The sequence below is a fragment of the Phycodurus eques genome, chromosome 4 (assembly GCF_024500275.1).
Source record: "Phycodurus eques isolate BA_2022a chromosome 4, UOR_Pequ_1.1, whole genome shotgun sequence".
NCBI lineage: Eukaryota > Metazoa > Chordata > Actinopteri > Syngnathiformes > Syngnathidae > Phycodurus > Phycodurus eques.
This window is the reverse complement of record NC_084528.1, coordinates 30,495,491-30,639,669: the sequence shown is the minus strand read 5'-3', so window position 1 is coordinate 30,639,669 and position 144,179 is coordinate 30,495,491. Positions and strand designations below refer to the sequence as shown.

The window sequence follows — 144,179 nt, the reverse complement described above, 5'->3', positions numbered from 1 at the left end:
CAACAAGTTATGGATGTGTATACATATCAAGTATTAACTCCGTAGCCTGCTTGTTCCAACCCAAATGTCACAGTTGTCAACTTGTGTTTCATAACTCCCTAATTAAGACAAATTGAAATATTATCCTCGTGCTTGTGACCCAGTTTTGCTGCAAATCACTCTTTTCAAGTTGCAATGTTATTCGCATATTTGAATCAAGTAAAGCTACTTTATAGACCTGGATGATAGACTCACCTGAAGATCGCAGATAACGTAAAAGCCGTCATCTGTTGCTGCCGGATTAGAGAACACTTATTTTATACTCTCAATCTGTTTTATCAGGGAACATCCTGGTCAAATATGTTTTGGATTTTCTTCTGTTTTAACTGTATGTGGGTTGATCTTTGAATATGATATTTACATAGGAATCTTTGTAATCCATGTATAATACTTACATGTTGCGCTTGTTTTATTTTGCAAGTCAGCAAAAGGCTGTCTCTCCAAGTGTAAATATTGAAACTCAAACAATATTATTTGCAAGCCTCTTATGAGGTAACTAAACCCAAGATGTCAACAATTGCTGTCATAATTAGAATGCGCACATCTTTATCAGCTGCTCTTTACTTAAATCTACAAAGATAAGTAAATTTGCGAGAACATAAAATGCCTTCGCCAGTTCCGGATTATTATGCAGCGTCATTTAAGAAGTAAATATCGTTAATTTGTAAATCTCCAGCGACAAGAAGCTACAGTACATATCGCTGTCAGGCTAGCTTGAGTTACCAAACGCCACATTGTGCAAGGAGGTATCATACCTTATATTGTTATCATTTGCCATTGCACATCAACACAAAACAACACTACTCCAAAATCAAGTTCAATCAATAATTTGTTGCGCTGTCACTAATTAAAATGGAGCAATACAGCACCAGCTGGCAAAGGCCAGCCGACTCTTTTTCAAAGTCTTCTGCCTCTTGCAAATAGCCAATGATAATAAAAGTATTGCAGTTATTGTTGCAGCTCATCACCCCTTCAAAGTATATTTGCTGTCCTTACTAAACAGATTGCCTCCCTTGTCCATCAAAGCACCGGATCGACAGTATCTCTCTATTTACATACTCATACTCCTACAGTACTGTGCAAAAGGCTTTGGCACCATTATGTGTGTTGTTTTAAAACTAGAATTTTACTCAGAAAGATCTCTGCTTAAGATGAAATGTTAACAAAAGAAGAATATTCTGGTTAGTAGAGCATGACTGACACACAGTAAGGGTGGTGCCATTAGGATTTGGGAGGGTGGACTGTTCTATAAAGTTTGATGCCACATTGACTGAAACTTCACTAATACTTGACTTGTCTACCGCTTATCCCGTTCAGCGTCGCGGCTGAGCAAGAGCCTAGGCCGGCTAACTTTGGGCAAAAGGCGGGGCCCGCCCAGGACTGTTCGCCAGTCAGTCTGACTGAAAATAAATCAATTGCTGTATCTGCCGTTTTACTCAGATCTCTACCAAAATTGAATAGTTTATTCGATAGTAAATGCCACAAAATTTCGTGGAAATATGTACCGTAATACATTTTCTGCTTAAACCTAATAGGGGGGTCTGTCCTTTTATTTAGTGTTAACTATTTCACAATAACGGTGTGGAAAAAGGTAATATAAAAACAACTACAAACACTATAAGTGGTATAATATTTTTCAGTCTTTTATATACAATAAAAATAAATATATACACAAGGGAACCGTTCAAAAAACAGCAACTGTGCACTGATTGATTAACTCCCTTCTGATATTTTTATTTTGATCATTTTCATTTCACTGCATGTGCCAAACAATATACTGTCCCCACCTTCTTCTTACTCGCCCTATTTCTGCAAGCACCCACCCCCACCCTTACACCGGGGGTCTATTTGTTTCATTCTCTCGAACCCTCTCAATCCTCGCAGCACGTTTACATTTGTCACCTGCTCTCCCTTCACGACGCTTTCACCCATCACTCTCTCCCTTCTGCTCGACGGGGGGTCAAGTGCAGTGGCCTTTGTCTAAAAAAAAAAAAAAAAAAAAAATGTGGAAGGAATTAATTGGCCCGAGCATTTGGCTCTTTTCAGCCAGCTGCTTCTGTACGGCTGTCACCTGGCTCTCGCGCTCGTCATCTCTTCTCATTGCTCTCCTCATTTCTCCTTGTTCTTCACTTCTCCTTCTTTTGCCCACATACGCTTTCTTTGCTCTGGAAACCTTTGTAAGATCAAGCCCTCTGTTGCAACTGAAGAGCTCTCACCTTGTGTCTAATGAGAGAGGATAATGTGTGCTGTGCTGTTGTAGTTGATGGATAGGCGAGAGGTGAAACATACTTGGACATCATTGGACAGAACACATAAGTACATTTCAAAGGACAACAACAGAAATTCATAATTTGAAACAAACACGAGGATCAGATTCGCAGCAGCCCACCGCATCTTTTTTTTTGTCCTTTTGTATTCTTACACACAGCACAACGTATCTAAAGATTTTTGGAAAGATGGTACAAAAGCTACTGTACATTTATCACAGACTGAGGACAGCACACCATTCCCCTTTCAGTGAATTCTTTTTACACCCCCTCACACATGTCGGTGTACTTGCCAATTGCAAACTGAAAATGGGGGAAAGGTGCACGAAGGCTGATATAAAATCATCTCATTCCCTTTCTTCATCCTCTTTTTATCCCTTAAGGATCAAACCAACCAACCACCGCTCATCTCTCGCTCACACCTCACAATTTCAATGCATTCATAAAAACTTCTAATTTCACTCCATCCAGCTCTCCATTTCCTCTTGCCACAATTACCAGCCACCCCTGTTAATACTACCGCCCCCCCCCCCCCCCCCCCCCACACACACACACATAAAGAAGTATGAATCAGGCTACAAATGAATTGTATTCAAAGGGGGGCCATGTGCCTGGCGTACTCCATGTTTCCATGACAACTGGCTCGGGATCTATAAAGATTAGAAAGAAGGGGTAAATAGAGCTGGAAGGGATGGTGGGGGATTCACCCCAAAAGAGGAGGATAAGCATAATTACAGTGCCACAGCGAGCCAGTCGAGAGCGACCAAGTCTGTAAGCAAGTGTCCCGGACAGAAAGCCAGTCAATAAAGTATGCCAAGAAAATAATATCTCTGTGGATGAATGTAAAAATCGGTGCAACAGTAATTGCTGTTTTCTTAAGAACAACAACTATTATGGCATTTTGGCATAATATGTGCATTTGAATACATAATTTCAGGGGATGGGTGAAATCTAATCGCTTAAGAATTCACGTGAATTCAGGAAATGTGCTTTATTTTATTCCAGTCTTGCATTTTTGAGAATGGCATGAAGCAGACTCACTCCGTGACATTCTTACATGTGGTCTAGTAGCGATAGACATAAACAGCCAACGACATCACTTCCTCTTGACTTGGCACTCTTTCATTGTGGTGAAGTAAATTTGTAGATGATTAAAAACAGCATATGGTTGGATGTGAACACCAGCTCAAAGAAACTTGTATCTTCCAGTGTTAAAGAATATACTGTACGGTGTATGCACCAATGCTAGTCATATGCATCCTTCCAATCTGTTTCATTTGGAATTTACACGTGTGAAGACTTCTCTGTCTCCCATGCGTACACAATAATGATTCAAGAAAACGTCTGGTGGTATGTTGTTTTGTGCCTAAAAGGAACATAATTGCCATATACAGTTTCTTTTTTTTTTTTTTTAGTACACATCAGTAATGGAATGTGTCATGACTTTCCTAAATTTTATTTTCTCTCTATCAATTACAAGACTATATGTAGCTTTACATTTGCACAGTGCCTTGCCCCGATTTGTCCCAAGGATAATAAAGCCACAAGCAGCAAATATTCACATTTTGACAATCGCAGATCAATAGAGGGATTTTTATTATGTGTGTATTTGCTTGAATTGCAGAAATGCTATTTGCATAATCTCTTTTACTTGACGAAATATGCTCATCTGTATTGCAGTCGTCTGCATGTGTGGATGCAATTACTAAAAGTCAAGTATGTCAACAAGTCATTGCAGCACATATGAACATAAATGTTTCCATATCCCATCCATGCATTTTATCTCTATTTTTGTGACCATGGAAGTAGTAATCACTTATTTCACAATGAGTCCTTTCTAAACAAAAATATTCATTCCAAGATGACATATTTTAAATAAAATGTGATACATAAAAAATCCTAAAAAAAATCCAGTGTTCAATTTCAGTGAATATCAGTGTCATATTTGAAAATTTGCTAACGTATACTGTAGGTGTATCATTATCATTAATTAAATTAAAGATGTATTTTGGCGATAGGATCATCAGTTGTACCTGCAACTTTCGTATCCTACAGGTTCTGAAGCTCTAGCTTGCCATACTTCATGGTATCGATATAATTTACACATTTGGGGATATGCTCCAGTCAAAATGCCAAGTAAATAAATGTTGTGGTTTCTTTCTGGCACTTGTACCAGGCTCAAGGCTGGAGCAGCCGCCTCGGGCCCTAATTCCAAAGCACGTTTGATGGATGAGTGAACAGACAGATGGATGGGGGGGATCGATGGACCGATAAGCGAATTGGCAGACAGATGGACTGATGAACAAATGGATGGTTGGATCACTGGCTGCGTGAATGGATGGATAGACCTTTTTACACATGGTCTGTCTGAAGTCCTGTCAGGTCGAAGGAGGATTTTTGTTCTTCCGTCACGTGTACATGTGTGTGTCTGTGTAGCCACGTGTGTATGCGCATACAGTATATTCTCAACTTTTTTCTTTTCTTTTTTTTAACGCACATGTATGCACCTCATACAGCTGTATTCGGATGACACATTGCCTTTGAGGGATGTGCAGATTTATACAGGAGGGTAGATTTGAGTTTTATGAACCTTCTTTTTCCATTGTATGCTCTGACAGTTGTTCAACTGGGCATTAAGCCCAATATATTTTGGCATTTGTCAGGTATTAAAAGGGACATATTATTACAGCTTATTAAAGCATATAGCATTCATAAGAAATGGTGGTCCCCTGACTGACAAGTGCCCAAACCTAATTTTTTCCAGTTACAATCCATGGATTGGTTGACTTTTTTTTGCTTTATTTTGTGGTACTAGCTAACATATGAAGTACGAGCGAGCTTTAGAGACGCCGCCGCTTAAGGGCAGTGGGGGGGAAAAAAATAGGACAACAGTAGCTGGCGCACTGTCAAACGTTTATTGAAAAGAACAAACAGAAATACACAATTAAAACACTTTTAATGCGCTACAGCAGGCCGAAACTTGTGTCCAGATGCTCACACTCAAACTCACCGGTGAAGTTTCTGATGGGAGGCCTGACGACCCATCAAGTGCGCACTTAAACAACCAGGAAAATCTTTATTTCCACAAATGTCTCTGTGAGCAAGCTGTTCTGAAATGTGCCCAACTGAGACGTGGCGGTGGCGTGTGAGAGGTTTGGGGAGTCAGCTGCACGCGCCACATCCACACACTCGTTGACGAGACCAATTTGGCAGCTAAGTGAAAAACCAGGCTCATATCAGTGTGGCACAAAATAGGGGGTATGAAGAGCGCTGTAATTCTTGGTCCTTGGGGTAATTTGACGAATGTATGAGACAGACGTTGTATTAAGATACCTGGGAACTGTTTGAAGTTGATGAAAAGAAGCATCATTTTCCCGCTTTAAGAAAACCCAACCCAATACTTAAATACTGTACAGTATAGTATAGTATAGTATGGTAGTGTCATCGTGAGAGACCAAATTTGTCTTGTAGTATGATTCAGACATTAGGTTAAGTCTAAATAGATTATCCATCCATCCATTTTCTGAGCCGCTTCTCCTCACAAGGGTCGCGGGCGTGCTGGAGCCTATCCCAGCTATCATCGGGCAAGAGTCGGGGTACGCCCTGAACTGGTTGCCAGCCAATCGCAGGGCACATACAAACAAACAACCATTTGTACTCACATTCACACCTACGGGCAATTTAGAGTCGTCAATTAACCTACCATGCATGTTTTTTGGGATGTGGGAGGAAACCGGAGAACGGGGAAGAACATACAAAGTCCACACAGGCGGGGCCGGGATTGAACCCCGGTCGTCAGAACTGTGAGGCAGACGCTCTAACCAGTCGTCCACCGTGCCGCCTTAAATAGATTATTATTTCTTTCATGTTTTTTTTACTGTGTTAATACAATCATTTAGAAATTAATTAATTAATTATTATTGATGATATTGACACTGACATTTTTTTTTGTTTAAATGGCATAAGTCCCCTAGCAGTATATTTATTGTACAGTAGCCTTAGCCTCATTGTTCTTTTTTAAGTAACCTGTAGGAAGAAAATTATAATAGTTGTGTTCCGGTCTAGCGGCACGGTGGTCGACTGGTTAGAGCGTCAGCCTCACAGTTCTGAGGACCGGGGTTCAATCCTCGACCCCGCCTGTGTGGAGTTTGCATGTTCTCCCCGTGCCTGCGTGGGTTTTCTCCGGGCACTCCGGTTTCCTCCCACATCCCAAAAACATGCATTAATTGGAGACACTAAATTGCCCGTAGGTGTGACTGTGCGTGCGAATGGTTGTTTGTTTGTATGTGTCCTGCGATTGGCTGGCAACCAGTTCAGGGTGTACCCCGCCTCCTGCCCGATGATAGCTGGGATAGGCTCCAGCACGCCCGCGACCCGAGTGAGGAGAAGCGGCTCAGAAAATGGATGGATGGATGTTCCAGTCTACTTTCATGGTCCTTAATAGGCCTACCTTTATATATCCAATACTATTAGCCCAAACTTACAACAGTGTGTGTATGTGGGGCATGGCAGGGGCGGCTTTGGGGGTGGGGGTCACTTTAAGAGGCTTATGTATGGGGTCCCATAATTTTTGGTGCTGATGCCGCTGATGGCTGAAATGCAAAATCAATTTTGACTGATTTACCCTCAGCATGAAACACATTGAACACATCAGCTGTTGTGTTTGCAGTCGTCATCAATCAATTCACTCTTTTTCTCTGGAGAGAACCAACGTGGCTTAGAAGACACAAATTAAAAATAACATTTGTTGTTTTAACAATTAGCGCCCAACCAGTCCTCAGTTGCCTCACTCTGGTTACTGTACATCATCCTCCGAATATTTGGCACACGGGTGACTTGAAGTGAGTGAGTGTGTGTGCGCACGTGTTAGGGATCTCGTTTTAGGGGGCAATTTACAGGGTGTACTGATTCTTAACGGATGACAGTGGCACTGACGAGAGAGACAGCCAGACGCCTGAAGACCATCTGCCGAATAAAAACATGCGTGCGTGTGTCTATATGTGAACAGGAGTCCATAGTAACTAGCACCAGAGGGAGACACTCCAGTACCCTTTCGTTCAAATCTGTGCTGAATCTTAAGAAAGAAAGTTGAGCTGATAGTTCACAGTAGCCTCAGCTCAGCCCTGGGATTGGTTGTCCTTTGTGTGTGTGTGGTGCGGGGGGGCAGGTGATGTCAGCCAGTGACAGGTAATTTGGTCTCAGCCATGTCGTCCAGGACCAGCAGCACACATATACACTTTCCTAACACATTCATTTTTTTTTTTTTGTACTGATGTAGCTGCACCAGCTGCTCAGGCATGTTAGGAAGGCATTTTGTCACAAGCATGATTCACCAGAACGTCACATCATGTGTGGACCAATAACATAAACATACAGAGAACCACGCAAGTCCTACTGTAAGCATCATTACATTTTGTTTAAATTAAATTCTACAGGGTAATGACCATATAGAACTCCACTCAATTGAGCTTGGCTAGTTACAAGGCGACAGTAACATTGTGTGAGTTTGTGGATCGCGCCATTTTGATTCTATTAGAGAATAAGCTAGATGTTTGACGCGATGCCGTTTTGACATGGAAAACGCTATTTCTGTACCTTGCCCATGTATCCAGAACCAAAATTCAATGGGTTATTCTTTGGCTCGTACTATGGTCTGTTTGTCCATGTCAAAATGACTGATATGGGAAAAAAAACCAAAGCTGTTTGTGGCCTAATACTGTTGTACTGCACCGTATATGCATTACATAACCAGTTGTACACGATTGCCTTCTTTCCAATAACAAGCCCAAAGTCACTATATTACAATCGCAGACAGAAAAACACACAACGGTCACTAAAATGACTGACAACATAATTAATGGTTTTAAAAATAAATAAATCAAAATCAGGCATTGTTTCATCTTTGTGGTCAAGCAGAATTAATTTTAAAAAATGAAACTGGTCTTCACAAAAATCTTTTTTTCTTTAATAATATGTTGCAACACTTTTTGAGATGATCCCTGTAATCAAACAGCTCCCACTGTCTCAGTTGTGAAGTGTGCGTCTGCATGTTTCAGCCCCTTCCACAGATGTTCGATAAAATTGACATCAGGGTTCCTCACAATAGTCTGATGTTACGTCATTCTGGGGTATTTGTTGACGTGTTTTGGGGTCAATATCCTGTTGGAGGAGCAATGATCTTTGAATGAATGCCGTGATTTGCTTGAGATTTCATTGTAGCCTGCTCAAGTTCAAGACACACTCAGTGCCGGAGGCAACTAGGCAGTCCGAGAACTGAGTCTCTTCCGTGTTTCACAGTAAAACACAGTAAAATCTTCATAATGTTCACACAGAACAGAAAAGAAATGTTGGCACCCATTCCTATCAGAAAAAGAAAAAAATCCCCAAGGCTCACTCATAAAACTTGAAACTGTTGAAAAGTTTTTGGGAGAAAGTCCAGTTCCTGTACTGCTACAGTACATCCCGCACAGGGTGTCTTGAATTTGTGGATGTTGGAAGTCACTTTTTTATGAACTGACATTATTAGAACACATTGCGAGCATTTTTCCAGTGTTCCATTCAACCATTCATGAATTTCACAGCTTATTTCAGTGCTATTTTATCATAATTGGTATCACATTAGTATATTTGAGACTGATACAATATTATTTATGGCGTAAATTATTGTTTAAAGCATGAAAATTGTCTCGATTTTTTGGGGAAAAAAACATTTGAAATATAGTAGTGTTTTGTTTCATTAGAAGCTTATAGATAGCGTGCAGCTTCTTGCAAATGATTGGGCACTTCCGTGTCCACCCCACAGCGGATCTTATACGCCGTATCTCCTAGTGAGCGATATGTTGTCAACATCCTATCTGGCCTGGTCAGCGCTGCTCTGGCCTCTGGAATTACTAACTCCCTGGTTTATGTCTGTCCGTCCATCTATGTAGATGCATGTTGCCTGGCTTGGCCGTCAGTTACTCCAACAATTATTTTCCCCGCCCAGTAACCTTTAACCTCCCGTCTCCTTGGGCAGTTGCATCAATCCCATATGTCCTGTAGTTAGGTCATTTTAGTTCGGTACGGTCACCTCTTCTTCTGCCTGATTCGGTGGTGTTTTTTTCCTTCTTCTCAAAGAAATAAGAATGAATTTAAAAAAAACATCAGGACATCGCCCCTCCTCTGGCTTCTTGTATGCTCGACGTTGCTGATGTACAAACGTGCAATTTATCAGATTAATGTGTGCCCGAGGCGAGGGTCTCAGTGATATTTTATCGTTCCCTTTATTATTATTATTTTTTTTTGCATGGCCTTATCTATCTCCATCTGAATTTGCTTTCATCAATTTCCAAGCTTTGATAAATGACAGGTTTGTGAGTGTGATTTGTCCGTCTTGTGAAGTGATAAACTATGATTGCCTTGACATTTTCTTTTTTTTTGTACTACACCTCCCAATTATCTTTCCCAGGCCAGGACCTCCTACCCTCTGGAGAAGAAAGGTGCAGGAGTGGTCCTGTGGAGGCCCATTCTAACTGTGCAAAGGGGCCCATTCTAACTGTGCAAAGCATCAGATAGAAAAGGATGCACTCCCATTATTTTCCTCCGACAAAAATATCGCACCCATCACTCAGCAGCGTTACGATGTGAGGTTTGCCATTACACAGTGCAAATTCACACACAACACATACGTTTGCACACAGAGTTCACATGAGGCAAATGTTGAACGTCTCGGGGGTTAGACGATACCAGGAGTGTTAAGCAGAGGTGAAATACTGTGTATGTGCAGCTCTCTGACAGTTTGGACTTTGATGATGTAACATCACGATACTGTAGCTATTTAAATGTAGAGGTACATTATGCACTCAACAACCATGGCATGAGGTACATCTGCAGAAGAACCCAAGCACTATTGCTTTCCATATTGCCCGTGCCCCAAAATAACTGATATTATGCCAGGAGTATATGATCATCGTCTTCAACTGACAGTAGTGCAAGGTCACGATCTATGTTCTTAGTTGATACCAAAAGTGTTTGAAGGGGTTGAGGTCAGGGTTATCTCTCATGTTCTGTTCTCTCATCAAAATTCATCCATTTTCCTTGATGCACCTGCACACAGTCATGCTGCATTGGGCCTCCCCAAATGGGTCACTCAAACTATAGAATTGTCCAAAATGTCTTGAAAATGTGATTATTTTGCGGAATTTTGACTCTGGGAAATTTTTATACATTTTAAATAATGTTCGTTCCTGAGAAATTAAACTTTTAGCAGTTTTTTTTTTGTTTTTTTTTGCATTTGATAGTAGGGAATTGCACACGTGAACAAGAGATGTTTCAGTAGCATCCACACAAAGACAAGACAAGCACTTCTCTATTACCGCATTACTCAACCTACTTTCTCTTTTTCTTCACCTCATTCTCTCAGTTTCCCTTCTTCTACTATTCCATACACATCCTCAAGTCCCTCGATGGCAGCTGAGGCTTTTACTGATATGCTTGAAGGGAGACCAAGACGAAGGGAGAGGGCAAGACTGAGAGAGAGAGAGCGGGAGGTTGAGGCAGTGATATGCAATCTTGTTTCTTATTATGTTTCTTATTTTTTTGCATCTTTGTCCCCACACCCAGCACCCCATGTTTGTCTTCTTCTCTCTTTCACTACCCAACTGTCTGCCTTACTGTTAAGTGTGCTGGGCTTTGGGCGCATCAAATGTAACTCGCTGATGTGTGACTAATGCTAGGACGCACAATATGCAGCCACAAAGTCTTTGATCATAATTCCATTTAACAATGACAATGTGAAAGAAATTGGAAGAATGGAGGGCTGGGGGGTTACTCTGGCTTCACGCAACATTAACTATTCTGCTAAATCTCATGAAAATGGAAGACGCATCCAGTAAATTAACTTATTCAGAATCAGAATCATCTTTATTTGCCAAGTATGTTCAAAAAACAGGAATTTGTCTCCAGTAGTTGGACCCGCTCGAGTACGAAAACAGGCAGCCAATTGACAGAGAACACTTTGGAGACATAAAGACATTGACAAAAACAGTCACTGAGCAGTAAAGGGTGGCTAGTTATCTGGTAAAGCCGGTACAATTTTTGTTGTTGTTGTTGTTTTGACAATTGTGCAATTGTCCTCTACCACTTACAGCAGTTGGAATGACTAATATAGCAATAGTCCGGTGCAATGACCATTATGCAAAGGGCGCCGAGACTTCAAGGAGTGTATGCAGTTTAAAGTGACTAGTAGCGCGATAATCTGGGAAAATGTTGATTGTGCAAATGTTGCAGATACTCCTCAGTCAGTGTGCAAGTGGGGCAGATGCTACACTGGCATGAGTGGCCAGTATTGGTCAATAACAGACATGCAAATAGTGCAGCATGGCGAGAATACTCCAGTGAGTGGACGAGTAGTCTATAATTGGCCCGACAGAAATGTGACAACAAACTCAAGACAAAAAAAATGGCAATATGTTGCAATGGAATTGTAGGTTAGCTGTTTAAGAAGTTGATTCCAAGAGGGAAGAAGCTGTTGGAAGGTCTGCTAGTTCTAGTTTGCATTGATCGGTAGGGTCAAGGCAACCTGAGGGAAAGAGCCAGAAGAGCCGGGGACCGGGATGTGGACGGTCCGACAGACAGGATTTTGCACGCTCTTGTCTTAGTTCTGGCAAGTCCTCAAGGGTGGGTCGGGGGGTACCGACAATCTTTTCAGCAGTTTTGATTGTCCGTTGCAGTCGGAGTTTGTCCTTTTTTGTAGCAGCACCAAACCAGACTGTGATGGAAGAACACAGGACTGATTCGATGACCGCTGTGTAGAACTGCCTCAGCAGCTCCCGTGGCAGGCCGTGCTTCCTCAGAAGCCGCAGGAAGTACATCTTCTGCTGGGCCTTTTTGAGGACGGACTTGATGTTGATCGCCCACTTCAGGTCCTGAGAGACTGTAATACAGTAAATTAACTTATATAGAATAACTGATATCTAGTTTAGTTTTTTGTTTGTTTTTGTTATCATCATGGGGTCACAGTGATAGACAGTCACCAAACAAAAAAAGAACCACTATACAATTAAAAGAGACAAAACACAATAATACAGCTTCAATGTTATGAATAGAAACATATTTACTCTTAGTGGAGACTGTACTGTATGACAGGTGACAAAACCTCATGAAAAAAACCTACCTTGTAAACCTAACTTGAGTTTTGGAGTTTTGGTTTTCTCCAGGTCCATTGAATGTCACCCCCGCAATAGGGGAAATCTGCAAAGCAGTGACCAGATATTTTGTGGATTATTTATACATATTTTAAAGCTTTATCAACCTCCCAGACTCTCATTAATCTTCCACACACTCCTATTAACCTCTACCATATGCTTACAGACACTTGAATGAAAAATGAATGAACACGGTAAAAAGTAATAAATAAATCTCTAAATAAATAAGAAATGAGTTAAAAGCTAAACCGAACATTTGAGTCTTGAGCCTCCTTTTAAAAACATCAACAGTCTCTGTGGTCCTGATGCCCTCTGGTAGGTTGTTCCATCGATACAGAAAACTATGTTAGCGTCATACATCATGTTACATAATGCATACATAATGTAATGCACCAAAAACCTGGTGCTGTTTCCAAATGTAAAGGGTGTGAACAGATACCCTTGTACTGTACATGTTTTACTTGGCTATTTTATCAGTAATTAATTCTCAAAAACACATTTTTTGTAAATCGTATCCATCATGGAATAAGTCTGTAACAATAAAATAAGGGGGGGAAATTATGAGTACGAGGGACTTTCCAGATGAATGAATGAGTAAGAGCTCTTGGTGATGCATGCTTGTGATGTACAGTATGTCAGGTTTACGTATCTTTGAGAGAGCTGCAGGGCAGGATGGAATTAGAAATATCAAGACAAAATCAAGTGATAATGGAAATGGACAATATGATGAGAATGCAGTAAGAAATGGATATGATGGTGAGATGACATAATTTCAGCTTTAGCCTGTACAATTAAAATATATATTATATGGAAGGCCTACAAAAATGTACTATATGTTTGAATATTTATTGATTGTTCATAATATCTTGGTTTTACAAAGTGTGCCAGTCCAATAATGCACTAGCTTGAAAGCCTAACCCGAAGGCCAACTTGTGTGGGATTGCTCATGTTAAATTACTTTTTATAAAAAAAATCTCATTCAGAGAATTGAATTGTGCCGAACATCCTTCGTAAGACGGGAGCCTCTGAGTGAACTCCTGGATCGGACATTTTACAAGTCAGTTGCTGTGTGACGGGCTCTCATATGTGAATACAAGGGGAAACTGTTCCTCCAGCATTGGTGCACAGCAGCAGTTGACAGGTTAAGTAGCCACAGAGGGTTCAATTATTTGCAGCTCGTCCCCAGCGGATAGATGGCGGTCTTTGTATCCTCCAGTCTGGAGGCAGAGGAATGAACTATTCATCATTCTTATACATGTGTGCACGCATTTGTGTGTGAAGAAAAGAAATACAAACCCTTTGACTTCAACCTTATTGGTTCCATTTCTTACATTAAATTAATAATAACATTATACATATATTAATAATCAATTAATATATATATATATATATATATATAACGGCGGCACGGTGGCCGACTGGTTACAGCGTCAGCCTCACAGTTCTGAGGAGCGGGGTTCAATCCCCGGTCCCGCCTGTGTGGAGTTTGCATGTTCTCCCCGTGCCTGCGTGGGTTTTCTCCGGGCACTCCGTTTCCTCCCACATCCTGAAAAACATGCATGCTCAGTTGATTGAAGACTCTAAATTGCCCTGAGGTGTGACTGTGAGTGCGAATGGTTGTTTGTTTCTATGTGCCCTGCGATTGGCTGGCAACCAGTTGAGGGTGTACCCCGCCTCCTGCCCGATGACAGCTGGGATAAGCTCCAGCACGCCCGCGACCCTAGTGAGGAGAAGCGGCTCAGAAAATGGATGGATGGAATATATATAACAGAAAGAATAAACACATCAGTGTGTTCAGCAGACTGTCGTGGTTCTGAACGTGTGGGTATTGTCTGTTTGACATATTCAATTCGGTTCACTCCAAACCAAGTTTTCCACTTTATTTAGCTCGCACGTAACTGATGAAATCAAAGTCATCTGGTAGGTGGTCCCTCCCATGGACGCAGGTCACCTCTCTGAACTCGACTTGGGGCAACGTGGATCGTGGGTAGCAGCGACAGGCTGGAACCTTGGCAGTCCAATGCCAGCTACAGAAGCTGGCTGTAGGCGCGTGCAACGTCACCTCTCTGGTAGGGAAGTAGCTTGGCGCAGTTGTGTGAGGTCAAGAGTTTTCAACGAGATATAGTGGGACTCACGTCAACACGCTGCTTGGACTCAGAACCGGTGAGAGGGATCGGACGCCTTTACGTTTGGGTTCAAACCAGTGGACGAGAGGGTAGCCTCCCTTCGCCTTCCAATGGGGGATGGGTCCTGACTGTTGTTTGTGCCTTTGCACCAAGCAGTGTCTAAGACTATTAAAGCCTTTTAAAAACCTACGGATGGCTGGGTTGTAGGCCTTGGGCATATGTTACTTATTGGAGCACAAATTAGTCACACGGCGAGGCAAATGAAATCTGAAATGACCATGCATATTCAATTTAGGACAGTAGACTTACATTTACACACGACCGTGTACTGTAGCTACACGTTCAGAGAGAGGGGCTCATTGCTAAGTATAGCCTGCGGGGTGTTTAACAGAAATTCATAATTTAGCGTTTCCACTCCAGGGTAAGAGTTACAGTGGCATACTGTAAGATTTTAAGAGTATTATGTTGACACTGGGAACAAATGTAATATAGTTTAATATTGCAAACTATTGTCATTTATATACTACTGCATTCTAATGAAAGAAAGAAATGCAATAGGAATAAATTACAAAAAGAAGCAATTAAGTATTGAATGGATTTGATCGGAATGTTCCAAATTATGTCTTCCGAACAACATGGTCAAAAGATTGAGGACTAAGATATGATAATGCACTGAAAAATATCTATACAGTAAGACCTTTGAGGCTTGCATTGTTTCTACTGTTCTGACGAGAAATATTAGTACAGTATATCGACTGTACATAATCTAATTGGCTCTTCAACAGTAAATTAAAGGCAGATGGTGATTAGCACCCTTGTCATGTTGAATCAATCATATTATACTGTCTACAGTATTAGGAGGACTCAAACTCAAAAAGCGGTGTAATACGTTTCCTTAATTAAAATTAAATCTTGACGAGATGAGTTTTCACAAGTCACTGTTGAACAGATATGCACCGCCACTAAATTTGTTGTTGCATTTATTACCCAACCAACCAGTAGACATAAAACACAGCACAACGACAAACGTCTTAATCGATTAATCAATCAATCGAAGTTTGGGTCAGAAAGTTAGTGTGTGTGCTGAACATCATGCATCCTGAAAACTGAACAACATCCTCTCATGTTTTTCTGTTTATTCCCTTACTCCCTTTGGTTTTCCTCATCGTTCTCCTTTTTCTACATCCTGTTTATGTTTTTTAAATACCTAGAGGTGACACCGATTTTAACATTCTTACTGTAGAGAATTTGAACAACTTTCCTGGGAACATCCTGTTTTCAATTTTGCAGGAATTGGCTGGGGGGGGGATAAAATAACCATTGTAAAATGCTTTTTTTTTTTTTCTGCTCACACTATCAGCAGGTTTTGTGGACTTCCGAGGATATCGTAGTGGTTAAAAAAAAAAGGAGACTTTTTTATGACATTAGCTATCTTAACAATAGAATATTGATTATGTGGACAGGCCCATTTTGTTTGTAACACATTACTTACTGTATTTTGTTGATTTCCTCACTCTACTCTGTCCTCAGCAACTGTATGTCATGTCTTTTAATCATTTTTTAAAACTGCAACTGATTTTAGTAGAGATGCACCTATATCAATGACATTATTATGTCTGTATGCATGTACTCCAGCGGCCTCGCGAGGACTATAAATTATAGCGAAGATTTATTGTCATAGCCCCCCTAAAACCACTGTTCAGCCCCCCTAAAAAATATTGGTCTCCAAAAAAAAAAAAAAAAAAAAAAGATGAAAGGTGAGAACTAAGCTAAAATTGTTACAGATTCAATTCCATACCAACCATCCTCAGAGGTTGTATGACACACATTGACAATTGTGAGGTGCAGAGCATCACACGTAAAAATGAAGAAAGAAGAAAAACAAGCCTTAAACCATCAGAAAGAGTTTGTTCGTACGTCATTTTGCAGTGTCACATATGTATTTCTGTCCCATCTCTGGTGTCAGGTACGATTCTATGCTGCACTTTTGCACCCTCTCCCTCCTTCTGCCACTTCCTGCCTCCAGCACTTGTTCACAACCTGCTGTGGCGCTACTGACTCTGTCACACAGGAACAGAGGGAGGAAAGGGTGATAATGCTCGAAGGAACGGTGGGAAATGCACAAAGATTACTCATCATCATTTAGAACTACATACAGCATTATTTGAAAGAATTAGAATACTAAATTATACAGTGGAACCTTAAAGGTGAAAGACAATCTGTTCTGTGGCAGCTTCAGATCAATGACACCCACAAGAGAATTGTCAATAAGGTTGCGGCGTATCCAATTCACAGTAAAACACATAATTTAACATTAAGCGCAAAAGTGTATCATACTGTAAAATACAAAAAATAAATAAATCAATACATAAAACACTCTACTGTCGATAAGATGGTTGCAGATAACGTTGGCAATTGACCCAGCTATGCTGACTCACAGACTTAAACTCCTCACTCAACGCCGTGTCATCGCTAGTTTTTGGGTGACTTTTGCATCATAATTTAGTTTAGTAATTTAGTAATTTAGTTTTGTCACTTTCCAAATGGTATTCCAAACTTTGGGCATTTACATTTTGGTGTTGCACTGCTCTTCGTCAATCAGTCAGTTCGTTAATTAGGATATTTTTTACCTTTTGAATGTGTTTTGAGGTTATCTTTTTCATGTAGTAGTAACTTTTAGGAGATAAATGATAATTACTAAAATTATTGCCATGATTAATGTTCAGTTTTGTCAAGAAATCTTTAAGAATAGTTTTTTTTCCCCCCAACATTTAGTGTGTGTGCGCAAAGTGTGCATATTGTTCCAGTGGCTTAAAAAAATATTAAATGTACTCCTTTGGAATAAAACCTCTGGCTTGTTTTAGAGGAACAGTTAGTCCATCTCTGTTATTGTGTTTTAATGCGGTACTTGGAGATCCAAATTTTATTTTTTTTTCAGGTGGAACTCAGAGTAAAAAGTTTGACAACCACTGGGATGAACATTTTAACTTTGAATGCCATACATTCTTACTTGCTGGTGAATGTGACTTGCTTTGTTTAGCAACTACCTCTTGATGGTCTAAAACTGACATTTTTGGGGAAAAAAATGCTGTTGGTAAAAACATTTCTGAAACACAGCATAGGTTACTTTAGACTGACCTTTATGAAAAGTTTTTTTTTTTTTTTTTATCCTGTCCTGAGCCATGTTAATGAATTATTTTTTTCAAATAGCACTGACATGTTGACAAACACAACAAGGAGAGTCAAATACACCTTTTAGAAATATCGCTGTATCTTTAATTTGGTGGTGAAGGACACTTCTACGCCAGACGGATTTCTCGTCTCTTCTACCCGAAACCTATGGATATGGTTTACTGCAAGAGGAGCAGGGAAGGAGCAAAGGGAGGTGAGTAGTATCTCAGTACATGTCCCTGTGTTATAGAGGCCAGTGTAAACACACATGTCCTTCCTGTAACTGTGTCATAAATAGCCTGAACCATGCATGTTGCCACTTGGAAGTTACACATGGGATACAGCTGTGATATACAGCTGGCTTCAGCTGGCCTACCCCAAGAGATGTATGAAAACGTGCGCGCGCACACACGCACACAAATATTTTCCCTCATCTAGCTCACACACACAGACACACACAACAACAACAACAACCTCACTACTACCCCAGGGGTGCTGTTAGTGCGAACACACAACGTTACACACCAGAAGGGTCATTCTACCTTTAAAGCCTGGAGAGACATTGAATAGGGAAACTGCGTGTGTGTTCGTGTGTTTCAATAATACCAAACATTTGCACTGAATATTCATGCAGGTCTCATTCACAACGTCTGCAAATGCACCTGTAGGTGGCATCATTATCACGTGCGAAGGAACTAATGGGTGCTAAAGCTTGCTGATTTACAACTGAAGTTGCTCTGTGATCCTTCACGCCAAAATGTTAATGCGCCTTACACAAAAAGCTTGTGAGTGAGTGAGAGATGTTTTTGTTTTTTCAATTCCAGACAACACAGTAAATCTACAGCGCTGCATAAAACCAAAAATGAGATGAAATATAATTATTTATGACAACCAGGTGCTTCAGTAAAACCTCTGTTCTGAAACCCAGGGTGCGTTCCAAGGTAATTGAGGCCCTCTACTGAACTACAATTATTCATGCGCGTGTGTGCACGTGCACGAGTATATTAGGGACTAAAGACAGGATGAAAGCACAGAAGTCTGTTTGTGGTTTAATCCCCCTCATAGGTCACTTGGGGTCATAAACTGGGGCATAATTGATAATGTGCGTGGAACAGGAGAATTTCAGGTTACTAATCTGTCTCCACGTGTATGCATGCAAGCTATCATACAAACAAGATACCCACAGGCAGACAAGTAGTATTTACTGCACTAGAGTATATGCACAAAAGCATCGTTGCACCTGGCAGGAAATTGGAAAATTAGATGAAATACAGTATATACTCTGTTCAGTGTCAGGGGATTGTTGCCCATTTATTTTATATTTTGTTTCGAGTCACAAAAAGGTTATCATGTGGAAGTCATACCTGGGAGGGATGTTTTACAAATGATTTGTGCCTGTGGAGCCAGATATTAATGGAGCGATGTTATATATGTTTGTGTTGTGGCTGAAGAGCACTACCAAACTATGACTCACTTTTTCATCAATCAGCCAACAGGTGGAGCTATTCCACACGAGATGAACAAAAACAAAGCACGTGCCATTGTGAGGCCTGAGAGCAGTTTGTTACAAGTGTGTCACATGAAAAGCTGGGATCACATGCAGCACAAGTGGCATCTTCACTGTTATATTCTGTGCTTTGTTATACCGGATTGTAATGTATTGACAGACCGTGTTAAGAACATCATTGGAGGTGAGGGGTGTGCATCGGCAGCGGTTTTCCCAAAGTAAACGCAACCACATGTTTGTGAGGAGCACCTTGAAACTGACCAGATGACTGATGCTTATTTCCGATGGAAAGACAAACGTCATTAGTTACGCACAAGAAATACAGCAAACAGTACACTGAAACGAAAGTACATTTCTTGTTAAAGACAATTTGTACAGTACATATGTCATAGTGATGCCATAGTTTTAACATCTAAAAGTCTCTCTTAGGTTTGATATTTCTTTGTGTTTTTACAGTCTGTGTGTCTGCGTGTGAACTTGTCGGAGAGTTGCTCGTCTGCTTCCTGTCGAGGTTGCCTTGAGCAAGGCACTGTCCCCAGCCTCAAGCTCTCGAGGTGTAGCTTCTCCCATCTGCTCTGTTGTTGTTGTCGTCTTCCCTGGCTGGGCGTGGCCGACCTACGTCTGTGCCGCATCGATTCCTCCTCCTCTCCCACCTGAACTACAACGCTGCTGATTACCACTCACCTCTGCTGCAGCTCAATTACCGGGTGTCATTCTCCACTCTTCACCCGTTTGTTGATTATCCTCCAGCGGTAACCAGCCTTTTTTGTTGTGTGCACGCCCCACTCTTTGTATCCATCTGATTTTTGCTCACCTGTTTCTTTGTCCTCAGTGCCCTGCTATATGTTTCCTTTTTTGTTTTTTTGGGGTTTTTCTTTTTGCTCCACACTCTACCAGCCATCTTTTCCTCCCTGGAAGCCTGAGAGGTTTTCCCCTCACCTCGTCCTTTGACTTTTTTTCATTAATTAAAGACTGTTTTGGTTCAGTCTGGTTTGTGGATCCAGTTTTGTTTCCTAAGCTTCGGTAAAACACGTTCGTTCACCCAAAATTGCGATGCGAACACTGACAAAGAGAGAAATGCCTAGAAGGCACGGTAGCCTCAAGGCCGAAAATTGATTTCTAGAATGCCGAAGTGGGCAAAACAAGAGGTGGTTGGTTTTAGGTGAAGGTTACAAAGAGGCAGATAGAAACAATAGTATGTTTTTAATAAATGTGAGAATCTGAAGACTTATTAATTAAGACTTAATAAACAGTTCTCCTCTTGAGTATCAGGTTTGTTCTAACCTTGAATTTGTACATTTACAGCCGAGACACTTTTAACTAACTGATAAAGCAATGCCCCTAATTTGAGGATTTAATTGAAAACGCGAATCACCAGCTGTTTAGCTGTTCACGTGCTCTATAAATGGTTTCTTTAAGGACATTTGTGACATAATCATTCTTCTCACCACATGCACATTATGTGGTTCTGTCAATGAGTGTGGGTCAGGGTGCCAGATCGCACACTTGTGTATTGTTTGGGAGCACATTCACTTATCGGGAGTAAGAAAGGAATCGTTTATGGTGTTTTGTGAGCAGCAGGAACGCTTATAGGGCCGCAGTGTTCCGGATCACCATTAACATTGCACAAATCTGTCTGGGAAATGGAGTCATAAGACTGTGAAACTACAAAATGTGTGACTGATTATGGTTATGGGGGCACTTTGGGAAACTAATGCAGTCACAAAAAGTGACCATTTTGCAGCGGGACAACGATTATTGGTCTCTCTGAAGTGGCCCATGCGTGAGAGGGCAAGCCAGGCGAGAGAAAGGATCATCTCGTCCCAAACGGAAGGGAAAGTATCAAAATCTTACGTACATGAACAGAGATTAAATGAAAATTGACAGACGTTACAATTGTACCTAATTTTGATGTGTTGACCTGTAGACTTCCCGGTGGAATCGTAAGTTCACTCCTGTCTGTTAGAATTGCTATTGATTTATTTAAAGTTGCACACGTCATCATACAGTACCTAACATTGGCTGCTAGCTTACTCTCATGAATTGTTGTGCTCAATAGCAGGTTACAGAAGTAGTGAAGATTGTCATTCTATTCAAAATTGTATATATCATCAAAACGTTAGTATTTCCCTGTGTGGCTGTTGTTTAGCGTGAAACAGACAATTTTTTTTGAAGTTGTAGCTTTTGTCAAGTGGGACGGTCACCAGCTCGTGCTGTGCTCATAAGCCTCCAAAGCTCACGTCAGTGTGGTCGGATAGCTCAGCGTTTAGTGCTGCTCAACTTTGAAGCCAGTGACGACTGTGTTTAATTCTTCTGCAGACCCCCGTCAGAAAACATTTGTGTATACTTTTCATTTTGCTGTCTTATATATATATTTTTGGCGGCACGGCGGACGACTGGTTAGAGCGTCAGCCTCACAGTTCTGAGGACCCGGGTTCAATCCCCGGCCCCGACTGTGTGGAGTTTGCATGTTCTCCCTGTGCCTGCGTGGGTTTTCTCCGGGCACTCCGGTTTCCTCCCACATCCCAAAAACATGCATAAATCGGAGACTCTAAATTGCCTGTAGGTGTGCATGTGAGTGCGAATGGTTGTCTGTTTGTATGTGCCCTGCGATTGGCTGGCAACCAGTTCAGGGTGTACCCCGCCTCCTGCCCGATGATAGCTGGGATAGGCTCCAGCACGCCTGCGACCCTAGTGAGGATAAGCGGCTCAGAAAATGGATATATATTTTTTTTTGCTCTGTGAATCATCATCATTGAATAGCCTTGGAAATATATCGGCAGAGGTGCTTCAGTACTGATTTATACTGTTTATAAATTATCCAGTGTAGAATTATACAGTGTTTTATTGCATATTCAAGTACACTTGAAAGTACATTTAGGTTTAAAGTACAATTGAAGCATCCATTTGTGGTGAGAAAATCACACCAAAATGCAGATTTATAGCTTTAGTCTGTACAGAAAATAACTGAAGAGTTCCATACAGTTCAATTACTGAATAGCATACACACAAAAACGCAAAGCTACATGTAAGCGAACACTCACGCAGATGTCCAATCAATACTGCAGAACCCAACCACCTGTTCCATACACAATCTGCGCACAAACATAGTTAGTTACATGCAAGGTTTGCATTGTTAAAGCAAGCTGATTTGCTACCATTGTGAGAGGAAATTAGCATACCAAGGATGGGATCAAATGAGCTCGGTACAGCTTGAATCATAAATTGCAGACTGAGCGAACGTGCCGGCGCAAATGGATTGTAGTTCAAATCAATATTAATCGAAAAAGTAGGCGTCACAATGTTTTTGGGGTTGTTTAGTTCACATTTAGCTTTCCCACTACGTGCCTCATTTTCCCATTGAATACTATGATGGCTTAACATTTGGACAGGAATCTAAAAGTCAAAGTTTTGGTGGTATTGGTATGATCGTTCATCATAAAGTATTAAAAGCCTTATACAGTAACCAGGGGTGTATATAAATGGACCGCATGTGCACTGAAAATAATAAAAGCGCACCAGATTCAAGTGTCTCACTGCATTTGTTAACCAAAACCAAGCATGTGGCTTCTTTTTTTTTTTTTTTTTTTTTTTTTTTTAATTGCTCAATATGGGCTGAAATATGTGCCACCAGAGACTGAATTTGAATCATTTATATCAATTTGAATTGCTAAACTTTAATAATTGCATTTTTTTAAAAAAACATTTAAAATAACATAATTTGAATGTTTTGTTTAATTTGAAACATTAATTTGAAATTGAATGTTGTCGTTTGGAGCTGAAGTCCAATTAACTTAAAAGTGAATACAAGCTTGTTTTATCCCCAGTGAAAATTTCAAATTATATATTTTGCCAATCAGTTTGATCATTTCCGATTCAGTTTGACAAATTCAATTTCAAATGAGCTGTGTCAGACATCCGGGTACTTTAGGAACAGCAATCGATCGGAGATAGACAAATCTCCTCTTTTGTTTTTGAGCATGTGACATAGGGCCTCCCCGGAAAGTCAAATCTTCTAACCAGCTACAGTATTTTAACCTTGATACCATCTTTCCTTAACCTTTGTGGAATGCGTCACATGGTCAGAAAGAGATTAAAAAGGTGCTTTCTTTTGAACATCGGATCGGAGATTTAGGCCCAAAATTACTCATCTGTACTTTAAAAAGAGTCAACTCACTTTTGTGGTGGTGGAAAATGATGATCGGGTACAAGCAGACAAACACACACAAACTCACAAACACACACGTTCACACACATACTTGCATGCACAAAGTGTGCAGGATCAATGAGCAAGAACAGACACAATCGAACAGCTTTGCTCTTCGTCATCGAGTTAGCTCCTCACAATGAGTCAGAAGGGACGTGTCGGCCGGCGTGTGGTGTGAAGCAATCAACAGTTCTTATGCTGTCAAATGCTCTGGAAGAGATCAATACAACAGCTTGAATGTCCATTTTGGTCTGTAATTGAGTGATTTATGCCAGTAATTCATGGTCTGAATCTGAAAGCCATAACAATGTGATGGGGATGAATACATTTTGTAAAACAGTGTGTCCAGTTATGAATTCTAAATGATCCCTGCAAACACTTGAGCAAGAGCTGATGAAGATAATGCCCATTGGTGGATTTTACATTGCTGTTTTGTTCACAATAATTTGGTCCAAAGAACAGTGTTGGATTATAAAATACCTCTGTTAGAAATCAAGTTGCAGTAAGGCGTAACATTGTTTTATGCAGTACAATCATGCAATTAATAGTCTTTTAAGACAACCCGTGGCTCGAGAGAGGTTTACAGTTTGTGAATTAATGATAGAACGCATGTATGGAATAGAATAATCCATTGGCTTCTCTGCCCATGCAAACTCGAGTATTCTGCAGGAAGATGTCTAGAAGTCTGGCCCCACACATGTCCTTTATTTGCCCTCTGTAACAATTACAGCTGTACATTGTATTATTTTTTTCACTAGCGCAATAGCTGATTTCTTTGTGTGACTAAGAGCAAAACGAATCCATTCATCCATGAGAACCTAACATCCAGTAATTGTTTTGAACTGTGGAAGACATGCAAACCTATCATAGAAAGACTCGGAGGTTTGCGATCATTTTTGGGCGTTGCTATAATCCAAGGGCTTGTCCATGCCAGCAGTTGTGACACTTTTTTACTAGCCTGTAATCAATCTTATCCAAGCAGCAATTGCTAAACGTTATCCCGCGGTCTCAAAAAGGGGAGGAGGTCAGCAGTAGCCTGTTGAATATCAAATAATGCCCTGAATAAAACAGAATAGAGTTTGTGAGACGTTTACCAGGACTTGTTATGTTTGATACTCAGATAGCAGATCTCCAAATGGATTACACATGGAGGAAATCTTGGTAAATAACCTTTCTCATCACAACTTGTTTCATTCTGTCTGGTGCAGCTGGCTTCACATGACAGTACTTAAAGTAATCTCCTTCAGGGAGATACAGCAGCGACAAACCAGATAGTGTGATTACAGAGTCGAGTTTGGTTAGGACCATTGCCTATAATCACTTTATATTCATCTTCCTTTATTTGAGTCGGCCCTTTATGTTGTGCTATTAGCGCTAAAGATGTGTGAATTCACTCACACTTCTGTTAGGTCTAATGAGTGTAGTTGCAATATAATATAGTGTCAGCATCCAGCCACATCTCAGAGACGAGATTCTTTTCTACTTTACGGTATCGAATACAATAGAGGAATTCCAGCTTTTCTAATGTTTTTGTGCCAAATTTCCAAGCACTCATGCCTTGCTGCGTGCCAAGGAGCAGATTAGATTAGATGTATGTCTCATAGATTATACGTTCATATCAATAAACAGATCCTTAAAGAAATGAAATTACAATTGCACATCAACTCGTTGATGAGTTAAGCAATCAAAATCACGACCACTAAAAGGTAGTGTTGATGAGATGGATCACGACATCGAATTCATCTTCGTACATTTTGCGCCTCTGTCACTTGCATGTTTGGATTATTGAGGAAAATAAAATGTTGTCAATAAACTGCATTTGTTTGACTTTTTTTTTTATTTAGTTTATTTAAAGTGAACTTTAGAAAAATCCAACTAAATTAATTTAATTAATTGTAAAAAGTAAAAAATTCTTAAAGTTTGAATACTGTCTGAGTTGTTACAAGTCATAATAAATAACTGAAATGGACAGCGCATTGTGCCTGTCACTCCATGGCAGCAGTACAGGGGACATGCCTTACAATCAAGATGGGTTCCGCATCCTTTTGTGTCACCAGTAATAAAGTAAATATTGCTGTGCTCAGTTGAAAAGAGCCCTGATAAACTAGTTTAGAATGGGCTATCTTAATCGCTGAGAAAGATGCAATTATTGTTATTTTGCATGTATAGAATATGCTTTTCCAGGTTTCCGCAGACACTTTATATAGTGTCAACTTGCCATAAGTGGTAGATACAACGCCCCAAAAACATACATTGACGTGCTCAACTGTACAGAGGTTCCAATTTTCGAGAACTGTTCGATGTTGTGTAATTTGCATAATGACGGCTTCAACACAGTAAATGGAGGGCGCGAGGGCGCACGGTTGTCAGTCAAAACATTACCTTCTTTGAAGCCAAAAAAAGAAGAAGAAGAAGAATGGAAATATTCCTAGTACATAATATAAAAAAGATTTTGAATAGGATAAGCGGTACAGAAAATGGATGGATGGATGGTTGTAAAATATATAGTTATAAGTCAATTTGTTTTGTTCGTCTCTGTTGTCTAAAATTATGCATTTCAAGTCTGAGGGGGGCAGACATTTTTAGCCATCGACTGTGGTTAAAACATTATTAAAATGCTAATAATGTCTCCATCGAGTGATTTCTTTCTCAGTGTTACTGTTAAGTATGAAATAGATATTTAAAAAAAAATCCAGCTAGTGTGTAACAGTACGTTAGTGGAGTTGGCTAGCTATGGTTTAAGAATGCAGTTGTCGGTGAACTTCAGCTCAGCGGTTAGTGCATTTGTCTGCCAGTCGGTAAAAGCGTGTTTCAATCCAGGTAAACCCTGTAATGTGATTGCTTTTGTAAAAGTCGTCGTTCACGATGTTTTTGCCTCGTTCCTCCGTCAAACAGTTGCTTTGTGTGCTCATTTAAAAAAAAAAAAAAAACTCTTAAGATTGTCTCAGCGTTGGTAAATTAAAAGGGTAAAAATATCTTTGATAATTTTGAATGACTTCTAATGATTTAGTTAAAGCTATATAGATATACTGTATATAAAGATCGTGCCCCCCCTCCCCGGAAGAAAACTCCAACAGCTGCCACTGCTTCAATATCAAAAGGTTAATACTATATTCTTGCGTGACATTTTGCTCACTAAATATTCACCATCCGGGATTTAGAGAGTTTAACCTTCTATATGAATATGAAGTTATTGAAAAATGCATTGCATCCTCCAGTCAGAAACCAGATATTAACTAATAAAAAAAAAAGAGTCAAAACAGAAACTTTAGTTTTAATCAAAAAAAGCCTTCATTACTTATTCTCCTCCATGGCTGATGGTAACGTTTCTCAAATGTAATTAAACTTGCGCCTGTGAGGATAAAAAAATAAGCTTGTTAATACGTCCTGGGTGTAATAAAAAAAATAAAATAATAAAGACAAAGAATAAAGTACACACAAGCACTGCCTCCCATTTATTGCTTCAGAAGTAATATTCTATTTAATAAGCCACCGATGTGAGAACATATATCAGCCTATCATTACAATAAAACAACTTGGCAACTGAAGGTTAGACTGAGGCTGAGAAAACCTGGAATTAAAACAAGAATTAAAAAAAATAAAATAAATTAAAAAATCACCCGAGAAATTACAAGAAAGCATTACATTGTCAGCATTAAAGTGTCCAGTGATAGTTGCAAAAGACCGTGGATGGCTAAGCAGAAGTATTGGCTGTGTTTATAAAGCTGTTAATGATTTGATTCCAGTTTTGGTACCTTTTCGAACAACTTATAAGAAAATGTCTATTGCGAATGTTGGTGATCATTTGATTCATCTGTTTGTGCCGTTTGACAAGAAGAAGTCGTGAGCGAAGACGTAAATTGTGACTCGGACTTCTTATACTAGCCAGCTATCCGCCGACTGGTTAGCTGTCATCGATCCATTAAACTGAACGTGAGTCAGTGGTGTACTTTTTGTGTAAGCCTGCACGCGAACGTACACTAACCACACGACGAACAGGGGTGATACCTCCGGTGGCGTGTCTAAACCATCGATATGCTTCTCCTCGTCAGCTGTTGTGTAAGTTTTAACATTTCCGAAGTGCATGTTTACAAAAGTGCTTTAAGACAAGGCATGCTCAGTAATTCAAGATTTACATTCCACAGAAATTACTTTCCTGCTTTCTGAAATAAACTAATCCGTGTCACCAATGTGATTCCAAAGCAATCGTTTAATGATTGAAACCACCTAATCAGCTCCAGTCAGGATTTTAATCATCGAGTTATGAGTCAGTACATTAAAAGCAAGCCAATTATTCGGCCTATGAGTTCATAACCTCTGTTTATAACTGGCAGGATTTTTTGTTTTTTTGTTTTTTGTTTTTTTGTAGGACTTCCAAAGTTAATTCAAGTGATAATCCTCAATTGAAATTGAAATGGAGGATTAAAAGATATATTAAAGAATTCAAACATCAACATGGTCTCGGGCCCACAGAAAACCCAGACGAATAAATTAAAAAAAATGCAAATTAATCACTCTGGCAGTGCACAGTAAGCGTAGTGTTTATGAGGGTGGTTTTCGTCAAATGCATGCACGCGCACACGCACGTACACACCGACACTAACATGCTGGTGCTCCTCTTTTGAAACGCACTTTTAAGGGAAAAGGCAAAAAAGTGTCAGTGATGCAATCCCTTCAGCAGGCTGGAGTCTTGACTGTGAGTAACTCTGAGGTCTGCTGGAATATAGTAGCGACCATCGTCGTAATTGCCTGCGTGAAAAAGAAATATGTGTGTCTGTGTGTTGCCTTCACCACCCCTTGGCTGAACTGATGAGCTCATTATTTTCGCTCCCAGAACCCCCGACAAGTCTCTGGAAGCACAACACACAGCGGAGCTCCCCATGTGTGCTTGCTGGTGTGCGCGTGCGTGTGCTTGTGTGTGTGTGTGTTTGTGTGTGTCAACTTGGCCTTTACTTTGGAGTTGTGCCTTTGAACTATTTATTGTAAAAGCAAAAGGCCCTCGACAGAGATGCGAGACAGAAGAGAGCGAGTGAAATGTGATGTCATCGAAAGTGATAGGTGAAGGCGGGTGAGTAAGATGTGTGCACAAAGTGGGAGAACGATAAAAATGAAATACTGTATCATAACGTTAGCGTTCACCCCTGTTACAGATAAAAACCGTTGATGAAATTAACATGTCATGACAAATTGTAGACTAAAAAAAAACATGAAACTGTCAGAATTAAACAATTACTGTATTTTTAACGTCAGAAACAGAAATATACTCTACAGATGTTAATGTCTCTCATCAACTCATTTAAAATGGCATTAGTTGTAATCGTATTACATTTTATTCCCATGCATCAAGATAAATTCTTCGTCTGAAAACATTTTATCTTGCATCTCAAACTTTGGGACACAAAGACGCTGCATTTATCAGAGCTTCCTCCATTTTCCCCAGTACGCAAAAAAAAAAAGCAAATATGACATTTTTCTATTCCGCCCTCTGCCTTGCCGGGCCGCAACACGGCAAACCGCGGTGCCGCGCCCTCAGCACATAACGCAATCAATGGCAAAGTCGAGGGCGGCATTCGCATTGCCAAGTGCGGTGTGAAAAAGCCTTAACGTGTGCTAATATGTGCTAACGCATGCTAACACATGCTAACACATGCTAACACTTACGCATGGTAACCGAATGCTCGGAGCAAACCTGTTAGCACACCGCTAAGAGCAAGTAGTAGCGATTAGTTCCAAATAATGCTTTGTGCATCTCGTTTCTCCAAGAGTGGAGACTCGTCCAATTATTTTTCACTAAGCCTACAGTCAGATTAAAAGCAATAATAATAATAAGGGATGAGAAGCATGTCGAAGGATTTCCTGGCCAAAGAACATTTTAGATTTGTTTTCTGACAATGACGTGGTGACAATGTCCAGAACTTGTATTTCTCAGGCTAAGAAAGTAGAACTTTTTGTGTACGTTTTTTTCTAGCCAACAGCTGGAGCTGCAAGCCCCATTTACAAGATTCCGATCAGTTGTGTTGCACCACAGTTTAAGTGCTGGAAAGTAGAGGAAAATAAAGTAAGATACAATCTGGACTAAAAACAAACCAAACTTTAATGACCACAAGGCTATTATTGGTCTCCTTAATGTCCTCAAAACAGTACTAACAGTCATAAAGTACCGTAATTAAGAATATTGGTGATTTTGTTTGGAGTATTTATGTTGCTGCTGTTGCTTTTCCGGGTTCACCTAAAAGAAACAAATAGAAGACGAGCGGGTTGAAGTCTGGTGTAGAAATGATAGGCTCGAAGATCAATTCTATCCATTGTGATGGTCACCTGACTAGTTTTTTCCTTAACTGAGCTTTCGTCGTTCATGAAATCTAACCTGAAAACAGCGGAGAGAAATGAGTGCCAGCCAATCACAGACTTCATACTCCTCGTCCTACGGAGGAAAATATGTTCTGACGCTTAATGATGGCATATCCATACTTTTGATTATTTTCCAGCTGATCAACTAATCACATGTATGAATGATGTGGCCATGGAAGTCAAAGAACCATCAGCATTGTTACAAATATTCAAATCGCACTCTTCTGCTGTATTACAATATGGAAATATGAAACTGCTCAAAAGAAAATGGAGTTGGATTTTTTATTTTTTTTTGTCTGCACACATTTGAATTTTCATTCCCATTTCATGCAACATAAATTATAGTTGTCTGCAAGGACTGTTTGTTTAAAACGCTGGATATTTTTACTTAGAAAATGCGAGGAGATCCATGGAAGTATAAAATGTTATGTAAAACAAAAAGTAATCTTGCGCCTCGTTTTTTGCTTCCATCCAGAAAATCATTTATTGCTGGCGTCTTGGGAGCAGTGTGAATTCTTCACGAGCGAAATGTTGGAGTTTTTTTTCCTGGAAGATTCAAAGATTCAATTTCATTATATTTGCAAACAATAGGCGGGGAACCTGTTTGGTTGGGTTGTTGGTGAGTAATTTTGGGGAAAACATACTGGCTCATTACAACGAGTACTAGCAGTGTAGTCAAATTTTATTTTGATATATCTCTTAATATTGCTCTATTGCTTCATTGATTACCTGTCATTAACACTGCATTAGCACACATTAGTACGCATGAACACTGTCACTATTTTCAGTATTTGGGCATGAGCATAATGGAAACTAACTGGAAACATGATAAATTGACTTCAGTTAAGGTGCATTCACGGAGAAACTATTTTCACTGAATCAAAGTATATGTCATGTAAAATTCTTCAATAATAGCCTATTGGATTAGACTGAAAGATGCTTTGTGGGATATCAATTAGATTTAAAAGTCTAGAGCAGAGATTGAGGGAAAACAAGTGGCGGAAATGATAATAGGCTGAAGCAGCAGACACATAAAAATGAAATGTGAAATGGAGGCTTGATTGAGGGGAAATGAGATGGCACAATGAGACCGAGAGAAAGAAAATGTATACGACATTCACTGACCACGGATACACACACACATTCCCTTATACACAATTTACACACTCTTAACTTGTTCCACACCATATGCTTGTCCTATTTGCTCATTCTCTCATATGCAAGCAGTGCTGTGGCTATAATTTAACAATAATTTGTTCCTGCTGTTTCATATGTCTGCATCCTATTGCTACCCTTGTGGCCCCGCAGTGGCATTCAGTTTCCATACAGTATTGCGTCTATTTCCAACATCTCCATCAGATAACATGCAGGACAATCACACATGATATTGGACCGGCACGCTCTTTCTCTCATAGCACTGTGCTTTTCTGATTACCATCAGAAGCAATATGGAACACTGCAATTCTGCATGTATAAGACTGCATTATGCTTTTATTGGCAACTGAAGACTGATTTCTAATACAAGGACAACAACAGGGGGGCATGAATAAGAAGGCACCGTTGTGAGTGCAGCCTTTAATAATATAATTTTGGCTTCCACTGCAACAAAGGGCCCCCTTCAGTATTGCATGTATGGCTTTGAAGAGGAAGAGAAGATCTGAAAAATGAATACTATAACAGTGTGGTTTCGCTACTAAGTACGCATTTATGGAAACGTAAAAGGTAAAGTGTATAGAAGAATTGACTTACATATTGTCAACATTGTCAGTGCACAAGGGTATAGACACAGATAGTCCCAAATACAGCAAAAGGGCCATGATTGTAGAAAAAAAAAGAAAATGAATTGAACCAAACCCTATCTTTATTTAAATTAAGCAGCCATGTTTCCGTGGTATTCCGCCTGTAATAGAAACTACCCTGATACTATAAGTACCAAACTCTCAGGAACGACACAAAACAAGGATTCAACCTGACCTGAACAAATTTCGCTTTTAAAACTGCTAACAATATTTGAGTGTAGCCTCATTTAAATAACCCCACCCCCAAGTCTTATGACCAAAGCCACGCCCCTCACATGCACGAGACGTGCCATGTAGGTAGTGTGGACTGTAAACAAGCCAATGTTAGCCGTGGCTTCTTTTTAACTTTTGTTGCTAACTCGAGGTGGATAGTCCGTGAAGGTTTCAGAAAAGCTCCGGTAGCACAACGAAACAAGTCAGGGAGAGGCTGCCGGGATGTGCCCACGAGAGTACAGTAAATGACTGACGTCACACCGTCTGTCTCGGATGGGTTGTTTTTAACCTGGCACGGTGGTTTCTTAAGAATTCACCTTTATCCCAACCGTAGGCCTAAACCTAACCACCACAAAGTTCTTTGTTTTTATTTTGTACAAATGTGATACATATTTAGAATGGTCATTCTTTTACATCTGCGTAGCCTGCCCTTCCCGCGACGCAGGACCCAATCACGTTGCAGCGGGACGTCGCCGCCAGTCCGCGCTCACTCGATTGACATTTGTGCAGGCAGCGTGGGTTCAGTTTCCACTGAGCGACGGTGCGAATGTGAGCAGATAATGTGATCGAGCAGTTCAGGAAGTTGTCTGCCTTCATTTTTGGAGCCAAAACATTAGTGATATGAACGGTTAGCATGTCTTCCTCACAGTCGAGACAACCTGGTTTTGGGTCTCTGTAGGTCTCCTGGAGCTACACACTCAGGATGTTAAAAATCAATACTTCTTCATTTCACCAAATGGGTAATGAGTGGACCTAAATCCCAACAGGGCAGTGACATCATCAAATCCCAACAGGGCAGTGACATCATCAAACTACGAAACGTCTTGATAAAAAAAATTAAAATAGATCCCCAGCACGAGTAGTTGACTGTAATGGCTGGTCGCATGATTCAGTCTGAGTTGCATGACTTCAACTAAGCTGAGTGATTTACATACAGTGTCTCAAAACCAGCATTGTAGTGTTGAGTGGCAGATATTGTCCACCTGCAACGACTCAGAGATAGTGATGAAAATTGCCTTCAGGCTGCGCTGTATGCATCAACAACAGAGGAAGCCTTAAATTTATAAGAACATGAGTGGCGGGTACGCACACATAGCCCCTCCCATGTACAGTACTCAAAAATACTCATTGATTTTCTACACATGAACACAGCGCTATATATAGGTGGTCTGACAGAAGGGTTTGATTGTGCATGAATGAGGCTCACATATCTATCATATCACGAGGTTGCATCAGCCTGCCAAATGTCTTTTTACCCTTTTATGCAGCAGAAATAGTGTGCAAATTGGAGGGGATCATGAGAAGCAGATAGGCTGCAGTGGAAAACCTCAGTTTACGAATTCAATTTGCTCAGTGAACCTGTTAGGTTCAATTTAAAGTTTTCCCATTGCCATGAATTGAAATGCAATTAATCCATTGCAGCCGGAGAACGTCATATTTAACTTATTTTTATGTTTTGTTTTGGGTTTTTTTTTTTAACAAAAAAGTTAGAAATAGGTGAAAACTCAATTGATTATGATGAAAAAACTGGGTTTGCTAGTAAATCACTTTGCAGTGTCTTAGCCTTTTCAGCTACAGTACTGTTTGCATTCACTGTCGTTACTCCTAGCACTAAATGAAAGAAAGAAAGATACCTGAAGCACAGAACCAATGACGTTTATGCAGTGCGAGAAAAAGTACAAAGTTCGGAGTCTTTTGTGGCCATGCCAAGACTGTTCATAAACCAAAAATAGTGTGTAACCCGAAGTCATTTTTCTTTTAAAAATATGTTCACCAACTGGATTGTTCGTAAAGCGGTCGTTCATACACCGAGATTCCACTGTATTAGTGGTTTGATCGTGTTAACAGCAACTGTGAAAAAGCAGCTGTTAATGCCACAGATCTAAAATCCTTATTCTTCCTGGGGTGTGTAGATTCTCAGTCATCAAGGTCATAGTAATCTGCAGACGTTGAATCGAGGCAACTGGAATCTTCTTGTTTGTCGAATTTGTTGTGTTTGTTCTTGTTTTCCAAAAGTTTTGTTTTAAAAGTTACTCTGACAGTTATGTTATTGGGCTGAAAAAAAATTATAATTTTTAGACAAGTCAAGGTAAATTGTATAATTTCCCATTGGACCTCTCACAAACTCTCTCGGGAAATTAGTTGGGAATCACTGAGAGAATTGTGTCATACTACATGAAAACACTTTCTGGCTAATGTAAATGTTGCGTCATTCTACATCGCAATACAGTAATTGCAAACTTGAAAGAAGTTTGCTTTTCTTTTTTTAGTCTTACATAAAGCGTGAATTCAGTTGCTTGGGTTTATTTTGAGACCCACGCACACATAACTTAGCCATGCACTCACTGCTGTCAGGCTTGCTTTTGTCAGTGTACGCTATTGTCTTTCATCCGGGGAAAGTGAACGTTTGGAGGGGATTGTGACAGATTCATGTACACAGACACGGAATTAAGCCTGAACCAGCTGCTATTTTTAGTTATTGAAAAGGTGTCTTCAAACAGAATATGTCTGATAGTTTGGATGCTTTTTATTCTTACAATGTCTTTTATCTCTGCTTTCTGAATACACTACTGAGCACTCTACTTAGTCTGTTTTTTGTTCTACGTTTGCTATTCTGTTATATTCTATTGTTTTCTGACCCAGTTGCTATTTGCTGTGTTTTTAGTGTCTCAGCATCAGAGGCAGTGAGTGTCAGTTATTGCTCTGGTGTACCTCTCTTGAAGTCTGATCTCATTTAGTGCACATTTCCTCTGTTAGGGTAACGGGTGGCACACTCAAACACATCCTGATGGGAATCGGGGAGGGGGGGAGGGGCCGGGGGGACGAAGTAGGACTGCTCATATTTAAGGGTAAAAACATTTCATGTTCAGTGGAACCGGTAGATGAACAATTTGGTTTGGAAACTAAATTCAAAAAGGAAAATTACCTTGATGCTTTGAGTTCATTAACAGTGTTGGCATGGCCACACAAGGTTCAGTTGTGCCTCGTCTGGCGTTGCGTACACATCACTGGCTCCCTTTGTAAGTATCTTAGTTTTCTTGGGTTTATTTTTTTTTTTTAGTTTTTTTGGGGGGCTCTAAATCAGCCTTGAATGTGGCGCCAGAGAGAGTGAAAAATGATAGCGATCATGTTATTAGATGATGATTAATATAAGTAAAAAAAAAAATACAAAAACACTCAAGCCTCAGTGGATGCAGCAGTGAGTGGCATTTGTATTTTTAATAAGGAAAAAGTGCATTCTTTAATATTGTGCTTTAAAAAAACCTGCAACATAATTAAATAAAAAAATAAAAATGAAACATCAAACAACTTGTGCATCATGATTTATTGCTGCAATCCAATTTAGTGTGCTGCAGCTTCTGGTGCGCCCACCTTGGCCACCAGAAGGCACTACTGTATAACACAGTCAGAGAGTAGACTTCTTCTACAACCCCAATTCCAATGAAGTTGGGCCCTTGTGTTAAACATAAATAAAAACACAATACAATTATTTGAAAATCATGTTCAACCCATATTTCATTGAATACACCACAAAGACAAGATATGTAATGTTCAAACTGATAAACTTTATTGTTTTGAGCAAATAATCATTAACTCACGTTCCAAAAAACAGTAAAAGACTGCGGGTGCTAGACTGGCGCATTATGAAGCGTAAAATACGACAACAGAGACCCCGGACTGTTGAACAGCTGAAGCTGTACATTGAGCAAGAATGGGAAAGAATTCCACGTACAAAGCTTCGACAATTAGTGTCATCAGTTCCCAAACGGTTATTGCATGTTGTTAAAAGAAAAGGTGATGTAACACAGTGGTAAACTGTTTTTATTTATGTTTAACACAACGTCCCAACTTCATTGGAATTGGGGTTGTACTACAACTCACTAAGTTTCTGTAATATTAGTCATTTTTCAAAGAGGATAAAGAATATATGGCTGTTAGTAATTCAATATTATCTTATTATGTGTTGGTTCACCATTTGTTTTCAAGTATCTGTTGCTTAAAGGGTTTTAAAGCAGCAAATATCGATGCGAACTGTTAGCATTTCAATGCTATTTTCCATTATATTTTAGCATTAAGCTAGTAGGCCATTCTTAAGGCAACATTGTTTGTTTGTTTTGTACAAACATGTAATTGTCTATTTTATCTTTAGTTTGACAGAAAGTGCAATTCAATTGAAGACTGTTTTTTTAATGAAATGCCAAACTGCTGCTTGTGTGGTTTTCGTCCTGGCCGTGGAACAGTGGACCAGCTCTTCACCCTCGGCGGGGTCCTCGAGGGTGCATGTGAGTTCGCCCAACCAGTCTACATGTGTTTTGTGGACTTGGAGAAGGCGTTCAACCGTGTCCCTCGTGGAGTCCTGTGGGGGGTGCTTCGGGAGTATAGGGTACCGAACCACCTGATACGGGCTGTTCGGTCCCTGTACGACCGGTGTCAGAGTTTGGTACGCATTGCTGGCAGTCAGTTGAACTCGTTTCCGGTGAGGGTTGGACTCCGCCAAGGCTGCCCTTTGTCACTGATTCTGTTCATAACTTTTATGGACAGAATTTCTAGGTGCAGCCGAGTTGTAGAGGGGGTCCGGTTTGCTGGCCTCATTATTGCATCTCTGCTTTTTGCAGATGATGTGGTTCTGTTGGCTTCATTAAGCCGTGATCGCCAACTCTCACTGGAGCAGTTCTCAGCCGAGTGTGAAGCGGCTGGGATGAGAATCAGCACCTCTAAATCTGAGACCATGGTCCTTAGTCAGAAAGGGGTGGAGTGCCCTCTCCAGGTCAGGGATGAGATCCTTCCACAAGTGGAGGAGTTCAAATATCTTGGGGTCTTGTTCACGAGTGAGGGAAGAATGGAACGGGAGATCGACAGGCGGATTGGTGCAGCGTCTGCAGTGATGCAGACTTTGTATCGGTCTGTTGTGGTGAAGAAGGAGCTAAGCCGAAAGGCGAAGCTCTTAATTATCGATCTATGATCTAAGTTCCTACCCTCACCTATGGTCACGAACTGTGGACCAAAAGAACAAGCTTGCGGATACTAGAGGCCGAAATGAGTTTCCTCCGCAGGATGTCCCTCCCTTAGAGATAAGGTGAGAAGCTCGGTCATCCGAGAGGATCTCAGAGTAGAGGAACTAGCTGAGGTGGCTCGGGCATCTGTTTAGGATGCCTCCTGGACGCCTCCCTGGTGAGGTGTTCCGGGCACGTCCCACCGGGAGGAGACCCCGGGGACGACCCAGGATAGGCTAGAGGGACTACGTCTCTCGGCTTGCCCGGGAACGCCTCGGGATCCCCTCGGAAGAGCTAAAGGAAGTGGCTGGGGAGAGGGAAGTCTCGGCTTCCCTGCTGAGGCTGCTGCCCCCGCGACCTGACCTCGGATAAGCGCAAGACAATGGCTGGATGAAAAATGCTGCTTATTATGAAGAGAGTTTAATTGAGTTCACTACCACCACACAGCACTCATATCTCAAGTTTGAGCTCACAATTCAAAGCAAAAAAAGTTGTCCGAATGACGGCTCATATCCCGAGAAATTCTGAATTTATTACACTCGTATCTTAAGGCACCACTGTATTAGGAATGTCCAGCCTTGGGGGAGTTGTGGGAGCCACCTCGTTTGGATTTATACTTTATTTTGCTGCCTCAATCTCTGTCGACACTGCCCGCTCGCCTTCACCACCAGCAGCAGCAGTTCGTTCTTTTTGTCAGTATCTGTCTGGCTTTGTATGAACAGACAGGCAGAGACACGGAGAAGTTGTCGTGCTTGCAGTCTGACACTCTTCAGCTCATAAATTCCTGTCAACAGCTTGTATGTCTCCTCCCTCCCTGCTCTTCTCCCTCAGTCCCTCCACTGCTGAAGGAGTGGAGGAACCCAGTGACCTTACTGTCTCACACAGGCGCAGGTTTCGGTCTGTGACACAGAAACTAAAAAACATGAGGGCGGTATCTACCTTCATCTAGATCTTCAGCTCCCTTTGACTATATTTCTCTTGTCTTCCCTTCCTGTCTTTCGCTCCCTCAGGCGGTGTTTGCCTGCAGACAGTCATCACTGACAAACATTTCCTGTGGTTGGGGTGAACACCTGGGTAATGAGGTTTTCCTGCACCTAAAACAGAAAGAGAGACAACCACGTCACACGGGCAAAATAATCATAATAAATCCATAAGAAATGGGCATGGAAACACATGGAGAGAGCAGCATCTGCTAAACTTGCAGTGAGCCAACAGAGCCGTGTCAGCCAAGACCCAAAAATCCAGACATACTCAAAGTTATGCTGCATTAAGATGAGGTGAGGGGGAACAAACCCAAGTCAAGCGTCTTTTCTTCCTTTGCTGTATTTTCGATAGGCTCTATGAATATAGCCCAAGGTGTAGATTTGGGCTCTATCAACTAATCGCGATAATGCTTATTGATGACGTCACCGCATCTGCCTCATTGTAAAAATAGCTTCAAGCATGTCTGATCACGGAGAAGCTGCCAGCATTCGCCCATCCAGCCTCGTTTCCACGCTGCTCGGGCACTCTCAGGGAATTCTGGGCGCTATCTTGCGCCATTCCAGCTAGCTACTAGCTGCGGCTGGCTACGTAGTGTGGCTAAACGGTGCGGAGCAACTCCTCTACTCCACTCATACTCCACTGCATGATCGCGTATAAGCTACACTTCTGGCAAGTATAAGAAGAAGATGAGTAATTAACAGGAGAAACAATGGTAACCGCTAAGCTATCGTGAAATGTAGATGCAAAACCCCGGAATATGTAACTGGGTGATACACTTTTCATAGAAGTCTGACTGGAACCCCATTACAGTGGAGAGTAATGAACAGCAATTTAGTAGGAAAATTAATAAGTGCAGAAAATATTACACCAATACTATTATGTTTCAATCACTTCAACAACATTAGTGATGCCGCACATGTGAAAGCTGTGAGCATGGACAACCCTGTGCAGTAACACAATCCCCCCAAAAATAGGTTTATACACATGTTGAAACCTTGTAGAACTTCAAAGCATTAAAGCATGATGGTACATACCATCCATCCATTTTCTTTACCGCTTCTCCTCACTAGGGTCACGGGCGTGCTGGAGCCTATCCCAGCTAACATCAGGCAGGAGGCGGGGTCCACCCTCAACCGGTTGCCAGCCAATCGCAGGGCACATACAAACAAACAACCATTCGCACTCACATTCACACCGACGGGCAATTTAGAGTTGTCAATTAACCTACCATGCATCTTGTTCTTTGCATTGTAAGATCCATGCACTTGCTTGAATTTTTTTTTGACAACATAATTGTATATATTTCCTCTCCACCACGAAACATTGTTTTTATGAAGCCGCAAGAATTTCGCAAAGTGATTCACTTAAGCTTGAATCTTATTCTAAATTCTGAAGGTATAACTGTCAATACAAACACAGTCATGCATGTGTGCAATATGGACTGTTTTTATTCTAATTTTGTCCACTTTCTGTGATCTAACACAACCTACTTCATGTTGTAAACTGTAGCGACACGTAAGCATTGTGTAAATGGCTGACAGTGAAAAATATGACCAATTCCCATTATAGTTTCCAATAAAAAGCAAAGCTTTCTCAATATTTATGGGCTCTATTAAAGCGAACAGGAGAGACGAGTTTAAGCATGAAAGCATATTCCTTATCACAATTAAAAAGCGCTTTGACATTTCTGCAAACCTTTCAAGTAAGATTAATACTAATATTGAACTCAAACAGCTGAAAGTGAATTGGCTGTTGCGTTTCTTTCATTGTCTTTTTTTCCTTTTTGCTGACAGATTTTTCATTTGGAGCCACTGCTTTTTTTCCTTCACCCAAAAATTATTTTTAGATAGAAAAAAAGTGTGCATCAGTTGAGTATAAACTAGGACCAACGAAGTATAAAGAACAGTAATTTGACAGCAAAAGTCTTTTCTTAAAGCATTAAAGTGTTGAGTGACAGAAAATCAGTCGTCCATGAGGCCCATCGGCAAAAGGGACAATTATCACAATGAGCACACTGAAATGCTGTACCTTGATTCCGGGCATTTGAAACCAGACCGTAACTTTGCGAACGAGCAATCTAGCCACTATTAAATATGAGCTTGTGAATTAAAACCCATCACCGTGATAAAAAAAAAAATAATAATAATAAAATAAAATGCCTTCCAGCTAGGACAAAAACACAGAGATGGGAGAGATTTTCTATTTAGAGCGAAAGAGAGTGAGATAGCTCAACCACAAGCACAAAAAGAAGACGACAGAAAGGAAGGTCGAGGTGACAAGGTTAGAAAAAGAAAGAAGAAAAATCCTCTCAGGCTCACCTGAAAGTGCAGAGAGCATTAAGTTGGGAAGACATACAAAAGCCCAAGCAGCTGCTTAAGGTTTACATGCTGTAAAATATTCAAGCCATCAGCTGGGGAAGGACACAGACACATAATGGTAGGGAACTGATAAGAGAAACAAGTCACAAATACAAAGACCAAGAGGTTGACGCATATGTATAAACAATGACAGAGACCGAATATACATAGAAAGAGAACAATGGTCCTGTCTTCACCATATGACCTTTATGACTGCCACTGCCTGTCTTGTACGTTTACGCAATGACACCTTGAAAGTCTTTGAATAAATACACGTATTATTATGAAGCAGCTTCAGCAGGTGCAAGTGTGAATGCAAAATAGCCGACCTTCAGATTAATATTCTGCACCCAAAACTGTAGAACACAAGAACTGGGCGGAAACAAAATGCTCCATGCTGCAGTCGGGGAAAATATGTCTGACAGCCACTATAGGCGAGTAATATGTCAAACATAATCGATTCAGAACACCAGTTGACTTCCAATTGGTTCGACTTTAGAATTTAGTTAGCAGAAAAAATAATAGAAATTGAGTCAATCACAGCTCAAATCCGGGCTCCAGCTGGCAACCAGTCCACGCTGTAATTGCTCCTGCTCAACAGAAAATGGATGGGTGGATGGATGGATGAAGTTCCAGCGTCACGCTGTCACCATTATGTAACCCTAATTAATTGTCCATGTAAGGTGTTAAATAACTTAAAACATTCATACTGGTCATTTCAGTGTTAAAAATAGTTAAAATTGTTAATAATGGACTTTGATATTTTACCTTTTTAGTATATGATGGAGCTTCCAGCTAACATCAGTTAAATTATACAGAACTGCTGCTGCTGGAGTATTCAGTATATGGTATATAAAATATTTATGGCCCCAAATGAAGACACTTTCTCTCTAGCTGTGTAGTAATAGCGTGAAAAGGTTGACTGAACTCCAAATGATAAACTTTGAGGTAAAAATATGACACAAGCTCTTCAAACATTAGTTTTACACACCAGTGGCAGGAGCTTAAAGATCGAGTTGCTGGCACTCAAAAACATATGGGTTACACATGGTAAGTCAGCAGACTGGAAAGCTACATTTGTTGGACTGCATGGCCTAAAACTGCATCAAAGGCACCCGAGCAATAAATAGTACATGAGGGCGTTCACAGTAACACTGGCAATAAAACACAAATCCCAACTACCGTCAAGAGTTCATGTTGTGTCTCACTGTGGCGCGAGGGGGTGAAAGTAGGAAGAAAAGGAGCGTTAGAAGAAATACAGAAAACAACTGCCAGATGAATCAAAGATCTCATGACAGACCAGTGAAGAAAGGGCAAACATGTCAACTCTTAGTGTCGGAAAAACAATGCCCATCAAATTGTGCCTCTCCATCACATGGTTTTCGTGGGCTTGTCCGCATTTCCGCATGACTCCCTCTTGTTTTTCATGATTCTTGTGTGTTCTGACCCAGTATAAAAGCATTTGCGTTTTCCCACATAGTTGGAAGCACAGATTTGCCCACAAGGACAAGCAGTATTGAAAATGGATTTACGGCAGATTTTTAAAATATTATTATCATACTGTATGACTATATCATCGCTTACTGTAAGTGTGTTGTTTTTGTTGTTGTTTTTTTTTATCCAAATGTGCTGCTGACTTGTGATCCTGGAATTTGAAAAGGCAAAAAGACGGGTGAGAAGAATGGAGTTGATTGACAGGTAGCAAGTGAGGCCACTGAGTGTGGAGCACGACCCAAAAACCACGAAAGAAAGCAGAGAGAGGAGGGGAAAAGCGACATTTGGACTGACTGACGCTTCCCACTGAGCCATTAGTGCAAATTAATTGGGTGGCTGTCACTTCATTTGACTATAATTACTTAGGAAATGATTCAAATGCATGCTAACTGACATATGACAGCACTCTTGTGGTGTTACAGACCGCACCACTCTCTTTCGCTTCTGTGCGTTTACAATCAACTGAATGGTCACAAATAACATTTGGCAATTTAGTGACACAAAGCAGCAACATGGGGGAGAGGTGAAGAGGGGAGGGCGGGGCAAAAGACAAAAACATGACAAGAGTGGTGGCTTGGATGTCGGAAAAACAATGTTTACACATTCATAAAAGGTGATTTAAGGCCTGGCTTTGGAGTCACATATTACACTGTCACAAAATTCACAGTAATCACGATGATTAAAGTGAAGAAGGGTCAGAAAAATAGTCGTTACGAGCTAGTCAACACAATGTCTCCCAATGTAATGGAGGTGCGTGTGTGTGTGTGTGAGATAAAGAAAAATTCCAGGCAGATGGGATGCATGTCCTGGCTAATCCACAGTTAAGTTTCCATGACCTCAACTCCATGCTGTTAAACATGCACACATTGTGCATACAACACATGTACATGCACACACACACACACACACACACACACACTGCAGTCCAGGTTCAGACGCAGTCAAGGTCTCATGTAGATGATCAATTGCTGTTGAATGAAAATAATATTTTTGTTTCCCAATGGCCGCAGTCACAGGCTGTACACGAAGCTATGTTTAGTACTACTGTAGCTCTTGTTGTGATCACGTGACTAAACTGAGCCAATCAAATTGGTTTCCCGAAAAAGATTTACGGCAATGATGGCAGGTTCAAAAGTTCAGAAAATTGTCTCAGGAAATGAAGTTTTTAAATATGAATGTACGGTCCTCTTCTTTTTAAATCTTCCAGAAGCGAGCGGAAAACTTTTGTGTCTCATGTTATATGAGAGGCGAGACCATGGCTTTAATAAAATGCGGAAACGGTTAAGCGCCACTTCCAGACGAAACCCGTGTCCTTCGACTGAACATATCTACCGAATGCGGATGCCAGAAGATGCCAAATCAGCTAATTGAGTGCCCTCTGACTAATTACGTACTCGTTTACAGCCCAACAAAGAGCAAATGAATGTGAAACTAACCTCGCGGACTAGTCAGTCCCAGCTAAGCCTTGTTGCATGAACTGATGAAGCCTGCTCAGATGAGAGACGTAGCATCTTCTAAGACAACCAGAACAGCTGCAATTGAGTCACTGCTTTGAGAATTTTCACTGAAATATCGGCCTGACGTTGGTGCCAGTTCACGGAATATTTAATTGATTGGTGTTGATTGTATTTAAATGTGAACTGTTTTCAGGGTTTAGATGTGTGTTTACAAAAACACTGTGTGTCTGTACATATATTTATGTTTTGCATTTTTTTTCATGGAGAACAAAATGTTGTATTTGCAAAACCACAAATACTGTTGTGAAAAGGAAAAGAAAATGTGCCAATTTGATTTTGTTTGACCGGTCGGCAACGCAAATCAAAACATTTTGACGTTTGGACCTTTGCCCTGAGAAAAGTTTTGCAACCGGACCCCGTCGAAGTTAAACTGAAGATCCTTGCTTTAGGCCAAACTTCAAAATTCCAGCAGTGTTTGCAGTTTGATGATTGATATTTTTATTATATAAGTGCTCCTGTCAAAGCACTAACACAGCCACTTATATTGTTGATTCATGATACATTCTTGAGGATTTTGTATTATGTATTCATGAGCAATGAACTCAGTCACTTTAAATGTTGATACCGCTTCAATATTTAGATGTATAGTGAATATTTTATCAATTGTTTATAATTAATGAAGCACTTCATGGTGTGGGGGAAAGTACGCTTATACTTTTAACTCATGAATTAGTATTTTATGAGAGTTATTTGCGTTATCTAGTATTCATGTTGCGACAGCGTGGATCAGGTCAGGAGCTGTCGGCTGACAAAATAAACTGTCATACAGACTAGATTCATTAAAAGTTTAGCAAATGATGTGACAAAGTGACCGAAAACTGATGTTAAATATTTAAAATTTTCCTTAATCTCTATGATGTGAGGTGGAACAGTAGCTGTCAAATGATAAGTTGCATCTGATTGGCTGTGGCTCCAGATGAAAACGGGTGGGTGCCAACCACTTCGACAAGTAAGTACATTTTGCTTATTTCGCACTTCTCACAAAGTGCTTCTCATGGTTAAAATGCAAAATCACAATCATCATACACTTTATACATGAAAAATCAGATCAAAATACAGTCATCAAGATTTACTATGCCTGCCCAAACGGATGTGTTTTTAATTGCTTTTTAAACATTTCCACAGAAATGGAACCTCTTAGCTCAAATGGAAGTGTACTTCACAATTTGGGTGCAATGACCTGCAAGGCTCTATCACCTTTGGTTTTTAATTTTGTGTGTGAGACAATATGTAAACGTTAGCAGACAGCAGAGGCCCAACAGGCCACTGAAATGATGAGGTCCACTAAGCATTGACAGCTCTGCACACTGCAAAAACTGAATCTTACCAAGAATACAATTTATTTCGAGTCAAAACTAACAAATTAGACATTGCTTGAAAAGTAACTTGTTTGCAGACAATTTTTACTTGTTTCAAGCTAATATTTACTTGAAATAAGTAGGGGGGGAAAAAAATCCAGTGGCGCAAATTTAAAAAAAAAAAATACTCCAAAGGCAATTTTCGCACAGTCATGTTTTTTGGGTTAAAAAATGCACATTATACACGAGAAATTACGGTATGTGTTGGAGAGGTGTTGCACTGCGTGAGGAAAATGGTGGTCACACCAGATTCTTACCGTTTTTTTTTACTTTTCCATTTCCTTTGTAGTTGTGGGTCAGTGAGAAATACATTTTTTTTTTTTAAATTAAATCTGAATCTAGCACCGCACTGCAGTGTTGGAGTTATCCTCTCATCTTTAAAAAGTAAAAACGCCTCCTCGAAAAGTATTTGCGCCGACTATCGAATACACTTATTACAAAACCACACACACACACAAATCACACATTTAACAACAAGAGATTATTTTTCAATCAGATGGTGTCCCAGTAAGGTGTCAACATACTGACAATGCAAGTTGTCATGCCATCGAATCTTTTCACCAGAAACACTTAATGTGTTGCTGTGCATATACTGTAGCTCATTGGGAATAGTGGGCTCTCCTTCACCACATATTTCACAGGGATTTTCTGCTATCCTCCACATTAATTAGATTTTTTATTTTTATAGTTTAGACATTTTGCTGACAGTCATATTCAAGAAATATATAAACAGTGGTCCCCGGCAAAAAAATAGTTGTATTACGGCAGTTTGAGCTCAAGTTTTGTGCCAGAAGAAGTAGTAGTTGTATTTTATCTTGAAAATTAGATGGAAATCAAAATTGTACAACCTCTGGTGCGTAAACCATACTTCGAATGTTAGAAGGCAAATAAAACCAATGAAAAAGTGCTCAACTGATAAGACACAACGAATTTCAAAATGTGTCTGAGTGAGTACAGTACAATAAAATAAAAGATATTGAAGATTAAACTATCTCCCATCTGGAAAGCATTACAGTACCTTACAGTTAGGCATATGGTTTCTTCAGCATACAGGAAATGGCTTATTTCTCCTGAGCAGACGTGCCTGAACGAGGAAGCGGCTAACCACATGAAACTAACGCGATCCAGCGTGTTTACTTGCCAACATTTGCACAGGTGAGCGATGAACACAGCACAGCCTTGTTTAGTTCCTTCTACTGAGCACTAAAAAGTGTTTGGATAAGTCATGAATTCATGTCATTCACAGATTTCAGACTCACATGTGCTCAAGTTTTATTTCACACATGAAAAGCAAATACTCTAACATAGTTTGGAGTTATTTTAATGGGCGGGGCGTCCTGTGTGGCATCAGCAAAGAATCCCAATTAAACCCACCTAAATCCATTCATTACATCAACAGCATGATTTGTATGTTTGATGTAATATCTTTAACTATTAGCTATGTACTTAGACTATATTAAATGGCGGGATTAGTCATGTAACTTCATAACTCCGAAAGCTGGCTTTTCTTTCACTTTGTATATTTCAATTTGCATATATACTGTGTGTTCCTCTTTAAAGACCATGGAAGAAAGGGAAATGGGATTTTTTTTAAAAGTTGTTTATAAGCAATATTTCGTTTTCATTTTTGTGTTTAATAGCTTGATTAGATTCTTGTTTTGTTTTGAGTACATTTGTTGCGTTAATGGCCTTGCAGCAAGAACATAGTGAGGTAATCAACGTAAAAGAAACAAAACACTTTTAAACATCTGAACCGATGACCTCTTTTTACAAAAGGATGCTACCTAACATGCGTTAACAATAATTTTATAATTAAGCTTCCTTAATTCACCAAAGGAAGGTTAATGCAACATTTTTCACAGATTCAAACTGAAAAGCCTTTTTAAAAGTTAATAGATTGACTGCATGGCTGTTGTCCTGGAAGGAAGCAAATATGGAAAGAGGTGAGGGGGATTTTTTTTTGGGGGGGGGGGGGGGGGTGTAGTGGTAATAACACGATTTTCGGTTTTGATTTCAGGATAGAAGAGTGTGTCAGGAGAAAAACAGCAGGGGCTCCCCTGCCTCGATTCCATGCCAGATTTCTGAACAGGGAGCCAGAAGGAAAGTAGACACCAACTGAACAAAAAGAGATATAGACACTAAATTGCAACACATGCCAATACAAAGACCTGAATTTACACAAAGAACCACATTGAGAAAATGCACTTCTAAAGACAAGTAGTGGGGAGAGCATTACCAATGAATTTAAACAGCTTTGGGTTTCGCCACCAGCTCAATCACATGTAACCTCGATACAAAAAAAAAAAAAATGCAGCTGTAGCACATTTTCCTGACCGTGATTATTCTTAATCAGTCAACAAACCTGACAGTGTACCTGTCACCCGAAAGCAAGGGACAAGACCCAGGATATGAGACCGACAGGGACGGAGGGGATTATGGGTAAATGCAGAACCGCCTGCCGCTCACACCACATAAACCCAGGGACCCGATTACCACAGGCGTCTGTATTCACACTTGAAGAGCATTTCAGTTTTAAAGTCTTCCTCCAAACCTGTGTCAGCCATCGCACATCTGTCTGTCACCCGGCCCACTCTACAATACCACTGGCACAATTGATATGCTCCTGTCAGGATGGGACAATTTACTCCTAATTTCCTTCATGCTACTCAAACCTGTGTGTGTGTTTATCATAATATGAGTGGTGTCATTTTATTTGCAAAAAGCATCTCCATTTCAATAAGGATGTCCCAATTTGCTGCGATTGGCTGGCAACCAGTTCAGGGTGTACCCCGCCTCCTGTCCGATGACAGCTGGGATAGGCTCCTGCACGCCCACGACCCTAGTGAGGAGAAACGGCTCAGAAAATGGATGGATGGATGTCCCAATTTGCCCATTTTGAAGCGCATCCCAATTTGGAGCTCTCAATTTCTGCAGCTTTATTTGAATGCAGCTCCACATCAAAATGGGCAGACCGACTCAAAAGCTGAAAAGCTTTTGCTACATGCATTGCATTGTGTTGGAGTCTGCTAAGTGTATATTCAAAAACCGATAGCTACTAATGGCTGACGAGCAAAAGAACAAGTGGAGAGCTATTTGGATTTAATAATAGCAATGTATGTGTCACGAGATGTGTTGTGTTTATTTTTTGCTTTAACATGAATGACAGTACAGTGGACAAGTAGTTGGGACCCTTCTGTGTGGAGTTTGCATGTTCTTCCTGTGCTTGTGTGCTCCGGGTACTCAGTTTCCCTCCCTCCCTCCCTGCCTCCCACATTCCAAAAACAGCCATGTTAGGTTAATTGAAGACGCTCCATTGTCCTTAGGTCTGAATGTGAGTGTGAACGGTTGTTTGTCATGCCCATTTGGTGCGCTGCAATGAGCTGGTGACCAGTCCATGGTTTACCACACCTCTTGCCCAAAGTCAGCCGCAGTAAAATGACTTTTAATACCAGATTCGATAGGTCCAGAGACAAACAGAACTCTCTGCAGGTTTGGGGTGAGTTCTGGGGCCTGCACAGGTAATAGTCTCAGACGGGGAAACTCCAACTGGCATGTCATTACAGCAGAACACCAAAGAGCCACGGGGACAGGCAGACGGTAGGAGAACTTGCGGTCGGGGGCAGAAGGGTGTAGTGGTTACCAGGAGAACGACAAGGCAGAAAAGTCAGAGGCAGACAGCGTCGGCAACAGGAGTTTACTCAAAAGCCTGCCGCAACACAAGAGCTATCGGTAGAGCAAAAAGTCATTCGAGACTCAGCAGATGGTTTGAGGTGCACATGTAATTTTCCAGGTGTTTTCTGCCTGAGGAGGCCCTGAGACGAATATCTATGTTTGATATTTTTCGCCTCTCGAGGTAAACGCCTCTTGAGCTACGTGCTGAGGGCAGAAATTCAAGGGGCCAATCAAATCGCATCCTCCGTTCACATGACTTCAAGATGGCGGCGCCCAGGTAAATTTTAAGCAGCTACATATTAGCCACTACTAATTTCTGCCATCTTGAAATCATGTGACCATAAGAAGCGTTTTAATTGTCCCGCTGAATTCCTGCCATCATCACATAGCTTAAAGGAGCAAGCACATGGTGTCTTCTAACCTTGTGAGGAAAAATATATATAAAAAAATAGCCATATATTCGCTTCAAGACCCTGTGGGGCAAAAAAAAAAAAAAAAACTCTCTGAAGATTATGTGCACATAGGGCTGTCTGCTAAGCAACCGGCCTCCAATGACTTTTTGCTCAGCAGATCTATGCGGCAGGCTTAAGCAGGCATGCTAACCATGTAACCAATATGCTGCCCCTTACAAACAATACATTACATTTTACATCATATTGCTGTTGTTGGGTTTTTTTTTGTTTTTGTTTTTTGCATTTTCTAGATTTTTACAAACTTTAAAACAATGATTGCTAATATTAGGTCGGGTCGCTAAGTTCTCACGTCACATCACGAGCAGCGGCTGTTTTTTCTTTCGAATTCACAATCTCCTGTTGGTCAAATTCAGTATTGTGCAAAGTCCCTTTGGGGACCTTTACATTTTATGTTTACAATTGTTGAGTATGTTTTTTTTCACGAAATGTGATTTGCATTTGTCTTCAGAATTATTCAATCTGACCAGTCGTTGTCAGTTTAACCAAGCTTTGCCATTTCTGTGCTCTAATAAACCTCAAATAAATCACACGTTCATTTGATTTTTACACGAAATACCGGAACAGAGAAATTAGCATAAAGGCTTTCCTAAGAATACTTTTTACTATCAATGCCAGACTGGACAGGACTGATGAATACTGTATGTGATATTACAGTAACTGCATGGGATGAAATGGACATTTGTTACATATTTACTGCTATTGTATAGAGGCAGTGCTATGTCTCCGTGCACCTTCCCTCATTATCAAGGCATTTACAATGACTCAAATTAAAACACCCATTAATCTGTCAGTGTAATCCTCCTATTGCATGGAGCAGCCTATTCAGACCCAGTGTGGATTAGAGAACACTGAGACCCCGTGTTGGTGGTCACTGGTGTATAACAGCTCATAACGATAATGCTGTGTGTGCGTGGGTGCCTGCGTGTGCGTGTGTGTGTGTGTGTGTTTCCTGCTGTGCTGGTGGTCAGCATTGTAAAGTACAAAAAGTGTAAGAGTGTGTGTGTGCAATGGGGGTGTGTTGTCCATGTGGATAATGTAGTTCTTTCCTTCCTTTGTGGTTACCTGGTGAAGGAGAAAATCCCTGTGAGGTGGTCTTCTCACAATGTGGACTGCAGAGAAGGCAGCCTGTAATAGAGGAAACAGTGAATTAATAAAATAAGCCCCCTGAATGGAAGACTGTTTAGAGTTAAAGGGTTTAGAGGTGGACAGAGAGAGGTGGATCTCATCACATAAAAGGCCACACCTTACATCCTTACATAAAGTGGCATACGGTGACATCAGGTCTTCCCTCACGACATCCATCAACCTTCTCTTTGGTCTTCCTCTTGCTCTCTTGCCTGGCAGCTCCATCTTCATCATCCTTCTACAAATATACTCGCTATTTCTCCTCTGGACGTGTCCAAACCATCGAAGCCTGCTCCCTCTAACTATGTCTCCAAAACATCGAACCTTGGCTGTCCCTCCGATGAGCTCATTTCTAATTTTATCCAACCTGGTCACTCCGAGAACGAACCTCAACATCTTCATTTCCGCCACCTCCAACTCTGCTTCCTGTTGTCTCTTCAGTGCCACTGTCTCTAATCCGTACATCATTGCTGGCCTCACCACTGTTTTATGAACTTTGCCCTTCGTACGAGCAGAGACTCTTCTGTCACATAACACACCTGACACATAACACACCTTCCTCCACCCGTTCCAACCTGCTTGGACCCGTTTCTGCACTTCCTGACCACACTCACCACACTCTTACACACCACCATCCTATGCTGTCTAGCCACACTCTCCCCTACCACTACCTTACAGTTGGTAACCTCCTTCAGATGACATCGTCTGCACAAGATGTAATCCACCTGTGTGCTTCTACCTTCGCTCTTGTAGGTCACCCTATGTTCCTGTCTCTTCTGGGAAAAAAGTGTTCACTACAGCCATTTGCATCCTTTTTTCAAACTAATAAATTAAATTTCTAATTATACTATTCAGATTTTAAATGCAATTATTCAAGTGTATAAATTCATCCATCCATCCATTTTCTGAGCTGCTTTTCCTCACAAGGGTCTCACAAGGGGAGTGCTGGAGCCTATCCCAGCTATCATAGGGCAGGAGGCGGGGTACACGCTGAACTGGTTGCAAGCCAATCGCAGGGCACACATAAACAAAGTGAGGAAAAAAACACATTCACACCTACGGGCAATTTAGAGTCTTCAATTCATGCATGTTTTTGGGATGTGGGAGGAAGCCGGAGTGCCCGGAGAAAACCCACGCAGGCACGGGGAGAACATGCAAACTCCACACAGGCGGGGCTGGGGATTGAACCCCGGTCCTCAGAACTGTGAGGCTGACGCTCTAACCAGTCGTACACCGTGCCACCTGTATAAATTCAAATTCAAATAGAAATGATTAAAATTCAGTTCCTGCTGGCATTTCAGCCCATAGTTTTTCTTAAAAAATAATACAAAATAATAAATATACAGTAGCTACATTTCTGTTGCATCACAAAATGTGGTCCCAAATAAAAAAAAAAAAAAAGCTCCATTATTTGAAATTATGATCCATAGTACTTTATCACTGTGTATGTTTATGAGTGTGCATCTATAAAGACGTCTCAAATATGTGTCGTGTTTATTCATGGATGGCTTTTGTAGCTACTGCATAAAAATGGGGCCCACTGCTCCATAGAAACAAAACTGAATGCTGAATTTTGGTGGTCTATTCTACAGAAGCCATCAAGTCAAGTATGCTTAGAACTAACTCAATGAATACACATTTACAATGTAGTGATTTAGCGAAGAGATGCTTTCTGTCAGCAGATAATTGTCACGTACGTGGTTAGGGCGAGGGCGAGTAACGCAAGGCAAGAACATGGTGGACCCAATTGCATGGAAGCAGGGAGGCAAGGCAGGAGTGCGGGAGTCTCAAAATAATATTTAATCTTCAGAAAGGGGAAACAAGGATATTGGCTAAAGCAAAACTGAACGAAGTCCCACAACAGATAATCAAACCAAAGCAACAAAGAAACACTTGAATATCTATAACTGGAAACAAACTATGACCTGCGAGTAATACGAGGAATAGATAGGGAAAATTACACCTGACAATGACATACCACAATGATAAAGACAACTGACGACTAAAAGAAACCAGGGAACTAAATACAAACAGATAGACAAGACAACGAGGAACACCTGGACAAGACATGAGTGGCTGGAGAGAGCTGATTGGTCGACACAAAGTAGACGAGAACAGGTGGACACAACAACTTAATGAGCACACGACAAACATGGAACACAGGAAAACATGGAACAAAACTAAACACAACCCAAACCAAAACACAGACCATGACAATAATAAACAGGACAAAAATACAATTATATTTTTGGTAGATGGGAAAATTATTTGTCAGAAAATGTGATGTTATCTGATTACCTCTGCACAATAGTAAGTGGGTGAGATTTGTTGTTTTGATGACTTTGTTTTATGTTAGGAGAATTTAATTGAGTAGATATGAATGCACAGACGTCATTTCCTTTTCTCCATTTGAGTCATCGTAGTCAACAAATAACCATCACCCCTTCCCCCAGAATGGAAATTTATAATTTGATTGTCTTTTATGTTAAGCATGATAACTAATATATTGACAAACCAAAAAAGTGATCTATGATTTTTTGTTTTGTTTTTGTTTTGTTCAATTGTATTTCTTTATCCACCACACACTGTAGTTTTTGATTTAGTTAAATTTTTTTACTTGTTTTAGTGATGAAATGATAACTGCGATTATAAAAGTGTTGCTTCGTTTCCTTGAGCCCCCGACAGTGGAGAATTGTAATTGATCCGAGATGTACATTTAAAGATTTGACAAGCCATTATTAAGTCCTTCTTTATTCGTATCTCGCCATGATCATGTTTCAATAAGCACTAGCAGCAAACTGTATGTCATTCTCTGTTGCATTTTAGTGGAATTCTTCCCCGGTCTATTAAACCAGAAAATCAGTTTCCAGAAAATCTTGCAGTATTAATGCAGGACTGCTGGTCATGCTCTAAAAAACATGGGTGGGCACCCATAAAGTGTCAGGTACAGTGTTGAACAAAAATCTTCTAATCCCCCTTCCCGCCTTGCTAGCCATTATTATTTCACAGGGCAGTCATCCCAAATACATAAGGCCCCCGACCCTTCTGGGCTCAGTCTGCCAAGCTCCAACTCTGGGTTTGATGTTCCTCCAACATCCACCATGCTATGATTATTTCATTCTTTTTTATCAGAACACATTAATTATTTAACCTTTCTATTACCGGATTAGATTTCGCCCCCTCCACCAAAACCCGAGCCTGAAACTGGATCGAGTCCCTCAGCTGTGAAAAAAGTCCTGCGTGGTTTTAGGCGAAAAGACACCCCACCCTAAGGATCTCAATAACTATAGGCCAGTGGTGCTGACCACTCATCTGATGAAGGCCCTCGAGAGCTTAGTCCTTGCCTCCCGGCACCCCCTAGTGAGCTCCTCAGTGGACCCACTTCAGTTTGCCAATCAGCCTGGCATCGGCATAGAGGACGCCATCATCCACCTCCACCATACAACACTGGAGCAGTGGTTCTCAACTGTTGTCACCCTGGGACCCGGATTTTCTTATTGTTGCAAAGTCGCAACCCGTTTTCATCGAAGTTAAGTACAATAAAGACATTTTTGGTTTAAAAATAGTCTTTGAAAACACATGTAAGACGTAATACAGTATATGTGAAGGATAGGTTGTTCTGAAGAGTTTAGTAAAATCAAGCATGGGTGAAAGTTGGTGCATTACAGAATGTCCTTCCAGATTTTCTATGGTCAGATGTAAGTAGTCTCCATAATAAATGTTTGGAAAAACAGTAACTGAGCTACAAAGCGAAAGACCACATCACATAGTCACAGAGTCGGGTCCTTGAATGCGGAACACATGGTGTGTAAAAGTCGCCAACGCTCTGCTGACTCAAGAAATACAGTGTTCCAACCCACCTCTGGCATTAACATGCCAGGACCTTCATGGCTATGGCTGAACAGCTGCAAGAAAATCTTACATCACCATCAAAACATGAAGACGGAAAAGTGTCAAACATTTAAAACTGACCCAATTAGCCATCCATGAAGGTTCATTTAGGTGAGATATTGATTGACTATTTTTTCAGGGAATTAAGTGTTTTTGAAGAGAAATCTTAATGCTTCACAGCAAACCAAGACATTTGGACAATTGTACGCATGCAACTTTGTGGGAACTTTTTGGGGAAGACCCTTTTCTGTTCCAGTGTGGCTGTGCCTGAGTGCACATGGCCTTACACCGCAGAACAACGTCTTCGGGCAGCGCCTTTGTTTTCTTTTCTTTTGTCAATCAACTCAGCTGCTGTTACCTTGGAGGATGACAAACAGATAATTGGTTCATTTATGATTGTGGGTGTTGGAAAGTACATTGATGCCAGAGTGATTAAAATTGTGCGAATATATTCCTATATACATGCACAATCCTAACTGTCCAAGTTGAACTGGCTATTTATTTTTTAGTTATTTATTTACAATTTGGGTAGTTTTACAAAACTGCAATTGGCTGGCCATCACTTCAGGGTGTTTCCCGCCTCTCGGCCAAAGTCATTTGGGAGCGGCACACTCACGACCTGAGTAAGGTTAAAACGGTTCAAAAAATGGACGGATGGGTGGTGATACAAATCTTTAAGTATGCCAGTGTGTTGGCATTCTGGATCATTTCGTTATTTAGCTGGTGGTGCCTAGGCCTCGCATGAATTCTTACCTACACAAAAATGACTTTATCCTTTAGCCTTTTTTTCCCACACCCACCTTCAATTGGTTTTCTACATCTTAACTCCTACATCCTCATTTCTGCTAATGAGCCCGCTTAAACCCATGCCAAAACACAAATAGAAAAAGCAGAACTAGGTACAGCTCTCACTAGATCCTGTTTGTTGAAGGATTCATCATGTGAGCTGTTTTTAGTAAATAATTGATGCAACGCTGACTTTTGTCTGCAGACGAGACTTCAGGACATGAATTATGCATTGTTATTCCTGGATAGGGCAATGCAGGGACAGTGTGTGTGTGTGTGTGTGTGTGTGTGTGTGTGTGTGTTTGCACTGACTAATTTCTAAGACTTATAGTCAAAGCACCTACATGGGCTGAGCTCACTTGTGATTACACTTCTGACAACATTGTTTTGTGCGTAAATACCATCACGGTTTAAAATTTCGACAAGCTCAATATGCATGCAATGAACTTTTAATCAAACGTGATGAATGGCTTTGTTGGAACATCAGTAATTAGTAATACTAACAGTTTATTTTTATTATATATTATATTTATTATATATTATATTAGATCACGATTATATTATTACTTGATTAAATGAATAAGGAAGAATAGAATGTGTTTTACTTGGGGTATGTGGAAAGTGTTTTAGTATTTTTCCATTTGATCACTACTCTTTCCCTCCTCTTCTTCCGTACTTTTTCCTGCTCTGCAATTATTACAACAACAAAGGAAGCCATGTTCCCAGAAACAGTGGAAAGGTTCCACCTGCGATGCTAAAATGTTTTCATCTGCTTCTTGACTGCTGTCGCAAGGGAACACAAGGAGGAAAGGAGAAAAATTGATTGAATATCAGGAAAAAAAGAGAATAATTACATGGAGGAGAAAGGCTCCCATCCACCCGCGACAGCCATCATAAGTGATCTGTGCTGTCATTTCCCTCTGCTGTAAATAATTCATCAAAAGAAACAAGAGCAAAACAAAAATGCAAATAAACCTTACAAAAAAATATGCCAGTAACATCAACCAGCTGCCACATGGGAAGAGTAGCAGTGGATTTTTAGTGGTTATACCTGCGATGAATTTGAGTTCATCTTGTTTTATCTATCTTGACAGTACCAAAGTCACACATGCATAGAGTGGGGGCGGGGCCAGGAGCCAGGGGGGGCGGGGCGGGATTTGAGGGTTTGATTGAGGAGGGAAGTGGGTGGAGGGTGTCGGTGGTGGAGATTAAGGACACGGGGTATGGAAGGATTTGGGGAGGGGGAAGGAGAGGCACGATAGAGGGGCTCGTCAACATTGGAGGGCAGAAGAAGAAAGGGATTTGGGAGTGGAAAGGAGGGAGGGAGGCTTTTGACGGTGTATTCGTCAGTACGTGAAAGGTAGCCATCAAGAGCTTTGATGAAAACTGCAGGCCTTGGAAAGCTTACCAGTGACAGACAGCATATGATTTGGTCAAAGTATGAAGCCTTTGAAAGGTGCACATTCTCACTCCCATTCATCTGCGCTCTTGCAAAATTCCAAATGGCTTTGACAGATTGGCTACATGCAGTATTGTCCCAGTAACTTAGAGACACAGCAGGTCGTCTGCAAATACAGAGATGGCGAAATGAACGGATTACAAGTAATGTTTAAGCAAATGGTCCTTAAATTAGGAGCTATTCACAAAGTCACATTCGTATTAGGCAAATGACACAGGTCATATAATTTGATATGCAGAAAAGAAATCTCATTATCTTTGCCCTTGATGCAGAAATGGCGGCTGAACAGTAATACATTTTAAAAGTTAAAAAAAAAAAAAAGCATGTGAACTGGCATTTGTCTGTTAAACTCTTTATAGTGATGACTTTTACTGTCAGCTTAGTCACCTGAATTTAAGTGTCGGTTGTAGATATATGAAGATATAATGTCTCTGACGTTATCTGTGTTTTTGTTATTGCGATTATATTTTCTATTGAGTCTCGTTTTCATGTGTCCCAGGTTCATGTCTTGTCTTGGTCGTTAGGTTTTCATTTCCACCTGTTCTCGTCAGCCCTGTTCCTTGTGTCTACCACCAATCAGGTCCATCCAGCCACTCATGTCTGTTCCAGGTGTGCCTCATTGGCTTGTATTTAGTTCCCAGCTTTCTTTACGTCAGTTCATTGTTGTTATTGTTCCTGCTGCTTTTGTCATAAATCATGTGTCCTGGAGTGGGGAGTGTTTTGTTTCTTAGTGTTTCTTAATTGCATAGATTCTTGATTTTAGGGGACTTTATTAATTTAGTGTTTAGATTTTTCTATGATCCCTGTTTGCCTTTAGATTTTTTTTTTAAATAAATACTTTTTTTAGTCTCCTGGTCTCCCGCCTTGCCTCCCTACTTCCCTCCACTTGGGTCCTCCACTTTTGCCACCAACTCCACGACACAAAGCTGCAGGCTTGATAATCTCGGTCACATCTGTCGTCTGTTGAAAAACTTGAAGATGATTATGACGTCTTAACATAATACGATTCTCAGTGTTGTCTAGCGCTCATATCCAGTGTGAATGCATAGCGAACTAGCTAGCAGCTAGTTCTGTAGTAGTAGAATTATATAGTAGGCAAGGAGGGACTCATGTCTGTCGTCCAACTACGTCACTGGGCGGCTCAAGTTCTTATGTAGTGTAGAAGGGGAAACTCATGAAGGACGCTCAAGTGAGTCACTGGGTGCCGTTTTAACCACGGCCCAAAACAAAATCTGGAAAACTGAAATGGCGAAAAACAGTTTAACGCAAAAGTCAGTCTTTGCATGTTCTCAGTAGTTATCTTTAAGTTTGTATAATGTATTAAGAAACAAATCAGAATTCTCTTTCCTCTGAATTATGCTAATCCTATGTTTAAATAGTTTGAAACATTAAATGTACACGACATCCAGTGATGTCTTTAAAGAGATTTACGTTTCTCATTTTAAAGTGTTTAATTGTCCCTTATTTGTGTTGTGGTTTTATTAATACTTCAATGTAAATTAGATTTTTACTGCTCCTGAAAAAAAAACAATAATAAATACAGTGGCCATCACACATGGATCACTTTTGTCAGAATGTTACCTCAATAAAATAAAAAATCATACATTTCCATCTGTATTCTAGCAGCTGAGTGTAAAATAATTGTACTGCTTTTTCCGCAAACGATGACAGTCGGATATTTCATTGTCCTTACTTCAGACCTCTCATGAATGTTGTATGCGTTATATTGTGCAACACCTGAGCAAACGACCACTGGTGGGCCAATATAGCTGACAACATTTTCTTGGCATGATGCTCGAGGCTTATTAGCAGCCTGGGTCACAGCAATATGGACAGGCTTTCAGAGCCAACAGTCATTAAAATTAAGGGTTCTACTGGCCCAGGTCAGCGGTAACACGCCTGTCAGATGACACCCAACATGAATGCACACATACACACACGTACACGAAAGCACCCACAAATGTCATGCAATGCATTATGTTTGGAATAAGTTTCCAGACAATCACAAACAGACTCATGATACTGCACAAGCCGCACTAAGTGAAGTGAACCTACGTGGCTTTTGTCTGATAATGGTGCTGTGCCGTCCTTCTTGTAGTTACGCACACACACACATATAGATAATGGGATCTAATTTAGGTTCCCCATATCTGCAAAGTCCTCCAGAGGACTAGACCTCATTGGGAATATATTGGTGACCTACATACTAGGAACTCAGTCACACCAGTGCATGCTCGACACTGTTGGGTTCACGGAGACAATGTTGTGGGGCATCTGTATAATGTCTTCATAAAGACAGAGGTACATTCATTTATGAAAGTATAACTCAATCACATACACAGAAGCCTGTAAACAGAATTGTTTGCTGGAAACAGCCACGCACTCAGAAAATCCTACACAAGCATGCAGAAAAAGAAACACATCCACATCAATATTTAGAAAATGTTTAATATATCCGAAATGACTGCCAACAAAGATATGGACATTTAAGTCACAAATATACGAAGATTTCAAAAATCACACCTCCAACTCGTGCGGTGGTGTCGTGTTCATATTGCACAAGTTTACAAGTGACCAGATGTAAACCAGATGAAGTGTCAGAACCATGTCACGTCATTGATGTCTTAGAAACGAGAACTGGACTGTGTGGTTTACATTAGTAGGATGGTTTTATTACTTGAATGGTCAACATCACTGAATTGCCACCGGGCATTTGTTCTCTCCTTGGGTCAGTAATAGCTTCTGCCATGAAATCGCTAAATGGGTTTGACAGACTAACTGCACGATTTGAAGGCTGAAAATTTAAACGTGCTGAATTATAGGCAGACATGGTTTGAGAACAAAATTCTACCATCAACAGATTAAAAAGCCACCTTTCTGCGGGAAATGTAAAATAAAATTTCTATCATTCTGTATACCAATAAGAAATTCATTATCTAGGCATGTGATGTGAGCAAGCTTGCCTCCAGAGGCTCTGTCATAAATCAGACAACCGATAGTAAAGAGCCACCCGGTCTCTTGTGCAAACCAGTGCAAGGTCACAAATCACATCTTCTTGAAACGAAGCTTCACTGAAAATAAGTATAGCTCACCTTCAGCATACTTTAACTCCCATATAGTTTAAAACTCCCCACGTTGGGGAACCTTTGTAAATACTGTTTCGAGATGGTTTTAAGGATGAGACAGGATATTATAGGATAGGTTGAAGACTTTATTAATCCCAAATCAGGGAAATTCACTTGTTTGAATACAACAGCATAAAGAAAAGTAAGCAGTAAACTAATTATAAGTAGAAAAAAAATAAAGGAAAAGTATACAAAGTATAACGACTATGGTAACGGTAACTGGGTAAAGAACAAATTGAACTACATTCCTGTCAGCAATTTTGTGAGATTATTCTTAAATTTGTAATTATATTTTAAGATCATTACTTTTCACTGTACAGCAACAATGTGTAGAAATATACCTTTGCTCGGTAGGAGGGTAAATCCTACCTTCATATCTTTTGTGAAATTAATGTAGAGGTGCAACACAATAAAATAGATGTGTATAAGTGAATATCCACACAGTGTCGCATTGAACAATGTAATAGTTGTTTGTATAAGGAAACTGTCACAGGTAACATTCCTTCCTGCACTATGAATGTTGTAGTTTGTCTCCACAGTCTGGTAGGGAATGAGAAGGATGATTCGCAACTGTTGTCAGTGACAAACATCCTCCAGAGTGGGCGGTGCTTTTCTGTGGAGAGAAGATATGCCACAGTTACAAAAACAATAATGTTTCATAAGAGAAAAGAAGAGGCATTTCCTCTATTGTGTTATTATAAGCATTTGGTCGGCTGTAGACAGCGTTCCAGCGACCATTCATCATTCTTAAGGCCCTGTCGGATTTACAGTCTGCAGACACCAATCTACTTCACTCAAGAGACAAAAAAAAAAAAAAAAACAGAGACTAAGGCGAGATAAAAAGTAAGCTATGTGAAACAGCATGAACATACTGTATATTGTTACTTTCTACTTAATAGCCCACTGAAACAATATTCAGTTTCTTAAAGGAGAACATTAGGCAAGGACCTGACTCCTATGTGGTGGTTGAGCAAAATTTGTTTGAAAATATGATCAAGAATAAAATTCATTAGTCACATATATATGCAGCCAAAACACGAATACTTCATTAATATTAAACACATTGAAAAGACTGTTTGCATACAATGAAGAGTAGATTCCTTTGATGAATATACAGTAGAAGTAGATCATGCAAATATTTTTTTTTTTCAAACTGTTCTTGTAATGTCTTACATCTTACTCCCGGCAATCAGAGTCACTTTTGGTCAAAATATTGTAACAGCCGACGCAATACCCCCAGATTAAGATGAACTGCTCCATTGTACAGAACGTATACCTAGGTATCCAAAATAACTACAAAAGTATGACCACAGAGCCTTCAAGTTATTCTCGCCTACATGACTTTGAGAGCAAATGCAAAGCTTTGTTTGCTGAACTTCCTGAGTTTCACAGGACACGCACTCGCTCTGTCTCCCGATGCCTTGAGGCAAAACCGACAGAAGAAAATCATCGGCACACCTGCAACGAGCTCCCTGCTGCTGCTGCTGCATTAAGAACAGTCATCCAATTCGCTTGCAAAAAAGAATACAAACATGGGTGGTAACGTCAGAAACTCGTCTTGACGAATTCTGAACTGGTGGCCAACGTGCAATTGTTCCATTTAAGATGGCGCGTATTGCCTTAGTCTTGATGTCTTTGTTGGGTCAAAACTGAAATCCACCACTACCGTCAGAGGCGGCGGAACCGGTATATGTCCGTGATGTTTGCCGCTTTTCTGAAATGTAAAATTCCCCTTTTCAGGAATGGAAACTTTCGATCTTCTTGGTTTTCAGGATGGAAAAGTTTGAGTAGCATTCACATTCACTCCTTAACACGGTGAGGGACGGTCCGTTCACGGAATGCTCAGTCGTAACTGACTGACTGGTAAGTGGTAGACTAAGTGGTATTCATGCACTAAAATGCAAGTGCTCTGTCTTTTATATAGCAGAATTTAACTAATTTTGTAAACTAAGAAAGGCGGGGGAAAGTAAAAAAGACATTGTAGCTGTAATATATAGTCAAACAGACTTGAAGCCTGCCCTACACACTTCCATTTAACTTATTTGCCCCCCACCCTCACCCCCATGTTGCTGCTGCAGCTTACCCTGCACTGGTGAGTCTCACTTGCTCTTCTGTCTTCCCTCCTCTTATTACTTAATGTGTAATCTGTTAAAATCATGGGTTTGCGTGTTTGTTTTCATGTGGCGTGTCTCCGCATTAGTCATGAGCTTGGAGAAACGGATGCCGATGAAAGTGTAACCCCGCAAAGAGGAAACGGTTGGAATGATTCAGCACAAGGGAGGGATATTGCCGTTCATTTGTACTGAACGAATCTCAAGTCACATTCGCTCAGGTGTCAACAGTGCCTCCCCCGCCCACACGCTGGCTGCGTCATCGCAGCTCCACTCCCGGCCGGCACGCTCCACACAACTGAACCGAGGAAGAAACAAATCAGGTCATGACGTGAAGTTCACGCAAAAGATTCGTAGATTTGAACTAAACAACGTTAAAACAGAGCCCGGGGGACTTTTGATTGGGTCACCGAATGTCAAACTGACATAAGGTAGTTTACTGATCAACAATTAGAATGATAATGAAAAATAACACAATTTATTTTAATCATTAATTTATAATTATACTGTATGTTGATATCTGGTAGTCTATGATTTACTTTGATATTGAGGGCAAAGTTACAGCTTGCAATACCAACATGAACCTAAGAGAACTTAATAACTAAAGACAAATCACGGAAGTATGACTTATTAATAATACTTTACTGATTCATTTTAGTGCAACAAAATACTTTCTGAATAATAATGTCTTCCTTTAATTTGAAATGTTATGACCAGGGTTTTGCATTAACGTTTTTGCTCACCAGCCACTGTGGCTAGTGGTTTCCCAGGGTTACTAGCCACTCAGCATTTTCACGAGTCACAATTTTGTTGTTGGGGTTATATGCAACTAACTTTCACACTAGACAAAAATGGTCGAAGCACTTCCTTCCAGTTCAGGTGACTGGCAGAGACCTATGGCAGGAAACCAGGACAAAGCAACTCTAGGAATTTGAAACTTCTACACTGTTTTGTTTTGTTTTGCACAAGATGTCTTAACAAACTACCAAAGATGTTAACATATATCATATTATACAGTATATGGATAAATAAATGATAGACAAGTATTTAACTTTTGTCCAAAGACATCAGCCATACAGAAAAAAAATTTTTTTTTTTTTTTTTTGCAAATTCATGTTCAAACCATCATGTCATCAGCCAGTAGTTATGCTAGTTATTGCAGTATACACAGGAAGTCCGTTAACCTGTTTTCCGGGTTTGGTCACATGATGTTCAGCATAAAGTGGGTTATAACTACCTGGATGAAGGATCCTAACCCTATGAGTCAAAAGTTATGAGTGGCATTTTCATGACGATAATACAAAAGTGAAAAAAAGTCACATTCTGAAGTAAGAGGCAATGTAAGAAAGAAAGAAAGAAAGAAAGAAAGAAAGAAAGGGGAAGGCAACATTTCTCTTCATACGTTCAGCATGTGCTGTAAAACAGCTGATCCACTCTTATGTTAACCAGAATGAAAGATTCATGAGCAAGCCATCGTGTCACACTCAACCCACTGGGATGGTACATGAATGATCCATATGGTGGTTTGGCTACTATCAGAAACTCATCTACAGCAAATGGGACCGCTCTGACAGGTCCAAGAGACACTGCAACGTGATATGCCAGTGGGCAGCGAACGTGACATTTTTTATTGGTATGGATAGAAAGACGTCATAACACCAGAGCAACCAAGGTTAGATTCAAACCGGGTGGATAAGTGTCAGAGGGTGGCGCATAAGGCATTCCTGAGCACCTTCACAGCAAAGTGCTTGACCCCAACCCTTGCCCTCAGCTGGACCTAAGCCCAGTTAGAACCTTAACCCCTCCAACTTCATAATGCGATTTTACTGGCGTTTGCGTTCACAAAGTCTTTAGCTCCCAGACATGAAGTGTACACACAAATACCGCCATGTGGTTATCTGTCTTTTTGTATCTGAAATCATAAGAAAGGAGCTGTGCTGTGGGAAGTTGTGGCCCCAAAACCACTACCCCCACCACCATGAAGAAATGAGGACTTAATAAGCTGTGGGCTTCTGTTGTGGTTTCTTTAACTCTCTTGCGCTCTTTTTCAGCTTCTGCTTCTCACTCGATCACACTTTCTTGCTCCAATGATCTTTTACTCTCCACCACCCTTCCTGAATTTGCTTTATCCATCAAAGTTTCTCTCACCAATGCCCGTGCCCATTTGTATCTCCCCAAATGCTCAAATACTCAATTACAGGATCATATTTAAACTTAAACTGCAGTGCATGAATAAGTTGTATTCAAACAATATGCTTCACAATTAAAAATTACCCACAGCCCACGAATTGTTGTTAAAAAAATATATTTTGTGTGGTTATTGCAGAGTGACAGGAGCTGAAAACAAACACTCAGAAATTGAGGGATTGCAGACATAATGACGTGTTAACCTCACTGCATGGCCTTGGAAACCTCACTTGTTTCACTTTTCACAACAACAATGTTTTAACCAACTTTGTTTCGTTCAAAATGGTCCCGCTTTCTTTTCAAGTGTCTGTTTGGGTTATGGGGAGCCTGTTTAGCCAGCAAAGCAGTGCGGCCTGAATCAATGGTGCCCTTCCTTGATTGCTGCCAAGTAGTAAAATCTATAAAGCCGCCTTTGTTTCAAGATAGTGACCAAGCAACAAAGCTTGTCGATACCAACCTTAACTCAGTTACATACAGATAATCAACAAAATTCTTAATCAATGAAATTCCATCGTGCCAATGCTTGTTCACAATATCTAGCAGATATAGAAATACATTACAGTGGATGAAAGTCAAACACAATTTGGTCTTGAAGACTGTTCTGCTGAAGTAGAAATTAATTTGTGAATACCATTATTGCTTGGGGGAAAAAAAGCTCAATAAGCTCAATAAGATGTTGTTAATAGTAAAATTGTAAAACAATGTAACGTGTGCTAAAGTTGGTGAACGATGGGCAATAAGTTAATGTTCAGCTCAATGGTAATTACAGTTTTCCTCTTTGTCTTATCACCACAGATATCTTTGTGACAGTACAAGCCCCAACCCTCAAGAAAAGAAAAACAAGAAAACAAAACATAGGTTAGGTAATGACAAGCCAATTTGTCTATTTCCATCCACTATTTGTTTAAGAAAAATATTATGACATAATATCTAAAAGATTGTGGTTCAAACTTTTGATTCAATTGTTTGATGGCCAAACTTTTCAGGTTCTGAGAGTCCACCATAAGTCTAAGAAAGTCACGTCTTTAGCATCAAAGGGTGCTAGATCTATTTTTCATGTGTTGGTTTATGTCCTTCAACAGGACTCCAGGAGGAGTTCGGATAATTGAAAGAGAACCTCCTCGAAGATAAACCACACAGCTGTGTGATCATAAGATGGTGGACTTGGTTGAGGTTTTAAACCTCTGTTGTGGTCACTTTGGTCTTTGGTGCAATTCTTCATTATTATTTTTCCAGCACTCCTCCATGTGTAAAGCCCGCTACCCTTCTCACCCTAATCCCTTTTGCCTTTGTTGAAGTGTGTCATTTCAATGGTGTGAGTGCGATATGAGCAAAAACTAAAACTTATGCAGCCCTTTTGAGTTTTCACTTTTTCACGCCCTCCCACTTGTGCTCTGCATTCATGTGGGAACCTCAAAGTCCATGGGAGGAAAAATAAACATCAAGGCAACCTTAAAAAAGGGTTTAATCTACTGAAAGTCGGTTGACACCAAGAAGCAAGTCAGATCCAGACGCTATAGTGTATTGCCATTGTCACAGGCATTTACACCGACCTGTACACTTTCTACACTCAAGCACACATTCATACTGTTGCACTCCTACACACACACACACATTTTTGTGATTTTTGTGCCTTTCTAAAGATGCCAAACCCACAACAAGTCTCCTTAGCCTGCTTCCTCAACTTCAACCTCCCACGCTGTGCCTCTTAGTCAATTAAAAACACTCAAGTCTGGATTCTGACTTCAACCCTTTTGAGGCGCTCGTGTGTTCACGGGTATGTGTTTGGAAAACTTCAAGACATCCTATGCCAGAGTGCTTCCTGCTCATTCTGGTAATGGATGGGTGACCTATGACCTTTTAATACATTCTATGCCTGCCTCTGGGCTCCTTCTCTTTTTATTTTCACCATTTTATTTTTTCCCCGTCTATTTCCTGTCTCTCCATCTCACTCTCAATCTCTCTTCTTTAATGAGATGGTGACTGTCTCTCCCTGTGGGGAAAGAGGTCAACGCCCCTGACACACAAACGCACGCGCACACACCTACGCAAACACACATTAACTGCAAACATGCACACACATGCACATTTTCACATTGATAAAAGGACAAGTCCCCGTTGCCGACCACCCTTGCCACACATGCACACGCACACACACACACACACACACACACACACACACACACACACACCCGCGCGCAGACATCACAACACACATACTGACCCAGAAATTCCATCTCTATTATGCAGAACATCAGTTAACTGATGGCGCAGCTGATTATGCAGCCACCCTGTACTAGCCCACAACTCCCTTGTGGATATCTTCCTTTAAAATCCCGATCCCAAATGTCTTTTTAGCATATCAATAGAGAATTATACATTCGGAAACAGTTCGACTTACATCCATACAGCTTTCTGCAATGATCTCATATTATGTCAAAGAAGGAAGCCATATCAAACTAGACAAAATTAGACAAACGCTTCACACAAAAAGGATAAAAAAAGAAACACTAAGCTGTCAAACAAATGCTGTGGAGGATACCCACCATGATTTGTTTCCACGTGTATTAGCACATAGTCTATAAATATTTTACAAGCACATGGAGATATATTCTTTTCAAAATGATAATGAGTTTAGGGTGCTGTTAGTTACAAGTACTGTATACTCGCTCTACTAAATTCTTCTCTATAAAACCGTTTTATTTCCCCTAAAGTGTGTAACTATTTGCGTTGTGGAAATAGCTAAACCTTGAAATGAGAACATTTATGAAATCACCAAACAAATTATTGGGCTTTATTCATAAAATTGCATTTTGATAGTAGCATACAATAAATTTTTATAACTAATGATGATAAAAGTAGTATACAGTATATAGTATAGTTTAGTATAGTATATCAGAATCAGAATCATCTTTATTTTGCCAAGTATGTCCAAAAAACACAAGGAATTTGTCTCCGGTGGTTGGAGCTGCTCTAGTACGACAACAGACAGTCAATTGACAGAGAACACGTTTGAGACATAAGGACATTGACAAAAACAGTCACTGAGCAATTGCTAGTTATCTGGTAATGTCGGTACAATTTATTGTTATTTTTTTGACAATTGTGCAAAAAGATGCAGAGTCGTCTAGCAATTAGAGCGGTTTGAATGACTAATATAGCAATAGTCCGATGCAATGACCGCAAAGGGCACCGAGACTTCAAGGAGTGTATGCAGTTTAAAGTGACTAGTAGTGCGATAATCTGGGACAATGTTGATTGTGCAAATGTTGCAGATACTCCTCAGAGAGTGTGCAAGAGGTGCAGATGCTACTCTGGCATGAGTGGCCAGTATTGGTCAACAACAGATATGCAAATAGTGCAGCATGGAGAGACTACTACAGTGAGTGTACGAGTAATGTGTAATTGGCCCGACAGAAATGTGACAACAAACTCAAGACAAAAAAAATGGCAATATGTTGCAATGGAATTGTAGGTTAGCTGTTTAAGAAGTTGATTACAAGAAGGTGAAGGTGTTGGAATGTCTGCCAGTTCAAGTTTGCATTGATCGGTAGCGCCTACCTGAGGGAAGGAGCCGGAAGAGCTGGTGACCGGGATGTGGAGGGTCCGAGAGGATTTTGCATGCTCTTGTCATAGTTCTGGCAGGGTGCAAGTCCTCAAGGGTGGTTATGGGGGTACTGACAATCTTTTCAGCAGTTTTGATTGTCCGTAGTAGTCGGAGTTTGTCCTTTTTTGTAGCAGCACCAAACCAGACTGTGATGGAAGAACACAGGACTGATTCGATGACCGCTGTGTAGAACTGCCTCAGCAGCTCCCGTGGCAGGCCGTGCTTCCTCAGAAGCCGCAGGAAGTACATACTCTGCTGGGCCTTTTTGAGGACGGAGTTGATGTTTATCGCCCACTTCAGGTCCTGAGAGACTGTATTTCCCAGGAACTTGAAGGTCTCGACAGTTGACACAAGGCAGCTGGGCGGCGTGAGGGGCAGCAGTGGCGAAGGATGCCTTCTGAAATCCACAATCATCTCTACAGTCTTGAGTGTGTTCAGCTCCAGGTTGTGTCGGCCGCACCACAGCTCCAGCCGCTCCACTTCCTGTCGATATGCAGACAGGTCACCGTCTTTGATGAGGGCGATGACTGTGGTGTCATCTGCAAACTTCAGGTGTTTGACAGCCGGGTGCATTGAGGTGCAGTCATTCGTGTATTGAATGTACAACCCCAATTCCAATGAAGTTGGGACGTTGTGTTAAACAAATAAAAACAGAATACAATGATTTGCAAATCATGTTCAACCTGTATTTAATTGAATACACTACAAAGAAAAGATATTTAATGTTCAAACTGATAAAATGTATTGTTTTTAGAAAATAATCATTAACTTTGAATTTTACAGCTGCAACACGTTCCAAAAAAGCTGGGACAGGTGGCAAAAAAGACTGAGAAAGTTGAGGAATGCTCATCAAACACCTGTTTGGAACATCCCATAGGTGAACAGGCTAATTGGGAACAGGTGGGTGCCATGATTGGGTAGAAAAGGAGCTTCCCTGAATTTGCAATTGCTCAGTCATTGCTCAGTCATTCACAAGCAAAGATGGGGCGAGTGCTTGAGAAAATAGTCGAACAGTTTAAGGACAATGTTCCTCAACATACAATTGCAAAGAATTTAGGGATTTCATCATCTACGGTCCATAATATCATCAAAAGGTTCAGAGAATCTGGAGAAATCGCTGCATGTAAGCGGCAAGGCCGAAAACCAACATTGAATGCCGGTGACCTTCAATACCTCAGGCGGCGCTGCATCAAAAACCGACGTCAATGTGTAAAGGCTATCACCTACATGGCCTCAGGAACACTTCAGAAAACCAATGTAAGTAAATACAGTTCGGCGCTACATCCGTAAGTGCAACTAGAAACTCTACGATGCAAAGCAAAAGCCATTTATCAACAACACACAGAAACGCCGCCGGCTTCTCTGGACCCGAGCTCATCTAAGATGGACTGATGATCTGTGGTCCGACGAGTCCACATTTCAAATTGTTTTTGGAAATTGTGGACATTGAGTCCTCCGGGCCAAAGAGGAAAATAACCATCCGGACTGTTATGGACTCAAAGTTCAAAAGCCAGCATCTGTGATGGTATGGGGCTGTGTTAGTGCCAATGGCATGGGTAACTTAATGTACCTTACACCATTAATGCTGTAAGGTACATACATGTTTGGGAGAAACATATGCTACCATCCAAGCGACGTCTTTTTCAGGGACACCCCTGCTTATTTCAACAAGACAATACCAAACCACATTCTGTACGTGTTACAACAGCGTGGCTTCGTAGTAAAAGAGTGCGGGTACTAGACTCGGCCTGCCTGCAGTCCAGACCTGTCTCCCATTGAAAATGTGTGGTGCATTATGAAGTGTAAAATACGACAACGGAGACCCTGGACTGCTGAACAGCTGAAGCTGTACATCAAGCAGGAATGGGAAAGAATTCCACCTATAAAGTTTCAACTGTTAGTGTCCTCAGTTTCCAAACGTTTATTGAATGTTGTTAAAAGAAAAGGTGATGTAACACAGTGGTAAACATGACCCTGTCCCAGCTTTTTTGGAACGTGTTGCAGCCATAAAATTCTTAAATATCTTCTCTTTGTAGTGTATTCAATTAAATATAGGTTGAACATGATTTGCAAATCATTGTATTCTGTTTTTATTTATGTTTTATACAATGTCCCAACTTCATTGGAATTGGGGTTGTAATATGTATTAATAGAATGTAATATACTCTACATCATAATAAATATTATTCTAAATTGTATTGTGGCCTCTGTCACTCTGTTTGTCCTGCATGGAATAAATCAATTTCTATTCGACTTCAACTCAGCTGACTTTCTTTCTTTCACCTCCAGCTCGGCATACTCTCATCGTACATCCATTTCCCAAACTCCAATTCATTTCTGGCCAGTGTGTATGCTTTTTATCAGGAATGCCCGACTGCATACACAAGCCTTTTTCTGTTAAAAATGTCCACCACATAATTTCAGCTTTACAGATGCCATGTCTGTTCTGCCTGCGGCATGTCTTGTGGTAAAGAGGTCAACCGCGACACAAGGTTTCATCAGTCACCCATCCATTCGTCATACTGCTTGTCCTCCTTCAGGTTAGAAACCAACACTGGACGAGTTGTGGGGTGCAAAACCCATGCAAGTGCAGGACGAACATACCAACACCTCACAGGAAGGCCGACATTCGAGCTAAGGACCGCTCGACTGTGAGGCTGATGTACAAACCACTAAAACCCAGTGCACCAATCACATTAAATGTAATTACAGACTCCTCGTGACAAAGGAATGGAAAAGGCGGATTCCATTTGAGGTTTGTGGTGTTATATATTCATGTGACAATTTAATTGTGGCTATTTATTAGTGTGTCACTATTTCATGAAAAATGCATAGCATTGCATTTTGGTAAAATTTTGTTGTGACTTGAGGATGGGCCATTGTGGTAAAAGCCTGATGAACAAGAATTTTAAGTGACTATAAAGCTACAAGGCTTTCGGAAAAGTATTTGTAAGAAAGAATTAAAGAACTGTGCCAGATTTAGTCAGAGGTGGGTAGTAACACGCTACATTTACTCCGTTACATTTACTCAAGCAACATTTTCCATAAACTGTACTTGTCAGAGTGCGCATCTATTTTTAGACTTCATTTGTCTCCAATTCACCAATCAGACGACACAATGCAGTCACATGACCACGCCCATAACCTTCGTAAGCCAATCAAAATGACTCATTATGGGGGGGGACAGCCGCGCAACTGTGTTTATTTTACAGACTCCAAAAACAACAGCTTTATCATGCAGCTCTGAAATTGTGACTGCCCAAACTTGGACATTTCAGCCCATTTCTAACTTGAGAAGTCAATTTGCGGTAAATTGCAGATGTTTTTATTGTTGTTTTGGCAGTGGATATGGCAAAAATAGCACTATCCCTATGGTATCGCACACACACGCGCACACAGCAAATAGCTTCTTCATGAAGTCATTTAAACAAATAAAGCAAATAATGTTTCTGTCGGGGCCAATGTATGTGTTGTCGGTTTTTGGGCAGTTAAGAATTGAAGTGGTGGCAGGTGTGTGTCCACTCCCATATATATATATATATATATATATATATATATATATATATATATATATATATATATATATATATATATTTATTTATTTATTTATTTATTTTTATTTGATGTTCATGCTGTGATTAAAAAAAGAAAATCAGAAGTGACTCACAAGTTACTCATTACTTAAGTAGTTTTTTTCATTGAGTATGTTCTTACTCTTACTCAAGTAAATATTTGGATGACTACTTTTTACTTTTACTCTAGGCGGCACGACTGGTTAGAGCGTCAGCCTCACAGTTCTGAGGAGCGGGGTTCAATCCCCAGCCTCGCCTGTGTGGAGTTTGCATGTTTCTCCCCGTGCCTGCGTGGGTTTTCTCCGGGCACTCCGGTTTCCTCCCACATCCCAAAAACATGCATGAATTGAAGACTCTAAATTGCCCGTAGGTGTGAATGTGAGCGCGAATGATTGTTTGTTTGTATGTGCCCTGCGATTGGCTGGCAACCAGTTCAGTGTGTACCCCGCCTCCTGGTCGATGTTAGCTGGGATAGGCTCCAGTATGCCCGCGACCCTCGTGAGGAGATGCGGCTCAGAAAATGGATGGATGGATATTATTCTAAAGTAACTACTCTTACTTGAGTACAATATTTGGCTACTCTACCCATCTCCGGATTTAGTATTATAGTGCGACTGTTTGCAAGCCATTCGGGAAACATGAAGGTTAATTAATATTTAAAAGAAATTTAAGCTTCCGTGTTTGACATAAACCTTTGAAGTACATATGTAAAATGACAAAATCAATTGTTGCTCACTCATCACTGTGGAAAGGATAGATTGCGTTTTTGCAGTGTGAAATGGTGACCTCCAAAAAGATTGCTTACGTGGCACAAAAATAACATGTATGTTTGTAAATGCAAATGTGCTTCTGTGTTCCTCTGCATATGATCCTGTGTGTGTGTGTGTGTGTGTGTGTGTGTGTGTGTGTGCGTGTTTACTTGTCTACTTGTTAATAAGCAGCTAAGAATGCTCTTGCGTTCATTGATAATGCCATGCATTGCATTTCTGTATGTATTAGCTTGGTAATTGAAAGGCCATCTGTGGCCTCGTGGGGAGGTTTAGTAAAGGGTAAACTATGAGGCTCATTATTTTTTGAAGAAGTATGCTCCCACTGGTCAAAACAAATGAGTTTGTGTCCAGTTTAACCTTCACAAAAACTTATTTCCTGTAGGTATACTGTTTATATGCACATTATTCAGACATGTTCTTTTGGAAGTAGAGCAAACTCACATACCTGAACCATACATACTGTACAATAGTAATTTTTACATCTGTATGATGAATAGTAGGCCTATGCAGTATGAAGTTGTCGGTGTTGTGTGGACATTGCTGCTCTATGTTTTATCATCATCGTTTTATCATTAGCTACTTTTAATCCGATTGTTGCAAAGGTATTATAATTGGGCTTAAAGCCCATATTTAAAAAAGTTGTGATGTGGTACTGTTACCATATCCAATAGAAAAACCTTGTCCAATAGGCCTCAAAAGGAATGAAAACACAGTCCGAGTGTGCGAGCTTGTGTGTCTGTTAGGTCCATAAATTTGAGAAGAGACATGAGCTGCATGTCTCAGCAGTTTCCTGTTGTAAGCTGAGCTCTGCTGCGTGTCCCTCTGGTTCGCACGTCACTCGGCCGGTCTGCAGAGCAACGCTTGCTCCGCTACCGCTGGTGAGCCAGCACATGTGTGTCTGCCTTCACGTGGATGTGTGTCTCCTGTCACCAGCAGTCCCCTCTGCACCATTAGGACCTGTTAGGGTCAAGGGCCATTGCTGCAAATGTCAAAGTTCATCCTTCCAAAGGTGAAAAGTCACAAGGGTTGTTTGTGGTGTGAAGTGACACAGGACACGCATGCAGCTGCAAACTTGATGCGGAATAGATTTATTTTTTATTTTAGTCTTTCAATTTGTTTTTATTTACTAGTATCAGTATATTCTATTTTTTATGAAAACAGTTTTCCTTACTTCTCTTTGTTGATTGGCCTGCAAGTAGGGGTGTGGTGTCCATTTGTAGATGTGATTTCTTGATACAATAAAGTTCGCCATAGTTTATTTCCATAATTTTCTAAATCAGTGATTTTGGATTTATAATATTCCCTTTCCTATTTTTATTAAATTTTGTCACAGTATTTTTTTCGTCTGTCGGACTATAGTCCGGATTAATTTGCAATTGTCTTTGGGTCATTACGCTGGGCAATTAAGCTTTTTATTTTATCATCTAGCCAGGGTGGACTATTAAATTGAGCAGTCCGTGTCTTCATTGGTGCATGTTTATCAGCAATCCCTATAAACAGATTCATAAATATACCCAGAGCTCGCACTCAATTTTCTTCAAGGCATACTTCCTCCCATTTCCCATTCTTGATTTCTTCCATAAACAACATTATAGAAACATTATTGGATTCAACCAAATGACATAATCCTCGTTCCTGAGACTACATTCACTTAAATGTGCAAACAATAGCCCTTTTTTGGCAGATTCATTGTATGCCACAATCGCATTATGACTACACGGCGAGTCAGGGTGTGAGAGTCAAATCCAAGCGGGAGCCGGAGCGGGAGCCATCTACTCATCACATTTACTGCCATATTTCTCAGTCACAGATTTGGGGGTGGACGTCATTCCGTTGTTGTGAGAGCATCACCAGCCCTTAATGACGCGTTATTGGGATTCCCACATCGTTTCGACGCAGGAGCCGATCATGTTGCAGCGAGCGTGTCCTGCCTAGAAACTACTGTATGTGAGAATCCTAATAACGTCTTGTGGACACCGCAGCATCGTCTATTGAGGTTTTAGCCATCGGTGCTCGCTGACATTGTGCAGCCTGCCTCAAGGTTCTGAGAGTGCTTGTTGCATCCACAGAAGGTGCTGGTGCTACAGCATGACTGGATAACGTGGGGGACACATTTTTTTTATCGGCACTTGAGGAAGCCAGTGTGCTTCTCCTTGTTGATGACGGTCTGAGACGTTGCGAGGCCACTCTCGGGACACAATGAGAAAATAGCACATTTTTTGTGGCATAAATGAAGCCTTAAAATAAAATCCTGAACCTCTAACCTTAGCATAAAACTATTTAAGAAGGAAAGTGACATTAGAGTTCTTCGTAATACAGACTGTGGCTCGACCAACAGATCAAATCATTTTCAGCATAGAGGTTTTAATCACTTGCCAGATCATATTAAGGGCTTATGTGCTGCAGTTGCATGTAGCAAAGGGACTTTATGCGTGATGAACATCAGTGTGAGAGCTGAGTTCCTGAGAGATGACTCAGTTAAAAATAACTGCTGTCAGTCTGTGTAGAAAGACTTGGAAAACAGGGACATCCAAGTTCACCCAGGCTTTAAGGAGAGGGGCTGTTTTGTGTACACACAGATATTTGCTGACATCTGCACACTCTCACACAATCGCGCATAGACAACACAATGCCCAAACAGAAATGTCAACCGAGCACTAAGTCAACCTATTCACCGAGCGCCAGCAGCAAAGTTTCACTTCCAGCTAAACTCTTAAATGTAATTGCATGTCATTATTCTATTTCGCTACTTGTTATTCCGTATTTTCTATTTTGGGTAACCGGGGAAGTCTCATAGTATAACCCCATCCCTAACCTAATATGAACACAGAACATCTTTTCTTTACCGCTTATCCTCACTAGGGTTGCGGGCGTGCTGGAGCCTATCCCAGCTATCTTCGGGTGGGAGCCAGGGTACACCTTGAACCGGTCGCCAGCCAATCGCAGGGCACATAGAAACAAACAACCATTCGCACGCACACTCACACCGACGGGCAATTTTAGAGTCTTCAATCAACCTACCACGCATGTTTTTGGGATGTGGGAGAAAAACCGGACTGCCCGGAGAAAAATCAACCAGGGACGGGAGAACATGCAAACTCCACACAGACGGGGCTGGGATTGGAACCCTGGTCCCCAGAACTGTGAGGCAGATGTGTTAACCATTCACCCACCGTGCCAGCAATTCAGTGAAATACAAATATTCACACTGAGTACAGTGCAGTGTGTAATCGTTGGTTTATCGTGGAGGTTACCTTCCAGAAAACCCCTGTAATAAGTGAAAGCGGTGAAATAGCGACCAATTATTCATTACATTAAGGTAGAAATTTATAAGCTTCATAGATATCCAAGCCAATGCCAATGTAATAACAATGTAATAAATTTATATATGATCCGATGTCGTTACCTTTACAGTGAATCTATGAACTTGTTGTCTTAACATTGGACAGGCATTTAAATTATAATGAATATTGGTTAATAAACGTCTGGTAGAGCACTATAATAGTGAGTGTCCCACATGTTGTGTGAACATATATGTGTTTAAATAGAAACAGTGAGCAAACTGTTTGAGGTAGGGGTCAGGTTTAATCATCGCATGGTTTGAATCAGGATCCAGGAAATGGATATAAGTCATTGTAATGTGCTCTGAAGTGTGCGGGCGTATGGGTGTGCATATGTATGAATGTGTCCATACTTTGCGCAGTTGAACAGGATATCGCAGATCAAATAAGAGGGGTTAAAGGTTAAAGCCTGACTAAATAATTACAAGATAGTGTTTCCAGTGTCAGTCACACAAACACAAAGTTTCATGACTATAGAGGTTGTTATCTTAGAGGTGTCTGGACAGTATCTTCCTCTGTGACCCCCCTTAGCAATACACAAACACACACTTGAACATGTTCTCCTTCCTCTCTGTCTCTGTGACCTCCACGCACCCACCCGTCACGCAAACGCACATAATGTCCCAGCCTGAGAGCTTGTGCTATCGACAGGCAAGTAGTCAGGAAACTGACGGGGGGGAGGCATGAGAGGCCCAAGCAGGAGAGGCAAGGTGGCTATATTTAGCCTGTCAGTCACAAAGGGTCGGAGGTCACGCTGAAAGCCTACTGACACCTATGCACTCACACACATGCTGCAGTGTTCATCAAAACAAGGTCAAGAGTGGAGGGCAGGCAGCTGGCAATGGGTTTACAGAGCCAAGGAGCAAGCAGACAGCTGCCCAGTTTTACTGGTGTCTGCCCTTTAAATTGAGACCGTAGGAAAGTTTAAACAGGACACCGGTTAATTTTTACAGCAGGGCAGAATAATGCAAGCACGTATGAGTGTTATGCATTGAAAATATCATTGCAATCGCCTGCAGCCCAACAATTATTTAAATGATTTCCATAATACTCTCATAATTTTGCACTGGTCTTCATACAGCTAAAAAAAAAAAAAAAAAGATCAAAGTATGTATTGATTGTGATTTTCAACCAATGTTCATTTAAATCAAATGATTTTTTTAATGCCCATTTGGGGCTTTGCGGCATACAAAAATTCAGCTATTAGGCTACAGTGAAAAGAAGGAGGCTCTGGAGGAGCCCTAATGACGCTTTTAAAAGCTAAGAACTCAGTAAGTACCATGTGTCTGGTATGCTGGTGGTAGCAGCATGCTCTGATGCACTGCACAAAGAGGACTACCTTTGAATTCTGCAAATTCACTTCAAATCACCAGCAAGACAGCAATAAACGTCCCAAAGCCCTGACCTCAGCACTGATCAACATTTACGGCCGATGTTTAAAAGCCAGTTTTGTCAGGAAAACGAGTCATTTACTATAAATGAACACTACCAATTCTCGCCAGGAAGAGTCGTGAAATAATTATGCCAGAAAATGGATTATGGCTGTAAAAAGTGTCCGGTACAGAAATTTGCTGTGGTACATTAAATCAAATATTAGTGGAGGTGTATGCATATATTTGATTCATAAGGTATAATTTTGACCCTGAGTGGATTAGAGAAAATACAAAATAAATGTATACTTATATATTTATCAAATCATGATGTATGCTGTATGTTCAGTCCACCGAGTAACAAAAACGGTTCAAATAAATGGCCCAAATGCCCGAAATGAACGTGACACACTTGCCCATTAGGATTGTTCTGACTGCAACTGAATAAAGTATGCCTGTAGGAGATTTATAAAGCAAAATCTATCACCACATTTCCACGGTGGTGCGTGTGTACCTGCACAACATTAACCTGTCACCAAATTATGACTGTGGTTAGGTGGTTAAAACAGTTGTGAGAAAAATTAAAACCACTACAAGTCAGATCAATCATAATTTGTGAAGGAAGGACCGCTTCCATCTGCAGGAACCTCACATGGGGGCCCAGTCTACAAGGATGAAATCCCCTTGGACGATACGATTATTCCGTCGTGAATAAAGACAAGCCATACAGAACAACTTGGGTGGTCAAGGTGGGCAGAGTGGCCAGGTGGGCGAGAGGAAAGCGGAATGTGTCGTCAACACAACAGGAGTGGACATTTAATCCGTGAACACACACAAAAATGTGCACATACCAACTGATACACTAGATGATAAAATGACGCATGGTCAGCCAATCATGGAGACAAGGCCACGAGTCACATGAGCACATGACTCTGGCCAAGCACTAGACTGCAGAGGAAATATTTTGATTTGATTGCAGTTAGTTCGTCTGGATAAAAGGGAGGAATTCATTTTCACTATTTTGAGTCACTACAACGTATTCTCCCCATTCAACGATTACATGTACAGCCTCGTTGTCAGAGTCACTTCGATTTTACAGCACACAGTGAAGTGGCTCTAGCGTCGGTTAAACACCCACCCCACAAGAACATATGGAACAATATTGGTCCATGGAAGACAGTAAATATTAGCACCACGTGCAGGACACCTGTTGAGCCTTGAAGGAGCTCCATGCTCCACTAATTGTGCTAGCTCATCAACCGTACAGAAGAGGCCGTGACCCCTACAGCCTCCTCTGTTCATGGTTAAATGCTATGCCTCAACTTCAGAGCACTCCCTGAATTCCCACACTAGGGTTGCAGTTTTAAAGGCGAACTCAGTATAGTGTGGCATCTTCTGTCTGTGTGAGCTTGTCGTGCTTGAGGGGTTGATCATGACTAAATGTGGATACGCCTCGCGTTCTCTCTTTAATGTTATGCTGTCTTGATTCTATATTTCTTTTAACCGCTCACGACACATTCCTTGGGTATTTACATTATTATCTCCCAATCCAAGTGGCAGAAAGATGAACAACAACAAAAGGTTTTTGTTTTTTAAATTCACTTCGATAAGCTATAATGGTTTACATTCTCTGTGGGGTGGACAGGAAAGCAATCATTATCAAGATCAAGGTCGAGCACAATGCAAAACCATCCATCTTAAGTAAATTCACTGCATGCTCACTTGTAAGTGTGTGTGTGTGTTAGGGGGGCTGTTTTCAATACAAATGCCACCCCCAACAGTTTCTAATAAAACTCACTAGTATCCCACAGGACACACATGGAACACATTGCTCTTGTGGATTTTTCTTTTTGTTCTAAACAAATGCGAATGCACTTTTACATTGAGCTCAGCCACCTTTAGATTTCTTGCTATTTGACATACAAAACTACACTTGCTCAGTGTAGTCTCATCGAACTTGTCAAGAAATAGATTTTTTTGCAGAGGGTTTTGATCACCTCTTCCATGTCACTCCAGCAGCTTCATAACATAATGCTCTACATAACTCTTGTTTTGTTTTTTTAAATTGAACATTATTTTGTTTATATACTGACAAAACAACAAGAGAGCTATGTGAGGCCATGGTCCTCAGTCGGAAAAAGGTGGAGTTGCCCATTCCAGATCGGGAATGAGATCCTGCCCCAAGTGGAGGAGTTCAAGGATTTTGAGGTCTTGATCACAAGAAGAATGGAGCGCGAGATAGACCGGCAGACCGCCGCAGCGTCTGCAGTGATGCAGACTGTGAATCGGTCTGTCGATTTACAGGTCGCTCTCCGTTCCTTGCCTCACCTCTCATCGCAAAAACAAGATCCCGGGTACAAGCGGCTGAAATGAGTTTCCTCCGCAGGGTCTACGGGCTCTCCCATAGAAATAGGGTGAGAACCTCGGTCATCCGGCCGGGCCTCAGAGTCCAGCCGCTGTTCCTCCGAGTACGAAAGGAGCCAGATGAGGTTGCTCGGGCATCTGGTAAGGATGCCCCCTGCACGCCTACCTGGTGAGGTGTTGCAGCCACATCCCACCGGGAGCTGTTGACCCCGAATAAGCGCAAGAACAATGGATGGAGGGATATATGTGTGTGCATATCAAATGTGCGCAAAATCAGCAAACAACTCATTACAACATTATAGAAGAAATGTGAATCACAAACATCTATACCAAATTAGCAAAGTAATGGAAATGCAACATTGGAGTCAGTCCCAAAACGTTTGGGTGGGACTGCAGATATTATATTTGGTCATTACACCATTACTAAAACAAAAATACTGTCAATGTGGACTTTGCAAAGTAGTGTACATGAAAAACTCTCATAAAGCCCCCTAAATTGTGATGTATTGGTATAATTCCCACAAGTTGACCTTGACGAACGTGCCATTCCTGCTGTTAAATGTCCGAAATGCATATTAATGAGGTGTGCATGTAACAGTTTACGGTGTGGTGATGGTTTCATCTAGAAGAATGAGACATTTCAACAACATTTCCCATATTTTAATGCAGTTGCTTTGCCTCAAATTATAGGACTTGAAATGTGCAGCACACACAGATCTACCGTTTTCGACGGGAGCACTGTTAGCTGCCTATTCATGTTCATCTGACTCAGACTATAATAGTGCATTATTACCATGTGGTGTGACAATCCAATCTGATGGCAGGAGAAACTCCACCCAACCTCGATGGCAGTAGAAAGATTGCACGCAAACGGCGTCTCTCTCGCTAAATCAGATGAGGGGGAAACGACTCACAATGGGCCTGTTGTATTATTAGCCCCTGTAGAGGAAGCTACATTTGTCGGATCAGACTCCCCCAAAAAAAGAGGTCTGGGAAAATATCAGCTTCCTGACTTAGTGTTTGCCCTTTTGCCTGCCTGTCTGGCTTCTGCAACCATTTTCTGACCCTGTTATGCTGAAATTATCTCTCTCTCTCTTGCTCTCTCTCTCTCTCTCTCTCGCTCTCTCTCTCTCTCTCACCACAGTTACTTGGCCCATTCATTGTTTACTTAGCTCAAACTCGGGGGGTGGGTGAGGGTTGGTGGGGGGAGTGAGTTTGAACAAGCACATGCACACACACTTAAGTACACACCAATCAAACGTAGCTGGCACTGAAGCACCGTTAAACATCACTGATTAAAAAAAAGTGAGTTGAACCAGAATCTGATTCTCATAAAAAGCACTAGAGATCAGTGAGGTTTATGGTGACATAAATAAATTACTGAGTGCACACTGGAAATAGGTTAAAGATGTGAGGGAGGGCAAGAAAATATGATTGAGAAAGACAGCGTTTCATTTATTACCATTTTTATATTATTAGCTCTGACATTGAATTTTCCAGTCTCAGGTTGGCCTCCATCGTTTAATCAGAGCAATAAGAAAGGAGAGAATAAGGGCCCCTTCTGACTTATCTAGTTGGTAGTCAGCTGTATCTGCCTGACTCCGCACTCTCAGTCAGTCTGACCTTGACTGAACTGTTTGCCATCAGTGGTCTTGCTGCTGATGTTGCGCTCAAAGTGCAGCAGTTCGTGCCAAAGACAGAGCGAGACAGTCCTGACTCAGAGGCAAAAGCAATCCTCCCTTTTAAATTGCTTTCTTAACTTTTCAGTGAAAGTTACTTTCTCCACTGCAATCAACTTCGCTTCTTTCATCATCATTCATTTTATCAGTAGAAGTAATGGAGAAGGAAATAACTAGTAACAGGAATAAAGCTAATGCTTTATTCCTGTTACTAGTTATTTCCGAACTAATAGTTATAAGAGATACACTGTATTTATAGTTATTAGTTATATTTTGGCACAAAACGTGTTTGACCCTGAATCTTTACTCAAATCCAGTACAGATGCTGCATTAAGGGCAGGGGGGGAGTCTTCCACCAGATGTTGTTTTCTTTATTCTTCTTATGCATATTTTATATTGCATACAGAGCAGTGATTCACTTGTGATTTTTTAATTGTGCTTTGGGGTACAAATGATTATGCTCCAAAAATTCTGCTCTCTTTTGCTACATCTACTCGACAGTATTGCCATGGGAACCGTTTTTTTTTTTTTCTCCCCCATCTCGCTATCTTCCATTTCTCAACACAAGTGGTCAAGGCAGATCCTGAGTCAGGGTTCGAACCAAGATTTGTGATAGTGATTCATGAATCTAAATTTTTCTTTACCACTGTTACAAAGTTGTCAGGGTTATTGCACAGTACTTTTTATTAACATTTGGTGGGCGTTTACATTACATGGTATGAGAGTATGGAACATAAGTACAAAAACATGCCCTAATATAGGCATGGTCAGTATGTCAGTAAGTGTGTGTGTGTGTGTGTGTGTGTGTGTACGTGTGGTCATTTGATAACTTATGTACACTATCTTTCACAAAGGTACCTGGTCATGTTAGGAGCGACTGGATCTCTTTAATAATATTAATTATAAATGATAGTAAAATTAGGATGTTCTTTACGTGTATGGAAATTAACTTTAATCATTAACTTCCCAGCTAATTGACAAACACTGGCCAGTACATTTACATACTTTACATTTTAGGTTGAAATAATGTGTCTGCGAAAGTCTGCCAACGCTGACTTTCAGGAAGACAGATTGACAGAAAACCTAACAGACAGGAGAAGCAAAGTCATAAAATGTCAAGTTCGAGATTTGTGAGAGTGGGTGTTTCTATGACAAAATTTCAAAGAAATTATGCCGTTGACACCTGCGAGCAAAGGTACAGAGGGGAGTGATGAGTTTGGCAGAAAAGTTCAAGAAAGGACTTGGAGCTAATCAAAAAATGTTTTGGATCCAGTTTTTCATTTCACCTACAATGATGTTTCTCTAGATATTTTCTCATTGCTAAGCACCAACCTCAGTTTGGGATTGGCTACACGTTTTGAGGAAAATACTTCTTTGGCCTTAGATAAACTGCAAATCCTGTACAGCGGCAGATTGTTCAAGTTAGTTGTGCAGGGATGTTCAGCTTTTGGGTAAAATATCAGGATGAATCTAAAATGCACTATAACCTTTACAGATAAACTTAATAGCTCAGCTGGCACGTCGCTCTGAGAAAATCCCGTTCCAAGTCTCACTATGTCGAGGTACTGCTGATCAATGGTTAGGTGTCATCTTGGTCTCGTGATGTCAAATTGCCTAATTGAAGCAAGAAATGTATTGGTTGATTCATGGCTCAAACACCTTTCATGAATTTTGCCACTCATGTCCTTGTGCGAGAACAGCAAGTTGGGCAAAAAATAGTGAAGCAGTGAGGAGTCGGAAACGTGCATTCAAAAGTTTAGAGAAAGTCAAATTATGTTAACTTCTTCAGGTATTATTTAGTTGGTATAGTAACGTTTAGGTTCTGTCGAACTATCAAGTGTGCACTTTTTTTGGTTCATTTCTCACACCACATCTGCTTTGGTTGATCGCATGATGATAAGAACGACAGTTGCATATTAATAATGAATGGGTCTTATTTAAAAATAGTTATTTCGAACTAATTTATTCTTACATCCTGTTTACACACGTTCCATCAAGAATGGAGCAGATTAGGCTTTCTATAATGGTACAATATAAAAATACTGAAATACAAGTTATCAAAAATATTCATTATTGTTATTATTATTATTATTATTATTTTTATTATTATTATTAAGAAGGTAGCACTTACCAATAGACAGTATGTTTGATTATAATATTGGACTGTTTGGTTTACCCAATCTTTTTGAAAGTCAACCTCGGAGAAGCTCTTGATCAGCTGAATTGATCAGACGTAAATTGAGATTAGGGGTATATTTGACAAATTTGACATAGACTGCAGTGTATCACTCTCAGTGGTGCACTTATTAAATATATATACAATATTCAGTAGGGACATTGTGGAGTCAGTTCAATATTCGTTTTTAGGACATTGTTGCAGGACACAAAATCATAAATGTCTGCTCCATTGCGTGATTACGACTGACATTTTAAGTTCTATTGCTCATGAACAATTGAGTAGTGATGGAATGATTTCCACCATAAACTAGAAAGACTTCATAGGCCATTGAAATAATTGGCATATGCTATAAGCCATTTGACAAACTAGGGGTTGACCACTGAGCCATTAGGAATCGGATGTCAGACAGACCTGCATTAAGCTAGTCAGAGCAAGGGATTTTCACACTTAAAAACGACTCTGTATTATATGTAAAAAGTTATCGGGGGAGGGGGGGCAAAACAGGGCCATCTAGTGGATATGGTGTATATGGTATGATATATCTACTGTAACTAATTCAGAGTAACCAAATATATATGTTTGCCTCTCGCTTCGAAGAGATTAAGAAGCAGATTAAAGTTCATTTGAAGTTTCTCAACAGCATTAGGACATCATGTGCAAAACATTGTTTACAAAGTCATGTTGGCTCTCACAAGCACACGTGCAGTGTGGCTGTGTCTGCCACATGAAATGTATGTGACACATCGGAAAAGTCATGAGCCCCGAACTTCCTCTCCAAACACAAGAGAGAGACATGAGGCCTGTCTTGCATGAAACATAAAGGAAACGTGTGGGTGCATGTATGTGTGCTGCCTTTCGGTTGGTGTATTTGTATTTGCACATGCATGTGTCCTGGTCTCACGTTCTGCCCTCGGGGCCGGTGACCAGCCGTTTGTAATCGCTCCCCTTTGATTGCCTTCATTGAGTAGACAACTGCAACAATTACAGCCAATTAAGAATGTGCACAGGAATTGCTTGCCCCGCAGAAACATCAGCAGTGTGTCAATTTGTGGGGTGAGCATTATTTTCAAAGCATATGGTCGCATTTATACTTCAAGATAATAATTATTTGTTGACAAATCCAATAAAATAATGGCACCAACCCACCAAAAAAATGAATAAATAAATAAATGTCACGGTGGATGATAGCGCTTGTATTTAAAAATTTGTACGGTATGATAACGCAGATGGTTGTCCTAAATGGAGCAAACTGTAAAAGTTTCACTTCTCCTTACAAAAAGGTACAAACCGTTAGCACTTCTGCTTTTTAATCACTTGACTTATTTCTGTGCTACCGTTGTGTGCTACACGTGTCTTCCTTTACCACCTAATTCGACATAATATTGTTTTTGTATGGTGGGCAGCTACAAATGCAAGTTAAAACGCTACCAGGCAAAACAAAAGCCATATATCAACAACATCCAGAAACGATGCCAGCCAGCTTCTCTGGGCCCGAACTCATTTGAGATGCACTGACGCAAAGTCGAAGAGCCTGCTTTGGTCTGATGAGTCCACATTTCAAATTGTGTTTGGAAATTATGGACGTCGTATCCTCCAAACCAAAGAGGAAAAGGACCATCCGGAATGTTATCAGCGCAAAGTTAAAAAACCAGCATCTATGATGGTATGGGGGGGTGTTTGTGCCCATGGCATGGGTAAACTGCACATCTGTGACGGCACCATTAATGGTGAAAGGTACATACAGGTTTTGGAGCAACATATGCTGCCTTCCAAGCAACGTCTTTTTCAGGGACCTCCCTGCTTATTTCAGGAAGACAATACCAAGCCACATTTTGCACATGTTACAACATGTGGCTTGGTAGTGAAAGAGTACTTGGTAGTGAAAGAGTACTTGAGTGGCCTGCCAGCAGTTCCGACCTGTCTCCCATTGTAAATGAAACAAAATACAATGAGGGAGACCCTGTACATAAACCTTGTCACATTAAGCGCAGTTTCATCTTTGAAGTTCTTCCAGATTTCTCATTTCCCACCAATTGAACTTGGAATTGAAAACAGAATTGTTGCAAACAAAATGGCTGTGCTGAAAGTGGGATGCCTCACAACTCTCGTGACTACAATGATGCCGTTTTTAAGGACATCGGTAGAAGACTATCAATTTACCTTAATTCCCTTGAACATTCCAATATTCGGTCTGAAGCCAGCCAGGGTTCCTCCAGTGTTAATTAAACGTCTGTCTTGGAGAAAATTAAGGTCGTGATCCCCCAGACCTCATCACTCCCACAGGCCCTAGGAGAAGAGACTAAAGAGACTTAATGAAGGAATAAAAAGATGATATGACATAATGAACAGCTTAATGAGGCCTGTGTATATTTAATATGTGCTTCTTAGAGCTTAATTAGAACAATAATCAGGCTTCTTTGGAGTTGTTCATTGTTGATTGGTGGTTACTGTTTTTATAACTGCAAAAAAGACAAACTTACAAACATACTTTTTTTTATCCATTGCATCCGAATAACATGAAACAGTCTCTGTATAGTCATATAGTGCAGAATATTCATTTCTCCACTGATTAAATCAAGACTTTTGAATAACTGTGTGACTGTATGATCCAAACCCTACGATCATCATTCAGAATCTGACAGAGTCAAATTGTTTAATGGACCGTAGCGAGCGAGTCACATGGTTGTGTCACCGAAATGATTCAGTTCCCCTCACTGCTTCAAACAGTGTTTCCTCTATTCATCGTCACTTGCGCTAGTCAGAGACTAAGGTGCATTATTTATGCCCATAGGCAGTGTTAGGTAAGACAGTTGAAGAATCTGACACAGTGACATCATTAGCCCTCAGAGAAGTGACTCAAGCATCGCAGCGTGTTGTTTCCCACACGAGGGCTCTTTGTCTCCATGTCGGAGTCATTTATTTTATGACCGTGATCCAGATTGGTGATGCCCACAGGCCCTCATTTGCAGATCGGGATATTCAGAGGTCCCAGTTCGGTAACCACAGCGTGACCATGAGAGGCCCTCAGATGACGCATCTAAACAATAAAGCATAATGAGTCATGAAGTTGATGGAATCCCAGTTTCCATAATAAAGACGGAAATTTTAAAAAGGCTAACCTAGGCAAAAGATTAGCAGTTGTGACCGTGGTAACTAAAAAAAAAAAACATAAATAAATGCAGTAAGCCATTTCAATGGCGGCAACTTGATTGCCTAAATGGTTCTGCTCTGCACCTGGGATCATAAAAAGCCTTTTCCATGACGAGACGACTCACTTCACCACCTGAGCCACGGCTAGTACAGAACGCTATTTGCAACAGCATTCCTTTTTTTGATTATAATCTTTTTTTTTTTTTGTAATGACATCAAGGAGGAGGAGCAGGATAAATTAGGTACTCCGATACCACACAATACTTCAATTTAAGATTGAAAACAAGAGCTGTAACAAAGACTGCCATAGTGTCTTAACTGACACTTATTTAATACTGACTGGTATTAATTTAACAATATCATCAAATTGGCAGCAATAATAATTAAATGATTAAATTAATATGTAAAATATGTCCCAAATTTTTTTTTATGAATGAATACATTATCGGCTTGTGGTGGGCTTAAAATGTTTTAATTCAGATGTGCACTAAAATCCACTTAAAAGCCATATAAATAAGATGATCTCTAAAATTGAGGCATCACTGACCCTATTTTAACAGCACTTAGTAAAACAATATATAAAATCTCTATATATAAACATCCATGGAGTCAAACCCACAATTGTGGCAAAATGCCATTATCTCAACACTAAGTAAAATATTTTTTATTTATTTTTATTTTTTTTCTCAGAGACCCATCATCTACCTTCAGTACACATAGACACAAGCTTTTCTTGGAAACTGCTGACTGCATACAAACATGTTTTTCCAGTACTGTGGTCATCATTTCCCACCATGCCCTTACTTTTAGTGTGCTAATCCAAGCGTGGAGCTTCAAAAGACATCCACAGTTTGTTCGTCACTTGAGCAGAGCCAATAACTAATGTTGCTCTTTGCTTTTAGTTCAATGCCGTTTTGAGGATTCCTTTGAGAAGAGGTGGCAACTCAGCCCGGCTTCCTAGTTTCATTCATTTGCTCTTGCAAGTGAAAATTATTTGGGAGGTTTTCCAAGGCTTAACACTCCATTTGTTGCGTTAGGGGTTTTAAAGCGTTATGACTTTTTTTTCCCTCAAGTGTTGATCATTAGTTTTAAACTGTGTGCCAACATCTGGGAATTTTGTCTGTGAGCCTGAGGGCAGTCTGAAATCAAACTCTCGAGGGTTATTAAGTGACTTTTCGTTGTAATGTTGATTCACATGGAACATTGCACAGAAATGTGTGACAACGTCGCATAAGGAAGGTCTGAACATTTACAGACCTAGTTCATGAACCATGTCGCTGGTTCACTGCTGTGCAGAATCACTTTAATCCCCTCTCAAAGTTTATTTTGAGAAAGCCAGACAGCTTACTGCTCCTACGAAACAGCCAAAGATTTCCACTCCTGTCATTTATTCCACTTGTGAGGACATATGTCAATTCCTTGTCAGGATTAAAGATTCTAGTCATTGTTCTGCAACATGAGAATGATGTCAGTGTTCCGTCTGGCCCGCTTCTGTGAGGAATTCACAGAAACGCAGCTGACAGATTCTGCAAAGATGGCAACGTGTCACTTTGTTTGAAAGAAAAGTGTTTCTTGTCACTGATCTGTGCGTAGGACACTTATATGCAGTGAAAAAAAGCATGTCATTCTTTCAATTTGTCCGAAGCGTTTTTATGCTTGATGCCTCTTAAGGTGTGATGATGATGACGGTCAGTGTCGTCTTGTTGTGGTAGCAACAATGATGTCATCCCCCTCATAGCTTTGTTTACCCCTTCAAGCTGTTAAACAGGAGCAGGTCATGACCTTAGCCTTTGTCGGAATAACCAGTTCTTGTATGAGCTCAGCAGATTTATCGTGTCCACACAAACTTGCTTGTTGAGTGCCGAAAGTATACACCCACAATAACCATGTTTTGAGTTTAGAGTGCAATCATCCCAGGATTTTCACGCAAAATATATATTCAAAATTTCAGCATCAACAGACAGTAACAGACCCTGAAAGGATAGACTGTTAAAATCATAGTTTCTTTTTTCTTTTTTACTTAAGGGTTAAATCCAATCTAAACTGGAAAAAAAAAGCAGCTCAATTAGTCTAGTCGTTATTTCTCTGCACAGGTGAGACACTGTGCTGCATTTGAATTTCATCAAAGAAATTCAAGTTACCACTGTGAGTCTGTTACAAGGTCTCATAAAAGCTGCACTTGCACAAAAACACGACCATCTCCATTGTTCATCCCATATAATCTCACTTGATTCCCTGTTTATATCCCAGCCCGGTTCCTCTTTCAAAGTTTCCAATTGCCTTTGGCCTTCTTGCTCATACGATATAATTTGACTAACTATAAACAGCTGCTGTACAACTTAAAACGTAATTAAAAAGGTATTGTACACCTTTGCCTTCAGTTAGCGCAATTCATATTCAACTTGTATGTCCATTTTCTATACCGCTTCTCCTCATTAGGGTCTGGCGTGTGCTGGAGCCTATCCCTGCTGACCCCGGTCTGGAAACCAGCCAAGCAGCACCGTATATGTAGTTTCATTAAATACTCTGCACTCGGTGACCACGACTGAAAAAAAACGTCATCATTCGATTCAGCATATTCTGGAACCCTTTCACATTATGTGGTGGTTTTCTTTTGAGAAATGCTGACATGTGAAACTATTTTGAGATTTTATGAGCATGAATGCTTGACTCCAGCATCTGCTTATTTTTGCCCCAAATATGTGTTATACAACTTATGAAATAGTAACAAGATTAAACCCTTGACTGTCATTGGAAGGGCTCTTAAACTGTTCAAGCTGTTTCAACACTAAACAGCTGACTGCGCCAGAGCGTAAAAGGATTTCGCATGGCAGAAAATCTATCAGAATCTGAAAATCAATTTCTTTGGATACATTAGTATGGAGAAGGCCATCAATACTGGTGAGAATGTCAGCATGTAGCATACTTTGTATAGATGCAAACTGTGGAGTATACTGTATGAGCATGCTGTACGTTTGCCCAGTTGCACGAGGGAACCCTCCCTGTTCGGACATGTTTGGCCAATATGATGGCCCTCTCATACCTCAGGGCCTCCGTTAAGTTTGTGGCCTTATTAAAAGCATACCAATAACATGTTCTAAACTTGCCTGACTAGTGAGGGTTCCTTTAAAGGAGAAGAAGCACAAAGTGTAAGTATTTAATCACAGTTCATTTGCAAGTTTATTTTGTTTTCCCTTGTTTTTTTTGCAGTCTCTCTCATTTCCTACATTTTCCTGAGTTCCACCCCAGTGTGTTAAACTATATCCAACTTTACACAGGCCGTGACGTAATTCTGCCTGAGGGGCTTTCCCACATTCATTCCCAGTCAGCTGATAACACATGTGGTAGAGAATTGTAAAAACACACATGGGCGGGTAGTAGTTTGAAACTCAGAGCCCATATCAACCTTCCCTGAGAACCAAAAAGAGGCGAGGGCGATGGCAGTGAAAAATGTTCCGCTCATTTTCAGCACCCGCCAGCTTTAAAGCTCATCTAGGCTGTGATTAAATTGGCTGAATACAACAACCCAACCCATGTTGTTGCACGCTGGCTACAGATGTGCTTCGCTACATTTAACCTCTTCTAAGTGTTCTCAATTGTTTTTCTTTCACTGGACTTATTAAAAGAAACACAAGCGCCACTTGAATAAATCTCCTAGATGCTTAGCAGGGCCTTTAAATGGTCAAAGACAGAATTCAATATTCTCTCAGACTGCTTGAGATCAGAGTTGGCTGTGGTTGCACATTTACTGCACACTGCTGTGCAAACCAAACACTGCTCCGACGAGCCACTGCAATGTCAGCTGCTTTCATTTAGTTGGACTGAGCAGTGAGTCAGCCAGGGTGGCTGGTGGAGAGTCCGCATATCCATGTACAGTGATTAATCACATCTGACACACTCTGGTCTTCACTGAAGCAGTATCTATTCATATTCTTTGGCATATCTTATAGAATTGAAACAAAGACTATTGAAAAGTAAATAACAGCCCGATGCAGCTGCAAAAAAAAAAAAGTGATTATAAGCCAATACTCTGTTTGGATGTGTGTGGGAGATGAGAGAACAGCAAAATAAGCCCTTCAAGGGCGCTTGACAGGATAAGCTCAACCGATAAGGACTCTGGAGAGGAAGCTGGGGTTGTTTTTGAAGGAAATGACATGATCTGGTTGGATGGAACAGTGACCTCATGTTGACAAGATAATAGCTCAGTGAGTGAGTGAGTGTGTGTGTGTGTGTGTGTGTGTGTGTGTTTGTGTGTGTGCTGATAGATGAAAGGTTTCTTGAAACACCATAGCTGATTGCTCAATTTTGGATACAGGCCAACACTGGCTGACTTTAATTTCCGAATGTTACACATCTCACACTCACAAATTAGGACTGGGTGACGAGAAGATAATGCAGTGCCCTAACAAATCCAGCAGATTTTGCTGTTTTTCCTTTGTAACGAAACAGATTATATTTAATACAGAGGTGTGGTTAAATTGTGACATGATTTTTTTTGGTCACATTTAATTACCTCAGTGTGTGTCTGTAATGAATTACCCTGTTGGCCCTGAGTTTGTCATTGGACCCTAAGCCCAACCCCTAACCCCCACAAGAATATGTGTTCCCATTCAGTGACGGTGCAAGTGTAGCGTAGTGTCGTCAGCTGGGATAGCCTCCAGCATCCCGGGACCCCGAACAGAATTAGCAGTATAGAAAGTACAGGCACCTATTTTATGTATCCGTATTGCATCGTACACAAGGGACCGTTACAAATTCCAAAGTAGTTTTTTGTTGCTTTGCACTTTCTTGAAACTCTTTTGTGATGACCTCAAATTGTCCTGGGGATTGGGACAGGATGATTGAAAATGTTTTAAAAATTATGCCAAAAAAGGATCTGGAGAAGCTGTTGGCCTTCCCAAGAGATGGGCTGGACTGGGGTCCAAAAACAAAGCTTTCCGTTGAGTTGAAGCTCTTAAAATAACTCATGGATTATGAATCTAAAGAACCAGAACATACTCATGGACAGTGATGTAAATAAAGTACAAAGTTTTTTGAGGAGAGACATGTTAGTGATGGTTGCTGTTACACTGCCAGCATTCAGAAAATAAAGTAATAGATTTCATCAGTTAGGTTTCCAAGAATTGTTTTAACAATTAATTTCCCAACAGTTAGTTTATACTGATTGATTGATTGTTTCTATGGCATTTGTATTCATTGGTGATGGCCTAACATTGTATTAAAATGCTTACTTCTGATTTTATTTCAACCCTCTGGAACCATGACGCCAATTTGTATCAAAATAACTGTCAGAAAAGGGTTTGCTAAATACCATCCGAACTCACTAATACCTTGATGTACGGTAATTATAAAGACACAAAAAACATCATATCAATTACTTTTTAAATAAATATATTATGGTTTGAGGAATCTTACGCATAATCGTAGGTAGTACAAAAGTCAAAGTTGGATATAATCTAATCAAACAGGCACTTTTCATGCAATCTACTGTATGTACAGTATAAAGCAGAAACATACTTTTTTTTTTAAATATTGAAAACATTTTAAGACCCACCAAAGACGATCCTTCCAAGTGATGAGGCGATGAAGGCGGTTTTCCCACACAGAATGGTTAAATCTGGCCTGTTTCGCATACGCCATTGTAAATGCTAACTTTTAATGATGTGATGATCTCACACACTCATTTTCACAGAATCCCTAATGAAGAATTAGCATACTAGAACAACATATTGTCTCCCACTAGCTCAGGGGAAGGCTGGGGGGCGTGGCGCAGCGGTGAGCGGGGACACAATGTGGTGAAATTTACAAGTTTTGCCTTGAGCAGCAGTCGGAAGAGTGGTGTCTATTTAGCCAAATCCAATTAGAAAATGTGGAAAATATGTACGAATATTGTATTTGAAAATGGTCCCTAATGTTATTTGATTTCTAAATGATGCTTTGCACCTGAGATTTTATTTATCATTTACAATTCATGTGTAAGTTTGCGTTTTAACTTTTTGTTCTCTTCTCTGTCCAGATGTATAATTGCAAGCATGCATTATTAGTGGATGATGAAAACAGCATTTTCCCCCATAGTGTGAGCTTTAAAAACCTAATCAGCAAACTCCATGTAGCAAAGACTGATCCACCTCTGACACACAAACCCGCCCCTGCACATGCCAAACATTGTTCTCGAGAGAATCTGCTGCACTAAATATGGCGCCAATAGCAGAGGAGAAATTTTGAAATAAAAATGCAAATGTAAGCAACAGCCCTTTAATATTACATCAAAGACATTCTAAGGTAGCTGGTAGCAGATATATAGACAAACATGATTTTTAGTTGAGCCAAAAATGTTGGAGCAGATTACACTCAAAATAGACTAAACTGAATAAGATGATATTTATTTGCAATCATTAAAGTAACTGCATCAAGCCTGACCCGTTTTTCACCAATTTCTGTTGTAGTTTGTTTTGGGGCGTTGCTCCCTTCAGTCTCCTCTTTGGCAGGTAAAATGCAGACTCTATAGGGTTTAAATTTGGAGATTAGATGGACCTTGCCTAAAACCTTCTACTACTGCCCCCTGATGCACTCCTTTCGCAATCCGTTTCGTTCTTGAAATGGGCAGACAAATTGTGTCTGTAGACTTTTGGATTACATTTTGGAGAATCTCATCATGGCCTTCCTATTCTTCTTGCTGATGAGTCATTTGCGGTTTCTGGTCTAGCCTCTGGACATTTGCATATTTATGATACTTTTACTCCTGCCCTCTGAAGGTTGTTGACAATGAAACATTTGTTTTCAGGGGCTTTCTTTTTTACTTTCACAATCAGTATATTAACATGCACTAAAAAGTGAACTACTGTATTGCAATAACTAATGAAACCAAGTTTTGATTGATTGATTGATTGATTGATTATTGATTGATTGATCGCTTAGAAGTATGTGGCTCGACATGTGAGTAGCTTAAGTAGGTGGAGAGGTCGGTTTGCTGGTAGACAGAAAGCGACTGACATTTACGACGTATATCAAAGTGTACGCATGTCTTTTCAACCCAGAGAGGAACGGACAGCAGAATAGGGGTGAATAGGGCGTGCTGAGGATGATATGAAGAAGGAGCATATATATTTCCCCCCCCCCATTTACCTTCTGACATGGCCTCTCAAAGAAATCTTAGCGGGTCCAGTGCTGTACTTTTAGCCGTCGTGTTACACTGGCTCAATTTCTGCTCTTTCATTTTGGGGATTTTTGATCGCATGATGTTCTTAAGGGGAATTGGCAAAAGAGATGCAAGAGCAGAAAGCCTCAGAAGTTGAACCATCGGTTAAGTAATTTATGGGCTACATGATTCACCTGCACACACAGAGAAAGTGTCGAAGGAAGTTGTAGATTGAAAGAAAACCTTTCATCATAAACTTTGCATTTGTAATGTTGCCGCATTTCTTATCGGTATAGTCATTCATTTTCCAATACCCAAAGAATTCATGAACCTATCCTAATTAAGCTTTTTAAGTTTGGCCTGCCCACATGCGACACCTCCAAACTCCATAACAGTGTTGAACTTAAATTTTAATGGGTGGAGTGGAACTGATTTGAGCTTTTCTGCAGATGTGAGGCTCACATATGTGATGTCAATGGGTCCTTTCAGAAGGTGATAATTTAATCTGCCAACACCTTTTATAAATCATTAACTTCAGGGAACGTGAACCGAGACAGCTTATTTTATCACATAGTGGAAGCGGAATGTTAAAAGCAGACGGCAAATCTGAGATACTAAAAGAAGGCCTATCGGGACTTAAAGCTTTCACCTTAAAGAGTACATAAATAACAGTCTCATGTTGATTCAAGTACTTCGGAAAAATGTTTTTTTTCTCAGACAACCCACCTCTCTCTCTCTCTCTCTCTCTCTCTCTCTCTCTCTCTCTCTCTCTCTCTCTCTCTCTCTCTCTCTCTCTCTCTCTCTCTCTCTCTCTGTCACAGTGAGATGTTTGAGCCCACCCACAATCATATAGCGAGAGACTATATTAAAGAGTAGTGTCAGCAACTTCCCCTTAAACCCTTCTTTTTTCCAATCCCACCGTGTCATGTTAAATTGACACGCAGATCCTTATAATAATCACATTTTTGTACAATACAGTATAGCTGATAACTTTGTCAAAGTATTAAAAGAAAAACAGAAAGCTCTTGTTTCATATTGTTATCCATTTATGGGTACAAATGTGCCAACTTGGAATAAAAACAAAATACAAAAAAGAATGAGGAGATATGTAAACGAAAAACACATTCATGAGAAAGTAGGTATATTTTATCTACGCTGAAGTAATCCATCAAACCAGAGTGGAAGTTTGTGGGAATTTTATTGTGCTATAAATCAACCACAGATATGATCCATTTGGCTGAGAAGGAATGAAGTCTTAAGAGGTGAAATAAACACAATCTGGGTCACGAAGGGTCACAGGATTTTCTGAGTGACTTTCGTCCGCAAAGAGGCAAACGAGCAAAAATATACAGGCAACTACACATGCAGAGAGACACACATGAACTTGCAAACCTTGGCCACCCAAGATGAGAACAAGAGAGATGGAAACTTTAATCGTGTTTATAACCCAACTCTGGATTATAGGGTAGACTGACAAGAGGGAGAGTGAGGAGTTTCAGTTGCTCAGCTGTACATAATTAAAAGACAGCCCTCCTGCATTCTGTCTCGCACTTCCTGTCTCCCACAAACACACAGGGATCCTAACCCAAACACACAGGAGCCTCCATTATCTTGATTATAACTTCACTTCCCGGTATGAAGCATATTAGCTGTTGATTTTACAGGGAAGTTTTAAATGGGAAGCACCGTGTGCTTACTGTATGTTGTTCAAATACAAAGTGTTGTCTGTAAGTGTTTGGATGTGGTTACTAAGCAACAAGCCTCAGATCCTGCAGCAGTTATCTGTCTAGATGCTGTTATCATCACATACCAAGTGATGAAAAAGGTTTTACAGCGCAAAGCCTTAGGACAAAAGTGTTTGCAAATGGGATGTGAAATGGGTTCAGTTCGTTTAATGCATAATTATTTGGGAAGTATCATGGTTTGCAATTGCTTAACTTTCTTTCCTACTTTAATAATCCATGTCAGACATTGTCACGTGACAATATTCCAACCGCATAGTGAATCGCGTAGTCTCACTGAGTCCAATGTAAAACATTCCATGTCAAAAGTACCGTTTAACTTATCAACTTTGTGGTAAAGGCTTTTCTACATGGCAAGAGTTGTGGCTAGATCAAAGTTGAGATGGAGCATGCTGCACTCAGATGACAGCTAAAGCTTATTGACAAAGCTTTATTTACACTAAAGCCTATAGACAGCTTACTCTATTTAAAAACAAAAAAAAGTTCTTATTCAAGAATATCAGGTCTATTTCCGTTTAATGGCTTAACACTACTGGCTACTGGATCACTGGACAGAAAAAAAGAGATTTTACAATTATTTCGATCATAGTTTTCATCATCATCATTAGTTTTCATCATCATCATTATCATTCACAGTTTTTAAATCTTTTGGAAGAAGAGGAAATCCTCTGCATGGTCATGTTATTATATGACTTGCCTTTTGATGTCAGAACCAAGCCACATTCTCGTTATTGCCTTTAAAACGTCTGTCTCCCCTTGGTCCTGCGTAAACAGAGACTTAGTGGCGTTGCTTTTTTAAAAAATAATAATAATAATTGAAATGACTCGATTAATTATTAGGAAACTATCTGAGACAATTTTCAATAATAGTGCTTGCTTTAGCTTCCAAGTTGGAGACACAAAGCTGGGTGACTGACACACAGCCATGATCAGTATTCTTCAGACCACAAAATACATTTTAGTTTCAGAACAATTTCTTTTTATATATATTTACTTACTGTGCATAAAGGTTTCAGTGACAGGGACTGCAAAATTGTTGCCAAGTCTTAACCCGTGTTACAGACAAAACCAATGAATGAGGCTCATGAAAATCTTTATGGCCTGAAGTCCACTTTTAGAATACACTGGAAACTTTGGCTACAGACAGACAACATCAAATTTTCCTCCATAGAAAATTATGAAAATGTAAGCTTTTCTGGCTGTGCCGAATCTCCGTCCACTCGAATCTGTCTTTTTCCGCACCTTCGTGCCAGATACGTACTCTGGGTGGAGGCCAGGTGAAACCCGTTCCGTGTCGACAAATCTGGTCGTCCGCGCATTCTCCCGTCGTCTTACGCACATTTCCTCTGACGCGCTCGGGAAGGTGAAACATCATATTGCACGTGAGGTTTTTTACAATACAGGTATGTGCTAGCACACTTTGTAAGACACTTCCAGAAAACTATTTGCTGTGCAGCGGCTGGAATTAAAAGACAAGCCTGTAGTGTTTTTTGAAAATGTTCGGCTCCCACGATGACAACAACCACAGTCATATAGTAATGGTGCAATCGTGACAAATTATATTTAATCATTTGGTTTTAGTTTCTTCTATTCCTGTCGTCCAAATATGTTTACGTGCTGAAGTCTGGTCCATGGTGTGAGTACTGCTTATCTATAGAACGGCGGGGACAATTTTTTTTAATGCTGGACTTCCAAACATTCATGGAGTCATAAGCACGGTATTCTGATGAAATTACTTTTATTGGATTAATTTCCATCATCCATCCATTTTCTACCGCTTATCCGAGGTCGGGTCGCGGGGGCAGTAGCTTTAACAGGGACACAGAGACTTCCCCCCAGCCACTTCATCCAGCTCTTCCGGGGGGATCCCGAGGCGTTCCCATGCCAGCCTAAGGACGTAGTCTCTCCAGCATGTCCTGGGTCGTCCCTGGGGTCTGCTTCCGGTGAGACGTCCCCGGAACACCTCACCGGGGAGGCATTCGGGAGGAATCCGAATCAGATGCCCCAGCCACCTCATCTGGGTCACAACGTCGCGAGTCGAGGTCAGCAGCGCCCCAACCCCACAATACACAGTGAACTCCTCTCATGCCCGAGTTTTTGCTTCAGCGACCACCAGAGCTGCATTCCGCTTGGCCAGCCGGTACCCATGAGTTGCCTCAGGAGTCCCACAGGCCAAAAAGGCCTGATAGGACTCCTTCTTCAGCTTGACGGCATCCCTCACCGTTGGTGTCCACCAACGGGTTCGGGGATTGCCACCACGACAGGCACCGACCACCTTAAGGCCACAGCTACGGTCGGCCGCCTCAGCAATGGAGTAGCGGACCATGGTCCACTCGGACTCGATGTCCCCCGCCTCCTCTGGAAAATGAGCAAAGTTCTGTCGGAGGTGGGAATTGAAACTCCTTCTGACAGGGGATTCTGCCAGACGTTCCCAGCAGACCCTCACAATACGTTTGGGCCTGCCAGGTCGGACCGGCATCTTCCCCCACCATTGAAGCCAACTCATCACCAGGTGGTGATCAGTTGACAGCTCCGCCCCTCTCTTCACCCGAGTGTCCAAGACATGCAGCCGCTAATCCGATGACATGACCACAAAGTCGATCATCAAACTGCGACCTAGGGTGTCCTGGTGCCAAGTGCCCTTATGCTTGAACATGGTGTTCATTATGGACAATCCGTGATGAGCACAGAAGTCCAATAACAGAACACCACTCGGGTTCTCATCAGGGTGGGCCTTCCTCCCAATCACGCCCTTCCAGGTCTCACTGTCATTGCCCACGTGAGCATTGAAGTCCCCCAGCAGAACGATGGAGTCCCCAGCGGGAGCGCTCTCCAGCACCCACTCCAAGGACTCCAAAATGGGTGGGTACTCTGAACTGCAGACAGGACCCGTCCCCCCACCCGAAGGCGGAGGGATGCTACCCTCTCTTCCACCGGGGTGAACCCCAACGTACAGGCGTATTCCCACACCTGCTTGGTGCCTATCACCGTGGGCAACTCCAGAGTGGAAGAGAGTCCGACCCCTCTCGAGAGGACTGGTACCAGAGCCCAAGCTGTGTGTGGAGGCGAGCCCGACTATAACTAGTCGGAACTTCTCGACCTCACACACCAGCTCGGGGTCCTTCCCTGCCAGAGAGGTGACATTCCACGTCCCTAGAGCCATCTTCTGTAGGATCGGATCGGCAAGGTCCCTGCCTTCGGCCACCGCCCAGCTCACACTGCACCCGACCCCTATGTCCCCTCCCACAGGTGCTGAGCCCATGGGAAGGGAGACCCACGTTACCCTTTAGGGCTGTGCCCAGCCGGGCCCCATGGGTGCAGCCCAGCCACCAGGCACTCGCCTTCGAGCCCCCCCTCCAGGCCTGGCTCTAGAGGGGGGCCCTGGTGACCCGCGTCCGGGCAAGGGAAACCTAGATCCATTAATAGCTTTCATCATAGGGGTCTTTTAGCCATGTTTTGTCTGGTTCCTCATCTAGGACCTGTTTGCCATGGGTGACCCTGCCAGGGGCATAAAGCCCCAGACAACTTAGCTCCTAGGATCATTGGGACACACAAACCCCTCCACCACGATAAGGTGACAACTTCCAGGAGCGGCATTTCCAACATAATTTAAAAAATATTCTCTTTAAAAAAAAAAAAAAAACAGACCATAATTCAGAATGGGAGAATGTATCCCTTAGTGAATTAAATATAATAACTGAACATAAGGCACCAACTGATGCACTTAAATGTTCTTCAGGGCAAGAATGGGGAGAGCAGTGCACATTTGTCATACATACAGTACATTTATAAAAACATCCATCATGCACTCATCACAGTACATCAAATATCCAAAAATGCAACTTTCGTGGTCTTGGCTTGCTTATTTGGAGAGGTTCTATTTTTCCATCCAGCTGAAATCAAACCAAGATAATGTTCACACTTAGCAACACACAAAATAAAACACACACACACACACACACACCAGCATCCTTGCTGTTTCTCGAATAGCCTGCCAATAGCAAAGTCCTGGACTGCCAAGTCTTTGCACTGCTGGAGGTTAAGGGTTCAGCTCCTGTCAAGCATGCATTTTACCAATCACACACACAGAAACTCACACACAAACAGCATACACTAAGTGCCCAATCCAAAAAGGGTGAGGACCTCTTTCATATAATTAAACCACAGAAACAAATTGTGGCCATCTACTAAAATCGGACCAGTAGATTTTCATCTTTTCCTCCTCCCTTCACTCATTTACTTGCCACTGATATTTCCATTGCACCTTCAATTCTACCGGAATTATGTAGTTATTTTGGAAAAGGTTTTACCTAGTCTCTCACCTCTCTATGGGAACATGGTGGTAGCAGAGATAATTAGATAGAGACAGGGCAAGGCAAACAGACTTTGTTTTTCTTTTCTTTTTCTTTTTTACAGAGTCATAGTCCTGAGTCTGCAGCTTGTCAAATGTAAAAAAAAAGAAAAAAAAGAACAGGGAAGATATGCTCCTGGGGGAGTAGTACATTATTGAAAACATGAAAGTCATGTCTTTCATTGTTTTTCCATCCCAGACTCGTTGACCAAGACCAAATCATTTTATTTGGCGGGTGGACAAGTGCCCATAGCAGCAATAATATTACTTCAAATAGGCTGACAGTATTTGATGTCTCCTAAATTTTTATTGCAAATCCACAATTCATGAATGTAGACAATTATTCAAATATATTACCCTAATTACTAGGGAAGTACTGTAGAGAAATGTATGCAAATAGCTTGGCTTTATTGTGAGGGGGAATGAACCATAACTCAGAACACACACGTGTTTTGCTTACCATCTCCAGAGCAGTCAGTGCTCCACAATGTTGACATGCCGATTCAAAGCTTCGAAGCTGCATGTGATCCACCTACGATGAATAGAGAAAGCACAAATGAAATCATAGAACACACTTTGCTTCCCCAGATGACAGATCTTGAATGCTAGGCTGAAGCAGTGAAGAATCCATACTTAAGTAAGAGTACAGTACCGCAAAGTAAGAAATAGTCCATTTAAATTGAATAGACTGCATTCAAGCCATACTTTCTGTAAATTGTTTCTTGGAACACATTTGAGCTGTGATAATTTGACTTGCAATACTTCGATATTCCTTCTATAAAAGTAGCCGAGGATTCAAAGCTGGCAAAGATTTGACCTCCTTGGATTTGGTAATAGAATCATTGGACATAAAATAATCAGACAATTTAAGATGCCCGATGTGACTGACCCTAATCTGGGGAAATAAATGATCCAGATTGTCAGTGGAAATGGTTAGACACAGACAGACAATTTCCCTTGAGGATGCAATACTGACAAGACACGCCAATCGCCCCATTCACACGACACGCATTAGGAATTAGAAGCACACCTATCTCCCCACAGCATGACTACACAACTTTTGTATTCACTTTTTTAATGAATGGTGAAGGGGACAGTGATATAACACCCATAGGAACTTTAAACGTCTACAATGTCTTTTTTTTTCACACCAGCCATAAAGAAAACATCATTTACGCAAGTCCAGCTTCAAACTATCACCTCATCAACCCGAAATGATCCTCGTTAGCGTAACACACAGGAAGTCTGCGAACCTGTTTGGTCACGTGACATTCTGCATATAGCGCATTAAGCAAATACAGTGGAATCTCCAACTCTCAACACAATCTGTACCAGTCACACTGGAACATTCTCTTGACCTAAATGACGAATCATGAGGATGTATTTACTATTAGACGTTTACCACAAACCATGAAGTCAAAACACTTCACCTATGCATTGATGGGTGCTGTGATCATTTGGTATAAAAGGTAACATGAAAAGTGAAATCCATTGACCTCCATGTTTATGTGTAACTTCAGGGCATATTTATTTTCTGTATTTTGATCAAATTCCAAACTGTATGACCTCTGGGGGTTTGAAATTGTGAGGTAGCACCGCAGTGGTAAAAGGAAAGGGAAGACAAAGATGTTAAATAAGCACTCTTGGACATCCCACAACTCCAGGAGCCGGTCCTCCATTTCTGGGGTCTTTGTGTTTCGGGTAGAACATTTTTGTTTTCATTTACGGCCGCTTCCTCGTTCTTGATTCAGGTCGCTTCTCGATTGGCTACATTCCATTTCAAGTTACAATTCACGGAGTTATTTCCCCACACACATGAAGATTTGTGGTTGTAAATCTTGAACCCGTTTCATATTTAAGAATGTCGGCACCGACCTGTTTCGGATCCTATCATCGGTGCAAATTCACTCTTAACACACCTCAGACCACAGGATAGTATAAAATAATCTTAGGAAATGTAAAATAATCTAGTGTTTGTCGTCATTGGTCAGAAAGGGGCAAAATTGAGAACAAAAGTGCCCGATTGTCTTTATGTGTTTAGCTGGCTTTAGTTTTAGCTGAGGTATTCCTCAACATGGAGCCAGATAGTGAGAGAGAGAGCATGAGCAATTGGACTGGGTTGGCACAGGGCAAACAACCATGTCAAATATTTTACCAGCAGAGTTTCTTCCTGCCCATTTCCAATTTCTAAACCCCTTCCAAATGTACTGATTCATCTGTCCATCTTTGCACACCTTTTTCCTTCACTCTCCCCAGTCATATACATTTAACCTTAGTATTGTAAAGTCCTTGCTTTTTCATTTGAAACTACACCAAATCCTCATAGGAGTTTTACTCTCTGACATCCACATCAATGGGCCTTCTGCTTGAAATACGCAATTTCATTTAAAACCTCAGCCTCGATCACCATAATAGTTCATTTTGTTCACAACAATGTGGCAGCTATGTTCACACTGGGCTGACAATGATTAATAATAGACCTTATCATCACGAATCATGAAAATGCTTCACTTTGACCTTTCACTACATTAGAAACGGAGGGTTCATATTCATGATTAAAATGTGCGATTGTTTATTTGCTGTACTTATGGGGCACTGTCAAGAAACAGAACACTAACACACTGCCCTTTCAGCTCGGCCATTTTGTGTGATGTGATATAAACTGTACATTAGACAATAAGACTTTAACACTTGATGATTGTCTTAGAATTGCAGCCAACAAGATTGTAGATCAATGTAGAATTACAATCACCGGGTGGGGACTACAAGAGATGAACAGTAAAAGCACATCTAATAAATTGATTGTAGAATATGTCGAGGCCTGACCCACTTAATTATTAGAACTGTCTCTTTCTGCGCCCGATCTTAGCGCCGCTAAAGCTAACCTTATCTCACAAATGGGCCCCATCCGGACACATAATCACCAGTTATATCAATGACGCCACACTGGACAAATACACAAAATGCTCACATCACATTAATGGAACTGGACTTGATCTTTTTTACTGCAGTCCATTTGCGGTGAAAGACACAACACATTAAAAAGAGTGAGCGAACCTCTGAAATGAAAGGCTCATGTTTGAGCAATCTGTCAAAGCAAGTAAAGGTTCAAAGTAGGGTCAGTCTACCGGGGGGATTTTCTCACTATCGCTTCTCAAATAACATGGAAGCAAAGAGGCAGAGTGGAGCAGGGTGAAGCTAGACTGCAGAGACATACAGACAATGTTGTAATATGCAGAGAGAGATGGGACCAGAGATGAAGAAGGCTCCAAATCTGGCGTTTTGAAAGGTTTGGGGGACAGACAAGAACAGGGTGTGATTATGATTATGATAGAAGTTATGAGCAGCCTTTAGAATGGTTCAAAGATTGCAATCCTCCAAATTGTTGGATATGATCAAGGGTGTGAATAATTGAAAAGAACAAAAGAAACATCCATCCATCCATCCATCCATTTTCTGAGCCGCTTCTCCTCACTTGGGTCGCGGGCGTGCTGGAGCCTATCCCAGCTATCATCGGGCAGGAGGCGGGGTACACCCTGAGCTGGTTGCCAGCCAATCGCAGGGCACATACAAACAAACAACAATTCGCACTTCACATTCACACCTACGGGCAATTTAGAGTCTCCAATTCATGTGTGTTTTGGGGATGTGGGAGGAAACCTGAGTGCCCGGAGAAAACCCACGCAGGCACGGGGAGAACATGCAAACTCCACACAGGCGGGGCCAGGGATTGAACCCGGGTCCTCAGAACTGTGAGGCTGACGCTCTAACCAGTGCCGCACAAAAGAAACAAGACTATTCAAAATTAAACAAACTGGATCAAATTTGGCCAACAATGGTTTGGTTGAAAATGAGCACATTGAGATGGATTGATCTTTTGTCATGGAAATGAACAGCCATTTTTTTCATCTTGATTTAAAAAAAAAAATGTTATGGTGGGTTATGCTATGCATCTCAAACATCTAAAGCCTGAATCACTGTTGTTTGGTTTCGAACTGGTATTTTATAATAAATTTGTACCCAACTTTCCCGTCAGAAGAAAATTGGAAGACCAGGAAACACCTTTTCTCAAATGAAGCTTTTGTGTACTAATAAACGACCCAAGCGCTAGAAGACTCAATTGGAAATGTTGTATCCACTTCAAGGTTGTCCCTTTTTTATATATATATATCACCTTCATCTCTGTTCAGTAATTTAGCAGGTTACACTGTGTCACATAATTTACGTCACTGATGCAGCTATCCTCTTCCAGATAAACCCTGCAGCGGAAACTCGAAACAGATGAGGGTTTACCTTCTCAAACCTTAGCTGATTGTGCTCAGCTGACCATAGATTTCCTTGTGTTACAACTTCAGCGAGACAGAGTGCCAGAGCAGACAGTGCGCCAGAACAGGTGACTGGAAGGTCAGTGGGCCACGATTAACATCAAGGAGATGTCTCGCTGTACAACGCCACCCACATCTTTCTCCAATTTCTTTCTTTTGCATCCTGTTACTCTTTAGCCATGGCGTCATCAGCAGGGCTCGTTTTCCTTCTTTATTAGTTCCCCTCCTCCTGTTTCAAACACACACGGAAGCCAGTCAGTTCAGTCACCGACTGAAAATGACCGCAGGCATTGAGAAGCAAAAGCTTTGTGAGAGTATGTTCGGTATGGGGTTGGGTTGAGGGAGACAGTGACAGACAAATATAGGGGAGAAAATGAGAACCAGAGACAGACAGAGTCGGGGGCCCGCCTCCTTCGCCCAGTAAATACACTGGGATTAAAAAAGTTGAAGCCAAAAAAAAAAACACGAAAAAAACTGCAGAAGCTACAGAAGCCATGCTCTCATCTGTCTGTTCTGTCAACTACAAGGTTGAAGTGAAATGCTGACAACTCCTGTTCAGAAAAGATGGCTCTCCTGGAAGCACTGCCTCAGAGCCAAATAGACATCTGACACTTTTGAAGGATGTATTTCAGAAAATTATTTTATCAATCAGCCACACCATTATGGGTAGGCATATGATATGGATGGTTACTTTGGACTAGAACGCTGGCAGAGACAGAAACTCTACACAAGTGTGCAAATCATTACGAAAAGGTTTGTTGACTCCACTTCTGACTGTCAGAGATTTTAAAATATAGAGTGCTTTGACCACATTTTCCATGATTTTTAAAGAAGTGTGCCAACCCAACAGGCACCGCTTACAGATTGCTTGGCAACCACCACTTGTTTAGTTACTGTTCAAGGATTTTTCTGAGGGAAATAATTCCATTTGAAATATTTATTTGCAAGAATATGACTTGCACTGTTGTCTGCTATGTTATTACCAGACTTTGATTCATGCAGTAGCCATATAATGCAAGCTGGGGCTTTTTAATTCCCATGTATAGCGAGAAATTATTGTAGCACAAGGAATTGGCTCAGGTCAAATGGCCAACAAAGCATGTGTAATTAAATTTTGTGCACAGGAAAGGTCAGTGGTTTGAAACATGCCAGTGCAAGTAAATTTACGGCTGGGAAAAGCGAGATGCAACGATTTCCTATTTCTGCTCTAAGTCCAGATGTATGACCAAGAACACCTGAATTTGAATGTTCCCCAGATCAGATGTTCTTATAATTAATATCAGAATCCGCTTCTTTTTCATGTGACTTTAGCATGTGTCAATTGTTCCCTTTCTTTCAAATTTGGCACAGAGGACACAAGACGGCTGACAAGTTACAGTGAAGTACTTCCTGGTCCTTCATTGGCCCCAATTAAGTTGTTTGTAGCATGGGGTGAACTCAGATGGACTGAAGTTTGGCGGTCTCTACCTTGCTACAGAAATGCTTGGAGGACAATGGTGACAAAGAACATACGATTTAGTCAGGATACTTTTTGTCATTGGGTGAAGGTAAATCATTGTCATCCTAAAAAGATATTAAAAGATATAATCCAGAAACATAGGAAGTAAAATGCCCTACATTTTTGAATTATTTGGACAAGAGCAATGGAATTCCAATTAAAGTCAAATGGCTTACTCTGGATATATAAAGTCTACACCCCCCTGTTCAAATGCAAGCTTTTTGTTGTGATGCTAAAAAAAAAAAAAAAAAAGACAAATGATTTTCAGACCTTTTCTATCATTAATTGGAACTATAACCTGTACACCCCGATTGAAAATTGGGATGTGGCTGTGTTCAGAATTAACCAATCACATTCAAACATGTTAAATGTGACGAAGCACAAACCTGCCACCAATAAAACTGCATCTGATGAACGACCAAATGAAGTGCAACTGTTCTATGCTTTTCCTGACATTTTGGTAGTCCCATCTTGCAAAAGTGGTGGTCTGCAGAGAGCCTCCACAACATCAGAGGAATTCATTGTTCACAGGTATCAGGCAAAAAAAATGGTACAGAAGAATTAGTAAGGCATTAAATCAACTATGGAACACAGTGAATGGAAAACTGCAAGTCCCTCCAAAATTGAAGACCAAACAAGAACTGCTCAGGGAGGCTGCCAAGAGGCTGACAAAAACATTGAAGGAGCTGCAGGAATTTGTGGCTAGTACTGGCTGTTTAGTGGAACAAACTCCTGTGGTCTTCCTATCTCTTTGCTATCAGGTCGCCTGGCAAGACAGAAGGCTTATCCCCTAAAGAAAAACATCCAAGCCAGGCTACATTTTGCAAAAAACACACTTGAGATCTCCCAAACACATGTGGCCAACTCTGCTATGGTCACTGAAACTACAGTAAAGTTAGTTAAACCCATGTTTGGCACAAACACAACACTGCTCAACACAAAACAAAGCCAGACCTTGCGTGAAGAATGGTGGAGACAGCATCATGCTTTGGGGCTGTTTTTATTCAAGTGAAACTAAGCTCTTGGTCAAGGTGGAGCAAATTATGAACAGTTCCAAATACCACTTAGTGTGAGCACAAAAGCTTCAGGATTGATCTGAACATGATTTGGGATTAATCGGAGGTAAATGGTCGCAGGAGTGCGCTGACTCCCAATTAACGAGAGTTTGAATGTGATTGGTTAATTCTGACCACAGACAAATCCCCAGTTAAAAGAGGGTGTGCACAGTTTTGCAACCACATTATCTCAATTGTAATTTTTTACTTCACCTCTCGAAAAAAATATATTTTTGAAAGAGTTGTGCTGCTCATTGGTCACATTAAAGGTGGAAAACATTTCAAAACGATTTATCTTGGTCACATTTTTCAATATGACAAAAACTTGACATTTGAAAAGGGGTGTGTCGACTATTTGTGCCCACTGTACTTGTGAAGCTCGAGAAGATCAATGTAACCCAACTCTCAACTGTAATTCGTTGTGTTTTTAAATGTCACTTTGACTTCTCTCCTCGTTCCATTGATGGATGCCAGTGGAATACATTGTTGCGATCTACCATCATGAATTCTTTTTAATATATCTTTTCTGACATTTCTAAACAAGAACAACTTATTCCACCTTTCTAGACCACCAAAACAGACTCTCCTGCTGCAATAGTGCTGCTCCACCTCTGCACAGTTGATACAGAGTGGTGCACGATAGCCTTTCTGAAAGAACCAAATCTATTACTGACTGTGGAATGAAAGCGTCACAGCTGTACCAGATGGCTGAACCGACAACATGCTGGCCTGAGTGTGTTGCTTAGTATAGCAGCAAGAGGGAGCAGCAGTACAGAGCACACAAGCTACATTTTTGATTGCAATGATGTCATTCTTCCAGTCAGTGGGGAAAAAAAAAAAAAACATAAATAAATAAAACTAACAAAAACGGGTGTTGGAGCAAATAGTGACTGAAAGTGAGTCCTGCTCATGTTATGGATGTTCTACGTTTCCTTGATTCCAATTAGAATAAAGATGTAGAAACTGCCAAATCTGCTAATTTTGGGTTTATTTGCCATTAAAAAATGATTAATTCTTACTTGATGAAATATATATTTAGTTCTGAAAATGTATTGTTTAATTTGTTGTAGTTTGTCACCTGAAAATGAAAAAGTCTTCGAGTCTCACAGAGGCCAATTCATTTGACACATTTGAACATATGACTCAAAATCTTACATATATATATAAAACCCTCCTGTGTTTTCTTCCTGGTAAAACACAAATGCACCACTCTGTGCGCACAAACCCAGACACTGACATCGGGAAAAGAACAGAAAGTGAGCAAGGATGTCTCTGATGAGATTTGAAAACTGTTATTTTCACTGGGATTTGTTGTGTGATGTTTCCCCAACAGGCTGCTGAGTGCTGCAGAAAGAGGATAGTCACGCTAGAGCTGCTTTGTATGAATAACATTTCACGTGCAATAATCTGTGGTTTTCTTGTCACAAAAACTGCACACAAGCACAGATGGGGAATGGCTTCAATCTTTGCCGCGATCACACAGCTGTCTGTTCCTCTCTCCCATACATATACAGTATACTATAATACGTACGTGCCAGTTTTGAAGTTAGGTATTGACGACTAAGCGACAGATTTAGACAAGGGAGCAAATTAAACAACATACATCACAGAAGGTTCCTAGAAAATTATATAATGCTATGAATAAACCATCTTTGACTCATAGCAGCAGCCTAAATTACTGACTGTGGAGCCCGATATTTTTGGATACAGTAGGAACGGCAACATTTGAAACTCGGTTTGTAATATTGTCAGATTTCCTTCACAAAAATAAACTTTTTTCTCATTGGGTGATCGTTAACATCAGTGAATCCTAATTGTCAAGTAAATAATGGGAAAGAAATATATAAATAGATCACCCATAAAAATATGACAATGTGTCAAAGGTGTGTTGCCAACCCATCTGAATGACTCACATCACTTTTGAACAGTAACTTACTGGTTAATCAGGTAGGCTTTGACAATGTGTGATAGCCTTTGGGAGCAGTGGTTGTGTCACAACACGTGTGCGTCTATATTTGTTCGTGTGCGGAAGTGATTTGCCAGTGTTAACTCCAATTAACAGTCAAAGCTAGAAAAAGGTCATTACAAAGCTGCGTAGGAGATGTAAATTCACGGCAAATTCAGTGACTCAAAATGATACACGAACACACACCCTCGACTGATGAAAATGTCGACATTGTGACAATTTTATATTTGCTTGGATTATAAACTGGAAAGTCTTCAAAGACAAATGGTGATGGATGTAGTCAATGTCATTGGCGATAGAAAAACCTTCATGATGACTAACCAGATTAACCAAGAAAATACAGCTACAATTTTGTAAATAACAAATAAAATCAGAATCAGAATCAGAATCAGAATCATCTTTATTTGCCAAGTATGTCCAAAACATACATGTCTAAAGAGCATTATAAAGCCCTATGATTACACTTATTACAGTATTATAGGCTGTATAATCACAATAATAAGCACTCTTGATTTCTTCTAAGACTTGCTATATTAAGGATAGAACAAGTGTCATTATAATGAATTTATAATTATGGGACAAAGTTATTGGAACACCGACCCTTACAGGAAAATATTGAGTTGGTCCTCCAGTATGACAGCGTCTGCTTTTCTGGGAAGATTTTCTACAAGATGTTAGAATTTGTTTTTTGTTAGAATTTGTGAGCATTTGTGAGGTCAGAGGTCAAGGTGATGTATGGGTCATTCATGTTCTTTCACACTAGACTCATCCAACTATGCCTTTAAGCTTGGAATTTAAAAAAAAAAAGACCATTTCCAAATTTTTCCCACGAAGTTAGAAGCCTAAAATTGTCGACATTCTCAAGAATTAAGGTTAATGCGGAACAAAGGATGCAACCAATCCTCTGATTACCTGATTAAGAGGCATTTTCCAAAACATGTACTGTAATTTCTCGTTTATAATGCGCATTTTCTCCCCCAAAAATTGTCAAAAGTCAATAGTGCGCATTATACATAGGTATAGGGGGAAATGGGGGGGGGAACGTTCACATTTTATAAATGTATGCCGCCATCTAGAGGATATGAAAAAGCTGTACCATTTCATTCCAATGCCACCACCACTTAGAGGTTATGAGAAAGGTGTACACTTTCATTCCAATATGACAGGGGTACGTATGACTGCATATATGTACAATTGTGCTTATAAATTTACATACCCTGGCAGAATTTGTGAAATGTTTTGTGAAACTATGACTGATGACTGAACAACAACCATCATTCATTTTTTTATGGTTATGTTTTTTTAATTATAATGCTTTTCTTAAATGCTTGAATCCCATTAAAATAAAATTAAGTGTCTTGCCTGGCCCTTCATGTTTCCTTTAAAGAATTTTACCCATCTTACAAATTCTGCCTGGGTAATCAAACATATGAGCGCAACTGTGTGTTTTCTCATTTACTAAATAAAAGTAGGGCCATGAATTTCAAAATAAGTGCAAGTAAATAAAAAAATATTCCTTGTTCAAATAAAGTGATTAACTTCAGAATACTTCTTTGAAAACACTAACAAAATACAGATAATAATTCATGTTTTTGTTCATATGGGTGGAAGCAAAATCATGCATTGTAAAAATACATTATACATAGTTAGAAGGGTTTTCTAGAATTTTGAGGTCAAGTTTGGGGTGCGTATTATACATGGGTCCGCATTATACACGAGAAGTTACGGTATTTGCATTGCCTCATCATTGAGTTACATGCAATAAAAAATATAAGCATCAAATATGTTAAGACATACTGTAACTATAATTACTAACATGGAAGTCTGACAAAATTCAGTGCTCATTTACTTTCTAACCAAGTAGACTTATATGATGTGTTTGGTGATACAGATCACCAAAACATCAGCTGAGACATGTCACGACGACCGCTCCCCCAAGCCCCGCCACCCACCTCTCACACACAAACACACGCAACCACACAAACACACACAACAACTCCTACTCCCATTGGCTTCTACACCTTGTCAAAAAGGTACTTGTTGAACAAGTTGTTCAACGTCAACGTCGTATCGGGTCATCCAGATGTGCGAAGAGACAGTTTTGGGACTGGAAAAGGAGGCAGAGAAACCAGGTCAACTGGTGCCCCACGTGTGTCTGCAGGCGTCTACGGATTAAAAAACAAAAGGCCAACTGAACATTTGCACACGTCCAGACTTGTCTGAAATGATGCAGAAATTTTATTTGTGTCTTATCCTTAAGGCACCTGTATAAATGGACATTATAAGATAATCACTTTAACATCCAAAGTCCTTAAACATTTAAAGCAGCATACTTGTGAGCATTGAAGCCGTGTCTCTCAGAATGTTTCTCATAAATCACATTAAAGTCTACACATATGGAGCCTTTTAATTCGAACAGGTGGTGGGGCAGTCAACACTGACAAGTGTGATACCAGCACATGGACACACAGTCTTGTTTAGCGCTGCTCTTGTTTCATTTATGGCAATAAATCAACTATTAAATCAGATGTTCAACCTCATGTTGCTGCATGGAAGTAATGAAGGAAAATGAAAAAGCAGCTGCCTCATCATTTAGAGTTCTGTCATCACAAATGATGAAACAACATTTAAGGCAAGGTGCCAGATGATGTTAGCATAACAGACAGAAGTTCCTCACAGAAGCCCCCCCCCCTCGTAGCTATTTAAGCTTCTAAGCTTCCCCACTTCCATTCAACCAGAATAATATTTGTGTCATAGGTCACTGGTACTGGATGCGAGGCCCTGGTTCAGAGTTTTAGTTCTAGTTCAACCCGAGCGGATTAATGATCAGGTATCTCAAGTTCTTCCACATGAAACTCATCCAAGATTACCTATAAGGACTTAGATTTGTGCACCTCCTTCTCAAAACTGTTCCTACGAGATCCCCAAATGTTTTAGTTAAATTAAGAATTTTAAGACTCAACTGCTCAGTCGCAGCTTAACTTTAGCTGATGTGGCTGTAAAATCTCCATATGGGACACAATGCGATAAAGACTGCAAATGATGTCTGTTTCACGTCCAGGAGTTTTGTTTTTGTTTTTTTTTGGCTGCTGTTTTCTTCCCAGTCGAATATGTTGAAACAGTCTGACGCTCCAAAGCCGAACGATTTCCAAATAAGTCACCAGGCTGAATGAGTGGTATCACTCAGTGCAAAAGGGGACGTCATATTCCTTACTATGAAACAACAGGAACCTGTTATTTCTCACAGCTGACCTAGCCCAATCCCGAATTAACTGAAAGACTTTTTAAATGTTAAATATATACAAAATTGCACTGCAGGTAGACAGCACAACCTCTTTTTCATGCCTGCATGGTATATGAAGGGACTTCTCATTATTTTATCTTGTATCACATCCAACTATTTCTTTGTCTCTTACTTTCTTCCTTTCGGTCTCCTTTTCATTTGAATATCTTTAAAATCAATACAAATCATAGTTAATGCATAAAAATGAATAGATATACATGTGCAAAATTTTAAAATAACAAGCTTGCCATGAATGAATATTTCAACATAGTTATTTGCTTGTTATTTATGCCACTCTGAGGGTGCCGCCGCCGCAGGAATGACAACCCTTGTCGGGATTCTGTCGCATCAAGCCAGCAGATTTGAATGCTAAACCCATTAGCCGAGCATCACTCACAGTCAGAGCTGGCGATGATAAATAACCCGACCAGAGGAATCTGATTAGGCGAGATGGAGGCAACAGATCTGAGGGAATGAGTAACAGCAATGTTGCTGTTATCAGGACTCAGTCAGATTGGAAATCGCATAGCGAGACAACATGAATCTGCAATGAGTTGTGGCGGCTTGTTTCCCAAAACGTGATTTGGGTCCCAAAATTGGATATGAGGTTTCTCACTGGTGGGTTGCAATTAAATGAAAGCGGAATTTTTGCACACATGTATGTTTAACACCACTGATGTGCACAACACGCAGCCTGTTTGAAGGTGGATTCCAAGTGGAAGAATATGGCAACTTTTTGGAATGTTGCCTGAAAGACATCTTTAAATGAAATACACTGCTCAGTCCAATACAAGGTCACCTGAATGTAAATTTGAAATGAAATGTTATTCATAACTGAATCTGGATTGTCTAAAAAGCCTTCTGTCTTTTCCGCTGACTCTCTTTTTAACGTTTGTAAAGGATGAATTGTTGTTAGGGTGGAACCTACTTCGCTCTTTGTGGTTTCCTCTGTGGTATTTACTCTTGCTGACCACTGCCTTACGTGTTTTAACTCCCCATATTTCCCAATTGCCACCAGGGGGTACAGGTTACCAAAAAAAAAAACCTGCCTTTGAGGTTATGTTACATTTCCTCCTAATATATTTTCAAGTGCAAGTTCAGGCGTGGTAAACCCAAAGAAGGACTGAATACACAAGCATTCTTTTCACTCCAGGTCAAACCAAAGACATTCACTTTGACATTTTTTTTTTCATATCTTGTGAGTAATTTGAGGAGGAATTCATGCAAGAAAAAAAACAACGGAACCAAAACCAGCCAAAAATGTCTTAAACCAACAAAGTGAATGACATGTCACAATGAGCGCAGTCAGTTTAGCTGTTCAGTTTTTTTAGCCATCATTTCATAGGTTTAAGAAGCATTTTAATCATCATCATACGGTGTAAAAGGGCCTTTACTGCTGTAAATAATACAACATAATAAGAACATGTGTTCAACCCAATACATAATCATTAAAAATAATAATAATAATAAATTGTGTACTCAATGTTTTTTTCTGATGAATGAAGGACACGGTTCTAAACATGCATGGAGAAGATTACTTAAGGCAAGTCATCTCACATAAAAGCTAAACTGGGTGCCAGTGGTTGCCATAGTAATAAGGTGGGGGGTGGGTTTTCACATTTTGCTTGGCTTGACACCTGGGGTCTGCGCGCCCCCCTCCGTTGTCACGCCGCAGAGGGGTGGAGATCACCCCCTCCCATTTAGGCCCCGCCTTGCTCTCCCCCCTCTTGGCGCTCTCGCCCGTCCTTGCTCACGACGGGCTCGCTTTGGCGGGCTGTGACCGGTTTTGGGTGGTTGCTGGCTCCTGCGTTGGGCCCTGTTGGTGGGTGGGGTCCCCATGCTCTCCAGGTATGGTGGCAGCGGCGGGCTCGCTGGGTAAGGGGAGGGGTGGTTGGGGGATGGGTGGTTAGCCGTGGTCCGGTACCCGTGCCCGTCCCTTTGGGACGGGTCGGGGCGCTTCGGTCAGGCTTGAGACCTCCCTGGGGGGTCGGTGGCGTCCCCTTGGATGGATCCTCTGCTGGACGGGCTCACTGACTCGCTAGACCCTTCCTCAATGTGCCGGCTCAGCAACTCCTTACACCACTTGACTAACCTGCATGTGATATGGTGTTCATTCACTCATAAGTTTGAAAGAAATGCTATAGGCTTTAATTACTTGTGCTGGGATCACTAACAACAACACGGGTTATACTAACATATCAACTCACAGGTTCTTACAGGTGTTGAGACACTAAAAAACAATCCCACCGCACCACTCGTCAATAGCACTGCCTTGCTCATTTTTCCACATGGTGTCCTTCTTTTGTCTGTCCTCTCTTGTTCTCTTGCTTAGTTATTGCATGTCTTCACTGGGTGCCCCCCGCAACCTACAAATGACTGTTGCAATGTTACTTCTGTTCAAATATCTAGACTGTCTCACTATTGTTCTGCTGTGGTTTTCACCCATAGTCCCCTTGTCTACTCTATCTCTCTGTCTGTCCCCTAAAACCCTTTTCTGTCCTGCTGCATTTTCAATAAACATCAGAATAATATTTCTTTTTTTTTTTTTTAATAAGCCGCAGGAGTATTTCAAACTCCCCTGTTGCACAGCAAAACTGTTCCAGCACAATGGCAAGCCCATTCTGCAAGGCCATGCAGCTGAACAGGACAGGTTTATTTAAAAATAAAAATTAAAAAAAGCTAAACTGGGGTGGCAGTAACTCAGACAATAATGATATGGGCTTTGCGACCAGAGAGTCTCTCTCTCTCTCTATATATATATATATATATATATATATATGCGTCGATGTGGGAGTGAGACGGGACTGCGCAGGCGTCGTCCGGCGGGACTGTAAAGGAGGAAAGAGTGCACGCCGGTGCGAGTGTGTATAGTAGCAAGTGTAGTGACGATGACCGGGGAAGAGTAGCGATTAGCGGAGGACCCGTTGATGTCGAATGTGCAAAGGCGCTAATAAAGCCATTAAAGCAGCAAATCGGTGCTCCGTGCCTTTATTGTTGCCGCCACGAGAGAAGGGAGTTAACCCCTGCGTCTCCTGACCACGGTCAGGCGACCGTAGCAGGAAAGGTTAACACTTCGTATAAAGAAACTAAAATACATTAAAATAAAAAAATAAGATACTGTACTTACCATTACTGCTGACAGTGTGAAAAAAGGAGGGCGGAAAAGGCAAAGATACTCCCCGTGCACAAACACAGACAAGCACTATGCACTAGCTAAGCAGAAACACTAAGGTGCTGGGACAAAATGGCGGATGAGGCATGGGCGTTGTAAAGTCGAAACGTCGTAACTAAACGACTTCCTATATATATATATATATAGAGAGAGAGAGAGAGAGAGAGAGAGAGAGAGAGAGAGAGAGAGAGAGAGAGAGAGAGAGAGAGGCAAGGCCACATTCCCAATTTTTTATTGTGGCGAGTAGTGTCGTAAGTAGAGGTTGAACTGACAAGTAGACTAGCTGACAATGAGGGTTATCACTTTAGGGCAATTTAATCACCATTGCTGTATTTGAGCAACAAAACGGACGACTCGCTGAAATCAATAGCTCGTGGGTTTACGAAGCAAACCAGCATTTGTGGTTCTATGTAACGTAACTGAATTTTTCCTCTCACTGGTAACCTGGCGGCACGGTGGGGGCTGGTTAGAGCGTCTGCCTCACAGTTCTGAGGTCCGGGGGTTTCAATCCCCGGCCCCGCCTGTGTGGAGTTTGCATGTTCTCCCCGTGCCTGCGTGGGTTTTCTCCGGGCACTCCGGTTTCCTCCCACATCCCAAAAACATGCATGGTAGGTTACTTAACAACTCTAAATTGCCCATAGGTGTGAATGTGAGTGCGAATGATTGTTTGTTTGTATGTGCCCTGCGATTGGCTGGCAACCAGTTGAGGGTGTACCCCGCCTCCTGCCCGATGATAGCTCCACCACCCCCGCGACCCTAGTGAGGAGAAGCGGCTCAGAAAATGGATGGATGGATGGTAACTTTCTGTGGTGGCATCTAGGGCTTGGAATGATCAGTCAACTTTACTAGTCCACATCAATGTTTAAAGCTTGAAGTCGACTAATTGCTAATCCTGTGTTGCTGGCATCCTGTCTTCCAGTCGGCCAATTTCAGCGGCTCTGCTGCCATACCAGACTACAACGCTCGGTGGAGCAGCAAAATGCCCGGCCAACAAGGTGGCACAGTCTTTATACGTCAGCGCGGGTCCGAGAGGACGAAAATAAGCTTGTTGTGGATGAGAATAGCAGTTAGCATCACTAGTTTCAGTTATTCTAATTGCCGCTAGTTTCTAATATTCATACCAGGTGCACCACGGGACTGGCGGTTAGGAACGAGGAAAGAAATGAAGCTCCATCCTCATCGCCAAAATGTCGTGTCCAATAATGCACGGACAAAAACTGTGTGGTTATGAAAACTTCATATCTGTTACATTCACGTGGGCATTCGACTTACAGTGCTTCACTGTTATTTTCTTTATGGGCCACATTCAAATACTGTTACACTATTAAAAAGAAAAAAAAAACCTCAAACTTATTCTGGACAATAAATTCAAACCTTGCCAGCAAGGTCAAATCTAAACATTTGACTTCTTCATATTCCATGAGGTCAACTTGATTTTAGTTACATGCTCTCCAGCTATGTCGTGATTACACCCATGACTAAGGTGACTGTCTGCAGATGAGTATGTTGTAATTGTTACACTTCCCTAATTGTATTTCAGGTAATAATGGGTGTAATGAATGGCCAGTGGCTCCAAATGTTAATTATCCACTGATATGTGAATATTACCATAACGTAAACATTGCATCTTTTCAATAAATAAATAAATGCCAGGGCATGGGTAGAAGCAACTGAGGATTCGAGCACATATCACACTTGACAGCAAATCATCATTAGAAAGTGTTTCTCCCACAGCCAAGGACACGCAAACACAGCACAACATTTAACGACGAGTCCTGGTTAATTATTAAGAGCAAATTCAATTTTAGCAACACTAGTTCAGTGACAAGCATGTCTATACCTCCTGCATGGAGACACTAACACATCTTATAAGCCTTCCCTGTGAAAAAAACAAACACACGTGCGCCATCGATTGACCTTTCCCACCGAGTGTTATTAATAATTGCAGGTCGCATTAGGAAAGGTTAACGAGCAGTAGTATCACAAATGCTCACGTGGAATACAAACAGGAGTGGTAAAGAGAGGGTCACGTGACATGTTTTATTTTTATTTTTATCTATTGTTATCAATATTTTACTCATATCCTAACAAATATTAGCTATTAGCTAACAAAACAAAATGATCACATGAATAAACCCCCAGCAAAAAGCAGGCTCAGCAAGTGAAATGCCATCATCTTTTTTTTCACAGCAAGCAAACAAGTTATTAAAAAATGCCACATTAGACACACATGTACAGTTTAAAGTGGGCTTACGTTTGATCACCATAGTCAGAGAACTATTCATTTCCAAGCAATAGTACAGTGCGTTTATCAAAATGCTTGTGGTTTGGTGTACAACTGCATCGCATCATTCTAATACCATCATTGGCTTTACTTTAATAAGCACCTGCACTAGTATTATTTTTACATACCTAAAGTGCATGTTTATTTTACATTCAGCTTTCTTTAAATTGACAGACAAAATACTTCCAAAGATTTCTGAGTTCATTTTGACATCATGTGGAATTATAAATTATTATTGAGCCTGTCACCGAAGAAGACATTCGCACAAGTTTTATAAAGGTAGTCGTGTTTGGCTTAGAATGGGAATGAAATAATGATTTTAGGTCAACTCACCCTATACTAAATGTTTTAATTGTATGGTTTTTAAGTCCATATCTGGTAGAATACTTTTTAAGTAGGCCTTTAACATATTCATACAGTAATTAATCCACATAAACATTTCACTTAGTTACCTGTCTGGCTGGCTCAGTGGTTGCGTGCGTAATTAACTATTACCACAGCATGGACCTTCTGGAACATTACAGTACAGAGCGAGTCTTTCCTAAAATATTCAAATCAATTACCTAATTGCACACCCTCCTGAATGTTGTAAGGATTATCCAGGCATTGAGTTAACATTTTGCAAAATTAGCGAAAGATCAATGAATCTGTCTTCTATATTGTTTATCATAAGGTTTCAATGCAGGTCTCAAATTTTTGGCATTGTATAAAACTGCTTAAAAAGTAAGTATAATAATTGGTCGGCATGAATTGGAATCTCTTTGTGTCTCTCTCCCACACACACACAGACACACAGTATGTGGGTCAGTTTTACGACGGTGTCAGTGTCTGTACTCAGCAGCAACATATTTGCATCAGTCATCCTAACTAGACCGTGAAGAGAGACGGATTTCCCTGCTCAGCTGTGCTAGTGAGTCAGAGAAAAGTACCCTCATAAAAGCTTGCTGGACTGAAGCGAGGCATGAGGATAACTCGGATCGAAGTAATGAGCTAAACCTCAGGCCGTTAGCTTTTGGCAATGCAGAGTTATTGTAAGTGGAAAGCAATGTGTCACGGGGCACTTGGACGATCAAGCATATAAGTCATAAAAATGTTAATAAAATATTATTCACAAGAACAATCTGGTGGACTAATTAAACCTGCATTTCCTCAGATTCTGTATACAAAGTAAAGCTTAGTAATTAAAAGGAAAATGAACTAATTTGGTTAGGCTTACTATTGGGCTCACAATTAGGAAATTTGCATTAATCACTTCAACACATTGTATACCTTAATTACCTCCTTATTTAAATACTTGATCTAAATCGCAACGGATTATCGTGTTTCATGGGATATAGTATTTTCATAGCAACGTGTCTCCCAAATGCAAGCTCAGAGGCATGGACAAGCATAGCCTAGTAGTTTGTAAAGCTTTTACAAAGCCACAAGAATTGTTTTTCATATTAAAACAATCCTGCTGTAGAGTACTAGCAAAAAAAATAAATAAAAAGAAATAAATAAATATCAGAATCAGAATTATCTTTATTTGCCAAATATGTCAAAAACACACAAGGAATTTGTCTCCAGTAGTTGAAGGCGCTCTAGTACGACAACCGTCAGTCAACTGACAGAGAATAATTTTGAGACATAAAAAACACAGTCACTGAGCAATACAAGGTTACCAGTAAGGTGGTAATTGATATAATCTGGGACAATGTTAATTGTGCAAATGGTGCAGATGCTTCTCAAGCACATGAGTGGCCAGTATAGGTCAACAACAGATATGCAAATAGTGCAGAGTGGCAAGACTACTACAGAGAGTGCACGAGTAATGTATAATTGGCCCGACAGAAATGTGACAACAATTTCAAGAAAAAAAATGTAATTGTAAGTTAACTGTTTAAGAAGTTAACAGCAAGAGGGAAGAAGCTGTTGGAATGTCTGCTGGTTTTAGTTTGCATTGATCGATAGTGCTTACCGGAGGGAAGGAGCTGGAAGAGGTGGTGACCAGGATGTGAAGGGTCCAAGAGGATTTTGCACGCTCTTGTCTTAGTTCTGGCAGCGTGCAAGTCCTCAAGGGTCGGTAGGGGGGTACTGACAATCTTTTCAGCAGTTTTGATTGTCCGTTGCTGTCGGAGTTTGTCCTTTTTTGTCCCAGCACCAAACCAGACTGTGATGGAAGAACACAGGACTGATTCGATGACCGCTGTGTAGATCTGCCTCAAAACCTCCTGTGGCAGGCCATGCCTCCTCAGTAGCCGCAGGAAGTACATCCTCTGCTGGGCCTTTTTGAGGATGGAGTTGATGTTGATCGCCCACTTCAGGTCCTGCGAGACTGTAATTCCCAGGAACTTAAAGGTCTCGACGGTTGACAAAAGGCAGCGTGATGGGCAGCAGTGGCGAAGGATGCCTCCTGAAGTCCACGATCATCTCTACAGTCTTGAGCGTGTTCAGCTCCAGGTTGTGTCAGCCGCACCACAGCTCCAGCCGCTCCACTTCCTCTCAATATGCAGACTCATCACAGTCTTTGATGAGGCCGATGACTGCGGTGTCGTCTGCAAACTTCAGGAGTTTGACAGCCAGGTGTGTTGAGGTGCAGTCGTTTGTGTACAGAGAGAAGAGCAGCGGAGCGAAGACACAACTTTGGGGTGCCCCGGTGCTGATGCTGCATGCGGATGAGGTGGCCTAACCCAGCCTCACCTGCTGTGTCCTGCTCGTCAGGAAGCTGTAAATCCACCAGCAGATGGTAGGTGAGACGCTGAGCTGGAAAAGCCTGGAGGAGATGAGTTTGGGGATGATGGTGTTGAATGCAGAAGTCCAGGAACAGGATCCTCGCGTAGGTCCCCGCGCTGTCGAGGTGTTCTAGGATGAAGTCCAGTCCCGTGTTGACTGTGTCATCCGCAGACCTGTTTACTCTGTAGGCAAACTGCAGGGGGTCCAGCAGGGGACCTGTGACCCTCTTGAGGTGGTCCAACACGAGGCGTTCAAAGGACTTCATGACCACAAATGTCAGGGTTGACAAGCCTGTAGTCATTCTGACCCGAGATTGCAGGTTTCTTGGGAACTGGGATGATGGTGGAGCGTTTGAAACAGGATGGTACTACGCAGGCTTCCAGAGATCTATTGAACATTTGTGTGTGAAGTTGCTTAAGTTTGGCAGTGAACCACGGCTTGTTGTTATTGAACATGCGAAATGACTTTGTCGGCGTGAGCTGTTTCCTTGTCAAATATGTATTGCTGTTGTCAGTTCCACACCTTGCATAATGTTGCAATCCTATTCTCTTAAAGAGAACATGTTATGAAAAGTGCTTTCAAAAAAAACAAGTACACAAACAAGTACAGTGCAGCTTTTGTGAGCTGCCTATTTTTTTGAAAATGGTGGTGGTGGGGTAAGTGTGGTAAATGTTTCAAATCATTACCCTCCCATTGAAATTCTGTTCCTCTTCGTTATGATGCTTTTGACTTTTAACATACTTAAGTACCTGCAGTATGTAACACTATATGTGTGTTAAAAAATTATATCGAAAAAAAGTCATTTTCACCCAAGCCACGAAAGAAGATGACACAATGCTGCTCCTCAGAGGTATGGGGGTGGTCTTAATGGTCCATATTTCACGAACAGGTTGATTTTTTTTTGTTGTTTTTTTTTGCTCAAGAAGAAGAAGAAGAAGAAGAATCACCTTTCATTGTCAAGAACATGCATGCATGCACACGAAATTTGTTCTCTGAATTTAACCCATCACAGTGAATACATACACGTTAGTGGTACACATTGGAGCAGGGGGCAGCTGAAGCGCCCGGGGAGCATTTTGGGGTATCAGTGTCTTGCTCAAGGACACCACAACCGTGAGTCCGGGGGATGTTGGCGGATGGTCCAGTCGGGGTCTTGAAACTAGGTCCCCCACGGTGGCAGTCAAGAAAATGACACTGGCAGTCATTTCCAATAATACCAATCCATTTTGGAGCAATTGGTAAGTAACTAATTGCCCTTGGAACGCCCCCTTTTGATTGGTAATCGACACGCCACCATGTCCTTGTGTGATGTAGAGGGCAGAGACCAAAAGGAATGTAAGACTATAAAACTGTAGTAATTAGACATATTTTACTCTCAGGTGGAATCCCCCTGCCTTGAAAATGAAATATATATATATATATATATTGTCATTGGCCAAATTTTGAACATAATAGTCCATGTAAAGTAAAGTCACAATTCTGAAAACTTTTTCTCGTGACGTTATTATTGCATTAGAAGAGGTGTGACAGGAAAAAACATGCTGAGCTATGAGCTGTTTTGCAACACTCGTGGCAGTATAAACCGAATTCTGCAAGGAAACCAAAATAGCCTGCTCGTGTGCTTTAGGGTTGAATGTGAGCTCACTTGTGCAGCCAATGCAAAGCAATGAAATTCACCCTCTAATTAGGCCTGCTCATCTCAAATTTAGAAGGCTGGGATGAAGTAAAGAAAACGTCCATGTAAAAAGCAGCCTCGGGGCATCCATCCCTAAACTGGAAATTTTGGCTGTGATTGCAACTGTGGGGCTTCATTAATTCAACAGACAGGCTCGTCAGGTCTTATAAAAATAGTTTGAGACGCTATTCTGGAATTATGATGAGGCAGAAAGGTGGTTAATTAAAGTCACAGAGAGATGTAACTGCAGCAGCCATCTTGACTCTTTTACTCACCTTTCTGTCATATAAAATCTGCTTTTTCTGACAAGTGTACAGAATGACAAAGCCAAAGAAGGGAGAGCTACAAACATAGAGCGATGAAAGTCGCTGTGACTCATCACCTCGGTAACACTCCCTTCCTTCCCACACTTCTCTCCTCTGAAGTAACTCATATGAACTTGCCCAAGTTTGAAACTGGTGTCTCCGATATCTCATTTTTATTTTTCAACCAAGACTTGGGTGAGCTGAGAGTCGGGCCTTGATCCCAAACTCCCATTCTGGTAAACTTTCAACTCCAAAAGAGCCCCCCTATTGCTACTTTCAAGTTTTCATCTCGCGCCAGTGCTCAAAGAGCTTTGTCGATAAAGTCCCTTTGTAGTGAGGAGATTTGACTCACCTCTTCACACTCTTTGGGGTGTGTTTGCTTTCAAGATGTTCTCATGTGTCAGATGAGTTCAATTGGAATGCTGCTATCAGATCCCAATGTAAAAGCTCTCTAATGTCAACATGAGACTTCTTTATTCAGTAGGGGGCAACGCACCACGGCAACAATACGCACATGCTCAAAACAGTCCTTTAGTCATTGTCATGGCAGGCCTAAATTCCTCAGACTCAACTTGTTCAGAACAAGCTGAGAAGGTACACGCTTTATCGGTGCTATCACTATGAGTGTACAGCAAACAGTTCCTTTGCCAAGGCGACATTCTGTTGGTAAACGTTGTGAGAGGCGCCAGTCAGAGATTCGTCTGCTCACTTTGCATTTCTTTCGTTATCTGTGTTACTCACTATGAGAAGGATGCACTGACTCTGCTCAAAAACGTCCTTGACGACGTGTAGGCGACATGAACTCAATACTGCAGTTAGTGGGCTGAAGAAATCCAGTGGTGGACCTCACAGGTGAACCAAAAACACAACCTCACATCTCGCACTTTATTGTAGTTATTTTTGCATTCCAAGTCAACTCTGTCTTTATCCACGTTGACGACCTATTTAGAGACATCGGGGATAGTCCAAAAAAAAAAAAAAAATGTAAATCAGTATGAACAAATTGAACATATTTTAAATCAATAAAGTGTGCAATATACTGTTAGAGTTTACAAATGATAGTATGTAAAGTAGGTGCATCATTAAAATATTTTATCATATTAAAATAAAGTAATTAGCCCCATCAAACACAAACATAACAGTTAACATAACATATCGGCTAACGCAAACACCCCGTCCCCACATTTTCAGTAGGTTATCAGAAGTTAATGCTGATAACGGCGTTATCTAATGTTAATCTGTGCATTCAAGACCGCAGCTCCGATTAGCTTTTGGCTTTGACGTGAGAGTGGTGCTGTGCAATCCAGGAGTGTCTTGGGTCTCATACACAAAAATGGAACCAGGGCCATTTTGAAAATGTTCGATTTCTTTTTTTTTTTTAACACGGTAAATCCAATCTATCAATCACTTATACAGTAGCCTATATTTTTTTATATATTATAGTTATTTTATACGTTACAGCTTTCTGTTAAAGGCGATGTGGCAAATAGTTTATCCCACTAGAATAAATCCGTCCCTGCACTGAGCAGCAGATCTTCACATTCAGAATCAAAACAAGAGCCATTTGAAGTACGCTGACAATTCTTAAAGCTTTTCAAGATATGCAAACAAACGAACATAGTAACAACATTTCTCTTCATAACATTTAATAAAGATTATTCAGTTTTAGAAACAAAAAAAATATTTCCTCCACTTTCTGCTTCAAGGTCTGATTTGTGAACATATCACATTATTGATCCTCAAATAACTGTTCTATATAGATCCAATTTACTGCATTAGTAGTAGTAGTAATCATAGTAGTGTTCAGGGGCATCGCACCCATGGGGTACGTGGATTTCGCAGCACCCACAGTTTTTGACACTGCCCCTGACCCCCTTTTTAAAACGTGCCGCAGACCGTGTCAAATGTTATTTTCAGTATGTGCAGCGGGTCGCTAAAAATTGCCCCCAGGCTGTAGTTTGGACACCACTGGCGTAGCCCAACCGTTGCTACGAAATGGCAGCTCTTCTCCCGGCGTAGCCGCCAAGTCATGGGTGGAGAAATGTGTGGGCGGTATTATGTAAATCAGCCTCATCGCCATGGCACAGTTCAGCAGAATTTAGGACGGCGTGCTCACAGACACATTTTTAAAAAAAAAGATTTACCTGGTTGTGTAATGTCAAATTTGATGGCTGGTCAGGCACTCCAGCGACCCAACTATTTCTATACACAGTACAAGCAATTAAAAAGTCAATTTTCCATAAAGTGAGCTGTCAAAAATTGTTAAAAGAATCAAAATGAACATTAAATATTTGCATATTTTGGGTATTAGAAAACGTGAAGGAGAACACAAATCTCCCTGGAGGCAGCTTTGGCAAGGGATGAATTGCCAGCCTTTTTTTTTTAATTGAAAAGTTTGAAGTGAAGAAAAAAAATCATTTAATGAGTAACTATTCAGAGTAGGAAGCCTGGGTCTCGTTTCCCCCAATTAAATTCAGATTCTTTTTCTTCAACAGATAAGTGGTTTGAATAAACAGCAGTAGAAGAAAAGACAAATAATAAAAACTGTTCCTACAGAGTGAAATTTGTCGTCCTGGAGGGTACCGACCGTCACCACCAAATTGCTTTTAAGTTAAAGAAAAAGAAAAAAAAAAAAGGGATCATTCTTATTACACTACTTTATATTATAGAAGGGTTAATAGCTGTGCTTCATACTTTGCCCTCAAGTCAAAGTTGAATAGAGGGCAAATATATGTGGAAACATGTAAGTCATTTAAAGCTACTAGTGAGGGTTTCAGTTGACCCCTTTGACCTCAACCAAAACTAGAGTGGATGCGAGCAATAGCGCCCTGAGGCAGCACAAATGTTCGCGTGGCTTAATGGGCAAATGAGAGAAATAGGTGTGCAAGCATGTGTGTTAGAGTCTGTTTTGTGTGTGTTTGCACATATGCGTGCTTTTGTGTGAGAATCCGTGTGTGTGTGTGTGTGTGTGTGTGTGTGTGTGTAGCTGTCAGCTCTAGAAGCAACAAACCCCGAGGCTGTGACAGACGGACTCAAAAACACGTTACCCACATACCCCAATGCCTTGCTTAATCGTGCATGAGATAAGAACACTTGGATTTCAAAATATCCCCAACCCACCCCCCTTGAGAAAGTGTGTTCTATGGCTCTCGAGTTAGAGACAATGTTTCCCGTCCTGGATGGATGAGATAAGAAATTGAATGTGGATTCAGCCGCACCAAAGTCAAAAATATGTAGGAAATGACTTTTTTTTGCCACAGATACACAACGGGTATGTGATTGTAAATGTCTACAAAACAGGCACAACAGGCATGCAGATAAACAAACACAGATGCATCAGCTGATACGCTGCCTACATGGACGTGTGGATGTTGAGGGACGCGAACAAGTTGACAAAGACAAAACAAACACAAGCTCCGCTCTACTCATCCATTTGTCCTCCTGCTCTACTCCGCATATCAACTGAACCAATGCAAATAAAGTGAGTAAATTAAGTGCTAGGAATACCAAACAGATCTACAATAACCAGAGATGTCACCGTCAACTCCAACAACGCTGGTTAATGGAATGTGCATTTGGCAATTGAGGTCATTTGAGATGAGAAAAGTAAGGTCAAACTGAAAGAAAGAGTTGACTCATCATCTTCTGGCATAGTTTGAAGGTAATTTGAAGACTGGAAGCCTCTCAAGCTGCAGGCTCCCACAGGGATCCGATTACCGTATTTTCACGACCATAAGGCGCACTTAAAAGTCTTAAATTTTCGGACGGAAAAAAGCGGACGTGGTTGAGGACAGGGGAAGGGTGCGTGAAGTAGGTCGCTAAAGCCATGCCCCCAGTAGGTGTATAATGCCGGGGTGTTTTTTTTTTTTTTTTTTTTAACCGCTTGACTGACTGGGAGCATTTCCGGGGTGTGCATTGTGCAAAACAACATCGGTTTGGCTAAGGACCCCCGAAAATGTCACCTACGAAGAGACACGCTTACGAAGCATAGTTTAAACTGCAAGCTATCAGTTATGCGGAGGAACATGGGAATCGAGCAGCCGCGAATTCAAGATCAACGAATTCATGGTTCGCAAGTGGAGGAAGCAGGAAAACGAGCTTCGCCAAGTCAAGAAGACGAAGCTGAGTTTCTGCGGGGAAAAAAGAAAAAAAAAACACGGAATCAAGGCGAGGTGGCCCGAGTTGGAAGACCAACTCGAGCAATGGATTAATGAGCAAAGAACAGCCAGGAGAAGCGTCTCTACAGTCACCATTCGACTGAGTGCAATAACTCGGGGTTTGCCATCATTCCGAACTCCAACCGCTGGACATCGGCGTAAACAGGGGGTTCAAAGTGAACTTGCGAGCGGCGTGGGAACGATGGATGACAGATGGCGAACACAGCTTTACTAAGACTAGGAGGCAGTGTGGCGTAACTCGCCGGGCGAGTTACGCCACAATTTGTGAATGGATTGTGGATGCTTGGGCTAAGGTATCTGCTTTGACTGTTGTCCGAGCTTTCGCGAAAGCAGGCATCATTGCTGAACAGCCTCCCGGCAATGAGACTAACTCTGACAATGACGAGAGGGAACCCGGCCTGTTTGTTGGAGAACTTGCCCAGCTGTTCATTTCGGATACAGAACATGAGGACTTTGATGGATTTGTGGATGAGGATTGATAAAAAAATAACTTGAGTACAATAAAGTACAACCGAACTCAGTTTTGCTCCCACGGCCTTTTTAAAAACATTGTTTTAGCGTGCACGCATGCTACCGTATGTTTTAAGCTAGCATATGTTTTACCATGCCTGCGCCCAATAATACGGTGAGCCTTATGTATGTGTTAAATGCGGAAATAGACCCCGTAACTGAAACTGCGCCTTTTAATACGGTGCGCCCTATGGTCGTGAAAATACGGTAAATATAACTCTGCTTGACAGTGAGACATTCAGCACACCTTTGCATACATGTACATACTACAAGCTAATCACTGTTTGTTATACATGAAGGGAAATGAGGGCCAAAAATAATAGCTACATGCAAAACTACAGTAGTGTCTGTTGTGCTTGTTTTTTTTAATTCCAAATTCAATGCTCTAAAAAACACAAATAACAGTCTTGTATGAAAGTTTAGCCCAAAGAGCAGATGTGGCTTTTTTTTTTATTTTTTATTTTTTTTAATAGATCAACAACATTTAGAGTACCAGAGTCATGATGCTGTCTCCCAGACAGGAAACACAGTAGAGCGGCAATTTGATTATCGAAAGCATTTCGTTGGTAGTCTAATTTTGATCCAGGTACATAAACTCTTTTTCTTCCGTTGAAACTGGGGACTTAGTCAGGGGCGTCCAGACTTTTTCTATCCACTGTAGACCCCTTTTGCCATGATGAGACAGTGAAAACCTCTTGATCATCATGCTTGTGCAGTGAGCATCTAACTTTTGTAGAAATCATTTTTACCCCATTTTTAAGGCCTTCTTTGGAAGCTTCTGAGACAGATGAGTCAGCACAAAGGGACGGCATCGCTTCATTCTAACAGATAGAAGTTCCTCTGAGGCAAGAATTATACAGACGCTTGTCAGAGGTTACCCATTCAAGAGAATGCAAATTTCTACTTGAAGTTTTTTTTCTTGTTGTTGTGGAGTACTGTTTAATATCTGCGTCTGGTAACACTTGCTGTCACTGTCAAATTTGCATTTCTGTCTGACATCATTTCTGTCAATGCGGCGACAAGTGAACTGTCGGTGAACTTTTGAGGTGGGCCGACTCGTCTCTCTCCGTGTCTGTTTCGGCGCTGCATCGTACCTGCGCGTCATTGAGAGAATCTGACAGAAAAATGAAGTCAGAGAATGTGGTAAAGAGCTACAGTGATGGGTTAGACAAGTGGGAATACATTATGTGGGGAAACAAACAGATTCTGTTTGGTGAGGAGCGTAAATAGCTGAATGTGTGCCTGGTCTATTTGTGTCTCTGTCCACAGTTTGTGTCGGCAGCTTTCATAACCACACACGGATGAGAGCATCGGGGATCTTAGTAAGCATCTGGCAGTGACGCCGCTGTCGATGTGCGTACGCACAACAGGAGATTTGAAACGACAACAAACACAACTGGCAGGCAGAAGCGATAAGTTGCACGGAAAATACATGTAGCTTCATCGATCACTCTTTTATGGCCACCCGTGCAATCTAACGAGACGGTCCAAAATGTTTGCCTTCACAAGACTAACAAGAGCCCTGTGCAAAAACACTAAGTGACATCAAGTCAATTACAGTATCATGCCAGATAACGGTAATATGCTGGTTGAAAATGTGAAGGTTACAGTCAGTAAGGTTCCACTCCAGTCCTGTAGGTGATACAAATTCAAGTGCCAAAGACTCAAGGATAAAAATGTACATCTGCCATCAGATCACAATGATAAATTACACACAAAAAATACACCATTTGCACCAAGATGTAGCCCCTCCTGCACTTTACACAGACGACCGTGTTTTGGGAAAAGGTTGTGACAATGCTGGCTTGGATGACCAAAGTAAAAGTGATTTCTGTTTTTTTGTCTGTTGAAGACATTTTACCTTGAATCCAAAAGGCTTTTTCTGTTCTTAGTTTTTCAGTGTGGAGTCTCCCTATTAGCTGTTTGTCTCTGGTGGGTGCGTCCCCTCGGGATGGTCCCATTGTTGTTGTTGTTGTTGCCAAGCATAGCTGATGAACGACTGTCCTGCATTATCAACCGGTCGTTCGCCTGCCTGCTGGCAAAACCTTCTGGCAGAAGGCGGAATGTCGTGGTCCCTTACGTGCCGACTTTGTCAAAGAAACTACGAAATATTTTCTCCAAACATAACATACCAATGCATTTCCTGAGACGCAAACTCCGCAAAATGTTGTTTATGTAGCGAGGTGCAGTGGCATGCAATGACCTCTTCAATGGAGAGACCAAGATATCCCTATCCAGCGGGTAATAAACTTGCTGGAGGTACTGAACCCTGCAAGTTTGGTTGATGTCAAATTCAAAACAGGTCCATGTTTTATTTGTGCACAAAATCAATCAAGCCAATCAAATTCACCAAAATTGTGTTAGACCAGCAGTCTACTGTGTGCCAAAAGTTAGACTTGCTCTGCGTAGGTGTAAGTTTAGCGCGACCTTCTGCCACCAAATTGTAACTACGCCGGGTATATGTCAAATGACACACCCTCGTTGCGCTGCAATGCCCAGCAAGCCTTGCGCTTCACCGAAAATCAGGATACAGCAGTTTTTACGCTCTGCAGCTAATTCTCCATCAATGGAAATAGAGCCCTATGAACTGAAAATGACTTGTGCATTACAGGTGAAATGTTTTCAACAAACAAAAAGAGTGCAGTTGTCTCGCTCAACCTTTGCAGATTAAATAATTATCTTTAAATATTTAAAGATGACTTTTGGTTGGTTTGTAAATTTTGGTTGATTTATTTCACCTGCAAACACAGATTGTAAAATAAAGCTGGTTTTATTTTGGGCAGTTAAAAAAAACAAAATTTTCTGGTTTTAGTGAAAGCATGCAAAAAGATTACAAGGTCACTTCTAAATCGATTTTTGACAGCTATCTGGAAGTTCACGGTGCTTGTCTGTCAGTGTGCGGGGTAATGCATAATTGAGAGCATGACTCACGCTTACTCAGCTCATTTCTCAGTGGAAGATGAATCCTTGACCTTGTCAGGAAACAAATTTGAATCCAGTGTGATTCAACACTGAATGGTTAGGCTTCCAGAACACCAAACAACCTTGCGTGTGGGCTGGACAGTGCCCATGAGTCACAAACACAGTACAACCAGTTGGCATGCAAATCTAATTTTATTCATCCATGACATAAACAAGTAACTCTGAATGTCACCTTGTGAGCCACTGCTGGAAACGTGAACGAACAGCTAATAGCTTGTGCATTTTAATTGAACACATTTTATAACTATATAACTATATACTTTAACTAGTCCTTATTCAGCTGTATCCCTACCCAAGATTTCCATCAAAGAGTGCCCTAGTTCAGCATAAAAAGTATCTACAGTAGAAAGACTTGGTTCAAAACAATACTCAATACACTATACGTTGGGTAGTCGTCTAAAACTTCCGTATTGAAAGTGACTGCATATGGAAATAGCGCTCATAACATTTCAACACAGCTAAACTATGCTTAGTCAAAAACTATTCGGTTAAATGTACGTTCCATAAAATCTATGGTCCAACTTTACCATCATGTGCTGAACCTGAACATGAACCGTGTCATAATGCGTCCTGTATCCAGCTGTATTGCAGCATGCATCTCCTACATTATTGAGAGCTGGCCACTTACTTGAGTTTATTCATCCCATCTCCAGCCACTCAGATTATGACTCTTACTAGACTGGAAAATCGTGTCAATGCAGATTGTCTCATGGGGCACTTCTCTTCGTCTCAGGCATAATCTGCCCCGACGATTTTTCTTTTTTTTTTTTACACTATCGGCTCATGACCATAAATGTGTAAAGATTAAAAGGCAAATATTGTTCATATTATGAAATATTTTTTATGCTTACTATCTAAATCATAAATCATTTCACTGGGGAACACTTTCACTTTGTTGAGATCGGTCTGACAGCTGTTTTGAACTCATTATTTTCTCAATCATGTAAAATTTTTCAACTATAGGATCCCTGTTTTCTTTTTAAAAAAATATGAAAAACGTATGTATCTATGTAAATGAAACACTAAGATGGAATAGTTACAAGCTTTGAAAACAAAAACAAATCAATCAGAATCAGAATCAGAATCATCTTTATTTGCCAAGTATGTCCAAAAAACACACAAGGAATTTGTCTCCGGTAATTGGAGCCGCTCTAGTACGACAACAGACAGTTCATTGACAGAGAACACTTTCGAGACATAAAAACATTGACAAAAAAAATAACAATTAAAAATAAAAAACAGTCACTGAGCAATAAAGGGTTGCTAGTTATCTGGTAATGCCGGTACATTTTTTTTGTTTGTTTGTTTGTTTTTTGACAATTGTGCAAAAAGATGCAGAGTCCTCTCGCAGTTCAAATGACTAATATTGCAATAGTCCGGTGCAATGACCATTGTGCAAAGGGCGCCGAGACTTCAAGCGAGTAGTACCATAGTCTGGGACAATATTGATTGTGCAAATGTTGCAAATACTCCTCAGTCAGTGTGCAAATGGGGCAGATGCTACTCTGGCATGAGTGGCCAGTATTGGTCAACAACAGATATGCAAATAGTGCAGCGTGGCGAGACTACTATAGTGAGTGCGCGAGTAATATATAATTGGCCCCACAGAAATGTGACAACAAACTCAAGACAAAAAAAATTGCCAGCATGTTGCAATGGAATTGGAGGTTAGCTGTTTAAGAAGTTGATTGCAAGAGGGAAGAAGCTGTTGGAATGTCTGCTCGTTAGAGAGATGGTTCAGTTTAATTTCAGTTCAACTTGTTTCAACTTAATTGGCTGTGTATTCATTCCAATGGTGGGGTTGGTTCTGTTAGCATTGGATTTAGAAATACAAGTGCGGATTCATTAATAAATGGCATATAACTGTATATTAATGTTCTGAAATCCTGTTTCAAAGCCAGTTGTATTAAACAGACGTAACCTGTCTTGAGGAGTTGCCAAAGCAGAATTCTGCATGATATAATTACTAAGGTTGTCATCTTTTTTTCTACTTGAAAAGAATTGCAAGCAGTATGAATGAAGAACAGAACTCTGTGAATGTGTGAAAGCCCAAACTATTAAAGGCTAGTATGAATGTTGGAGAAAATGAATGCATGACAGAAAACAAATTAAATATTAAAAGGGTAGAGGAGATCGAGTCCCATTGGTTGAATGCATGAATTCCACATTGTGATATCAGTGTAATTCCACAGTGCAGGGTTGTTTGGATGCATTTGTAAAAAAAAAATGAAAACGGTCCCTTTTGTGCAGAGAAGTCTGATTTGGCGAGTTAGTGTTGCAATACATGAACTTATTCATCATCTTTTTTCCTAGGTAAGTTATAAAAAATGTCTCCAACAAAACCGAATCTGATTCAAGACTATTCAATCATCGAGCGCAATTCTGACAATGTATTACAGGGAATAGAAAGGGCATTATAAAAAAAAAAAAAAAACTGCACAGTTTTGGATAATGTTGCTGAAGGACCCAGACCATAGCAAACATCCAGCAACACAATAACAGACACTCTTTAATGCACAACACTACTCTGATAGCTACATCTGGCCAAGATTGTAGCTCACTGCAATACCCCCAATGAAAATAATGTCAGCAGTCACAAGACATCGGCTCCAAATCGTGATTTTGGGACCACGTCGAACTATAACACCTGTGTTCAGATCGAGCTTTAAAGAAGGATTAAGAAAGTGACGCAAACATGAAGATGGAATCATGGAAAAAGGAGAAATAACAAATGGAGGTGAAATCGTTTGACTTTGCACAGTGTTTCTTTTTTTTTTTAAATAGTTTAAATAGTAATGTTTAAAATTCTAATAGAAAGTCAAAAGAGCTTGACTTGGCTTAGCTCATCTTCTTTCCCCAAATTGTATAAAAGCAAGAAACACATTATTTTGTAAATGGAAGCGTTAGTTACCGTCAATTGAGAGTCAAGGACAGCTTGTACTATGCAAGAATTGTGATACATTCCGAACTCATAACATAACCCACAAAGATCATGTAGCATCTCTCCTGAAAAAGTATCAACAGCAGATGAAGCTTGATAAAAAAAAAAAAGCTACCCTCACGTGCACATGCTGGCACAGAGTAGAGGACAAGTTGACTCAGGGTGCTAACACCAGCCACATCACCACCCACACTCACGTCTGCGCCCTTTGGTAAAAAGGGCTAAAACGGGTAAAAGTAGAACAAAATATAATGCAATCCTGATGGCTAAGTTGCAAATGTGATGCTTGAATGCCTTGAAAATTATTATACTCTTTCCCACCATAAATATATAAATAGAGTTTCCAATAAGCGGTGTGGTCATGAAAGTCTGGCCTGCAACAGCGCAGGCAAGTCATGCTCCTTGGCAAATGGATTTTTCCTTTGGCTAACACATTTTTGGATATCTGACTGAACAGATTGGTTTGGCGCAAAATGTTTTATGTATTTGGCATTCAATTACCCAAAAGCAAGTACAAATATTAAAATGAAGATGCATCATTCTTGTGGTAATGTTTTTTTTTGTTGTTTTTTTTTTTAGTATGACAAGCTTGCCCACTTTTGAACAAATAACAAAAATCAAATGGGCGACAAAAACAAAAAGGAAAGAAGATATGCTGAATGAATGGACGTGTCGTAGGAACGAGATGCAAAGACACAAAGGCAAGGAAAGCGCTCTATAAAAGCTGTCAGCTTTATGATTTACTGAGTTACCATCAAAATTTTAAAGCCCACCAGTCCTGATACAATTACGCAAACTAGCGTTCGTCCTCTAATGACACATGCTTGTATCCGTTGGTGTCTATGAATCACTGCTTTATAATCTCCTAACTACCAGACAATAACAGATTTATCTGTGATCAAATCCTGTTATTTACACCATGTGCCTGTGTTCTGAGCCAGTCTCTCTACATATGTCTCTGTGGTCCCATGTGGATGGATCATATATGTATATATATTTATATGTGTGTGTGTGTGTGTGTGTGTGTGTGTGCGCGTGCATGTTGGTTGGTGTGAGCAACAGATTTATCTTTGACAAAACCCCAGTCTTTAGATGGATTATCGGGCAACACCCAGACAGCAACATGCTGAGCATTTGTGGACGTCGTAAATTGGCCTGTAATTGACAGACAGACAGCGCAGGCTGACGTTGTCGTTACGAGCAATGTGTTTACATCTACGATATACCCGGACGAGGGCAAATGAGGAGAAGAAAGAAATATGTTCAGACACTGATCCATCTGTTCTCAAAGTCACCATGCAAATTGTCCGATCCATGTTTTTGTTTTTTTTGGGGGGGAAGGGGGGGGGGGGGGGGGGGGTTATCACCTTCATGTGCTTTTCTGGCTGATTTGTTATAGAGAAGTGAGCAGAGCAAGTTTGACTTATGTTCAAATCCTGCAGGTCAATGTACGGGCAGCGGAAAAAGAAGTCACATGAGAACACACACGAAAAAAGATACTTGAATTTATACAATTTGTAAATCGTTTGAAAGTTTGAGTTGGCTGAACCACCTCGTCTTCATTTATTTTCCATTGGAAAAGGTTCATATTTCCGATGCGCCTAAATAGTTAGGTGCACGTGCTATTCCAGATCATTATTTTAGGGGTGCTCATGCACCAATCAGAATGGCAAGCATATGCCACTGCGCAATTAGTGTATTACTGAAATAACAATCCTTACAACAGTACAATACTTTTGTTACAATGAGAGTTAATCCAAGAAATATTGCTTAAGAGCCTGAATAATCACATACACTGTGTGTTGCTTTCTCATCTAGTCTACCGTTTTCAATTCTGCAACTCTAAATATGAAGTCATCGGCCACCATAGTGTTAGAGCAATGCGATCATGCACATACATTTACATTACTAGAAGATCATTCAAAACAGCACACACTTCCACCAAGGCCAACTTTTTGTTTTTTCTTTCCAATTCGGGGTAGTGGGGGGGGGAACTCATTAACCTTCTCTTTGCCAAGTATAAACTTTGTCAACTGTGATTCATAATCGCATTCAAATTAAAAAAAAAAAAAAAAAGACACTTTCGCTAGGTCACTGTGAAAAGAGACGAAAGAGAGACAGATATAAGGAGCTCTATGTAGCATTCGGGCTATCCTAATCTTATCTTCCTCATCCTTTTTGCGCTTTTTATCTCATCCTCTTCTCTCTCACATTTTCTTCCCTATTTCCACCCTTTCTTCAACACTCATGTTTTTCTCTTCTTCATCTCCCTGTGTTGCCTCTCTGGCTCCATTCCCTCCCTCAAATGCTCTGCCTGCTGAACAGTCATAAAAAAAATAATTTATTCCTGTCCCCTAGTGTGGGGATGTATTAGCATGCCAGTGGAGCATGCTAAGTTATCTCCCAGCTACAGGCGCTGAGTGGTAATACTAAGCTCGGATCATTTGTAACAGAATAAGAATTAGAACTGTCCCTACAATTCGTTGCGGCGAGACTAATGCTACGTTTGACCGAACTGTAATTCACTGGTACAGTAGTCACAGTACAGTAGTGGCCTGCATGACTGATATGATATGCACAAAAAGGTCAAATCAATCAAAATTCAGCTTGCAGGAGAACTCAAACAACAGTGGTGATGTCAAGCACTGCAAAGGAGTATCGTTGAACTTTATTAGAGTTGGATTAAACATAAATATCAAATATTGACATCTATTCAAAATAAAAACAAAATTTATTTCGGTTACCTGAAGGGTAGAACGTAAAAAAAGACTCCGGTACCTTTATTTTGCTTAATAGGCCATGCCCACACAAACGCTACCGGAATTTTCAAAATTGTGTGTCTTTCTACGCATTCAAAAAGGTTTTGGGTCACTGAAAACAGACGTTCTGGAAAATTACATCGAGAATTTCCCTGGAAAATGTACATACGGATGACAATACCGTGTCGTCAAAACTAGGGAGGCGCTCAAGATCATCTTAAAAGACATTCATAAGCATGTAAGGTTACGGGTTGGTGATATGACTTTGCAAAGACACACTAGACGCATGCACTCATGCCCGAAATCTGACGACCATTTTCATTAGTTCCATAGAAATGCTACCAGTCAGTACGTTCGTTTACACGCACAGATTATTCAGGTTACCGACATAGTTTACGTGCACTGGCTGATATTCGATTTTGAACTGACTTGACATTATACACATGCAAAATGGAATACGAGTTAACAGTCCGTTAACAACTTATTTTACTTAAAATTCCTATTATCCTATAATGTTTGGCAGATCTGTCCAGATAAATCAATCAATCAATTATCCATCCATCCATCCATTTTCTGAGCCGCTTCTCCTCACTAGGGTCGCGGGCGTGCTGGAGCCGATCACAGCTGTCATCGGGCAGGTGGCGGGGTACACCCTGAACTGGTTGCCAGCCAATCGCAGGGCACATACAAACAAACAACCATTTGCACTCGCAGTCACACCTACGGGCAATTTAGAGTCTCCAATTAATGCATGTTTTTGGGATGTGGGAGGAAACCGGAGTGCCCGGAGAAAACCCACGCAGGCACGGGGAGAACATGCAAACTCCACACAGGCGGGACCGGGGATTGAACCCGGGTCCTCAGAACTGTGAGGCTGACGCTCTAACCAGTCGGCCACCGTGCCGCTCAATCAATTAATTAATTAATAATTACTTTGAGCACAATAAAGTTGGAAAGATTGTCTTTTACTGCCACTTCATCTATCCTCACGGATTTAGGATTTAGGTCAGCAGAATCCTGAATTTCACTTTGTCCATATAATGACAATAGATTCTGTCAACATTTTTCCCCTCAATGATCGATTGAATTTCAAAGCAAGCCACGCTTTACGAGCCATCCTAAAGCGTGCCAATTTCATCTGGAAAGTCCAATAACACACTTTTGTCCTCCTACAACCAGTGGTATAAATAATGTTATGCTCGGAAGAATATTTGATATTTGTACTCAGTCCCGAATGCCTAGCAGGCAGACTTGATACTCATGCTCTTTTTCAACACAGCGTTTTTTTTTTGTTTTTTTTTTGTTATCTTCAACAAAATGAAGATCTGAAATTAATGTGATCGCAAAACCAGATGAATGATATGCTACAAAACTCCTGCCCATCTTAATGAGCATTCCAGCTTAGTCACACGTTTAAGCTTCATAGCGGGAAGATGACACAGATTAATGTGCTAATGTTTTCCTGTGTAACTCAATGGATCGGCTTTAGAACTCATCTCCCACCGAGACAAGGCACAAAGGCACTCTCATAATACTCCCAGCGAATGGTAAACGTTATGTAAACTTCAATGTATTTGATAATGGTATAACAGATAAGCAGTGTAATTAAACTACACAAAGTGGAGCAAAAGCATGAAATGCCTCCGCAGTGATTTGTTTTCCTACAGTAAGTTTTACTACTGTAAAAGTATCCTCAGAGATGGAAAGCCCTCAGAAAAGCACCTTACGGTGGTAACATTGCTCCCTTGGGTACCCTTGCACAATGATAACACAAAGCTGAGCCTCGTTGTCTTTGCAAAGCTTTTGTATTTGTTCTCATTCGATCGTGCCGATGTACTTAATGTTAGAGAAGGAACGTGATAGTGGAAACAGCAGCATTTACTGTGTAGTCCTCATCAAAGCCCAATAACGGCATGAAACAGCGAACAAACGTGACATCGATGTTGGGCCCCGTGCACGGCACGCAGAGATGCAGTACAGGCACACGACACGCCCTTCCCGTTTCGACAGCTCAACATCTTTTTGGGAGCGCACGCACACACGTCTCCTGTCCCTGCTAACCCCGTCTGCATGACTCATCGGCAGCCATCCTCTGACGCTGACCTACATCTGTCCCACCTGTGTGTCACCGTACCGTTGACTGACCCACATTCCACTGATCCTGGCGACTTCCAGGCGGTGACCCGCGGCAGATCCACGCCAACGGCAGGAGGTGGATGAATGCTGCCGGTGTGGGTGGAACTCTCTTCCATTAACAACTGCAGATTTATTATTGATAAACTACTCAAACACATCAGTATTGTCACTCTCACTTTCGATCCTGCTGTGCCTGACATTTCCAACATGCAATGTTTTTCAAATCTTTTTCAAAGGTTTTTTGCTTGGACTATTAACAGCATTTGCCTTCTTTTTTACTTTTGTGTGACAAGCATGAATGACAGAATGAAAGAGATACAAAATAGAGTTTTCACATACTAAAGATGACTCATACAGTATGTATAGACAACTGACAATTGTCCAAATTCGGTAGTCGGGTCTATGAAGTCCCTGCCCACCCATCAAGTGTGAAAGTAAATCCCGAGTTATGTGGCTATTGCTGAAAACGTGTCTGTGAGTGTCCCGTTCTGCACTTCCGCCCCACTCTTAGGAAACAGACTTAACTTAATAAACACCTCCAAAATTCGTGGCTGAGCCAATTACTTTAATGCGACGGCTGAAGCGCTATTGTGTCAAATCCAAACGGTAAGCCGAGCTGCAGTGTTATCCCTGATTAGCATTAGCCAACAGTGTTAGCGGCATTATCTTCCGATACTAATAGTATGATAATGCTCGGCTAAGTTGTCGATGTAGTGGTGGGGGGTGTATTTGCGTTTATGTGATATGAAGTGTAATTCAGCAGCTAAAATACAAAAGACAAAGTCAAAACGTATCCGTGGTTGTGTCCTTCTGCGATTCGTAATGCAGTGACAATGGGATGCTGCCCTTTGCAAAAATATCAGGCAGGAGGCGGGGCTTGGATGCCGACAACTACCGCTCGCTCTCATTGGTTCTCAATGACGTCATTGATAAAAAACTAAAAAAAATAAAAAGAATGAAAGGAGCACGTCTCTCTCAAAATATGAATTGAACCAGCAGAATGCAAATAAATGGTGTTTCCTCTCAGAGATGACTTTTGAATCCACCAAAGAAGTCACAACAAAAGCTCAAATGGTACTCAACAACTGTGCGAGCGAAGCTCCAAATGTTGCTTCATCAAATGTCAATAAAAAGAAACAATTGTATGTTTGTTTCATAATTGCCAAAATATGCAGTGTGAGGGTGTCTTGCATGGAGAACCCGCACACAACTCAATGATTTGTTTGGCAAAAAGCAACATATAGTAGTTGTCCCCCTGCGCGGCACTTGTCCACGTTGTACACTGATGCCAACGAGCTGGTCACTGAGGGGGGGGGGGGGGGGGGGGGGATTACCTCTATGACAATAAAACTTGTATGAGGAAAACTTTTTTTTGTGTGCACACAGTATCTCCAAATAAACATTCACTTATCCATTTGAACATTTGAAGTGCGCATAGATTGTTAGAGGGGGTCTTTGAATGACAAAGTGGAAAAGTTGTGGAATAAATATGAAGTTAGGTCACTTACTGCAACGTATGTACTCTGCCATCCTGGTGAGCTTTTTAATCTCCAAAATATATCCAGGTTTTTACATTTCCACGTACGCCTCGAATGGCAAAGCTGATCCAGGGGTTTAAATCCAGAGTCTTCATCTTCTCCCAAAAATCAAAGTGTTCTGCCTCTTCATCCCGAACGCTTCTTCAGAGATGACTCTGGAGGTCCTACGTCTGTCTCCCAAACATTTGGGGAACATTTAGCGGGCCGTCTGAGTTTAAGGTTCCAGCTGCAAACGAGAAAGACACAAACAAACAAACAAAAAATTATAACACAGTTAACAAAGAAGAGTGGTCAGTTTATGGTCAATTTATAATAGAGAGCAAATGATGCGTACGTGTAATGCACCAGCAAACACATGAGACTTTTACAGCAGGTTCCAAGTTGTCTGTTTGTACAAGTTGGGGAGATAGAAATGACTTCCATCCATCCATCCATCCATCCATCCATTTTCAACACCGCTTATCCTGGTTAGGGTGGCGGGAGCCTATCCCAGTTGACTTCGGGCGAAAGGCGGACTACACCCTGAACTGGTCGCCAGTCAGTCACAGGGCACATATAGACACGGACAACCATTCACACTCACGTTCGCACCGTCACTGAGTGGGAACTGAACCCACGCTGCCTGCACCAAAGTCAGGCGACTGTACCGCTACACCATCAGTGACTAGAAATGACTTAATACAGTTCAAAATTGTGTGTTTGAGGGGGGAAAAAAATAAAAAATAAGAATCAATGCAGCTTTCTGAACTAAGTAACTAATCTTGAATTGGCTATGAAAACTATTCTAAAGCGAGCATCAAAATACATTTTCGCAACTTAAACTTAAGGGAGGGCTCACGTGGAATGTAAAGTATTCAACCACACCTATACTACATAAAGGAAAGTTTTTTTGTCGTTGTTTTCCAAATATGTATGTAAAAAATAGTTTTTTTTTTGGGGGGGGGGGGGGGCAAAAGTGAAGTATCGTCTGATTAGAGATCCTGAGGCTTCACGCTTGTCAAAAGTAAAAGTCAAATTGACGTTTAAACATGACAACAAAATCATTTGCATTCATTGCAAATCAGAATGAAAGAAAATCAAGTTCTCTCCCGGTGGATTTTTGCAGCTTTCTTGAAGTTTTCTTTGTACGGACTGAGAACAAAGGAGCCTTTACTGTAACAAAGAAGCTGCTGAGACTTCTACCTGTTGATCTGTTCCCGGTCAACAAAATGCAAAGTTTTCAACTAATATACAACTTTTAAACAGTTTATACAAAAGCCTTAACACCCCGGTGTATTCCAAATTGTCTATTAATTCGTGCAACAAGTTTCTTCTTCTTTTCTTATTGGCTTTACACCTGATTACATTGTTCTAAATGCCCAGAGTGCGTTCGGAAGCTCACGGGAGCACAGATAAAAAGACAAAGAACTACCAGCTATATCGAGCTGTGTAATGCTATTTGCATGAGGAATAAGTAACTGCAAACCATCTTTTTTTTTAAAAACAACAACAACAAAAACAATGATTTCTTGCCCACTGACTATTCGCAGTTGCTTTGTCTTGAGTCGCACATCCCGAAGGAACCAACAAAAACAAAAAACTACAACTAAAAAAAAAAAAAGTCAACCTGACTTCAATGAAAGTTTACAATCATGAATGGAATTCAAACATACTGTACTGTGAGCATGATGACGTGCCTTCAAGTAATGTCCCAAAAGCTCGAGCCGGAGCGTCAGACAAAGGAAAAGAGGGACCGCTCCTCTCTCTCTCTCGCTCTCTCTCTCTCTCTCTCTCTCTCTCTCTCTCTCCTGCCACTGTGCGTCTATGTCGCTCTACCTTTGCTGCTTTGTGCTCAAGTTTGAGCGGCAACTTTTTTTAACTGGCAAACCACGCACAAAATCACTCCTGGAGCGCTCGAGGGTGTGTGTGGTGTGTGTGTGTGTGTGTGTGGGGGGGGGGCAACTTACCTGAAGGCGCTCTGCTACGTGCTGCTGGCCGTGCGGACACACACACACACACACACACACGCGCGCGCGCGCGCGCACACAGAATCATCAATAAATGAAAGTTTGTTGGGACTCATGCAGCGTTGTGTTGTGGAGTCCCCCCCTTTGTCTGCACGTGTGATAGATGGATGGGGCTCGTTTTAGCCGCGCCTCGTTCATTGCGCGCTCCAAACTGGAGTCCCGCCCTCCCCGACTCCAACTGCGACGCTCATTTTTCATCCATGCCAACGTTGCTGAACAACTTTTGCATGTTTATTTCTGCCCACAATCTTCACCGTGACTCAAAGTGACATCGTTGCTTCCGTTCCTCTTAATATATAAACCTAGTAATGCACACAAAGATCACCTTTGGTTGTGTCCAGTCCTTTCTTCCTTGGTTTTGTTCTGACTCAGTCTTACAGTACATATAGCATGTTGCACTAACTCTCCTGGATTTACTAACTATGAATAGAGTATTTGACAGCAGCGGCAATGGACAAAGGAAGAGATAAAAAGAAAAAGGTCTCATTCTCATTTATTCATGTTCAGATGAGAAAAAAAGGGTCGCCGTGCACTGCAGCCTCTTCGCATCTGAGCAGTGTGAGCAAGTGATGATGAGAATTTCCCAATTCGTGCACAAAAAAAGACCATCGTGGTCATTCTGGGGTGATATTTATACCCAGAACTAAAATGGGTTTATTATATGTGCTGTAAAATGCTGTACATCCAGAAAGTCATCACTTCTTGCGTTTCCTTTTGAAACACAACAGCCTGCAGTGACTTCCTGCAATATTAATTGATTGTAAGTTCTTGACAAACCATGTGTCAGATCAAGTGCAAGTCAAGTCAATATGATTGATGTCGTTATCAAAAGCCACTTTACATGTGGAAGTGCAGCCCCCCCCCCCACACACACACACACAGACACACACACATGCGAACACACATTTTCACAAGAAAACCAAGTGAGGCCCACATGAGCAAGCGCTCCACGTGCATGTGTCACCATTACGGTTAGCCGACAAAAACAGCGCTTGCACTTCAATGTGCACTCTCAATGTGCTAGTTCTATAAACTCGTAACCTGTTTGTAATGACTAAAAAAAAATAAAAAATAAAAAGTGCAACAATATCATGATCAACTAGACATCAAGGCTGAGGTCTCGTATTAGGAGAAAAAGAACCGTCAAAAGTGTCTTTGTGTTTTTAAACGCGAACGATGAGTGGAGGGGCTGCAGCTCAATGAGGTCCGCGGACACATTCAAGAGTCACCAGCAATTTTCAAGCAGCTCATTCTGTATTTAATATGCATATACCACTAACAGTTAGTGTTCCAGTTCCTCACGGATCGCTCGGGTCCTCTTCCGTATCCAGTGACGTCACCACGCCAGACTATTTGCGCCATTTTTTTAAAGGGAATGAAAGAACTCGCTTGCATTTGACATGATTGAAGTCGGCTGTGGTGACGCCCACACCGGCGCGGACGTCCCATTTGAAATGCGCCAGTCCGCGGTATTACCAAAACCGGGTCTACGCCACGCGAGCGCTGGATTTTCATGAGTCATCAAAATAGAGCCCATTGTGTTTCATTGGGTGGTGTCGTTCTTTACCACTCACAACAACACTAACTACCTTATCAAATATATCTTTGTAAAAGATGACATTTTGATCCACAAATTTCATCCGCGAGATTAGCAAGTGTACCTGAAAGTTTTATGGTGATGGGGTGTACCATGTGTACTTTAGCAAAAATCATTGCTGGCAATTTGCGCACAAAATGTCAATCTGGCATGAAGTCATTTACTTTGATAGAAATACTCTGTTGATGACAGATTGGTTCAACAAATATTTGCAAAACAAAACCGAGTTAAAAACTGACAAATTCAAAAGCAAAAGCAACGCTTGCATGCAGTAAAATGTCTCGTCTTGAATTCAACAGTGAAACAGAAATGAATTCACGCCGGAGATTTGAATGAGGAGAATTTCTGTCAAATCCTCCGCTCGTAGTAGTAGTTATACATTTTACAGAATCTGTGAGGCGCACATTGAAGCAGGAAACAGTTCCGATTGCGAGTGGGTGAACACAATCGACAGGCATGCACACACGACCGTTTCCTCACAGATCGAGTCAGACTTATTATCGGGATTTGTCTCCTCTGGCACACTATGAGTGAGGTGAAACTTGTAGATTTGTGTGATAACCCCAAGTCCCGCCTCTTTTCACACATTAGCCAATAACTGGCCATTCAACACACACATTGGCCTGCCGTCTTCTTCTTTGGTAGTGCTCTCTGTTCTTCTTCTTTTGGAGTTCATGTTGGACGGCAAACCAACTCACTTGTGGATTATCGTCAACAACCGGGCTGAAGTGTGGCGCAGACGTTTGTCAGCAACAAAAAAATATTGAATAATTTACTGGTTGCGCATCCACGAGTAGATAAACAAAACATTACTGACGCTGTTCGAAAATTTAGAGGCAAAATGTGAACATTTATGGGCACAGTCCGAACCCCTGCAGGTATATAAAGAGAAATATTGAAAAGGGGGCAAAAGTAGCAAATGTGTAGATTTAGTCATTGCAAAATCTGCAATTAAAAGGAGAGAAGTACTGATAGCAACACTGCTCCGCCCCCCGGGAAGAGAGTTGAGCAGATAGGTCGACATAGCGATAGTCGTGGCTCTTTTTACGCACCCACTAGCGCAGCTCCTATCCCCCCCCCCCCCCCGCTGCGGTTTTACTGGACCACTGACTCCAGCAGGGAGACTGTTCGGCTCCACTCTACTCTGCCCCGGCTCATCCCTGCAGCTCTCCCACCGAGGAGTCAGCTGAGCAACGCATGAGCCGTGCATGAGCCTGCACACTGAACAGGCTTCATACAGCTCGAGGGAGCTTAACACATTCACAGAGGTGCCAGCGCTCTTTGGAAATGCGCAAGATGATATGGCATGCTGGTGATATGATGTGCATGCATGGTACATGATGATTTCTATCATTGGAATAAAGTTGAGGAATAAAGTATTATACCGCAGCTAATACAAAATGAGTGCTGAAAGGAACAGTGAAAATATTTATATTCACTGTGGAGTCAGTAATTACTCCCAGCCATGCACTGTTGGGATGGAATAGATAGATCAGCAAATTGCTGTGACTCTGCAAGGGCTTATGCAGTGGCTTGAAGAAAAAGAAGAAAACAATGCATCAAGTTGTGCAGTGAACGTACTAGCAGCCGTATCTTGTACACAGCTTGGAAACACTGCAATGCATCAGGCTTTCTGACCATTTGTGTTAAATACATTGCTTTGCTGCTATGCAATAGAATGAAATCATCTTGCTCCTCAGCTAAGCTATCGCACACTTCGACTAATTCAACACAATAACGGACAACCTGGAAAGACGATGAAATGTAACTCAATGAAATGTCTGCCAAATACAGCACAACAACGTAACAGGAAATGACCACCGGGATTTCAGATAGCTAATTAATTTAGTTGTATGAGACACACAAATATGACATTAAAACTTGACGCACGCTCATTTAAACCACTACGCCTGATTGAAGACTATGACCGACCGTCAAAAAGTAATCCGCAGCCCATAAATCATCACGGAGAGGGCAGACATACAGTGTCTGCTCTCACTGTGGGGATATCCTTGTACTGTCATTCATTTCACGCAATAGAATTTTAGCCATCACACAATCATGCGTACGTGCACACGCGTTACACAGTTTCACACACACACACACTGTAGGTATTCACAGAGCTAGACAGGCAGACATGCTTGTCAGCGCTGGAGGGCCCTTGGCTGACTGCTACTAAAGCAGCCCTTCCCCCACAATAAAGATCCGTCTGGGAGAGGGGGAAGGGAAAGCATGACTGTCTGAACATCAACAGCATAATGTGCTAGAACAGAACCTCTTGAAACATACAGCAAGCGAGGTCCCGATCAGAAGGAAAAATGGCCCGGAGATAACTGATATTCTAATTTGGAAGTAAATGACAAAATGACGCTTCAGAATTCTGATTTCATAATCATGCAAATCAACAGCATAACATTTGGGTGAAAACAAATTTAAATAGCGCCACTGCGTACGATGGTTAACTGTGATTTTCATGTTTTTGGTTTTTTTTTGGTCTTTAATCCAAACTTTGCGGGGCTGATGGGACGCAGACAATACACGTCGGCCCTATCAGCAGATGTCACCTTGTGCGTCGCGTTCTGTTTGCTCACCAGACA

General features: G+C 41.0%; 1 protein-coding gene and 1 long non-coding RNA gene across 2 annotated transcripts in view; both read right to left on the bottom strand.

Moving 5' to 3' along the window:
- Positions 1-256, bottom strand: part of LOC133402207 (fucolectin-like) — a 4,578-nt gene extending 4,322 nt beyond the window's left edge. Inside the window, exon 1 of the mRNA XM_061675841.1 lies at positions 235-256. The gene's annotated coding sequence lies outside the window, so the exon portion shown is untranslated. The remainder of the gene's footprint in view (positions 1-234) is intronic.
- A 58,929-nt stretch (positions 257-59,185) lies between these two features.
- On the bottom strand, positions 59,186-139,723 carry LOC133402206 (uncharacterized). The gene is made up of 5 exons (XR_009768499.1): positions 139,632-139,723; positions 137,950-138,205; positions 99,121-99,192; positions 84,440-84,565; positions 59,186-59,712 (listed from the first exon to the last, which is right to left on the bottom strand). It is a non-coding gene; the product is annotated as an uncharacterized LOC133402206 (long non-coding RNA).
- Positions 139,724-144,179: the final 4,456 nt, after the last annotated feature.